Here is a 128,357-nt window from a genome sequence, read left to right as displayed (position 1 = left end):
AATGCCGCATTTTTTCACATGAACATCAATCATTCCTTGTTAGTCATGTTGCAAACACTAGAGTCCTGTCAATGCAATCTTTAGATCCTCCTAGCTCTGTATGAATTATTTTCATGAGTGTGGATAAAAGTATTTGTATTATATATAGTTATAAAAACTTTGTGTAACATGTTTTTATATTACATACTAAACAATGGTGTTTGTATCAATGTGATAATTGCAAAACATTGTGAAAACAAAATTGATCACCTTTTTCTGACAATTAATTCAGTTAATTGGGACTTTAACATACCAAACACCAATGTACCTTCAACAGTCTCACTGTAAATCAACCTGTCTCAAGATTTTCTCATTCCTATAAATATGAACCCCCGCCCCCTCCCAAATCCCTTCACCTCTCCAAGGACCAGTATAGGCAAAGTTTAGCTCTGAATCAATAGCAGTTTTTCTCTACGGCTACGTCTACACTGGCCCCTTTTCCGGAAGGGGCATGTAAATTTCAGCAGTCGTCGTAGGGAAATCCGCGGGGGATTTAAATATCCCCCGCGGCATTTAAATAAAAATGTCCGCCGCTTTTTTCCGGCTTTTAAAAAAGCCGGAAAAGAGCGTCTAGACTGGCCCCGATCCTCCGGAAAAAGTGCCCTTTTCCGGAGGCTCTTATTCCTACTTCAAAGTAGGCTCTTATTCCTACTTCCTCTTATTCAAAGTAGGAATAAGAGCCTCCGGAAAAGGGCACTTTTTCCGGAGGATCGGGGCCAGTCTAGACGCTCTTTTCCGGCTTTTTTAAAAGCCGGAAAAAAGCGGCGGACATTTTTATTTAAATGCCGCGGGGGATATTTAAATCCCCCGTGGATTTCCCTACGACGACTGCTGAAATTTACATGCCCCTTCCGGAAAAGGGGCCAGTGTAGACGTAGCCTACATGTAAAATGTCAGATTATGATAGACTATTATCTTTGCTACCAGTAACACAGCTATTCCAAACTCCAGCTTGATTAAAATGTTATACCACTATGAGGATAAGGTATTTTTCAGTAGCTATGGTGGAAGGCCTAAAGTCTAAGACCTTCATCTACAAGCCTGGCCTAACAGTTTGTGGGGCCCAAGACAGCATGCTGTGGTTGGCTGTGCCATGTGGCTGGGTGGTTCCCAGCCAGAGCAGTAAATGAGCACCTGGATCGGCGGATGCTGGGCAGTGCGGGGCTCTGAAGTCACGGGGCCCAAGGCAACTGCCTTGCTCGCCTTGCCTTAAGGCTGGGCCTCTTCAGCCAATAGCTGCAAAGCAGAGAATCACTGATTCATGTTCTATTTAAATTGCATTAATACAGTGTAATATCAGGCTGTTAAGGAGACCCTATCCTAATGGCACCCACTATCACCAGATAAAGAAACAGATCTCAAGACAGTTAAAGAAAACTTTCATAGCATTGCATCTGGCAAGAAACTCCTTACGCAGTTATGAAATCCTCGTTCTATTTATTATAGTCCCCTCATTCCTATTATTTATATGATCTCTATCTGGTTTTTTTTGTCTGCTGTATTACTTTTACTAGATATAAATCAATTAAGATGTTGGTGCATGATGGGCTAGGGAATTCTGTTACAGTGTTAGGATTGGTTAGACAAATAATTGGTTAAGGTCTAACTAAGCAGGACTCAAGTTTCACTATATAAACTGGGGCCCAAAAGGAAGTTCTTTAGGAACCTACTCCAAGACACAGTGCTAAGATCAGAGCTGCCAGACCTTAACCCTGTGCCAATGACACTGTGCAGAAACAGGAGTCCCTCGGGTGGATCTGATCCTGACTGGCAATCAAGACAAGTTAATTTGTTTTATTGGGAGTGGTGAGAATTGCATGCTTAGCATGTGCATTTGGTTTTTGATGATTGCTAATAAATAAGAAATTAAGTAGAATATTACTGTGTAAGGCTTTTTCACTAGTAAAAGACCTCACAAAACTGTGGAGGGTAAGGTTACACCTGAGCCCTAGAAACAGGTACGGGTGGGTGCCTATATTGCGACGGTTACGCCTGTGCCCTAGGTAAGGATGGGTTCTCTTAGAGAGTGAAAATGACAGAGAATTGTACAGGGGTAACATCATATATTAAAGGGATCGTCAGCCCCCAGCACACATGCCACAAGCATCACACAAGCCCATTTTCACTGGCACATGGGGCAGGAGCTAAGCCCCACTCTTCCCCCCACCCCTCACGCAGTGGGGAGCTTGTACTGTTGCTTCAGCTTTCTGCTGGGGTAGGGAGGTGGGAGAGGCGAACGCGCATCCCTGGGGCTGCCCCTGCCTGGCCTGGGCGTGCAGCTCCCGGGAGCAAAGGGGTTTACCCCCCACCCTGTGCCACAGTTCTGCTTCCTGCTTTGGGAGAGGGTGGGTTTAGGGCCAGCTTGAGCCATTCTTGTGCCCCAGGCAGCGGGCACATGATGCATGCATGGCTCCGCCCCCAGGCGCACGGCGCATGCGCGGTCCCACCCCTCGGCGCACTACACCCCTTACAGCTGCCATCAGGCGCTGCGCACCTGGGGCTGGGGGCCGCATGGTGTCCCTTAGAGCTGCCATCAGGTGCCACGCGGCCCCCAGGCACCTGATGGCAGCTCTAAAGGGCACTGCACGGCCGGGCACGTGGCACCCCTTACAGCTGCCATCAGGCACCCCCCATAGGTTGGCGCCCCGGGGAGCTACCCGGCTAGCCTCCACCCCCCACCTTAATCCGGCCCTGGTGGGGCTGGGCCTGTTCGGCTAGGCAGCCAGACACATGTGGCGCACTGGGGTCTGGGGTGTGCTGCTCTACTCCCTGCAGGCTGTGTGCAGGGGCCGGGAGCCTGTTCCCCAGTGCCCCGGCTGCACCCATCCACACTAGAGCCAGCCCTGGGCAGCCTGGGCTCTCCTTGTCCCAGCCCGAGCTGCAGCCTGCAGGCAAATGACTGGACCAGGCAGGTAAGACACTATGCTCTGCACCCCCCCGCCCCAGCGCTGCTGCCCTGTTGGTGAGTTCACTGGGGGTACAGGGATGTGGGGCAGGATGGGAGGGAGCAGGGATTGCACTGGGGCATGGAGCTGAGGGGAGTGAGGCTGGAGCAGGGGGAAGATGTAAGGGAGGTTACAATTTTACTTTGCAGAAGCTGCACTTTCCTTTACTCCCCACTTGTTTGCCTCCCTCCCCAACTAACTATTTGGCTGCATTCTCACCCACTCACCTTTTCTGGGTTACTTCCCAAGCTTCCTCTTGTTCTCCCACCCCCGACCCTCTCCTCCACCAAACTCCCTTCCAGACCCTGCCCTTCTCACCCCATCCTGCACCCCACCTTCCGCCCAAATCCTACAACCCTATCCCACTCGCTGGCAGCCCTGTCCTGCACACTGAACCCCTCATTTTTGTTCCCACTTCAGAGCCTAAGGAGGTCCACAAATCCACTATCTGTGAAACCCCAGAAAAGTAAATCTGGCCTATGGGAAACCTCAGTCCTCCTTGTCCCTTCCCTTCACTCCATAGGGCAGGAGCGCCACAGGAGTGGGTTGCCTCAGTTGGGGGCCACATCAGTGAGCATTGGGGGTTTTAGGAGGAGTTCTTTTGCTTCTCACTTGTGTGGTCCCCAAGTGATTTTTTTGTGGGTCAGTGGCCCCTCAACTCAAAAAAGGTTCCCCACCTTGCCATAAATAACAAAAACATTGAAACCTTTTGTGTTGGACATAATATTTTACTGATTTAAAATTAAATTAGATAAACTAACATGAAAAAGTTACAACAATTGGTTTAATAATTTAAATTAAAGCATTCTCCCCAGGTGCAGTACTAGCAAAATGGCACAGGTATAATTATGTAATTAACATGCGTTTCCATTAGCAAGTGGTAGTCTGTGGAAAAGTTTGACTAAGGTGGTCCAGAGGGTGTGCAGAGGAGAGAGCCTCTCCTCCCTGGGGGCAGGAGGGTTAAATCTTGGCACGCCACTTCAGAAAGGTTGCTGACCCCGATATATTCTGTATATGTCACACCTGTTACAGCAAGAGTCTCAAACTCCTGGACTGCAGACCATCTGCAGCATGAGTATTTACCCAATCTCACCTGCAAAATATTTTGAAAAGGTCATTTAATCAGATCTGCATGGCTGCCAGTCCTGGGGACGGGGATGAGGTGTGGACACTCATCTGCACACATGGCTCCCAGCATTGCTCAGGCCCCCAGTTCCCACTTAGTCCCAGCTGCACCGGGCACCCCTCAGTCCCAGAAGCCATGCTGGCTGCCTCTGCTGTGATACAAACCACATTGGCCAGGGAGTCGCCTGAGCTGATGCACTTCTGCAGCCAGTGGGGGGCTGGAGGTGTGAGTTTCACTTTCAGTTACCCTGTGAAAGGGGTCCCCATGCGAGGGAACGGATGTTAGTGGAGTGAAGCTTTGTAGGATCTTGTTCTCTGCCTGGCTCCTGGACACAGGAGGAAGACACTATCATGTACTGTATTGCCAACACCAAGGCTACGTCTACATTGGCATGATCTTGCACAAATACTCTTTAACGCAAGAGTTCTTGCATTAAAAGTATTTGCGCAAGAGAGCGTCTACACTGGCATGTGCCTTTGCACAATATATATGCTTTTGTGCAAGAGCATCCGTGCCAGAGTAGACGCTCTCTTGCGCAAGAAAGCTCCAATGGCCATTTTAACCAAGGGAAATAACTCTACAAATAGCTAACTGCACAGTAACTTGCTGCGCTCAGCAAGCGAGGTATTTTTCAAACCTGAGCAAGAAATTTGCAGCACAGTAAAGTGGTAGTGTAGACTGAACACTAGAATTCAGAATAAATAATCTTGGCCTTGTGGAAAACTAGTTCTTATATCTAACCAGAATTCTCTGCACCAGGCTGCACTCAAATTCTGAATGTGCTGTTCAAAGACTGTGCACTTAGCTTGCTGTATGCTTTACCTAGGCATTGAACCCAACCTATACGATATACTAAAAAATTTCACATTATCCCTGGCCAGATTCTAGCTCTTTTCAGTTCCTACGTACTGTATCCTGCAGGGAACACTGCAAAGGCAAGAGGGGGAGAACGGGAGAGATGTCTAGTCCAGCACTTGTTTCACCCAGAGTGAATACACCCCGCTCTCTAATAATCTCAGGATGCATGTCCAACCTATACTATACTGTTCCCAAACTGTCAAATTAAGCACCTACCTAAGTATCACCTTAAACTATGAATCTCTTCTGTTGCACCATATCTATAGTCTCAAGCTCTGTACTTAGGGTTGCCAGATGGTTTCAACAAAAATACTGGACACACTTGACATTACATAACAATCTACATTACATCTTATTTAGAAAATACAGTAATTCCTCATTTAACACTATAGATATGTTTCAGAAAATGATGTTAAGTGAAAACGTGTTATATGGGGTCAATTTTCCCACTGAAAATAATGGAAAAGGTGGGGTTTGCGTTTCAAGCAGTGGTGTCTGTTGGAACCGGGACATAAGGTTGGGGGAGAAAGGGGACTGGGCTACAGCAGGGAGGGGAGGTGTTTGGCTCTGGGGAAGAGAAGGGCAGGAGAAGGGAGGAGGGATTGGGTTGGGAGTATGCCCCTGTGACGGGTCTGCCAGGACCTGCACTGTGTCCAGCAAGAGGGGGTCGTTTGGGAATAGTACGGCAAGCAGCAAACCCTCCGCCGCTTTGCAAGGACGCGGGGGAAGCCCTAGCAGTCGCCGGCAATGGGCCAGCTGGGGAAATCGTGTTATTCCGGGGACTGTCGTGTAATTCAAAAAACATTCCCCCCAAAAAATTGTGCTATCGCAAAACCGTTAAGCGGGCACGTGTTAAATGAGGAATTACTGTACTGGACATTTATATTTTCTCATTTATATTTTGTCAATTTGTTTCCCCGAACAGAAAGCTCAAATACCGGACTGTCATCAAAACCGGACATCTGGCAACCCTATCTGTAGCCATCTGGCACAAGCTGCTCCCTAACTTGGCACTCAGCCCAGCACGCACTAGTCCTATGGTCTATGCCATTCCAACCCTACAACCAGCCAAGACCAGCCACTAAGGACCAAAATTTGGCACTCTTACTGCCACTAAGTAGCACTTTCCACGTAATCCATCAATTTAAAGATTGAAGGGAGAGCTACAGGGGGAAGGCTGGGCCTGGTGGCAGAATCCAGCTCTTGGGCTCCGCACTCACGCTAGCCCAGCCATGGACCTACCAAAAATCACCTGTTGACTTCACACCATGTTGCTCCCAGCCTGGTGCCTTTGGCTCTGCGTTTTCCTGCCTTTCCCCTCCCCATGTGCACACTCTGGAACTGCCCTAGCCCTGCCTTGTGCTCCCCTCTTCCCTCACATGCAGTGTGCCTTGGCCTTGCCTTGTGCCCCCCCCCTTCAGTGTGCCCTGGCCCTGCCATGGGTCCTCCTCTTCCCTCCCCCATGAAGTGTACCCTGACCCCGCCCATGCAGCGTACTCTGGCCCTGCCGTGGTCCCCCCGCCCCGCGCGCTCCCCCTTCTCTCTTGCCCGCTGCACCTTGGCCCCGCCCTGCGCCCTTTAGTCCTGCGGCCGCGCCGCGCCGTTCTCGCCGCCCGGCTGGGGAGAGACGTCAGCCGCAGCCTCTCTCTGGGCCCTTCCGTGCTGCATCATCCCGCCTCCTTCCCCGCCCCCTGGTCCCTGCGCGGGGAGCTTGTGCCAGCCGGGAGCCTCCTCGCCGCGCAGCCGCCGCCTGACGCCCCCGCCCCGCCTAGAGGCGCCGCCGCTGCCGCTCCCCTCCCGCCCGCCGGTTGCCCGCGGCTCGGGGGTTATTAAAGCGCCGGGCGCGTCCCCGCCGCCCCCCCTTCCCAGTGCCGCCGCCGCCGAGGAACATGGCGAAAGTGGAGCAGGTCTTGAGCCTGGAACCGCAGCACGAGCTCAAATTCAAAGGTGAGGGGCGGCCGCGGGGCTCGGCGGCCGCTGCCCAGGGCTGGGCTCCAGCGGCAGCCATTTTCCGGGGGCTGGCGCTCGGCTCCAGCGGCTCAAGGGCCCTTCGTAGGCCGTGCCGGCCCCCCACGCTCCTTCGGGGGCCGGGCGGTGCCCGCTGAGGCTCGCGTCCCTAGGCCTGCCCGCCCCCGGCGCTCTGCTGCGGCCTCGCCTGGAGCCCCTCCAGTACGAGAGACCCCGAGGGGGGGAGGGGAGTCAGGGTGTGAAATGCTGCTTGTCCTGGTGAGCCGTGTGCGCGCGTGTCACACACCAGCCGTGTGTTGTGGTGTAGGCAGAACCCTCCCGCTTCAGATTTCTCCTCATCCCCCGCCCACTGCGAGCGAAGGCAGCGCTACATGGATATAATCTGACCTTCCACGTCGCCTCGGTGTTATCATTAGTGCAGGATGAGAAACAGCCCTTCTGTCGTCTTCTGTATAGGGTTGCTTTCTGCCTTGAGTTTGTCTCATGATGGGTGTAATCCTGTGTGTGTGTGTGTGTGTGAGTGTGTGTGTGTGTATATATATATATATATATGGCGTCTCTTATGTGATCTGTACCCTGACATGCTCCTACTGGTAAAATAATCTGATTGTGGGTTTAATTACTAGCTCCAGCTGCTGTGATTTCTTTTTTTAGAGATGTAGTCAAAGAAAAAGAAAAATATTTTCAGCAGAGATGGTTGCTACCACCTGGCATGTGTGGATGGGCTTTGTGGCTCCTATTTCCTGGAGCCGTTTTAGAGCCATCTGAAAGCTGTCTGAATTGCATATCCTGGAACATGTGGAATAGGTTTCCGTTTGTGTTTTAAAGAACTGAGACTTCTGACCTTGTTTCTGACAATACTTTTGTTTGTTTTTCTTTTCATTATTTCTTAAACTTCTAAGACAAACGCTATTCTAATAATCTGTTTACAGGAGAGTTCTCCTTTAAAATAAGATCCTGAACAGGTTAATTTGCTCTTAATTTATTATGTTACAACTTGATGGACTAGACTGTTGTAACACAATCTGAGATTACATATCAACATCAATAAGTTTGCATATAATAATAATAAAAGTAAAAATATCTCCTCTTACAAAAATGTAACACTGATATTTAGCAAATGCTCTTCTAAACTTCAAAGTAGAGATCATTTGATGTTAAAATATTAATTTCATCTTTACTGATAGCTGCAGCTTAGCTATAAACATGTGGCTAAGATAACATCCCTATATATATTTTTGATCATCAATAAATTTCAGAAATAATATGGTAAATAGTTACTAAAAAGAACAAAAACATAGCAGTAAATATGGTGTGGAATGAATATGCAATTATTTTGTTGGAAATTAACTGCATATTGCTGGGGCAAAAGTAATGCATTAAAATTTAGATGCAAACTATTGGGATGGAGCAATGACAGAAACTCTACTGAGATGGAGAGATGATTAGTTGTTGATCATACTCCAAGATTCAGGGTTAAATTGTCAGCAAAATTTTCAGCTACTCAATAGATTTTTTTTTTAAGCCATATTATGACAGGGGAAAGTGTCATGCAAATCTCAAGTGACAGTCTTTAGTTAAGTGGGTTAGTTATTAAATGTGTGCTTAACATCTAAAATAAACCAAGATTTATCATAAGGTCTTTGGTATGCAAAGATTAAATTATTAGTAATTGATTTTAGCCCCCAAAAAAACAAAACCCAACAATGGTACTGTAGTGCCTTAGAGACTAACAAAAATATATAAATAGTATCATGCACTTTTGTGGGCCCAACTCACCTCTTCAGATGACAAATATTATGAAACGGGGCACAGATTTTGAAATATAAAACAGAAAAAGTGGGGAGAAGAGGAGGAGAAAGAAAGAAAAAACCTTTCAAAGTGTCTGTTCTAAATGAGGCTCATAGAGTAGGCCAGTTTCTCTAGAGAAAATGCAAATGAAAGATTTGTTCACAAAAATCATATTTGAAGTAATCAGGAAGTATAATGTGCTCTTTTCACTTTTTTCAGTTAGATACTTCAACTTTAGAAGGGATATCTTGCACGGTATTAGTATATAAGAATTGCTGAGAGATTTCAATAATCAAAGACACTCCACTCCCTTCCTTTTTCTTGTTGTGTGCTGTCAAGGTGTTTTTCACTGAAAGATCTCGGAGAACTTTGTAGACATGCTGATATTGGAGAAGCTGTATTGGGTTCTAAGTTTCATAACATGAATAAAGACCCCCACACTGAAATGCAGTCAATTTAGAGTTGAAAACATAGTCAAATCTCCAGCTCTAAAATTATTATACCATTCTGTTACTTACAAAGGCTATAAAGATGATTATCACTTTGAAGAATAAACCACCAGAGGTGGAGGAATGCTGAACTGTAATATGGTATTGAGAGAAAGTCTTCCTTGGCATAGACTAGAGAGGAGTTACTGCCAGCTTCTCATTTTTGGGTTGTCTAAAAGTATACATTATAAAGATTTCTTTGTTTTTGAAAAAGCTCTTGTACTTCTATTGTTTGCATTAGATCTCTGAAATTTAGCTGGGGCACTGGGCCTTTTTATTTATCCTAGGCATGCTATTCAGGTGTTGCTAAAATCTGATCTTTTCGGGGGGAGGGAGAGGACTCGCTATTCTTTTCCCCTCACTTTCTGTAATAGAATATGAACCTTCTAAAGCCAAGCACATGCCACTACTGGCCAGCATCAACAGAAGAACCAAGCTGGCATCTTCGCTAGAGAGGCAAGGAGGAGGAGAGAGCAAGGCCAGGTTCTCTGTTTCCAACCCATCAAATGGCTACAATAAAATCATTCCCACCACCTCCCCCAACATCACTTGGAGTAGGAGCCCTAACCCTGTTTGGGGAAAGAACAGGCTCCCATACTCCAACTTCTTGTTAATTTCCTCCTGCTGTTGCCAACCTGTGCAGTTAGTTCTGTAGCTCAAGTGGTAGAAGTTTTTGCTGAAGGTTCAGGATTCAGACCCTGATGATGTATGATGGAGAGATTTGTTACCATTGAATGTAGTGTATGTATGCATACATGTATATATGTTTCTGTTTAAAAACTAGGAAATGTTTGAAAGACCATTATTTAGGTGGCAAAATCAAGCACTTGAAAGTTAGAAAATGCTAAATTTATGGTTGCCCATGCAACTTTACACACAAGGGGGCAATATTATGCATTTTGATAGTTTTTAATTTCACGATAGTACTGTTTTCTTCACATGACTCCTGCCTTGTTGTGGGCTCAGTATGGGTCCCTAAGGGACAAAATTTAGATTGTGTAGACATCTTATTGAAAACTAGTCTGAGACGCGATTGATCGCCTTGATTGATCTTATCGCGTTGATTGAACTTAATGCCAGCAAGTACAATTTCATTAGTCCATTTGAGAACTTAGCTTATTTTAAAAACAGTTGTAATGCTGTTGCTTGTGCTGGTTGAGAGGGTGTAAGGAAGCATTTTTAAATCAAGTACAGTAGAGTTAGAGAAGTTACTAAAATAAAATGGCCTGGACTGGGCCAGTGACATGTCTTGCATCAGTTTTCTTAAAGCCTAGCCACAGGTAGACCCTGAGTTGTGACTCAGCCCTGTACTGTGGTGCTCCCAAATAGCAATACTGCCAAATATATAAAATTAACAACTTGGAAGGCATACGCACACATTACTTCAAATTGGAAAAGCCGTTTCCTGTACTCAATTTGCACAAGCAGCTGCTTCTGCATATATGATTCACAGCACCTTGTAACTTGATTCGCTGAAAAGAGCCAAAAAATAACCTTGAAACGAGGGGTGCCCTTTACTTTTCCTGTTTAATCAACAACATGACATTGACATTGGCTCAAGGCTTGGTAGTGTTGCTTGTACAGATTGGACCTCCCTGGTCCTGCACCATTGGGACTTTGATTAGTTCCAGATGAGGGATTTTGCCAGGCCTGGGGAGGTCATTTCTGGCCCCACACCCTGCCTTGCAGTCCCACAGCCCAGCTCTCCCTGCAGCCCAGCTTTCTTGCCCCTGCTTTTCTCCCAGCCCAGCTGGGCAGTGTGTCAGCCTTTCTGGCTTTCCCACCTAGGCATATAAGCAACTAGTCGACTATCCGATAAGGAAAAGCTTATTGGATAGTTGACTAGTCCCTTGACTAGTTGCTACCCCTCCCCCTGTTAGAGGCAGGAAGTGGGAGGAGCAGAAGCTGGTGGTGATGAGAGCCGGCTTAAAAGCTGGTTCCCCATAGTACTGTCTCCCAAGGGGACTGGGGGAACCCAATGTGAGCCAGCTCCCAAGCTGCGCTCCAGCCTTTTTACAGAGATTATCAGTGTAATTAACTCCATCACTATCAGTCTCCAACAGAGAGGCCAAGAACTGAATAGGTTATGGATATAAAGCTATCCCATCTCCTTTACATTTGGTTTCTACATTCCCAAGTTCTAAGCTTGTGATTTTGTTTTGTTTTTTGTTTTGTTTTGTTTGTTTAGGGTTCTTGGGTAAGAAAAATGCAAATTTCCCAAATGTTATACCTGTATGTCTAAATAGGGATTTCCTGTGTTGTTACTGGAATGAGCACTGATCTGTGTACACAAGTAATTTTAAAATCTTTTTAAAATTACCTTTCAGATATTAATAAAGAATAAAATTGAAAATGCATACAGTGCTTTCTTTAAACTCTTAGAAACCAGGAGTCTCTTTGGATTCATATATAATGGCAGTCTGTACTAGGATTTCTCTGCTCCATCTCTTTGAAGACTACTGTATGAATAGCTATCCGCTACTTCCTTGGAGAACTTATCAGTTAGCATTTCACTTTAATTATGTAACTGATTGTTAATTAAAGTAAGTGGTTTTGTACTCTATCTCAGCAAAACATTAATTTCTTCCTGCTCATTTGGGTTTTATCATTATAAAAATCTAATCCAGTGTCTAAAGAACAGTTAAACTTCCTAAACTTGGACAAATCTCAACACGCAATCCAAATATGAAACAAAATTAATCTTTCCTAAACACTTAAATATGTGCAGTTTTTTACAGTAGCTCTTTTTGCAATGCAAATAAAATCAATAGCTTATTCTAACTCTGCTAAATGTTCTTTAGAGTATAGCAGACATGGTTTGTACCTCCTTGATTATACTGATTTCAAGTGCCTCATTAATATTATCTTTATAATTGCCTGATCACTTTTCATCAGTTGTAACTTTATGGAAAATTAGCATCACTTAATACATCTTTGGTGATTTTTTTAAAGTTATTATTCACGGCAACCTTAACATCCCCCAACAGAATTCCTTCAACTTACACTTTTAAAAGAGGAGGGGTTTTTTGGTTACACATTCATTTGCACTCTTTTTACATCTATTCCATATGTTCTGATTATGAATGTGTTAGCAAGTCCATGGCTGAGGGCTGAGTGTATGTAGATTTATAGGCAAGTTGTCTCAAAACAACAAAACTGTGCTGTCTCTTACTAAATCTTTTTTTATATGGATTATGAGTTGCTTTTTTCAAAGCAGTCTGGGAGATGTTAGCCACATCTCCTATTAATTTTAATGGAAGATGTATCTAAATCCCCTAGGCTATTTTGAAATTTTTTATCAGGGTCTGTTTTCATCGTCCACTTGATAACTAAGCCTTTATGGCTTGTGTTAGAGACCGTAGAATCATGCTGTACTGTACAGTTCCTTATGAACTGCTGCTGAAATATTTCCCTTATGGGAAGTGATAAGTTAGTGATGTATGGCACCATTACACTAATATTACTGCATCTGCACTTGGGGTGATTGTACTGCTGTATTTAGGGTAGCAGTTGGGAAATCACTGTCCTAATCAAAGTAGGTACAGGTAGTCCCCGGGTTACATGGATCCGACTTACATCGGATCCCTACTTACAAACAGGGTGAGGCAACCCCGCACTAGCTGCTTCCCCCCAGCAGACCAGGGAGACGCAAAGCTAGCACCTCCCCCAGCAGACCAGGGAGACGCGGAGCGGCTTTTCTCAGCAAACACCTCAGCTTGAGAATAAAGGACTGAGGGAAGTGAGGTGTGGGAGAATAAAACTGAGCTCTAGAGAAATGTTTGGCTAGAGTTTCCCCTACAACATGTACCAGTTCCGACTTACATACAAATTCAACTTAAGAACAAACCTACAGTCCCTATCTTGTACGTAACCCGGGGACTGCCTGTATAGTGGTACAGAAACTCTGAATCAGATAAACTTGCTGTATCTATTTAGTGCATTACAGGTTGCACTTCTGAAAACCAGTACTCTCTGGTCCAATGGAGGGTCCTGGACCAAAGTGCCTCAGAGCCCCACAGCAGTGCTGGGGCCAGGGACTGGAGAATCTCAGCAGCGCAGAGCTGGGGGCTTAGGAACTCTAGGTGACTGTAGCATTACAGGACCAGCAGCAGCGAGGCAGGTTAGAGGGGGTCAGAGGCAGGGGGCCTGCTGCTTCAGGGCCCGTAGCAGGGGACACCTCCCCTGGTCTGGCAAATTCTCTCTTTCGGGACCAGTCAGGTTCCAACCATGTTGGACCAGGGAAGTCCAATCTGTATTACTTAACTGAAGTACTTGTTACATTACTAAAATGGATTAGTCTAACTTGGTTTGTTTGCTTTCTGGATTAAGTTGTGTGATCCTTTATAAGGTAGAAGTCCCACTGTATAAGGAATTTTGTTTGCATAGGGACTGCAAGATTTAGCCCTGTAGCATCAAAACACTTAATATGTCTTGCCTCATGATGACACCCCTCTGCTGTTGCCTCTGTATCAGAAGCAATAGCGCTGTGGGGGGCATGTGGTTTCCAGGGAGCCATCTTAAAAGCCGGATTTTACCTGTCCCCTTCCTATGCCACTGTCTTTCACATGGAGGCAGCAGCTGGGGGGTGGGGGGTCGGGGGGAGGGTTGTCAGAGGCTCCATGAAAGCTGGTATGCACAGGGAGCTGGCTTTTAAGACTGCTTCCCCCTCAGACCAGCTCCCACTTGCCTGCCTTCCCCTTCCCCCCTCCCCCCACTGAATCAGCATGTCCAGGGCTTGACGAATGGCAGCAAAAGGCGCTCGCCAGCCCCGCACTGCACATGCTCACACTGCAAATAAACGGGGCGTCAGACTGAAATCTACTCACTATGGGCGAGTAGATTCAATACACTTTGTCGATCCCTGAGCATATCATCTTGTGAATGTTAAAGGCACTCTTTTGTAGATGGCAATACAACTTTTGTATTTAGAACCCTGCAGGTTTTCTGATGTCCGCTTTATATCTGCTGCTCATTTTTGTGGATACAGATGTGGATACAAAATTTAGTATCCACATGGGGCTCTACTAATGAACATTTTAAGTGTCAATTTAATTTTGCAGAAAACTACGTAATATGCAGGTTCATCTCAATATTTGTGAGGGAGGGAGTTTTTGGTTTGTTTGTTTTGCGGGGGGGGTGGGAAGGTGTGGCTAGAATGGGAGACTGGAAGTATTTCCTTTAAAAACTAATAACTTTTCACCAAGCTGGAGATACTGCAGGAATCAAATGACCCTTGCTAATTCTGTCTACATTTTACTATATCATTCATTTTCTAATATCTCATTACCATATCAGTCTTACTAGCATGCTGCAGGGAGAAAACACAAGTATTGAAAGAACCTGAAGTATAATAGTCTTCTTTTGTCAATGCAGTTTGTTGTCTCGGAAAGCTTTATCGGATGTTTTGAACAGCCGTGTGTTCATAACTATTGGCCAGAACTAATTTAATTTGTTATTTATAGAGAAACAGGATGCTTGATGCCACTCGCCTAACCCCTACTATAAGCCAAATTCTATTGTCTCTAAGAACAATTCCCTTGCACATCAATAGGAATTAAACTAGATTAAGGACTTCTGTATTAGGCAGCCTTTTAGTCCAGCACTGTGGACAATTCTCATTGCTAGTACAACTTCTTTGAGACTTTTCCTTCCTTCATCTCTCCTCACTGGGTGCAGGTAACAGAAGAAAGCCCTTGTCATGGCTCCTTCCTCACTCTGGCATGATAAATGCAGAAGTGGGGGCCAGCAAGTGTACCCCAAAGCCTTATCTACCAGGCTTTGGTATAAAACTTCCCCCAAAATCTTAAAAACCTAGATTTTCGGAATAAAACTTCCACTGCCATCACCCAAATATTAATAACAAGATGAGGGGAAAGATCATTTGGGAAATATGACCCCTGTTATAAAAATCAGCACACCCAAGTGACCAATGCCAGGTTAATAAAACGAAAGAGAGAACTTTTATTATTACAACAATATTCCTGTTGCAAGCATAAGGATCAGATGGAAAGGTAACAAAATATACTCATGGAGGAATTACACCATGGGCTAGAACTTAGTTAAAAAGAAAAGCCAAACATCTCTTAAGCAGTGCCAGATATCAGATCCCATACCCAACCCTTAAAACAATAAAGCCTAATGAAACTACCTAAACTTTACCTTACTTACAGAAAATGAAGAATGGTGTCTTGGAGAGAGAGAGAGACATGCTTGTCCCTCTCTGTAGCTGCAGAGAACTCACCCAGAGAGACACACAGAGAAAGAAAAAAACCCAAATTCCTTTGTCCCTGTTTGAAAGTCCCACCTACATTCCTACTGGTCACTCCACCTGGCTAGGTGTACTTAACGCTTTAATCCCCAGGCTACTGGCTAACCCTCATAATCATGACAGCCCTGACTTGCCTATGTTTCAGCATATGTGCATCAATATTTAAGCACAATTATCCAATTGAAGGAAAAGGCCTAAGATAAGGCTCTGTAACAGGGCTGAGCAAAATATGGCCTCTTATTCACTGATGCACATGGCCCTGCATCCAGTGCAGGTGTGGGGCAGGCAGGGAGACTTTTTGAAAACCCTGCTGGACTGCTAACCAGCAGTCACCCATGTAAGTCTTCTGGCCATAACCTAACTCTGCCCCCCAGGCCCTGCTTCCTCCCAACCCTCTGCCCCCACTGCCACACACAAGCCAAGCCCTCTGTCCCCCTCCTGAATGCATAACCCCTTCCAGACCCTGAACCCCAATCTCCTACACAAGGTCACAACCCAAACCCCTGCACCTCAATCCCCTGTTCCAGGTCACAACCCCCTCTTTCATCCAGACTCCAACCCTTACCCCAAACTCAATTCTGTACCCATTCTCCCACCTAGACCCCATCCCCTCCATTAATACACACTCCATGGAAGAGTGTGGCTCTTGACCATTTTCCAGTATCTTACAGTGGTCCCTCATAAAAAATTATTGCCCACCTGTGCTCTACAACCTTGTTTTCCTCAACATTTGTTCAATATACAAATGTATTCCAGGCCACTACTTTTGACACAGAGCTGGAAATGTCTAATATGCAGAAAAGACACAGGGCTAATTGTTGAGTTTGAAAAATTGGCCTATTGGGGAGCCTTTTATAGAAAGGGGTTTGTGTAATAAATCTGCAACAACTGTCTTGTTTTTGCTGCCACTCAAAATGTTCTCCCTCTCTGACAAGGAATGACTGCTTCCATATTTAATTAAAAATGGGTTTGATGCATCTGGATAGGAAAAAAGTGACTGAGGGTGTGTCTACACTTGCACCTTCTTTGGAGAGAGGGATGCAAGTGCAGCTGAACGAAATAGCAAATGGAGCATGGATTTGAATTTCCCATGCTTCATTTGCATAATCACAGACCGCCCCTATTTTGAAATAATAAATGCTGTGTAGACATGGTTATTTTGAAAGAAACCCCTTCTTTCGAAATAACTGGTAAACCTCATTTTTTGAGGAGTAAGGGTTATTTCGAAAAGTGGTTTCTTTCAAAATAACCACGTCTACACAGAGTTTATTTCAAAATACGATATTTGGAAATAATGGCGGTCTGCGATTATGCAAATGAAGCGCAGGAAATTCAAATCCATGCTTCATTTGCAATTTCGCTCAACTGCATTTACATCCCTCTCTTGAAAGAGGGTGCAAGTGTAGACATACCCTGAGGTTTTATGCTGTTAAAAATTCATGTTGTATCATACAGAACCAAGTAAGCTTTTCTTATCAATTATGTCAAAACATTGCTTTCTCCAAACAACTTTTCTAATGTTTCAAAATTGGCCATACTACTTTCTGCAGTATTTTGACTCATACAGTAGTAACTATTCGATGAAAATAATCTCTTTACTAAATTCCATACCTCTTTGATTTGTAAACAAAGACCTCCTACAATGGTGCTATGGATTAAAGATACTGTGTTTCTAAACAATTTAATCTTGCTTTCTTGTTAATTTCAATGGAAGGGGGTAGGGAATTAGGGAAGGAGAGCTGGAGTATTCTTGTATCCCTGGTGATCCAACTGTTTATAATGTGAATTATAAGATTCTGTAAGTGGGACCTACAATGTAGGGAAATCTTGTCTCCTGCGGATAGTTTTTAAGACTTAGTACGAGTCATTGAGCTCACTGAAAACATGGTTGTCACAGAGTCATATACAACACTTAAATAAAAGCTTTATAAAATGCCTCTTTGCTTCTTATTTATACCATGTGATTTTCCTATACCATTTTTCCAAATGTTTGTTCCGCTAAAGTGGAGGATGTTTTATTTTCTCTGTTTTACATTGCATCGGTTCCCAGTTCTGGGTGTAAGAAACAATAATAAAGGGGTGTGTGTGTGTGTGTGTGTGTGTGTGTGTGTGTGTGTGTGTGTGAGAGATGATTGATTTTAATTATACTGGGAGACAACCTTTAATTGTATAGATGTAGTGAGGCTATAGGTACTAGTGATGTGAAAGGTTAAGCGGTAAGCATCACTCTCAGTGGGTGAAGCTTACCAATTCTTGTTAACCGGTGGGTGCTGGAGCAGCTCCCAGCCTGCCGTGGGAAAGGGGCTGCTCCAGCCCTGCGGGCCTGTCGCAAACTAAGAGTGTTTAAAAGCGGGTAACTGACTAATCATGTACTCTCTACAATTTGTATTGAGTACACAATTTGTCAATAAGCTGAGGCGCTGCAGTTTAAGTGTAGAAGGAGCCAGGTGTGCACACAGCCCAGCTCCTACATTTAAACTGCAGAGTTGCAGCAAGGGTAGGTTGGTACCTGGCATGAACCAGGACTCAGCAGAGCCACAGCAATGTGGGACCTGACGCAAGATGGGACTGTTGCTAAATGTAAATTCAGAGCTGGAGCGCGGATGGCTCCCGGAGCCAGCTGCTGCTCTGCCCACCCAACCCTCCCCGAGATGGTGCTGGGGCGGGGAACTGCCTTTTAAGCCAGCTCCCTCCAGCACCAGCTCCTGCTTCCCTGCCCCTTGCTACCTCTGACAGAGAGGTAGCTGCAGGTGGAGGTGGGGGAGTAGTTGAGTAGTGACTCAACTACCCAGTTAGGCTTATTGGGTATTCGACTGCTTACATCCCTACCACAGTCAGGGGCACTTCAGCCTGGCCGAAGCAGCCCCTGCCTGTGGTTGTGGGGGTCCCGCCCTCCCCCACTAATCTGTTAACCAATAAAATGGGATATTACATCCCTAATAGGTACCTGCACTTACAGTACCAGTTGCAGATTAAACTAGATTCTGATCACTGCAGACTAGGGATATTAAAAAGTGGGTAATTTGTGGAACTGCTGAAAAACTCAGAGCTTCTCATATGGTTCTGGAAAACTCAGTGATTACATGTACCTGCACCAGCTCCCACTTGCCACCCCACTCCCGGGGAGCCAGCTTTTAAGCTAGCCCCTGGCATACATTAGCTCCCATCCCACACTGCTGCCTCTGTATTAGATGCTGCAGCACAGGGTGGCAGCTGGCTCCCACCTGCAGCCCAGCTCCTCGGAAGCTAGTTGCTGACCCCACTCAGCTGCCTCGGATAAAGAAGCAGCGGTGCTGAGTTACTGGTGGCTCCCCAGGAGTGGGGTGTGTAACTGTGATTGTTAACTCATAAGCACAGACATATTGGCTAGCTGTTTACACATTCCTGCACTCTGGACTCATGCAAAAATTGTTTGCCTCTATTGGAATTGCTTTCATATTAGGACTGCAGAATGTTTTTCAAGTCAACTCTAATTTTGTGCTGTTGTTCTGGATTTTTTTTCTACATCTTAATCTGTTTCTCTGTTCACTCCTGAATGCTGTTTGGTTTTTTTTGTGTTCCCTCACATCTTACAAACATAAGTAACAAGCCAGCTCTCCAAAAATTCAATAGTGGAAGTTCAACAGTGGAACCATGGCTTTGACCAGTACTCCATTTTTAGGTCCTGAATAAATTAATAGCAGAAATTGTGCAGTCAGTCTGTGTATGCTGAAACGTTTACTTTCACACCCACTGTTGTGTTTATTCAGATATTTAAAATGATACATTAATTGCATCTTTGAATCGCTTGCAATTCAGTAACAACCTTGTAGATATAAATTGCATGTATAATGTATATGAACACATACTCTTGTATATAGAAAATGAATACATTAGAACCAGATGAGAAGAAAACTATTCTCCGTTTATTCTAAAGCCATCATGTTGATGATGATGTTGCTGTTTGTTACAGCAGCCACACATCTAATAGGGGCTTTGTGGTATAAATATATGGGTTATAGCAGAATGATAATGCACATTTCTTTGGACACTGGTAATACAGTAATTCTTTTACTGTTCATAGTAGCTTGCCACTCTTCCTCCCCCTTCCCCCCAATATTCAATACATTCAGGGTTATGAAATGGAGATCTAAGGAAATGGGGCTTGTGTGGCCAGAAAAAAATACTTCAGAGGAAGTTGAAGGAAAAAAATATGACCACCAAAACATAAAATTACTAAACTAATACCAGTAAGGCTTTTTAGTAGACAACTCCTGAAATATTATTTTTTGGTGCTTTTTAAGTCTTGTGTCTGTCTGTACACTGAAGTCAGCACCACATGAGTAGTGCCATTGCAGGCTCCTAGGGATGTAGAATCCTGTTTAATTGGTTAACCGATTAAAGAGGGTACAGGTGGGGCACCACTCCAGTGTGGCTGGAGTGGCTCTCGACTGCCTCAGGTAGGAGCTGTGTGGGTTGGGCTGAAGCAGCCCAGCTGGAGCAGCCCCTGTCCACGGCAGGCCCCCTCTTCAGGGCTGGAGCAACTTGCTACAAGCGGGGAGCTGCTCCTGCCCCACCAGTTAAACATTCACATCCCTACTCCATGCTTTGTGTTTCTCTGCTGTTGGAAGCACTACTTGCACACACAAGGATGTGTTCAATGCTCCTTATTCATTTAGTCTTTGATCACTGAAACTAACAAGGTTGTGTGGTATGTTTTGAAATGCAGGTATTTGGAGTAAGACTGAGAACACAAACTGATTTCAGAGCTACTAAACATGATTTAACTATTACTGCGTTGTCACTACTGAACTCAGTCTGAATTCATGCTAGCTTTACCAGAAGATAGACCCAGATCTGTTACTAATATCCAGGACTGTCTATTGACTTACAGAAAGCCCATTTAAAGTAGAAGTCACATGTTCATAGAAGTTTTGTTAGTGAGGTGGAAAATAACTACAAAGTGGAGCAAGTAACAAGCTGGCATAACTGTAAAAACAAAACCACATTAGATAGTAAATGAAAATGCAGAAAGAGTTGTCTAAATAGAATTTTGAAGACAAATAGCCAGAAAAACATCCTTGTCACTGCACATTCTCTTTTGGACTGACACATCTAGAAACCTTTTTTTAATTGCATATGCTATTCACTTATATTTTACATGGATATGTGTGCTTCATCCCAACATCACTGCTCCATCCAAACTAAACAATTAGGGCTTGATTTTTGTAAATGCTAAGCATCCAGACTGCTGGTGGAAGTTGCTGAGATCGGAGCACCTCTGGAGAAAATTGTGTCCTGTAACACCTCTTCATCTGTGCTCTGTGAATATTGTATATCTTTTTAGAGTGTGTCTGTGAATTCATCTGAGTCCATTTGTTCAAGAACTCCTCTTAAAGGCTGCAGGAGGGGGCAGCCCTCAGGCTGGCTCCTCCTCCAGAAAGCCTACGGGGGTTGGGAAGCCAGCTGGGGGCAGCTCTCAGAGCCTTGCCTGCACCTCAACAGGCTGCAGGGAGGTTATTGCAGGCCAGGGGCAGCCCCAGGAACCCCGTTCCCGCCCCCCCCCCACACACACACACGTCAGCCTGCAGGTTGCAGGGGGTGCTGCTGGAGGGGTCAGCCCCTGTAGCCTGGGACCCCCTGAAAGCCACATGGGTGGCACCGACTCCTCCCAGACTATAGGAATGTTAGGAGGCGTATAATTCAGTAATCGGGTAGCCGACACAATTTTTGTTTACTAGACAATTTAACCAATAAGTGGTTCTGCATTTGAAAGAGCTTTAGAGCCAGCATGCGAGCTAATAGTGTTAACCAATAAGCATTTACTTATCAATTTATCATTTAGCCGGCTACACTATTGCATCCCTACCCCAGACAGACTGCAGGTTGGGTGGTAAGGGGTGGCACTGGCAGGGGAGTGCTATCTGGCCCCCTGCCGGAGCAGCGCCACCCTCACTACCACAGGCCGCCCCAGCAAGGTTCCTCCCTCCCCCCTGTACTGAGCCCCCTGCCCTGAGTCCTGCATCTCCCACTTGACTTGACTTCTATACTCCTCCCTGAGCCACCTCCTGACTTGAGCACCTCCCACATCTCCCAGCCCTCTGCTCTAAGCCACCCACCCTTGCCTCTACTCACCCCCAACTCTCATTCCAGTCTTCATTTTCCTTCATTTTTGGAAAATACAGTAATTCCTATAAGGCATGTATATTTACTTTTCTGAGGGGTGAGGGAACCTTCAGTTAAAGAGCTGAGCAATTTATAGGTGCATATGCAAGTCCTGTGTAGATATCTTAGAAGATTGATCCTACTTCATTTTGTTGTACAGAAAACATTTTGGATGAAAAATATTAAGTTTTCTGTAACTACCATTTTCTTTTCAAGTTTAGCTAGAGTATTAGGAAGTTGTTTGGGATTTTTTTCTTTTCCAGAAGATTTTATTCTGATGAGGTTTTTTAATTGGGAAAAGTAGGAAAAAAAAATTCTGCTCCCATTATTCTGACACACAAGTTCCCTTTCTTCTTCTATAAGGCATAACTTAATATGGTAAAAGCTGTGTTATCTGGCACTGTACCAACCAGAAAACACTATAAACTGGCATTTTTTATATTCAATGAAAGTCTGGTTTATAGTCCGGTTGGCACAGGGCCAGCAGGCTCCCCACATAGCTCCCTGGAAACAGTAACATGTACTTACAGAGGAATGGACCTCCATGCACTACCTCCACCCCAAATGTTGGCTCCACAGCTTCCATTGATGGAGGAGGTAGTGTGCTGCCTAGGAGCAGCAGGGACATGTCACCGCTTGGAGGGAGCTGCTGAAGGTGAGCCCCACCTAAATTGGGCATCCCAAATTTCTGCTTGAACCCCCTCCTGCACCTAAATTTCCTTGCAGAGCCTGGGCCCCGCACTCCCTCCTGTACTCCTAACCCTTCCCACCCAAGGGCCTGCACCTCTAACTGTAGTGTTCACCTCTTTCTGCACCCAAACCCCTGCACCAGGCCAGATCCTCCTCCTGCACCCTGAACCTCTCATTTCTAGCTCCAGCTCAGAGCCTGACCCTCACTCCACCCCCCACCCATACCCCGTCCCTCTACCTCAGCTTGGAGCCTCCTCCCATATTGTGAACTCTTAGTTAACCAGAATATTTGAATGACTGACACTTCTAGTCCTCCAATATGCTAGATAATAAAGCTTTAAAGCTAAATGTTTATTCCATGCATCATCAATATGATGTGATTCATTTGGAACCCAGTTCTAAAATAATGCTTAAGACCTTTAAAAAACAGCTGTCTAGAAGTAACATCCAGCCAAATATGCTGTCAATCGTCTTGTTTACTTAATGCACAGACAATGTGTTCAGTTTAGGGTGCTAGAAAAAATATTTGCTCAAATTGTGTTTGATGGGTAAATAGTTTTAAAAGTCTTAATACAAAATATTTGTTTGGATGTAGTAAAACTCTGGAGAATTCATATTGGAACAACCAAGTGAAAATCGCATGAATACTTTAGTGTTATTTGAAGGGCCTGTTCTTCTGCCTCGGGCAAACTTGAGTGTTACCTCTCTTTACAGTTTTTACAGTTGTGAACTCAAACAGTTAATATCTCTTAGATATAGAACGCAACTAAGGAGAATGCCCATTCATACACCGAAAATACACTTTCAATATCTTAGTCATGTTTCTTTATCTCTTCCTCCCTCCCCACTGTATGTTAGGTATATTCTTGGCAAGAATCGATTGTGCCAAAATAGGCAAGAGAAGGACACTGATTAATTCATCCAAATTCCATAATTTATAAAATATGGACAATGTTCCAAGTTTGGCATCTGGATCTCGTGTTTGTGTTGGGTTTTTATACAGTTCTCTCCCCCGTTGAGTTTTTCATTTAAAAGTTTTGTAGCTTTTAAACATTTTCCTTATCTTATTCCCTCATCTGTATTTTTACATGAATAGTACCTGGAAGTGTAACATTTCACTTTTCCAATTACTCTTTTCTCTATAAAAAGTACTTCAGCTGGGGCTGGAGAAGGGGGCAATAATATTCTCTTCTACTTCCCTGGCACCATGCATCCTTGCAGTTGAGGATGTTCATGGTGGCATAAAGAAGACAGATTTTCACAAAGATTGAGTTTCCAAAGAGCTCCCATTTAAAAGCTGGGTACTTGTCCATGTACTCCACTGATGGTAGAAGGATCTAGGGCTGTTAAATATTGATTAATTAACTAATCAAATATTCGATGAAAATCCCATTTGATTAGTCAATAAGGACTAGCCTGCATTCTGCCTTTGAAATGTACAAGAGCTTCAGTGGAAGTGACCTCGTGGAGCTTGGGGTCACCAGGGGACTCCTCGCTGACTCTGGGATCCATGTGGCTTTTCAATCTTTGAAATGTACAAGAGCCTCCACTGGGGCTTTAGTTCATTTCAAAGAAGAAGCACCACCGCTGCATCCCTACCCCTTCCCACGGAGCTGGACTTGGGGGTGGGGAGGACGAGGGTGGCTCTATCTTTGTAATAGAGGCAGCAAGGGAGGGGGAAACAACTAGTCGACTATCCGATAAGCTTTTGAACTCGTCAATTAGTCACTTAAATCACTAGAAGTATCCCTTCTCTCCACCATTACATCCTAGCAATAACAAATACCTCCAAATAGGGATGCTGGGGTTTCATCTGGACCGCTTACAGACTCAAGCATCTTTGTCTTGTCAAGTAGCACAGTTGTATATAAGCACTCTGAAGTTTAGAGCAACTAGTCATGCCTGCTTAACTTTCCTTCCATTTCTGAGGATCATCTGTTCAGGCCATAACAGAAGATACCACAGCAATGTTTTACATAACCGCACAGGGAAGTACAAGTTCCACCTCACTTGCCTGGAAGCCATGTATCTGTGAAACTGGTGTATTGGTCACAACACAAAAGTAGTCTTCACTTAACATAGGTCTACAGAATGTTCTGGCTGATCACTTCAGGCAGTTTACAAGCAATTGGGAATGGGCAGTGAGGAATGGCATCAGGGATTATCCAAGAAATATTTGTCAAGGAGAGTCTTACACAGCTCTGTTGTTCATTGTTGCAAACAGGAAAAATTTCTGCTGCAGAGAAGCTCGAGGCCAAGGGTCTATGTCAGATACATTCCAGATTTACTGGTCTCCAAGTCTATGTGCTTAGCTTCCAGGGTTTCATTACAATCTCAAGAATAATTGGAAAACTCACCCAGGATTGTCATTTTGCCCAAATCTTGAACAAGCCACACTAAAGTAGTTTTAGTTCTTAGATCTAATGAAGCTGCTAGTTTGTCCCTCAGTTGAGCTTCTTCAATGGAATGTGTTATAAACTGAGAACCAGGTTCACCTTCCCTACTGCTTAAGGGTTACTGATGGTTGTTGGTGCTAGAGAGAAGCTGCTCACCAGAAACCTAGAATATCCTTGTAAGAGTAGAAAGAACTCTACCCGAACTACTTGCTTTACTAAATGGAAAAGGTTTATCAGTTGGGCCTGTCAACCATTTCGACGTTTTTAGATATTCAGATTCCGAGGCATATTGCTTATCAAAGAGATCAGGGCTGGTCATGAGTTCCTTAAGAGTATTAACAACTCATTGCAAGCTACTCTCTCTTCAGTTCAAAGGTGCTCAATTTTCTCTCTTCCCTTAGTGGCTAGATTCCTGAAGGGTTTTGCCTTCTGGTTTATTCCCTAATAAGACAAAGACAATAGATTGCACCATGGTATCCAAACATATTAATGGAGTTGGTTGGATTGCCCTTTGAGCTCCTTGCATCATGCTGCTCTCTTTTTCACCAGTCCCTCAAAAGAGTGTTTGCTAGGAAAAATATTTACCTAGCGGGTAGGAAAAACTCATGTCCTTATGCCTAGTCTGCCTCTTACTCTGTCTGTATAAAATATGGTAATACACATCAAAAGTTATGAGTAGGTCTCAGAATAGATCAGAAATAGGTGATGTAGGCCTGCTTTAATTAATAAATCTTCAAATTCAGGATAGGACGACTGCTTTCAGCAACACGCTTAAATATGTATGTTTATATAATGCAGATATTCTCAGCTTCTCGCTCCTCAATTACTTTGATTTAAAAAGTTGCTGATGCTTGCTTAATTACAAGTGCCTAGAGGGACACATGATAATGATTAAAACATGGAATATAGTGCTTTTAAAATACTCACAAGTTTGTGTGCTTTAGTAAGTATTGTACTAACGTTACAGGGAGAAATTTTAAGAGCCCAAATCCCCTGCTGTTTAAATTGGAGTCAATTCCCATGTATTTTAATGACAAGACAAAGCCCTTTTTTAAGTGAGCGATCTAAGGATAGACAGCAAGACGGGTAGAGCTTTGATTGTAGCTGAGGACTTCCTGATCTCCAGCCATGTACTTGTTCTATCAGACCTGAGCTGGCCTGGAATGGGTGGCGTATAATCCGGAAGGGGCAGGGCAATGATGCTTCTGGGCTTCCCCAAACCATAACTGGTTGGGGGGAGGGACCCTTTGCCCCCCCTTCCCACTATGCACCCATGCCCCTGGCAGGGCGGGAAGAGGCTTCACACACTTCCCCAAGCCCTGATTGGCTTGGGGGCGGGGAAAGCGCAAGAAGCCTCCTTCTGTCCTGTGAGCAGCGTGTGGCTCTTTGAAGTGCCACGCCCTCCTCGCAGAGCTGAGACAGGGCAAAGGAAGCTTCACCCAGTTCCCCTGCCCGCAGGCCCTGATTGGCCTGGGGTTGGGGAGAGTGTGCGAAGCCTCTTCCTACCCTACCGCCGCCCTGCAAGGTGCATGTGACACTTCAGAGTGCCATGCGCTGCTCGCAGGGTGGGAGGAGGTCACATGCTCTCCTGCCCCCAAGTCCTGATTGGCTTGGGGGCGGGGAGGCTGTGCAAAGCTTCCCTTGCACTTTGAAGTGCCATGTGCTCCTTGCAGGGCGAGGAGAGGGTGGAGGAAACTTTGCACACTCCTCCTGCCCCCAGGCCAATCAGGGCTCGGGGGCGGGGGAGTGCGTGACGTCTCCTCCCATCCTGCGAGCAGTGTGCAGCACTTCAAAGTGCTACATGCTGCTCACAGGGCAGGAAGAAGCTTTGTGTGCTCCCCAGACGCTAATTGGCTTGGGGGCAGGGGAGCAGCAGGGCCTCCAGGGGCCAGATCCAGCATGCAGAAGCCCTTTTGTCCACCCCTGCATCAGACCATGCTGTCTCCCTTGACATTTCAGCTTACTTCATTTTAAAGTTTTACCTTAAAGGACATCAGACACTTGAAATGTAATCAAATATTTGGGAAAAAAATTAAGGAGTGTTATGCCTGCCACTGAGCCCTTGTATCAACCTTTATGGTTTTGCAGTCAACCATTCTTCCTTCTTAAAAAATATTTCTCCATAATTTCCAGGAGAAGATATGCACAAACGAAGAGGGAAAAGTGTGCAACAGAAAGAGAATAACTGATTCCAGGATCTGTGAAATGCATAGTAAACAAAGAAAATAGGCTTTATCTAATCTTCCAGTTAAATTAATCATAGGTGTTACTATTTGTAACGGGTTCTAAAATATTCAGACAAGTGTAGTAATTTTTTGTTTTGTTTTTCCCCTTTAAGTTGAGGCTGTCCCTGTAAAACTCTAATGGAAGGATAACCCAACCTGCCATCCATGCTGGTATGGTCACGCTTTTGTTTTTAGCTCATGTAAAAGTTAGCTCCTGTATGTCTACCTGAGTTGGAACTTATACTTCTCAATTACAGTGTAGACATACCCTAACTGAGAAGTTTCACTGACTGCAAATACATGAGTAATCCCATTTTTAAAGATAGGCATGCACTTAAATATCTTGCTGAATTAGAACTAGGGAACAAAAGTGATTAATATGGAATATGTACAGTTTAAGCTGTTTGAGTAGATGGCTTTACCCAGTTAATGCAAGGGTAATGCTCTAAAATAGTGGTTCTTAACCTACTTCAGCCTGCACCCCTTTGGTTCTCAAAATATGTTCTCGCATCCCATATTAAAAATCGTTGAAGTAGTTCAGTTCTTTAAACCTAAGATATATCATAAAAATCTGGCATGTCTTGTACCCTCAAAAGGGTGTCTCGCATCCCCCTGAGGTCTGTGCACCCCAGGTTAAGAAACACTGCTCTAAAAATAATGCAGTTGTAACAATCTGAGCACTTGAAGGAACTAACTGTCCTGAGACAATAGATACATCCTTGGGGGAGGTAGCCCTTCTCACCATTTGTGCTGCCACAGCTATGCTATTTTTAACGCAGTAATTTGGCTATCCCATCATCCCTAGTTCAAAGTGTAGACAAACTCAATATCATAGAATGCTACTAAGACTGAAAGGGACCTCGAGAGGTCATCGAGTCCAGTCCCCTGCCCTCATGGCAGTACCCAGCACTGTCTAGACCATCTCTGATAGACATTAATCTAACCTACTCTTAAATATCTCCAGAGATGGAGACTCCACAACCTCCCTAGGTAATTTATTCTAGTGTTTATTCACCCTAACAGTTAGGAACTTTTTCCTAATGTCCAACCTAAACCTCCCTTGCTGCAGTTTAAGTCCATTGCTTCTTGCTCTATCCTCAGAGGCCAGAAAGAACAAGTTTTCTCCCTTCTCCTTGTGACACCTTTTTAGATACCTGATAACCTATCATGTCCCCTCTCAGTAGTCTCTTTTCCAAACTAAACAAGCCCAGTTCTTTCAGTCTTCCTTCTTAGGTCATGTTCTCTAGACCTTTAATCATTCTTGTTACTCTTCTCTGGACCCTCTCCAATTTCTCCATATATTTCTTGAAATGCGGTGCCCAGAACTGGACACACTACTCCAACTGAGGCCTAATCAGAGCAGAGTAGAATGGAAGAATGACTTCTCATGTCTTGCTCACAATACACCTGTTAATGCATCCTAGAATCATGTTGGCTTTTTTTGCAACAGTGTCACACTGTTGTCTCATTTAGCTTGTGGTCCCCTATAATCCCTAGATCCCTTTCTGCTGTACTCCTTCCTAGACAGTCGCTTCCCATTCTATATGTGTGAAACTCATTGTTCCTTCCTAAGTGGAGCACTTTGTATTTGTCCTTATTAAACTTTATCCTGTTTACCTCAGACCATTTCTCCAATTTGTCCAGATCATTTTGAATTATGACCCTGTCCTCCAAAGTAGTTGCAACTCTTCCAACTTGATATCATCTGCAAACTTAATAAGCATATGCTGATATCTAAATCATTGATGAAGATATTGAACAGAACCAGTCTCAAAACAGAACCCTGTGGAACCCCATTTGTTACTCCCTTCCAGCAGGTTTGTGAACCGTTAATAAGTACTCTCTGGAAATGGTTATCGAGCCAGCTAATGTACCCACCTTATAGTAGTCCCACCTAAGTTGAATTTGCCTAATTTATTGATAAGACTATCATGTGAGACCATATCAAATGCCTTACTAAAGTCTAGGTAAACCACATCCACCGCTTCTCCCTTATCCACAAGACTCGTTATCCTATCAAAGCGATCAGATTGGTTTGACATGATTTGTTCTTTACACATTCATGCTGACTGTTCCCTATCACCTTATTATCTTCCAAGTGTTTGCAGATGATTTCCCTAATTATTTGTTCCATTATCTTTCCTAGCACAGAAGTTAAATTGAGTGAGTGGTCTGGAGTTTCCTGAGTTGTTTTTATTTCCCTTTTTATAGATGGGCACTATATTTCCCCTTTTCCAATCTTCTGGAATCTCTCCTGTTTTCCATGATTTTCCAAAGATGATAGCTAAAGGCTCAGATAGCTCCTCTATCAGCTCCTTAAGTATTTTAGGATGCATGTCATCAGGTTCTAATCTCTTGCAGACATCTAACTTTTCTAAGTGATTTTTAACTTGTTCTTTTTTTATTTTATCCTCTAAACCTACCGCTTTCCCTCTAGCATTTGCTGTGTTAGGCATTCCTTCAGACTTCTCGGTGAAGATCGGAACAAAGAAGTCATAAGCATCTCCGCCATTTCCAAGTTTCCTGTTATTGTTTCCCCCTCCTCACTGAGCAATAGACCTAGCCTGTCCTTGGTCTTACTCTTGCGTCTAATATATTTATAGAATGTCGTCTTGTTTTCCTTTATGCCTGTAGCATAAAGCTGTAGTTTGAGCTCATTTTGTGCCTTTGCCTTTCAAATCTTGGTCCTGTATTCCTGTATTGTTTGCTTATATTCATCCTTTGTCATTTGCCCTAGTTTCCATTTTTTATATGACTCCTTTTTTATTTTTAGATCATGCAAGATCTCCTGGTTGATCCAAGGTGGTCTTTTGGCATATTTTCTATCTTTCCTACACAGCAGAATAGCTTGCTTTGAGCCGTTATCAATGTCCCTTTGAAAAACTGCAAACACTTTTATTTTCAGACTGTTTCTGTTGCTTTCCACCCACGAGCTATGCATGCAATCCTTCACATTTGAAGATCATATGTGAGGATTGTTTGCTTCTCTCCTCTTCCCCCCCCCCCCCCCCAATGTAAGGGGCCTTGACTGAGATACAAATTTCATAAAGGGCATACAGATAGAAGCCCTCTGATGTGGTAATGTATTTGCCATGATAATCAGTGTTGGAATAGCACATGTATTGTATTACTAGGCAAATGGCTATTAGCCCATAGCTTGCTATCATTAATTTCTGTGCTGCATTTATAAGGCAGTGGGCCTTTATTAAATGTTAGTTGACATAGTACTCCTTTGACTTAATGCTAACCCACTTTTTTGTACTGAAATGATCGTTACAAATTATAAAATGCTACAATTTAGAATGACACTTTTGATAAGATTGATATAACACTGGTGTTTGAATAGAAAATGGAGCATGGCAAATTGTGAGATAATGCAGTGATCTTCAAATGTGAAGGGTTGCATTCATAGCTTGTGGGTGGAAAGCAACAAACAGTTTCAAAATAACTGGTAGAAAAATGTGTTCAAGTACATGTGAAAGTCAGATACCTCCTGTCCTTGTAATATACACTTGTGATCTCTGATGTACGAATTAGGTGGCACTGTTGTTTTTTTTAAACATTGCTAGACACTACGTGCACATGCTCCATTGCTAGGGTTGCCAACTGTCTAATCACATAAACCCAAACACTCTGGTCCTACTAGGGTTACCAGATAGTTTCAGCAATAATACCGGACACACTTGACATTACATCGCAATCTACATTACATCTTATTTAGAAAATACCGGACGTTTATATTTTCTCATTTATATTTTCTGTTTGTTTCTTGAACAGAGAACTCAAATACTGGACTGTCCAGTTCAAAACCGGACACCCGGCAGCCCTATGTCCTACCCCGTCTCCAAGGATTCCCCTGCTCACTCCTTCGCCCTTCATTTTCATGGGGGAGGGAGGAGCATGAGTTTGGGGTATGGGCTTTGGGCTGAGCCTGAGGGATTTGCAGTGTGGGAGGGGGCTCTGGGTTGATCCTAGGGTAGGAGGGGTGTTAAGGTATGGGCTGTGGAAGAGAGTTTGGGCGCAGGAGGGGGTTCAGAGCTGAGGCAGGGGGTTGGAGGTACAAGGTGCTGGCTTCAAGAGGGAGCTGAGGGCTTGGGCAAAGTTTTTTTTGGGGGGGGGCATCTGGGAGAGGGCTCAGGGCTGGGACAAGTCAAATTTGAGTGTCAGTTGCCCAGGCTAACTGCAGTAAAGTCATAAACAGAATGACCAGTTTTTCAGATGTACTCAGCATGCAGAAATTTCTGTTGCAAGCAGTAAATAGTAGGCCTTAATGGTAAGGAAAGATATCTTAAAAATCTGCCTATTCACTGAGGTACCTAAATGTGTGCTGAGATCCCTTTAAAATCTGTCCCCAAAATCTGTTTTAGAATTGTTCTATGGCTCTGAAATATAGCCACTTGTTCCTGAATGCTCTCAGTGAGATTGGCATCACGGACTCTATTCCAGTGTGGAAGGCTGAGGAAGATTAGTTGTTACTCCATTGATTGAGCCACCATGGTGTCATGAGAGTGAGAAAAAACCGAACTTAGCGCCAATAGGGACTGCTTCATGTCATGAAACCTGTGTGCGCTCAGCCCCGAATTCCACCGGTTTCCCCTTTTGCTGCCATCTTGCATACGATATATGTCTAACTACTGTTTACAGTGCTGGCAGAACAGATGCTATATTGATGTTAGAGGTGGTGGGTGGGTGTATATTTGGGGTTTTTCCTCTCCGTTTTAAACTATATGCATCAGGGTTTTGAGCCCATAGAATTTGTACAACTTCATCATATGTCACTAGATTTCTGGAAGGAAGGAAAGTGGGCCTATCATTCAATCTGTGAATTATTTCAGTTGAAAGTGCTGTAGCCTGGAACACATCCCATCTTCCTAAATCAGCAACAGTTATTTGAAGTAATAAAACAAAAAATAGATCTTAAAAAAGATCACTTTTGTATCCAGCTGAAAATCTATTTAACCATCTTTTCTGGGAGTTTCTTCGAAGTTTGCCACTCACAATGTGTGGAAGATTTGCTTACTACTGGTGACAAATGTTCATGTCCACTTGGCTTTTATTCACTAGGTTTTCAGTAATTCCCTCCAATGATTCTGCACCAAGTTGTTTCTTTCTCAGAAGCAAGTTAATCTAAATTTTGTTGTAACTTCTGTAATTGTCTTGCTTAGTTTATATTATACAGAAATGCAGGGGTAAGATTAGAAAGGCAAAGGCACAAAATGAGCTCAGACTAGCTACAGGCATACAAGGCAACAAGGAGACATTCTATAAATATATTAGAAGCAAGAGGAAGACCAAGGATAGGGTAGGCCCTCTGCTCAGTAGGCCCTCTGCTCAGTGAGGAGGGAGAAGCAGTAACAGGAAACTTGGAAATGGCAGAGGTGCTTAATGACTTTTGTTTCGATCTTCACCAAGAAGTCTGAAGGAATGCCTAACATAGTGAATGCTAGAGGGAAGGTGGTAGGTTTAGAGCAGGGGTTCCCAATCTTTTTGACACGGGGACCAGTAAATCCATTAAGGAGCTTTTGGAGGACTGGTAACATATATTTGCATATTCATTAAGCGAGTGATGAATATGCAAATAAGTTTCTGGTCCTCCCAAAGCCATCAGTGCCAGCTTTAGCAAAACTTTTGATACGGTCATCCACAGTATTCTTGCCAGAAAGTTAAGGAAATATGGATTAGATAAGTGGACTGTAAAATGGAGAGAGAGCTGTCTAGACCAAACTTTTTACTTTAGTTGGAACCCATTTTTTAGTACTGTTTTTTGCAGTCCAAAAATATAAATGCATATTTAAAAAAAGAATGAAAAATGAATACATTTTCACTGTATTATTTATTCACAATAATAACAATACATAACATAAATCTTAATTACAATTTAACTAGTAGAATTTTAACAGTTGTAAAGTTTGTTTGTTTATAATTGAATGAGTTGAATATAAGTCATTTGTGTGCACTTTATAGCTTTTGAATACAGGCAGTCCCCGGGTTACGTACAAGATAGGGACTGTAGGTTTGTTCTTAAGTTGAATCTGTATGTAAGTCGGAACTGGCGTCCAGATTCAGCCGCTGCTGAAACTGACTGCCAGTTCTGACTTACATACAGATTCAACTTAAGAACCCCAAGTCAGCTGCTGCTGAAACTGATCAGCAGCTGATTCCAGGAAGCCTGGGGCAGAGCAACTGTGCCTCGGGCTTCCTGTAGTCAGCGCTGGTCAGTTTCAGCAACGGCTGACTTCGGGACTCCTGGGGCAGAGCAGCTGGGGTGCTGCTGGGTTGCTCCAGTAGCACCGCTCCTCGGTACTACTGGACCAACCCAGCAGCACCCCAGCCGCTCTGCCCCAGGAGTCCTGATTCAGCCGCTGCTGAAACTGACCAGCAGCGGCTGAATCAGGACGCCTGGGGCAGAGCAGCTGGGGTGCTGCCGGATTGGTCCAGTAGTGCCCAGAGCGGCGCTACGGGACCAACAGGCAGCGCCCCAGCTGCTCTGCCCCAGGGTCCACAACAAAAGCCTGGTCTGCTGGGGGGGGGGGGCACACTAGCTGCGCCCCCACCAGCAGACCAGGGACACCGGGAGCAAAGCGGCAGCGGGGGGTGCCTCGCCTCTGAGGCTTTTCTCTGGCGCGGGAGTGCTTTGCTCCCGGTGCCCCTGGTTTGCTGGAGACGGTCCCCAGCAGACCAGGGGCACCGCGAGCAAACCCGCAGCAGCGGCGGGTTCCCGCGCTTCTGAGGCTTTCATAATCATATCTAACAAAACACATCAAATTGGCAGCATCAGCTATATCAGTGCTTTCATCCACTTGTAATGCAAAAAACTGACTATTCTGTATTCGATGAATGAGCATTTCTTCAATATTTTTTGCCATTTCTTCAGTTCTACGTTTCACTGTATTGTTGGATAAAGACAGAGAACCCAACTGATTTCCCCCTTTTTTCCTCCATAAATATGGGATGTAATAATATGCAATGCAGGAAGTATTAACCTTTCACCAACAGTACTTGGGTAACCTGTCTCGGCTATTAGTTTTGAAACTTCATATGAAGCCAACACAAAGTTTTCATTTGAAGAGCCCATAGAAAGTGCACTTCTCATGTGTGTTTTTTTGTTTTTGTTTTTAAGCAAAAGCTCATTCATTTCTCTTGGTTATGAAAAAATCTATGGGCTTACTTGCGTATTCTGGATGTTTGCACTGGTTTCATGCACTCGTTATAGTTCTGAGACACAGATTAGGCATAATGGCAAGTGATTATCACTTCCAACACTTATAAAACCAAATTTCAAATACTCATCAGAATAATTGCGGGTCCAAGGAGTTAAGCAGTTAACCTAAGAGGACGTGCACGTTGTCCCACTATGCAGAAACAAACTGAGGCTGCTGTATCACGTGACAGGAAAACCAATGATACAGGCTTGGCTGTGTGAAAATACACATGCTTCCGGGGAGACGAAGCCCTTTCTCGCTGCCTTGCCAGGTGGCCTGCGCTCCCCGGCACTGCCAAGGCACTGTGCTGCCCCTACAGAGAGCCCACCCCCTGGAGGAGCCATTGAATTCCCATTAAAAAGTAGTCCACCACTCACCCATAGAGACCACTGCATTCTCCATCCAGCCCGGCCCAGGGATTGGGAACGTGGTGCCGCATGGGCAGTTGGGAAAACCCAGAACTCCTAGCTGCATCCTTCATCTGGCCAGGGCTTGGGGACACAGCATGCACGGGCATGCTTGGAGCGCGGAACACCCCGGCAACCCCACTGAGGCCTGGTATATTTTTGCTGCAGCCCGGTAACAGGCCGCAGCCCATAGTTTGAGGAATGCTGGTTTAGAGGGTAAAATAAAAAAAGAACAAGATAAAAATCACTTAGAAAAGTTAGATGTCTGCAAGTGACCAGGGCCTGATGAAATACATCCTAGAATACTCAAGGAGCTGATAGAGGAGCTATCTGAGCCGGTGGCTATCATCTTTGGAAAATCATGAAAGACAGGAGAGAGAGTCCAGAAGACCAGAAAAGGGCAAATATAGTGCCCATCTATAAAAAGGGAAATAAGAACAACCCAGGAAACTCCGGACCACTCACTGAGTTTAACTTCTGTGCTAGGAAAGATAATGGAACAAGTAATTAAAGAAATCATCTGCAAACACCTAGAAGGTAATAAGGTGATAGGGAACAGCCAGCATGGATGTGTAAAGAACAAATCATGTCAAACCAAGTATGATAGCTTTCTTTGATAGGATAACAAGCCTTGTGGATAAGGGAGAAGCGGTAGACATGGTTTACCAGGACTTTAGTAAGGCATTTGATACGGTTAACTTATCAGTAAACTAGGCAAATACAAGTTAGATGGGGTTACTATAAGGTGGGTGCATAACTGGATGGATAACTGTTCTCAGAGATTAGTTATTAACAGTTCATAATCATGCTGGAAAGGTACAACAGGTGGGATTCTGCAGGGGTCTTTTTTGGGATGGGTTTTGTTCAACATCTTCAACTATTTAGATATTGGCAAAGATAATAGGCTTATTAAGTTTGCAGATGATATCAAGCTAGGAGAGGTTGAAACTGCTTTTGAAGATACGGTCATAATTCAAAATGATCTGGACCTATTGGAGAAATGGTCTGAGGCAGACAGGATAAAGTTTAATAGGGACAAATGCAAAGTACTCCACTTAGGAAGGTATAGTCAGTTTCTCACACATAGAATGGAAAGCAACTGTCTAGGAGGAATATGGCAGAAAGGGATCTAGAGGTTATAGTGGACCACAAGCTAAATATGAGTCAACAGTGTGACGCTGTTTCCAAAAAAGCCAACATGATTCCAGGATGTAACAAGTGTATTGTGAGCAAGACACAAGAAGTCATTCTTCCACTCTACGCTGATTAGGCCTCAGTTGGAGTATTGTGTCCAGTTTTGGGCACCGCATTTCAAGAAAGATGTGGAGAAATTGGAGAGGGTCCAGAGAAGAGCAACAAGAATGGTTAAAGGTCTAGAGAACATGGGCTATGAGGGAAGACTGAAATAATTTGGCTCGCTTAGTTTAGAAAAGAGAAGACTGAGAGGGGACATGATAGCAGTTTTCAGGTATCTAAAAGGGTGTCACAGAGAGGAGGGAGAAAAATTGTTCTCCTTGGCCTCTGAGGATAGAACAAGAAGCAATGGGCTCAAACTGCAGCAAGGAAGATTTAGGTTGGACATTAGGAAAAAGTTCCTAACTGTCAGGGTAGTTGAACACTAGAATAAATTGCCTAAGGAGGTTGTGGAGTCTCCATCTCTGGAGATATTTAAGAGCAGGTTAGATAAATGTCTACCAGGTATGGTCTTCTGGATAGTGCTGGGTCCTGCTGTGAGGGCAGGAGACTGAACTCTTGAGGTCCCTTCTGGTCCTAGTGTTCTATGATTCTGTGATATTAAGCAGAGAAAAATTAATACAGTAGCACAATAGAAAATATTTGAACTGCCAGAAACCTATAGCTCTGATCCAATTAGAAATCCCAGATGTGTGCTTTGACTAACATACTTTCAGTGGGGCTAGGGATGTAAAATCCTGGTCAATCATTAAACTAGTTAAACCTAAGGCTTGAGAGGGAGAGGCTCCAACTGCTCTCTCCTTCCCTCCTGCACCCCACTCACCACACACTGGGCTACAGGCACTGGCAGCCCCTCATGCAGGGTGGCCAGGTCCTGCTCTCTCTTTTCCAGCATTGTTCAATCTTGTACTGATCTCTCTCACAACACTGCTTTCCCTTTTAATATGAATAATATTCACTTTTTTGCCATTTTGACAGATTTAAGATTTCTTAAGATTAAGACTTTCCTTCTGAAACAGCTCTCTCCTCCATACAGGCTAGAATTAAGTGGGTCAAACTGTTTCCTCTCAATTGTAGTCTAGATGTTCACAGATATCTTACTTTAGTGTTTATTTAACAATTACATCAGTGTAAGAGCAGAATTCAGCTGCTGTGTTTGCATGATGTACCAGTTATCCTTCCTTTTAGCTTATCAGTCATAAAAGACCGAAGCACAACTATAGATATGCATTCAAGAATAACATGTCAGATTTTCAGAGGCCTCACTCCATCCTCAATTTGCATGCACCTGTAGAGATCACTAATGTAAGCTAGACTATCTAATCACTTCATAAGATTTGTAGACACAAATTTAGTGTCTGTCTAAACTCAAAGTTGTTTAGAAAATATTTTGCATATAATTTAAAATCCCTTTTGCTGTTTTCTGCAGGTCCTTTCACAGATGTTGTCACCACAAACCTGAAACTTGGTAATCCTACAGACAAAAATGTGTGCTTCAAAGTAAAGACTACAGCACCACGCAGATACTGTGTAAGGCCTAACAGTGGAATTATTGATGCAGGAACATCAATTAATGTTTCTGGTAAGTCATTCAAGACTGTGTGATTTGTAGTTGAAGCTGGTCTCATCAGTGTTCTCTGAGACTCAACTTAATACACACTGGGAAAATGGAGAGGCAAGCAAGAGAGCATGATTTCATATTTATTTTGTTTCCATGAAAAAACAGCTGTTTCATAACCTCTATTTCTGGTTGCTTAATTTAAAATCTCTTATTTTGATAAAAGTGAAAGCAAATGCAATGTTTTGTACTTCTTGAAAATGCACTGTGCATTTTGACACTGAAAAAACTTCAAAAAAATAAGCCGTTACAGTGTAAGGGGAAAAGAGTAATGGATTTGTTTGTTGGTAAGTGACAGCTGAAGTTTTATCTTGCATAAATCTGCAGAAGTTGGGCAACAGCAATAGTAAGACAATGGACTTGTGCTATAAGTTTGCTGAGGTGAATATATTTCCCACCAAAAAGGAAGAGTTTCTTAATTAGGCAAGTCACTTGGCTGGTTACATTGCTCTACAGCCCAAATGCTTCTGAAATAAATGTAGTCAAACTTAACTAATTCTTGGTCACTGAGAACGAAAATGATGCATAAAATTGTTGATTGGCTTTAGTTTTCAAGATATGCTATTGGGTCAGTATATACGACCCTTGACTTGCGAATGGCGGAGGATAAGTGAGTTATAAAGGGAAGGGATCTCAATTTAAACCAGAAATGACTAAAATACATCTTTGACTGGATCTATGAATAAATCTGACTGAGTTTGGACAGTACTTGCTTTTTAGGCAAAACAGTGAATGATGCAATCTGAAGCTGGTATTGCATCATACATGATATGAATTGCATCATGTTATTCCTAGAAGTCATGGATGTTTTGCTGCATAATGGCAATGTTTTGCCATCAGTTCCAGTTGGTCATGCAGTCCATATGAAGGAAACCTATGACAACATGAAACAACTATTGAGGTGCATAAACTATGACCAACATCAGTGGCAGCTTTGTGGCGATTTGAAGGTTGTTGCTCTCTTGCTTGGTCTGCAGACTGGATACACAAAGTACTGCTGTTTTCTCTGCGAATGGGATAGTCGTGCAAGAGATTCCCACTACATCAAGATATATTGGCCACTCTGACAGTCATTGGAGCCTGGGAGGAAAAGTGTTCAGCATCCACCACTTGTTGAATCAAGGAAGATTTTGTTACCACCCTTACACATCAAGCTGCGTCTGATGAAGAACTTTGTCAAGGTCATGAACAAAAACACAAGCAGCTTTCAAGTACCTCTGTGGAAAATTTCCAAGGTTAAGTGAAGCTAAGATAAAGAAAGGTGTCTTTGGTCCTCAGATTCGTGAACTTCTTCAAGATGATGCATTTGATCATGCACTGCGTGGCAAGGAAAAGACGGCACTATTCCAGTTAGTGGCAATAAATTTTCTTGGAAACAACAAGGCAGACAACTACAGGTTGTTGGTGGAAAACCTCCTCAAGGCATACAAAAGCCTTGGTTGCAACATGTCACTAAAGATACATTTTTTGCGCTTTCATCTAGATTTTTTTCCACCGAACTGCGGAGCAGTGAGCGACGAGCATGGCGAGCGATTTCACCAGGACGTTGCAACAATGGAGAAACACTATCAGGGCAAATGGAGCCCATCAATGCTTGCAGACTATTGCTGGACAGTGACAAGAAATGCTCCATTTAATGAATACAAGAGACAAGCCAAGAAGCACCGAGTAGACACTGAAGAGGACTAAACTATTTACATAAGTTTTTTGCCTTTTTGTTTCATAATAAATTTTATTTATGTAACCCTTTTGCTGATTTTTAAAATGTTACATAAACAGGACAGGTGAAATATCATGTAAAGCAACCACAAACACATGACAAGACCTAGGTTTGCAGTTTGATTAAAACTCTATCTATACAATATACATAGACGTAAAATATAAAAACTTAAATATCTTGGAAACAGTAGCCAATCACTTGTTTTAATTGTCATATTTGAATTCAGCACATCAAAATACATAATAAATATCACATTTTATCTCTGAAGCAGACGACTTCTAAAAAATTGTAGACCAGTGTTATTTAAATTACACCACTGCAGTCCAGAGAAAAATTTGGCCCTTTGAAATAAATGTGTTTAACTTTAAATTACACATTTCTCAGACTATTTTGGTACTGTTTGCAGATATTTTGTAACACTTAAGTACTATTCCATAAATCCACTGTCACAATAGTAGTTGAGAATTTGACTTAAATCGTTTTGTGAGTTAGTAATTGACTTTTCAAAAAACTCTGAAGCCACGTTCATGGGTGTTTCATGTAGTTTTTATAGCTGAGATTTGTATACTTGAACTCAGAACAGCACATCCTAATTATAATGGCTACCAATTGTGTAGCCAAATTCCAAGTTATTTTTCAAGTGATTTACATATGTCCGTTCCGCATCAAATTTGTGTGCGCCCAGTATATAGTAGTCAGAGACTTGTTCAGTGGAACCTGTCAGGGCAGCACATGCACCACCTGCTTCATAATGGTCAATGTGAAAGTGTAAAGGGCAGAATTGCTATGATTCCCCTCAGTTTTTTCTTCTCGTACTTGATGGTTATTGGCAGGGCTCGCCAAGCAGATCGCTCTTCGCTGGCTTTTCTGGGTTGTAATCTACTCACCACAGGCGAGTAGGTTACATTATTTGTTGAGCCCTGGTTATGGAATGTTTCTTGTTGGAAGTTTTATTTCTCATTTGTGTTTATTGATAGCCGTTTAGTTGTTATAATAATAATAAGTTTTCCTTTTAAAATGTTTTTTAATACTTTGGTTCCTGTTGCTGGGTACCTTGTAACTGGGTTTCAAGCCTTGTTGTTGTTGTAAGAAACTTTGACAGTGTGTGACCTGCTGGTTGCCTGAGGTGACTCAGTGTCTCATATCAGGAAACTGTCAAATGCTCAGAATCTGAGAGATTGAAACCTCTGGCACCAAAGTCTAGGAAGTTTGTGGTCAAGAACACAAGAGTTCACTCAAGGCCAAGGTACTCTGAGGCAGTCACCTGATCGAAAGGGACCATCAGCGCCAGTGTTGTCATGGTGGACCAACCCCTGAAGTGGCTCCGTATAGTTCAGTGGTATGGGAGACTTTCCTGGTATGTCTACACCTGAGGCTTATGCGATGAGATGGGATAGGAACATAAGAATGGCCATACTGAGTGATACCAGAGGTCCATCTAGCCCAGTATCCTGTCTTCTGACAGTGGCCCAATGCCAGGTGCTTCAGAGGTAATGAACAGAATAGACAATCCAAGTGATCTATCCACTGTCATCCGGTCCCAGGTTCTGGCAAACAGAAGCGAGGGACACTGAAAGTATGATATTGAATGAATCCGGTAAGTCTCTTAGCATTGGCTTCACAGGCTAGCCAAGGGACTTCTCACTCAGTACTGATGCTGCTTTGTATCACTCCAATGTATAATATTGTGATTTCCACTAGTTTGTTGAATGTGTCTTTATGTCATGCCATCCATGATCTCACTGGGACTGCCATCTCCAGGCTCTGGTTATCAATCTCTGGCATCAAAGAGAACAGTTCTCCCCCTTGGTCAAAAGTTGACTCTGAACTCTGACAGCTGTGCCATGAACATCATTGGTTCCTATCCACTACCTACCATCCTCGGAGTCCCCCGGGGATGCTATCTTGACCATCAAGCAGATCTAAGGCAAAGAAGAAATTTGGTTCTAAAGCCCTGTCTGCCCATTGCAGATTTCCACTTACCTCCGTATATCCTCCACATCCTCCTCTCTCTGCTTTATCAAGTAGATACTGACAGATGCAGCAGGAGAACACTCCCAGTACTGGTCTCAGTACTGACTGGGAAGTATTTGCTCAGGTGAATGTACCTCTAGAGTAGTGGTTGTCAAACTGGAGTCTGGGAACCACCAATGGTCTGTGGATGCCTTGAAGGTGCAGTGTGCTTGAGCTCAGCCCCTCCCCTTCTTACCCTCACGGGAAAAGTGGATCCAGCAGTGCTTCCAAGCGCCTCTGCTTCCCCTCCCTCAGCTGGGGAAATAGAAGTGCATTGATGCAATGCTTAGAGGCTTTCCCCACTGCTCCCATTGGCTGGAAACAGACCAGTGGGAGCAGTAGGAGGCTGTGCCTGAGACACAATGTCTGGGAGCAGCGCAGGGCATGAAAGCAAGAAAGTTCCCCACCTCCCCTTCATGCCCAGGTCCTACACTGCCCTCTCCCCCCAAACATACCCCCGCTGAGTCCCTGCACCCCCCCATCCTGCTCCTGCAACCTCAAATGGGTATTCAGAACTATCTGGCAGACCTGTTAAACCTATCATTCACTAAGTCACCATGAGAGTTGTCTGCCCAAACACAGCTAGATACATTTCCCACCTTTGGTAACTTCCCATGTAGACCTGTTTACAACAAAAGTTAATTGGAAGTCTCATCCAGATTCTTTCCTGTTGCCTTAAACAGACAAGCGCCTGACCACACTTGCTTCAGTTCCACTCCTCCCCAGAGTGCTGTTGAATGCCATCTGGACTGATTTTCAGGTCATACTCATAGTTCTTGCATGGCCTCAGCAGCATTAGATATTTTGGCCTTCTGCTGAAATATATCCCAAATCTTCAGATGAGTAGTGTGTAGGAATGAAATAAAATGCTTTAGAGAGCAGTTGAATGGAGAGCTTGTTTTGATCTTTAAACATCCAGAATAAAGCTTTGTTCTTTCTGCTAGCCTGAGGCATGCACATGAAAATCATCCAAATTTTTGAATTGATGGTGAAAATTATCTTGATTGTTCAGGTCCAAATAATCTTACAGGAGTAAGATGTGGACCCTTTTCATCTGTCATATTAATATTTACAGTTACATTCCGTGAGGAAGAGAGGTCCTTTATCATACTGTTATCAATACCATCTTGCTCTTAATTTCAGGCATTGTATTTAATAAAAGTTCACTTGTGCTGTCAATAACTGTTAATGCTACCTTAAACAGAGTCTAGCTTTCGAGTAAACTACCTTTTGCCATCTTGACTTACACTAACTATTGCAGTCCTGGACCTCCAGATCAGAGACCGCATGGACACATCTACAGTATGCAGATTTGGGTGATCTTGCCAAATACTTGTAGCCTAGTCCAGGACTTAGATTGACATTTCCAGCCATAAGACTAATGTGCTAACTCATTATGACTCTTAGCATTTGCTTTCTTGATAAGAATCCTTGTACTGATAATTGTTTTTGTTATCTGGGTCACTTAAGTGTTTCTAAGATGGACTTGCTTTCACACTGAAATTGAAATGATTATCAGAATAAACTAAATCCTAAAATGCTTACTCCAAATTAACATTGTATTTTTAAACTGTGCATGATAAATACTTAGAGCTCTTCATATTTCTTCCCTGTAATAAGCACCATTTGAAGTTAAGGAAACAGGATTCTAGGAATACAAATGTTCGTTCTTCATTTTTTTAGAAAAACAACATTGACCTTTCAGCTGGAAGCTATTTTTTAAAATTTAATTATGGCCCACTTGCACTCCATCCTCTTTCAAAAAGAGCTGTGTCCCCCTTTTGTTCATGGGTAGTTGCATTAAAGTACAAAATCTGAAGTGGGATAGGGCACAAAAAATAAGACACCCTGGCTCTGCTGTGCTTAGGGAAATACGAGAAGACCGTGTAAGAAGCTCTGTATATTGAAGGGGGTGTGCAAGAGAAGACTGAGGGAAAGGGAATGTAGAGCTAGTGAGTTTTCAACAGTTTGGGTAAGTGCACCAGGTACTGCTATATGTAGGACTGCAGTAGCAGCCGTGGAGGTAGTATGTCAGTGGTGGGCAACTTATTGCCCAGGGGCTACACGTGATTCATCAGGGTAAGCCACTGGTGGGCTGCCAGACATGTTGTTTATCTTTGCGTCTGCAGGTACTGTTACCCGAGGTTCTTTTAACCCAAACCTCTCGGTAACTTTTACTTTCTGGAGGGTGGTGTCAGGAAATAATTCAGGGGAGACACGGTCGTCGGACCAATAGGTGGATGGTACAAACAGGACAACGCGAGTGCTTTCACTTAAAGCTAAGCTTTACTTAGTCTCAAGCACTTACACACATCTGCAACAGGTTAGTAAAACACCCGCACCCTAGATAGTTACCAAAGTTGAGTGTGGCTCTCGAGTGACACTGGGCAGGCTTCTGATGGCCAGGCTTCCATCTGCTGGTGGGGACGAAGATGCGTCCGGATGTGAAGAGTCCTCTAGGTGACCCTTCAAGTGTTCCCAAAATTGTCCCCCAACTCAAACTTTCCTTCCCTATTTATCCATTAGTATTACAATAACATATCACTCAAACTTGTTAGGCAAGCACTTTTTAAAGATTAGGCAAGAGGTTTTCTTCTGATCATCACTTTCACCTGATGTGTGGTGTGTGAGGTTCTCCCCCCCCCCCCCCTCTCCCCCCAGAGACTCCATGCCCGGGGGCCCTGATAAATACATGTCTTAGGGCATTTAGACAAACTTCCTGTTTTTCTTAATGTATAGTTCAGCGATTTCACTAGAGATTTGGGCCTCAGGAAGGACATGCGGTCAAGCTGCCCTCTCAGTGGCACTCAAACTCCCCTTCTTTTTTCTGACTTGGTCTAGGTCTAATTTGGACCTGTTAGCTTGGTTGCTAAAGTTTAAGCAGTAAGCAACAGTGGATCAGGCACATTACTGGATTTGCCAAAATCTCCCCGTACAGTACCAGCTGCCAGCAGTTTCCATTGGCTGCAGTTTGCTGTTCTTGGCCAATGGAACTTCTTGGCTGCTGTTTCCTGCAACTCCCATTGGCTGGGAATGGCGAGCCATGGCCAATGGGAGCTGCGGGTGGCCCGTACCTGCAGATGCAAAGTAATCTCTTTGGCGGCCTACTAGTGGCTTACCCTGACGAATTGCATGCAACCCATGGGCCACAGGTTGCCCAGCACTTTGGTATGTTGTGCTCTGGTACCACATTGTGTTGGCTTCAAAGAGAGGATTCAAAACCTCCCAAAACCTTGATAAACACCAGATTTCCCCAGGTTGCATAGCAAGTACTATCTGTGTTTTAGCCTGTTAGAAGTCTGTGTAGAATTTACTGTTGCTAATTGTCATCTTCCCAAATTGGTTTAGTTGCAATATGGGAAGTAAGCGCCAAAGATGATAAACCTATTTCCATCCTGCCTTAATACTTTAAATAGAGCCTAAACAGTGTGAACTGCATAAACTGTACTAAGTAAGGTCAGCATGCTGTTAGGTGATTAATTACTGGAACAGTTCATGAAGGGTTGCAGTAGATTTACCATCCCTCGCAGTCTATAAATCAAGAGTGGATGTTTTTCTGAAAGATATGGTGCAGTTCAACAAGTATTTTTTTTGGAGGTAGTAGGGGGGATTAGTCAGACTGACCTTCTGCATAATACAGGCTAGTTGATTAGTAGTCTAGGTGATTCTGGTCTTAGAATCAGACCTTCATGTCTGCAACCTCCCATCTACACAGATCCAGCTCCCAGGATTAGCATCTGAAATACAGTTATGGAAAAGAAAAGACCAATCCAGTGCTGTGCTGTTTGAGTCTTGCATTCTGGTTTTCTTGATCTTGCCTACATTAACTTCCTCCACCCCAACTTTCAGAATACTCTATTAGAATAGTTTTATTCTCAGATCACTTCATGGGCATGCTGTCCAATTGTTAAATGCACAGCAGTTTAAAATGCGGTATTTGAATTGATATTCAAAGCCATGTTTGTTCATGGATCAAGTGAAGTAACAAAATTATAGCCTATTCAAAAATATTTCAGCTTCTTGCAGTATGTTATTAAGGTTAGCACTTCTAATCTTCACCAAATTCTCATTTAATGAACACAAAAGTATTAATTGCAACATTTATACTGAAGTCATGAATGTACAGCTTACTACAACACAAAATAAATTAGAGTATTTCCTATAGATTTTACTTGGGTATAATTTTGCTTCTCGTTATTGAAACTTGTCAGTAGCCATGTCAAATAGCATATATTCAATTTGTTAAATGCAAAAAAAAGCACTTTTTAAAATATTAGTATCCTGAACTTCAGTGTAAATGGTTTTTTTCTTTATGAAGGCAGGTATTTTCAGTCTTGTAGTAAGGCATAAAAATGCACTTAGATTCTTCAAAACCTAATATAATAATATTGGGCTACGTCTACATTGGCATGATCTTGCGCAAGAACTCTTTTGCGGAAGAGTTCTTGTGCAAAAACTCTTCCAAAAACTGGCATGTGCTTTTGCACAAGAGCATCCTTGCCAGTGTAGACGTTCTCTTGCGCAAGAAAGCTCTGATGGCCATCTTAACCATAGGGCTTTCTTGCACAAGAAATTCATGTTGCCTGTCTACACTGGCCTCTTGCGCAAGAACAGTTGCCAAGAGGGCTTCTTCCTGAGTGGGAGCATCATAGTTCTTGCACAAGAAGTACTGATTTCATACATTAAAACGTCAATGTACTTGCGCAAGAACTTGTGGCCAGTGTAGACAGGCAGCAAGTTTTTGCGCAAAAGCAGCTGCTTTTGCTAAGATTGCACCAATATAGATAACCTTGGAGTATAATGATTTGGATGATAACTTCCAGCCAATAAATCTAATAGGGATGTCTTCACAGTCTCTACTCCATTTTCTTGTGTTTCTTCTGTTGATTCGGTTTAATGTAGCTATTTGGTTGCACTAGAGTAGCACTGCATTTAATTTCTAAGAAGACTACTGCCAAAGTCTAACTGCATAAAGATCTTAAAGTGCAACAGTTTGTTCATCAGAATTTTACTCTCTGAACTCAAAATTGGGGCTGTTGTTTCTTTCCAGTGTTACCACTTGTCTTGAATTAAAACCGTATAATACTGTTTGAAGTTTCTCATAGGAATGAAAGCTTATAAGCAGATAAATCTCTTCTGGGAAGAATCCATCATTTTATCAGTGTATTCTGCTTTATTTGAAGTATCATGAAAGTCCACTGAAAACACACATAATCAAGCTTTCCATTTCTCAACCGTGAGGCAAAATCCAACCTCTAGATATGTGTATTTCAGAAAACTTCTTGAATGCCATTTTTTTAAAAGTACTCTCATCTCTATCAGCCCACCCTTAACTACAATTCCAGACTTGTAGCCTAGATTTTTTTTGGGGGGGGAGGGGAGAGCACATAAATGTACATACAGTTACATGTCTGATTATGACAATTTAGTGCAAATAACCATCAATGGCTCTCTCTGTGCATAATCTAATTTGCGTTTGATCTTAACTTTGAAAATATGGGCATCTGAGTGTGTTTGAATGGTTTCTTTAACAAAGACCTTCTATCTAGTTCTGTAACAGCCTGTAGTGTGCCACCTGTAAAAGATGCACATGAAAATGGTGGGGTTTACTTGGTTACAGTCAAAACCATGACAATTTCACCAGGTGCTGATATGCAACAAGGCGTGGGGGTTGGAGACACATGCCATCCATGGCCAACACCCTGGTGAAAAGCCCATCACCTCAGTTCATATTCTGGGAGAGAAGTGTTAGTATTTCCTCAGGGATGCTGTCTGTGAACATCTTTAGTGGTTTCTATTTTTCTTATAGCATCTGGATCAGGGGTCTGTAGCCTAAGGCTCTAGAGCCATGGCTCAGTATGGAACCAAATATGGCTCTTTTTGTCATTCCCAAAATACACACAACTTTTTAAATTAAAATGAAAAATTAATTCAACATTTTTAAAACATGTAATTATTTATATCAAGATGATTTCCCCCCTCCCCCCCCGTTTCACTTTTAACTGTTCATTTTAACAACCATACATCCTCTCCACTCCTTGGGCATCGTGCATATTCTCTTTTTAGTTGGTGGTTGGATCAAAAAAATTTTCCATCATATATGATGTTGAACTCTAACCCTCAACAGTAAAAATGGCAAAGAGAAAGAAAGATGAGGCATACAGAAATTTTCAAAAGGAGTGGACAGGCTTGTAAGCATTTATGGATAGGTCTGGATCTCCACAGTCTTATTTGTAGTGAGAGAGTGTTCTCCTCACCCCCCTCCCCCCAAAAAAAGAGAATTGCATGACAAAACATATAGCATTTGCTACAAAGTAGCCCAAGCATGACAAGAAAAAGCTTGCAAGGAGCGGCAGTGAAAAATGAACATTGGACAAAATAGCTTGCTAGCATGGTCAAAAAAAGGTGGAGGCTTAAACTCTGCAAGTTTTGTGGGCTCATACAGTGTTATTAGAGAGGGGAAGCCGTTCACTGACAGGGATTATGTGAAGAAATGCATGCTAAAAATTGGTCCGGAACTATTTGACGAGTTTCACAACAAGGGCAAAAATATTATAGAAAATTCAGGACATGCCATTATCTGCAAAAACAGTTCATGACAGAGCTGTGAAAATGACCCATCAAATCAACAAGGAACAAATGCACAATTTGAGTATAGCTACTTATGTTGCATTTGCTTTGGTCAAGACAACTGACGTATGTGACGTTAATCAGTTGTGTATTCTGGGACAATAGATTTGTGGAAATGCTGTTCATGAAGAAATGATTGAGATTACTAATGAAAAAAATCAAACAAGGGGTCAAGGCATCCTTAAAACTATGGTGAACTTTGTAAACAAAGAAATACAGTTGGATAATCTTGTGTTTATGTGTACGGACGGTGCACCTACCATGGTCAGCAAATACAGGGGATTTCTTACTGTTGTCAGAACAGCTGAACTGCACACTTTTGAACTTTCTTTCATTGTGCATCAAAAAGCACTTAGTGCACTATTTTGTGGAACTAAATTCTGAAATGTAATGTGACTGGTCATTCACATTGTCAATTGGATTCTTGCCCGAGATCTTAACATAAATTTCAGTTACTGCTTGAGGAAGTAGATCCCAAATACCTTGATCTTCTAATGCACAGTGTTCGCTGGTTATCTCATGGCAAAGTTTTCTCTCGTTTTGCTGCCTGTATTAATGAAATTAAGTCATTTTTGGATATGAAGGATGTCAAACACACCAAGTTTTCAGACTGTGACTGGTTGCTCAAGTTTTACTATCTTGTCAACATTACCAGTCATTTGAATGAATTGAACCTTAAGCTACAACGGCAAGGAAATACAGTCCTGACTCTGCAGCAGGCAGTGTTTGGATTTGAGTCTAAATAGATTGTCTTCATCAAAGATATCAAGATGAGCAGACTGGCACATTTTGAAAGATTATGAATGTTTTGTGTTTCGTATCAGAGAATCCAAATAACAGACTTGATTTGCAGCAGTTTGCCAGGTTTGTTTCTGAGCTACTGATAATATTCAAGTCTAGTTTTGTTGACTTTTGCAAACACGGTGCTCTGTTTTAAGTTTGATTCGTCCACATAAAGTATCCATTGAAGAACTGGATTTCATAGTTATTCCAGGCATTTTAGCAATTTGGACCTGGAAATAGCAGATTTCAAAGAGTCTGATATGAGTGGAAAAATTCATTAAGACTAATTCTGATTTAGAGTGCCTTGCTCAACAACATGGAGAATTGGCAAAACTGCACAAATTGGCTGACCTGAAGAAATTGGAGCATGCTGATGATCTGATTCTACAAACTTGGAAAGAACATCCTGTCACATACAACACCATGCAGAATGTCAGCTTGGCTGTACTTTCAATGTTAGACTCCACCTATATGTGTGAGTGGGCTTTTTCTCATTTGAATCACGTCAAAGGTAATTTGTGCTCAAAACTAACAGAAGACCGCTTGAAAGCATTCATGAAACTGAATTTGACCAGTTATGATGTATACGTCAAAGAAATGTGTGAAAGATGCAGCAATAGAAATCCCATTAAAGTAAGTTCTTGAGTACAGTGTTTCATTTATGCTATTAATCATCATGACAGTTATTAGTAATATTAAGTTGCATATTTTCAATCATGAAAATGGGCTATCTTATACTAGATCTCTGATCACTTGTTCTGAGTTTTGATGTAGTTTGGCTCTTCAGTTTGAAAAGGTTGCCAACCCCTGCTCTGGATAATCGATGCTTGATAAAGTTAGCCCTCCACAAAGTCATCTGGTAGATGGTGAAGAGAGAACATTCATTTCCTCCATCCCAGGGGCTCCTGACTACTGCTCTACTCTTCCATCAGCCTTTCAGTTACTGCACAGAAAAGCCATATCTGGTTTTCTATCCTCCTCAAATTGGACAGATCAGCAACCTGTTACCTTTTGATCCAAAGTCTCAGCTTAATTGTTTTTTAAACTGAAAGACTCTAATGGTTGTTGAAGAACCCACAAGAATGTGAAACACATGTAGCTGATGGCAGTCATGCCTGCTTGCATCAGCAGGGAATCTGAAATGATAGTTCTGTAAGTATGAACAGCTTCATCTCCATGAGATTAACAGAGATTCCTACTGATTAAAATTTGAACTCCTCTGATATCATCTCATGATTTTGGAACCTACAGCCATAGACCTGTACTTATGCCTTAATCTGGTCCTGTTCAAGGGTGTATCCAAATTCTCCTGAAGTGCCCAGAAGAGTATATGTGATATTTTAGTATATGTACAATTTGCTGTTGAGTAGTGTCTCATTTTCCCACCTCAAGTGGGCAAAAGTTAGAATATCTCCTAATGGAGCCATATTAGCCTGTTACTATTATCGTCATGTCCATAGCAGCTTCTAGTTGTGCCTTTTTTGTAGTCCCTTTTGACCCTGAACTTTATAGATTTTTCTTCCTTTTGGACCTTGTGTCTCAGTTCTCTGAATTTGCTGAAATCTGCTTAAAAAAAAGTCTTTTGTACTTATTCTGCTATAATTCCTTTCTTGGAGTTATGAAATAGATCATTTCATGATCATTCACACAAATTGCCTTTCCCCTTCAGATTCTCAGCTAATTTCTCCCTTTTGGCAAGAATAAGTATAAAATGGCTGTCCCCTGGTTGTTTCTTCCACTTTGAAACAAAAAGGTGTCACCAACACATTCCAAGAACTTAGTGGAGATTTTAGGTTTTGCCATATTAAATGATTCATTACTACCAGGTCTTGTGTTCTGGGTATTTGTTATTGGTCCTGAAAAGACCTTATTCATCTAGTTTTCCTAATTCGTACAGATAATTTAAGACAGAGAATTGCTTGTCAGCCCTTCCCTTCATAGCATTTCACTGTGTTCCTAATATATTTGCTCCTGTTAGCTTTCTCTGATGCTGTGCAGAGAGAGGTGGAATCTTGAAAGGTGGGTGCTAATGTAGACGACGATGTATGCCTTGCCTAGTCTACAAGCGAGGAGCCCCTGCTGTTACCAAGTATTTCATAAACGGCCATTAAGTCTTAATCTCTGTCTCAAAGTTCCATATCTCTGCCTTCTGGCTCTCTGGAGGAAAGGTTTTCCCTAGTGGCTTTCATAGTGAGATTGGCAGGAGGGGGGGGGGGAAGAGAAGTGTTCTGTGAAGCAAATAACCAACGAAAACTAATATTGATGGTGTCTACCTTAACTTCTGCTAGTAATACATGCAAGGAAAAGAATTGAGGTGGGAGTTGCTATTTTCCCCACCACCGCAACTGGGGATGTTAAAATTAGATTAATCAACTAATCGAATAGTCGATGGAATTTCCATTGATTATTCAATTAGTAAGGGCACTTCCACTTTGAAATGTAGCAAAAACCCCAGCAGGCCCCAGGCTCAATGTGGCACTTGTATTTTGAAATGTACAAGAGCCCCAACTGGGACTCTTGTACATTTCAAAGGTGGAACCCACAGCTATGCCCCTGCCTCTTCCCATGGAGCTGGAGCTGGGAGGAACTGGCTTTTAAGCCAGCTTTCCCCAGCACTCCTCCTCCCCCACCCCTACCTCTTTCTGATAGAGGCAGCAAGGCGGGGGAAGCATCTAGTCTATTAGTCACTTACATCCCTAACCATAACTCTTTCTGTACCACAAGAGAGGTAAATACAGCATTAGAGGAAAAATACAGGGTGTCCGTGTTGTGAAAGCAATATTTCCTTCTGTGGTAACACTACACACAGGACCCACCTGATCTAAATCACACCAATTGTATTAGCTTGAAGAAATGAATGCATTCGTTGCTTCTCAGTTTACTGGTCTCCATGCAGCTATACAGGTCTCACAAGTAGCAGAATATTGAGACTATTTTTGCAAACGGTTGATATTGAATAGTGACTGCTCAATTTTATAGATGGAGAGGTCCATGCTCCAGTCTCCTCCTATTATAGGTTTGTCATTGTTAGTGTTTGATCTTATATTCATCTAGAGTTACAAAGGGCAGCCTAGGCTAGTGAGCCATCTCTGTGAGTGGCCCTTCTTCATCTCAATGGTCTGCAAGATTATTGTAACCAAGATGATCTCTTAGGATAAAGTTGCATACCTAGAATTTGCAGGATGTGCCAGCCGAACTATAGCAGTGCTTTGAATGCAGAGAGGACATGTTCTTGCAGTCAGTGTTGTGTGCAATCAGCGCACACCTTGCTTCATGTGCCCTTGCTTTAAGTCCATGTCACTTTAGTAATACAGCCTCTCCCCAAATTACGAACGAGTTACGGACCAAACAGTTGGCCGTAACTTGATTTGTTCGTAACTCGGACTCCATTGAGTTACCTAGCGACCACGCTGTTCGTGGATCGCGTTCGTAACTTGAGGACCGCTTTAATGAGCGTTCCATGGGAACTTTGGTCGTAAATGCGAACGGTTGTAACTCAACCGTTTGCAACTCGGGGACTGGCTGTACTAATAGAATGGAAAAAAAACCTAGACGGACGGAAATCAGCAGGATTACTTTTAATTTAGCTTATAGCTGCATTCAACAACGAAAGCTGATATGAACCACAGGCCTGCAGAATTTTGTCCATAAATGGTTAGGTATTCATCTACCCCTTTGCTGTAGAGATTTGAGCAGCAGAGAAGACAGCTGAGCAACAATGTAGGAAGCACTGATCTTAATTATTATGCTGCTTGTCTGTTACATGCTGTCACAGTTCAGATTTTCATTTTGATCAACTTTTAAAGTGTTGCAACTTCACTACATCTCTTAATGTTGATTTTAAATTTTATATTGAGTCCTTCATATAAGAAAAGTCAGTGTCTAGCAACTGTGTCTCTTATAAAAGTGTGAGGAGCTAAAGGCCAACAGTGTGTGTTGTATTTGTGGAAGAATGATGGCATAGCCTTAGTTTTATTCTATTCACTTAAGTATAGCCAAACTAATTTCTTTTCTTACTCTAAAGCAGTGATTCTCGAAGTGTGGTCCACAACCGTCTTGCAGGTGGGCTGTGTGCTGGTGTTCCACCTTGCACCCCCTCCATGAGGCTGGAATGCCAGTGCCCCTGTGGGGGCAAGAAGTAGGTCAGCGGCGTTGCTGCTCTCGCTCTTCTCTCTGCCCCCCCCACTTCCCCCAACCCGGCCAGGGGAATGGCGTCACAGGAAAGTGCTTGCAGGAGGTTTTTCCCACTGCTCCCATTGGCTGGTATCCTGGCCAATAGGAGCAGCAGAAGGTTGGTGACTAGGACCAGCGGGGGCTGTGGAGGCAGATAAGCAACCCCCATCCTCCTCAAGCCAAGACCCCCTACCTCCATCCCCCTCATACTGCTACCTCCATTCCCCTTACACACACCTCCCACCCCTCTCCTGCACCCTCCCCTCCCCCGACCTCACCCACACTCATTCTGCTCCTGCCCAGAACTCCCACCATTTCTGGCACCCAAATCTCGCACCCTACGCCCTCCTGCACCAATTTTGTTATCGTCAGTGGTTCGCTGTTGGTCTGCGGAAAGGTTTGTATTGAGCAGGGTGGGCTTCAGGCCAAAAAGTTTGAGAATCTCTGCTCTGAAGTAAGTGACATCCTTAAACGTAGTTTTCTTAGAACATTTAGATAGCCACATAAAGCTGTGTACAGGATATATCTGTATGAGAGGCAGCAATGGGATGAGCCGGTGCTGGGGGGAACCGGCTTTTATGATGGCTCCCCCCCATCACCATCCCTGCAGTGTCGCCTGCTCCCTCTGTGTGCTACTGTCTATCAGAGGCAGCGGGGCAGGGTTGGGGAGGGGAGGCCCAGGTTTGTCACAGGCTGCTGGACCTGGTGCAAGCCTTCCTTTATTGGCTAGTCGCGTATTCAATAAAAATTTTGACTACATGCAATTAGTGAATTATCGACTTCTTAACATACCTACTGCAATGTAATCTGACATGCACAGTGCAATTTGCTGCAGGTCCCAGGTAACTGCTGTGATTAAAATGTGTCAGTAATTGAAGCCCGGGGATTCCCCTCTGTTAATCACTGTAATAGAAGGAAATTTTTTCTTAAACAAAGATTACTCCTGTGTTCCTTCACTCCCTCATCCTCACCACCATCCAACTTACGGAAAAGTGAATTGACAGTAGTGTCTTGTCTCCTCTTTGATGGATTCACGAGAGTTTGTCACATTCTTTCCATGGGCCTCTTCCCATAATGTGCTGAATGCCTATAATACTTACTCCTGATCTACATGAAAAGGTGCGGTTAACACAAGGCACCTTACGTTGATCTAGTGGTGCATGGGTCTACATTTCACACCATTATAAGTATCCAGTTATGCTGACATTAATACCATCTCCCCAAGTGGTGTACAGCGAGCCAGTCTTGGGTCAGTGCAGTGTATATGTAGATACTGTGTAGCTCAGTGTTGTGTCGCAAGCCATTTGGAGGTGTGCTGCGGAGAACAAAAGAGTTGAAAATGGCCACCCTTAAAGGGGCAGGCAACTTTTTTCTCTAACTTCCCTTACCCTTTTTTTCCCCTCACAACTCTTCCCCTTCCACCTTTCCCTCCCCCCCCCCTCAAAAAAAAATCATTGGTGTTCCTCATAAAAGAATTGTTTGGTGTTCCTCAGTCTTAAAAAGTTTAAGAAACACTGGGGTAGCTTATGTGAACCTTGTTTTCCAGAAGCTGTCCCACAATGCCACACACTGACCATTCTGGTCACCACTGTCCCGGATCATGGAGATCGGAAGTGCCTCTCCCCTTTAAAGCCCTGCAGATTTTTGCAATTTGTTCTCCTGATTGCCCAGCTTGGTGAGTGCACCGAGCAGCTTTCCATTATTGAGTGCAACTGCCTGGCTGACCATGCTGGCTACAAGCTCAAGACATGCTCCTGCCTGGAGTAGACAGGAGATATTTAATCTCTTGAGCCCAGGGTTAAAGTGGCTATGCAGGCACAGTTCCTAACCAGTTGTAGGAGAGTAAACCTCTTTGAGCTGATTGCTGAGAAGATGAAGTTTAACAGGGACTATCAGCAGTGCAATGTGAATACCTGCCATAGTCCTTTGGCTTACCAAGAAGCCAGTAGTCGAATCGGTGCCAAGCTGCAAATCTTCCACTCTGACCAAGAGCTGTATGCTCTGTTGGGCAGACACACCATCCTTCTACTCATCACAGTGCCATGGATACCTCTGAGAAACCTAAGTCACAGGCCTCTGTCATGAACAGTGAGGAGGAGGTGCTGATGGAAGAGGAAGAATATGGGGGACAGATGACTGAGGAATCCAGCTGTCCAACAAGCCAGGAGCTATTTTTGACTCCTCCACGGTCCAACCAGTACTGCCAGTTGAACACAGACAAGCCTGGTGCAGGTCAAGGAACCTCCGGTAAGTGTGTAGATAAATTTTCAACTCCAGTGATGACATCCACAAAGTAGCAAGACACATCTTTTGACTTAATGTACTTGCTCTAGGAGAGGTAGTGATATAGCCAAGGTTAACCTTCTCCTCTAGTGTTCAGGAAAGTGTGTGTGGGGTGGGGGGGAGGGAGGGAAAGCATGCACAGCAGTTTCACAGTGGTACCTGCAGTCTTCTGCAGAAAGTTTCTAAGGAGATCTGCCTTGTTTCTGCCACCACAGTAGAAAGCTTTTTCTTTCCTCTTAGTGATAACTTTAGCAGAAACCATTGCAGTTCACAGGCTAACAGCATATGGACCTAGGTGGCTTTGGGATGCCAGTAGCAGCTGTGCTCTCCCAGTGTTTGTTAGCCTGAGGATTGAGCTGTCAGATAAATTCATCACTACCTGTGGAAAATAGTGCCATTATTCAGTGTCATTACGCCATACTCAGTTTCATGTAATTTAGCAAGTCCTTCCTTGTTTAGTCAGTCTCCACCAGGCCATACTCTGCTCCCTCTCCCAAGACTGGTGCTGTGATTGGCACCATACACAAGCAAAGTCAGAGGTGAGAATGTAGTGCTTAACCTTTAGGGGAACAAATTCAGCATTTTAAGTTTCTTTCCATAGTACACTGACAATGGTACTTCTGTGTTTTATCTGCGGCTGCTGCCATGTCACTGTGGCCTTCGTGATTTCCCCCTCCACACTCTCAGAACACTCAAGCCAGATGAGGAGAAAGAAGAGGACTCTGGATGACACATTAAGTAAGATTCTGCAAGCTACTCCTGTATCTGACTGAAGAGCACAAGGCCTGGAGAATGAACATGATGGCCAGCTTAGAGAAGGAAAACATGGAGAGGAGAGAGGCCCAGGAATCTCAGAAGGAAAAGGGGAGGAAGATGTATCAGGATGCAGTGGGGCTTTTCAGGAAACAGTCACTGCAGACTTTTGTGGACTTCCTGGTTTAGCATCTTGTGCTCACCTTCCTCTGCAGCCCTTTGAGAACTCAGTATCAGAACCTCCTTATATGGCTCCCCAAACATTTCACATGACAGATGGGGTCACGCCCTGCTCCTGCCACTGAACTGTGAGGAACATTAGACATTCATAGCTTCACATGGACTGACTGGTTAAAACCACCAGCCGTGTACAACTAACTGAAATGGGTATGAATGTTTATTACATTTTTAATATATTTGCTTTTAAATTGCAAGTTTTGCAATGATTTTGTTACGGAATAAAACTGTATTTGAAAAATCATCTTTATCAGGTCACAATGGATGCTGCTGAGTGCTCAACAGTTCTGAAAGCTGTCAATTACCTGTTATACAGTGGCACAACTCACAGGATCATTCACAAATAACATTAATAAATGCATTGACGATGTTATATTCCTAGAAGGCCACAGACGAGCAGAGCCAGATAGAGCACACAACATTACCTCATGTTACTCTGGCTCACTGTTGTGGTTTTCCAAAGACTCTTTGAGCTTCTGTAGTTCTATCTTAAGGTCTTCTAATAGCCCTTGTGTCTGAACATTCAAATTCAGTAGGCAACTGCTTTGCCTGTTCTCTCTACTCTGGCAGAAACCTTTCCCTTTTTGTTTCTCAGGTATAATGCAGGACACAGTAGACAGCCTAACTATTGGCATACTTTCCTCACTGAGGTTCAGTCTTGTGAATAGACAACACCAGCAATTTCTCAGACAGCCAAAAGCACATTCGACTATCATTTGGCACCTACTGAGCCAGTAGTCAAATCATTCCTTGGTGCTGTTAAGGAGGCCAGTGTGCATCTTCATGAGTCAGAGGAACAAGGCATAGGCTGGATCCTCCATTATCACTATTACCATGAAATTTGGCCATGTTTAAATGCCATGTCACTATGGCCATGTTTACATGCTAATCTTCCTGTCAGGAAAGTCCCCCCTCAAAGCTTTCTGAACAGTCTTATGTTCTTGAAGATGTAGTGTCGTGCACTTTCTCAGACCAGCCCACGTTGACTTCCGTGAAAGAATCTCTGGTGATTACCAGTGCTTGCATGACCATAAAAAGTAGTCCTTTCTCTTAATGTACTCAGTAGCAAGGTGGCCTTGCGCCAAAATAAGGATATAAGTGCCATCTGTTGCTCCTCCAGTAGTTTGAGAACCCCTTGCTGCAAAGCTATCCCCAGTTGCAAAGAGTCACAGACCTGCTTAGCAAAAGGCTAGAAATGGGATCCTTCATTTGCCCCCATGGTGGATTTCCTGGTTCCAAATTGATTTCTGACCTGTAAGCAATCTGGCACTGCAAGTTTCCTCTGTCTCGTTGCCACATGATTCTCCGTTACCCGTTCAGCTCTCATTTTGGCGTCCTTGTGCTAGAGGACTGAAGCACAAATCCAGGAATGTGGTATTGTGCATCTGAAAGTTCTGCAGCCACTGCTCATCATCCCATATCTGCTTTACAATGTGAATCGTACCAGTCAGTGCTTGTTTCTGGGGCTAGTAGTGGTGCTCCTCCATCTGTAGTTACAGGAATACTACTAACAACCTTGAATAGGTTCTTGCCATGTCCCACGGCAATCTATCTATCCTCCAAGGAATCATTCTGTTCCCCACTCATTCACGTGTTTTTGCAGCTCTGCAAATGTTGTGACATTATGCACCTTGTTCTAACAATGCACATGATAGCTGTACGGGCTCCATGCTTCTGTCATAGATGGCAGACAGTGAGAAGGGGCATACAAGTTTGTGGGATTTTGAAAAGACATGAAAAAGATGGGATACTGATATTGGATGGGGACAGTTGCACACTGGGAAGTTGACCCCATGCCCAATGATCCATTTACCAAACTGTCCCAAATCAGTGCACTAGACAGTGGAAAGTTGCACAGTGCCCTGTCTGTGGTGCACCACATTCTACAAAAGATGGGCTACCGATACTGTTATTGGATGGGAACAGTTGCAAACTGGAAAGTTGACCCCATGCATCTCAGTGTGCATGCTCACAAGCAACATAGTCGTTGTGGCTGTTTGTTACTGTAATATGAGTTCATCTACATTTATAATATAAACATAGCTTTATTCTTGTCATTGGCCCCTCAGCTCTTTGAAAGGCGTTCACCTAACACTGGTGGGTGCCACTGCAAGAGCCTGCAGATATGACTTACCATAAGTTAGAGGGGTGGAGTGCTTAGTGTGGTGTATTCTGTTTTCACATTTCTCCTGCGTTGATGGAACTGTGATGTCTGAAAAACAGTCTAATTGTGTACCTTTTACTTTACTTCCTGGGTGCTACTTATACAAAATTAAAAACAAAAGGCTTTTTTATGTGTGTGCACAAAGAATGGTATCTTAAGCCATAGCTGCAGCTAGGAAAACCTCTATCTATCCATAGATCTTAATTGGCAAGGCATAATGCGAGCACTGGTTTACCCTAGCAGATGAAAAATTTAATGCAAGGAGGAGAGTGGGACATTTGGGAGCAGAAATGGTCCTCATTCTCCACAGTCAATTCTTCTATATGTAATGTGTAGTCGACTACACAATTAACTGGTAAACCTTGGTTTATTGGTTAATCTTGTCAACTACATGCACTTCTTCTCCCCTTGCTGCCTTTGTGCCCCCATCCACATGCTGCTGCCTCAGTGGCAGCAGTGCAGAGGGTGAGAGGGGCAGGCTAGAGCTGATATACGCAGGAAGCCAGCTCCCCACGCATTATCAACTCCCATAGACCTGCCCTCCCCCCCTTTGCTGTCTCCTACAGAGGCAGCGGTTGGAGGCAAGTAAGAGCCAGTGCTGGGGAGGAGGAGGGAGGCTGGGCAGGGTATGCTGCAGCAAAGTAGCCTCTGTCCACAGTGGCTGGGGCTCCCTGAGGACAGCAGCCCCTGTCCACGGGGGGGGGGAGGGGCGGAGGGGAGGTCTCCTCCTGCAGACAGGCTGCTGCCGCAGACCAGCCTCTGTCCACGGGGAGCTGGGACCACCACGGATTGGGGGGCTACTGCCACCCTGCGCTGCTGCCTGTTTCAGAGCAGGGTGGCAGGGGGCTCATTGGGAGTGCAGTGGCTGTTGAATAGTGGTGTAACTGCTAAGATTTCATGCGTTTATACGACTATTCAGTTACACAATATATAGCATCCCTACTATATATTAATTTCAGCATTGTAATGTAATTCTAATAGCATGTTACAAAGTTTATTAAGCTTTTCTTTAGTTTTGAGAGAGCTTGTGCTATAAATTGCAACGAACTAAATGTATGTAACATTTCTGCTGCAAAAAAAAATCTCTGGTGTTAAATAGCATCCTGAGTCTTCTAAACGTTCTAATGAAAACTTGTGTCTTTAAACTTTAATCTTAATCTCTAAAACATCCGTATGTCTTTGGCTCTGCAGTTTTCTTTCAGACCCCTCAGCAATATTGTGTATGAGTAATGAGAATGCATGGGCATTACTTTGTTCTTTGTCTCTTTTCCACATCTCTGTCCCCTTCCATATGTAAAATGTGTGTTCTCCTGCTGTGTACAAGTTGAGATCATTATTCTTTTGGGGGGTTTGTGAAGAAAGTTGCTGTGATCAGCATTTTTAAAGACTCAAAACAAAAATTCAGATGTAAGGAGACTGAACTTCCACCAACTATTGATTTCATTTGGAATCTCAGCTAGATCTGTGCAACATATTTCAGCCTATGGACATGCTGCTTAGAATCCACTCTGACCTTGCATATTTCTTATCAAGAAATCATATAGTCATGGGGAATTATTAGTGATTCTAATACAATCTTTTTTTTCTTGCAGTGATGCTACAACCTTTTGATTACGACCCTAACGAGAAAAGTAAACACAAGTTTATGGTACAGTCAATGTTTGCTCCAGCTGATACTTCAGATATGGAAGCAGTAGTAAGTACTGAAATTAATTTAGAGACCGTTCCCTTTATTTGTGTAATTTTATAAAAAGAGAACATCTTAAAGAAACAAATCAGATTTTTCTGTCATTGCTTGTAGATTGACTTAAAGAAATTTATTGTTTTTCCCAATAATTAACATCTGCATAATAAGGGAATGCATGTTCCTTTTTCCCCTCACCCCCATGTTTCTTGTGTCACAAGTCTTAGATTGCAGGATTAGATATGTGTGCTATAGGAAGAATTGCCGTCCTCAAACAGATGGCTGCTGTTCTGTCAGTAGTAGGATGCCAGGTTGAGTCCTAATTTTAAATGTGTGCACAAAAAAAAAGCAAGGCTAATGGCCTTGTTTGGGTATCTTCTGTACTTTACAAATGATTTCCCTAAGTCTGGAATCCCTCAACCCTCCTGAATGTAGAGTAGGACTTCCCTGGACCAGCTTCTGTCTTTCCAGTGGGAATCAGAATCTTTCCTGTTGTTGTGGAGTTTGCTTTGTCCTTTCCCTTATATAGGCAAATAAACATGGCAAAGATCTTACAATACACCATTCAAATGGGTTATAAATGGAAAAAAAAAAGGGTAGGCAGAGGCTGGGGTGAGACAGGACAAAGGATACAGCCATAAGAGTATGAACTACTTTAAGATTGGAAAGAAGCAAAGCGAGCTGAATTGACTGACTGTTAAACACTAACAAGTATTCTTTTCTCTCCACTGATGGCAGTAATCACCAGAGTCTTGCTGTTGAACCTGTCTCTACCCTGACTTTTATTACTTTGCTAAACATTTAACCTTGGTGAAAACCCTTAAAGTAGCCTGTGTACTTTTTTCTGAAAACGTATTTTAAAGTACACTATAAAAATAAAGGGCACGTACATATCCCATCTTGTACATTTGATTTCATGACATAATAAACTGTTAACCTTTTAAATAAGATATTTATTGATCCTCTTTTCATGCAGCAGTGGTTTTGGAATGCTAACTGAGAGGATGCTGATTGTACTAGGGTTTTTGTAGTGGTCCCACTGAAGAGAATTACTCCTTTTTCTGTATTATTTACGAAATTGGTATCTCTTTCCCATGCTCTGTTTCTGAGGGTATGGGGGCTTAGCAGTGCAGACATAATAGTCCATTTGCAAAGCAGAAATCACATAGTAGACTAGAACAAATTTGGGCATAGCTCTATGAAGATAAGTAGGTTAGTCTTAGATTGTTCTTATAAGACTGGCCAGAAAACTGTACAGCTGACTTTGTCAAGTAATCTTACCGTGTCAAGAATGTTAAACTCTTGGATGGTTTTACGAGCTCTTTAAGCACTCCAGAACTCACCTTTTCAAAGGAAGTGATTGAAGCCCCTTGCTTTAGCTTCCTTTTAAAAGAAGACTAGTTGAAACAATAGCCCCTACCTATTGGCAGAGAGACTTATCGGTTACTCTTTTTCAATCTCTAACTTTGAATTTTATGCACTACTTTACATCACCAGAAATGCATATCTATGGAACCTATAGGAATGTTTCAATTTTCCAGATCTCTGCAGGCCAACAACTTTTATCCTGCAATACTCAGTCCTTCGATATGTTACCATAACAGAGATATTGTCCTAGAAGTGACAGATCTCTAGAGTCCTCCAAAGCTTTCAACACTTCACAGCCCATCAACAAACTCAAAAGAGAATCCTGATTTCAGCATCAGAAAAGTGGCAGAACTATTCAGCTATTTACCTTGGTCAAATTTCATCTCAAACTGACCGGGTGAGCCATAATCTGCAGACAGCAGTATTGTGAGTCAGCTATTTCAGTTCTGGGTCATAGAATCATAGTCTCCTAGGGCTGGACGAGACCTCAGGAGGTCATTGAGTCCAGCCCCAAGCCCAAAGCAGGACCAGCCCCAACAAAACCATCCCAGCCAGGGCTTTGTCAAGCTGGCACCTAAAAACCTAGGGATGGAGATTCTACTGCCTCCGTAGGTAACCCATCCCAGTGCTTCCCTACTCTCCTAGTGAAATAGTTTTTCCTAATATCCAACCTAGATCTACCCCACTGCAACTTGAGACCATTGCTCCTTGTTCTGCCATCCATCACTACTGAGAACAGCCTTTCTCCATGCTCTTTGGAACCTCCCTTCAGGAAATTGAAGGCTGCTATCAAATTCCCCTTCACTCTTCTCTTCTGCAGACTAAATAAGCCTAAATCCCTTAGCCTCTCCTCCTAAATTATTATTTATATAAGGCAAGAATTTCTCATTTTTATCCCTGGGCATAAATTTTGGGGGGCGGGGCATGTTAGTTTGGTTAGATGATATAGCTCCTCCTATTTTAATACTGATAAAAGTAAAGTAATGCACATTGGGGAAAAATAATCCCAACTATACATACAATATGATAGGGACTAATTTAGCTACAACTACTCGAGAGTGATCTTGGCATCATTGTGGATAGTTCTCTGAAAACATCCACTCAGTGTGCAGCAGCAATCAAAAAAACAAATAGAATGTTAGAAATAATTTAAAAAGGGATAGAGAATAAAATAGAAATTATCTTATTGCCTCTTTATAAAACCATGGTACGCCCACATCTTGAATACTACATACAGATGTGGTCGCCTTATCTCAAAAAAGATATATTGGCATTGAAAAAGGTTCAGAAAAGGGCAACAAAAATAATTAGGGATATCCCATATGAAGAGAAATAAAAAGACTTGAACTTTTCAGCTTAGAAAGGAGGAGACCAAGGGGGGATATGATAGAGGTATATAAAATCATTACTGGCAAGAAAAAAGTGAATAAAGAAAAGTTATGTATTTGTTCCCACAGTATAAGAACTAGATAGGGGTCACCAAATAAAATTAATAGGCAGTAGGTTTAAAACAAACAAAAGGAAATTTTCCTTCACTCAGTGCAGAGTCAACCAGTGGAGCTCCTTGCCAGAGGATGTGAAGGCTAGGACTTTAACAGCGTTCAAAAAAGAGCTAGATAGATTCATGGAGGTTAGGTCCATCAATGGCTATTAGCCAGGATGGGTAGGAATGGTGTCCCTAGCTCCTGTTTGTCTGGAAATGGGTGACGGGAGGGATCACATGAGGATTACTTGTGTTCCCTCTCTGGGGCATCTGGTATTGGCCACTGTCGGCAGGCAGGATACTGGGCTGGATGGACCGTTGGTCTGACCCAGTATGGCTGTCCTTCTGTTCCTCCTTTGAGGGTAAGGGTTGTCTCACCTATGCAGCGCTCAGTACAGCCATGAATATTCAGCTGGTAACTAACAAATACATGTGAACATGTGTGACTGAACTCACTTACCAGCTTGGCAGCATTTCCTGCTAGCCATTTTGAGAATTAGCTCTCAAGCTGTTCATCTTATTGATGGTACCTTCTCCACGTGCATACCTGTCTCAGCCCAGGAACCAGAGCATCCTTTTCATGACTTGACACTCCAGCCATGTCATCATCTGTTTTCCCCCTTCCTGGAGGAAGTATTTCCCAATTCTGTAGTGCAGCCACTTCCCCAGTGATGAGTGGGGGGGACTTGAGTCCACAAACTACTTGAAGTCCTAGCCCACAGACTTTGTGGCTACCTGCCTACCACCACCTCTCCTCCTCTGCCAGAGCTGCTTCAATTCCCTGGGCCACTTCACTGGTGCCCCCACACCTTTTACACCTTCTTCTCAGGGTCTCCAGCCAGGAGCTCCCTCTTCTTTGCCAGTCCCTGCCAACAACTGCTTTGTCCAATATGCTGCTTTCTTGTAGCCAGCAATGAACACCACACCATCCTCTCTCCTTGGGCTCCTTACAGCAGCCTGCTCTGCAACTCCTTTTATGTAATTCTGCTGGACCTTGACTGACTGTTCCATGAAGTCTCTCAAGGTTGTTTTTAACTTTTTTTTTAAGTGTGTAAAGTGGATGTGCCACCACAACATGAAATGGAATTTACCAATGAAAAATGGGAAAGTGATTCTTATTTTTGAGGGAACAGTAATTAATCCCTAATGGACACCGCTTTAGAAGATTTGAACACCCCATTTTAAATAAACATTTGAATAAATAATAATTCGTTCAATACAGCCTGTGTGTTTATAAGAATGCTATTATTCTTTAATTATTCGTTTTGGATATGGTAACTTTGTCTTTCTTTTGAGCTGTTTCCTTGCATCTTTTTATTTGATTTAGTCTGTAGATATCCCTGAGAAATGTTTGCTAGTGTAACCCCTTCAAGCAAATTAGTTTTACATGAAGTTTTCATTTTTGTACAACTTCTCAATAGTCTGTTGTCATGATTTTTTACAGCATATCTAGAGAAACCGATTTTGTATTTTTCTGTCCCTTTCAAGATAGTTTTAACAAATAATTAAGGGAATACATGCTTGGCAAGGTGAAGGTAATGCATTTTATTATTGTTTGTTGAAAACTTTGATCTGATAAATACCCAGTACTTTTAAACAAAATGTATGTTTATGAACTAGACAGTGCAGCAAGGAATCAAATTGCATTACCTTTTCCGTAATCCTTATTGTAATCTGCTCATTATTTGTAAAATTTTAGTGGAAAGAAGCTAAACCAGAAGAACTCATGGATTCTAAACTTAGATGTGTGTTTGAGCTACCAGCAGAAAATGATAAACCTGTGAGTATTTTCAACTCCGTGGTGAGTGATTTAACTTAATTCCACAGTTAGAACATAAAAAATCCATGTTTGTACAGCCCAACTCTGTAAGCAACAAACAGAACCCTTTGTTTTGGTATTAGAATCACACACACACACCCCTTAAGTAAAAAAATTCAAGTCTTCATGCTGCTTAATCCAACTAAAGGTTAATTTACACAACTGAAGTTCAGCAAAACTACTGCAATTATTTCTCAGAGAATTTTGGATTATTTTTGTTCCTTAATGAAGGATGGCATAAAAAATTAAGCCTTGTGAAAGATGCTGCTCGATATCCTAGAAGTCCTCTACTGATCCACAGAGCAGATATAAAACACAGCGATCAGCCGTATAAGCTTCCACTTGTTTCCCTGATCTGATGGGATTTCCTGAGAGTGAAATGATGTTTTAGAAGTAGAAAGTTAGCAAGGGGTCCAGGGCAATGTTGGCATTTGTGGCCTGGGATTCCTGCTATTAGTAGCTGATGTGTTTTTTCTTGTTGGAGCAGGGAAGATGCTGATTAATTCATGATGGAAATAAGTATCCCGAAATGCAGAATTGATTAATTAAGATCTACCTATTTATGTGTATGTAGTGCATTCATTTCATGTACACAGGAAGCACAAGAGTAGAGTGTTCACCCTTGCAGTCAAGGTAGTGCAATTATAATTATATATTTGTAACAAGCCTTACAATTGCCCTCCTGTGATCCTTTATACCTCTGTCTGTGGACCAGACTTGTACATTCTGCATGTGCAAACCCCACATTGCTCACATTCACTCTGGGATTTATGTGCACGTCAGGCCAATGCACTTGGAGAAGAGAGAGAGATAATCCTGTATCTATGAGAAATTTGCAGCCTGAGATGTCTGAATTCCACTCATGAAGTTGCAGTTTTGATTTTTCTTTAATCCCTAAAATTTGTTAGGACAAAATAGATCATAAGTAGCAACAAGATCCTATTCTTATAACTTGTGTTTCTTGTGACGAGACTTTTACGATACTTATGCTTTTCACAGGGTTTGGCTTTATGCATGCCAAACTACAGAATATGCCAGGCTGTGGGGGAAATCCCTGGTATCCTTCTGTACAGGATCATATTGGGAATGTTTAATGGGGAATTGTTTTTCCATATACATCCTTATTACAGTTGTTCAAAATATCAACTCCTATTCTCTAAACTGATTTGAAGGGTGGTTCTCCCTTTTACACTGTGGAATTGTAGGAGAGTAGAGGAGTAGTAGGAAGTGAGAGTATGCAGAGGGGTAAAGAGGTGGTTCCTGACAGAGGGCCAGGTGTAGCTAGAGCACAGATGCTGCCTTAGTTCCTCCACATGTGTGGGAAGCAACATTTGCCATACTGTGTTTTCCATGTTTCCTTTCAACTCTCACTCACGATGACACTAATGCCTCCTAAAAAGGTTCTCTTAGGTTATGTCTACACTACGAGCTTTTTTCGGCAGAAAATATACTGAGGGACTCATTTTTTGCCATTTCTTTTTGCTCAAGGGGTTTTTGCGCGAAAAGCAGTGTGCACAGGGTTTTTGGGCACAAAAACCCCATTTTGCACAGATCCTTATGCCTGTCCCTTCGATGCATAAGGATCTTGCACAAAACGGGGTTTTTGGGCAAAGAAGGGTCTACACTGCTTCTTTTTGCGCAAAAACCCCTTGTGCAAAAAAAAGGCAAAAAATATGCTAATGAAGTTCTGACTTATGCTAATGAGTCTCTCATTAGCATATTTTCTGCTGGAAAAAACTCAGTGTAGATGTAGCCTTAGTTGATTGGGGTTATGTTTGAGAGAGAGAGAGAGAGAGAGAGAGAGAGCAAACAGAATGTGTCACAGCCCTTTGACTTCATTAAGAGAGGCAGAGTCCTAGTCTAGGGATCTGTTTCTCTGGTTTGGTAATGCCCAGACTTTTGCCAAAAACCAAGAAGTAGAAATAAAGGCCACAAAAAAAAATACAAATGTAAGGTCAGCATAGTTCAGCTTTTTAATAGTCCCTTCACTATAAGATGTGGCTTTTTCTTTAATAATCATCCTAAGATCACTGTCCTTTTTTTGACAGCATGATGTAGAAATAAATAAAATTATATCCACAACTGCAAAGACAGAATCTTCTGTAATGTCTAAATCAATAAGTTCTTCCTTGGATGACACTGAAGTTAAGAAAATAATGGAAGACAATAAGAGGCTTCAAGTAGAAGTTCAGAGGTTACGGGAGGAGAATAAACAGTATAAGGTAAAGATTTTTCTTTTGAATTCTGCCCATTTGAGTTTGAAGCTTCTTTGTGGGTGGGAGTGGTTAGTGTGTACCAGGGTACTTAAATTTTAGTTACACATGTAAGGAAAACACAAATTCTTATCTTCAAATTTACATTTTCCAATCAAAATTAAGCACATAAATCCATGCACTCTGTGGGTATAATGTGAAGTTTGAAGCATACAGCCTGACAAAGTGAAATGATAGTGACCCAAAATGATTTATTATCACCTCTCCTCCTTTTTTTGTACAAAGAATTGAGTAAAACTTTCAAAAGCAGTCAGATAGGCACAAACTTTGCCCAATTCTGTGTCATCTGGGAGTTTTACTACTGAGATTAGCAGGAGCAGAATTGGGCCAAAACCAAGCAGTTTGGAAATACTTCCCAAATGCATAATCTAAGAAACTGTTAGCCAAAGTACAAGAGGACCTCTGGGTCCAGCTTTGACCACCCAGCAATATGAAAGCTCAGTATGTAAGAACTACCTGTCACTCTTCCGAGGTACTCTTTTTAAATCTGTTTTTAAGCTACCCCTTGAAGTAGCTATAAAGCTGAAAACAGTAATATGGTTTAAGTGCGAGGTAAATATTTACCACTGAAAATCTGTTTTGTTTCCTCCATTTTTGTCTCTTAAAATATGCTACATGCTCGGTTAGCCTCATTATGCCATCACTTTCCCAAAAATGATTTCCAAAAATAAATTTGCCTTAACCATCAGTACCTTGAGAAATGTATTAAAAGTGTGTTTCTTACTATGGACATTTCATATTGCAACTAATATTTGGTGCTCAAACCTTTCTAAATTCCATGATCAATGTTAGAAACATTCAGCTAAATCCAACACCAGCTTTCTGACACCTTAATAGTATGGTCTGAAAGGGCTTTATCCACCTCTAAATAGTCTGGCGTTTAGGTCAGGAAGTAATGAATACTGTATCCAGGTAAAATTACAGCTCCTATGTCAGCTCTTTCGTCCTACCATGACGCTTCTTAGATTAAGAGCACTGATAGGATTGTAGACAACACATGCCAGTAATTCCTGGTAGTATCAGTGAGATGTCATGTAATGTTAGCATGTATATGGAAAATTAAAAATGGAATCACTTCGCTGAAGTATTTGAGAAATTTCTGCTTCATAATTCAAGGTTATTCCATTGGCAATTGGTATCTTCATAACTGCAAGTTTGTGTTCACATTTGTACAACTGACTTGTGTGCACAGCCCTGAAAATCAGGGGATATCCATATATGCTTGTTGGTTACTTTTTGAATGAATTGCTTTTATCCCCATTCAAACTAGCTGGTAGGAATAGAATGAAGAGGTGTTGTCAATGCTTCTGCATCAAAATTGTGTGCCTTTCCAAAGAAATACATCTAATAGACTTAGCACTACGATATTTTTTTCAATGCTGCATTTTTTTTTCAAAACGAATAATTAGGGTTCCTTCCTGTAGGATGAAGATGGACTGCGGATGAGGAAGGCTCCCCAGACGAACAACCCAATATCTGCATCTGCATCTGCTGCCAAGGAGGAAGGGCTCAGCACTAGACTACTTGCTCTGGTGGTTTTGTTCTTTATTGTTGGTGTAATTATAGGAAAAATTGTCTTGTAGAGAGAGCATGCTGAGGATTGTAAATTGGCTTGATGGTTCTGCCATATCATTGGATTAAATTTATTCATAACAATGTTTTAAAAAAATTAATGTATGACATCTCACAGGTCTTGCCTTTAAATTACCCCTGCACAAATATAACATAATGTAATCCTCTAGAAAGTTTAAAATGTACAATAAGTGAATGAATGATAAAGAATGTTCTTTATTAAGCGATGAGAGAAAAATCATGATTTAACACTACAGTGGCATATTGTAAATGTCATTTTAAACATTCTTAGACCTTGGTACATGTTGCTGGATTATTACCTCTTTTTTTAAAGAAAAACAAAGAATTATTCTTCCACTGCTGGAGCTGGCCCATCTGGATGTTTGGAGCTGGGTTAAGCAGGAGGGCTTGATAACTTCTGTAAAATATGTTGATCTACCATTCTACTCATCAGTTTAACAGATTGTCAGTGTCTTCAACTCTGTGCAAATTACCAATTTATTGGCACTTAAATTAATAGTGAGAAGCTGAAAAGAATTGTATGTGGCCACGCTGAATGTGCTAAGCATCATTAAGAGGCATATATTGACTGATATGAAACTCATTTGGAATAAAGGTCAATGCCTTGTTCTCTTCAAGGGACCAAGCTACATGGCTGTTGGTTCATTTAGATAAATTGAAATGTTATTCAGAGATGTTTAATGCATATTTAACTTATTTAAACGTATTTCATCTCATGTTTCCTTATTGTCACAAATTGACTAATACTATGATATAAAAAGGCACCTGTTCTAAAACCAGTGGATAGAACTAACAACTGCTGTAGTGATGCAAAATTCTTCTGCCTCCTGATGTTTTGGGCACTATGTAATTGTTAAAGTTTTGATCACTTAAACATTGGGAAACAGCAGTCAGGAAACTGTTTTTGTATGTAAATAAATGAGTCTATCTAGCAAAAAAATTAGTAGTAAACTAGTTCTATGCGGTAAAAAGACAAATCTTGTTTGACTATGTAGCATCTTAAAAAAATTAAATAAAGCCCAGAGATTAAAGTTCCTTTTGTTACTTTTGTCAGGTTTTATTAAAAGGTTCTGTAGATAGTCACTTGGATGAATCTTACATAAGTATCAAGAAATTGCTAGCCTTATTTCAACACTGCTTCCTCCAGCCCCATTTTAATCTCCAAAACCAATCTGCAGAGAAGTGCATTTGATGGAATACTGATGTTTAGAATAACCATATTATCAGGCTGTTTACTTACTAATAATGAGTACTCCTGTGGCATCTTAGGCTACATCTACACTGCAGCACTATTTCAGGATCGCAGAGTATCCCGAAATAACTATCCTGCATCTTCACAGCAAGCCCGTTATTTTGGGCTCGCTATTTCAACGTCCCTGTAAACCTCATTCTACAAGGAGTAAGGGACTCCTTTCAGAATAGAGCTTAATTTGGCATTGTGTAGACTGCCAAATGACAAAATAAGCTATTTCAAAATAGCATTGAAATAAGACGAAATTTGTGTAGCTCAAATTGCGTATCTTATTTTACGTTATGGTGCAGTGTACACATACCCTTAGAGACATACATATATATATATATATAATATATATATATATATATATATAGTATGAGCTTTTAGGGGCAAAACCCACTTATTTATTTACTAGGTATCCTCTGCTATATTTCAGTCTCTAGTGATTAGAGTCAGTAGCCAGTAGGCCTGATAATCTATACAAAATGAGATTGTAAGGAAGTAATATTAGTAATAATATTATATTAATAACTAGGAAAGTCATTATTAATACTAACTATAAAGCATGTATATTCACCATATTGATGAATGACATATAGATGACACTTTCAGTTGAATCTAAGTTGGATTCCAGTTTCAGAAACTATCAGATGTAGATGTCCAATAGAGTGAGGGGACTAAAATGTGCAATAGATTGAAGTTTATCATCACACCTTTGAATCCAGAAGCACTTAAAAATGTCTTCTTTTTCTAAACCTTTATAACCAAGTCATACTGTAGGGGGCAAAAGTATCTGAATTGATAAGTTTTTAGTGTTGTTTTTGTTTGTTTTTGGAGTGTTTTTTGTTTTTGTATTTTGCTGCAATCTACTTTTCCACCCTTGCCATAATAATAAAAATGCTAATGGATAGTTACTTGTCAACAATGGTTGCCTGCCCTACATTGTGCAAATTAGCAGAATTTTTGTGGTACTAAGTTTGCAAGTCATGTGAAATCCCAACCTGTTCTGTGTATGTGAGCATTTCTGTAGAGACTTCTTGTAGAACTGACAACCAGGAAGAGGTCCGTCTTCAGACAGGGTATGAAGATAGACCAAAGCCAAATCTATTCTGTGCGGTATTGGCAAAGCAGTTATTCCGCACTTCTTGTATGAGTGCATTGGAAATAATGCAGAGGAAGAATGTAGGTCAGGGCTATTCAACTTTGGAAGCCCCGTGGACCACAATGATACTCACAGCAAATGTCGAGGGCTGCAACTTAAGTGTGGTTGCGTATACATGCAAATATATATGCAAATAGATTTTCACACAGTGCCCTGGTGCTCCCTGTATCTCCTCCATGGGGGCTAGAAACATGGACACCCTATGCCCATCTGTTCCAGCTAGCCCATCCACTTGCGTCTTTCAATGCTCAGCCAGCCTGCCTGGGAGACATCTTGCCATTATGTAATGTGTTCCCCGTGGAGGGCATGTTCAAAGGATCCCACCCACAGGCCACGTGTTGAGTAGCCCTGATGAAGGTAGTGAGATCAAGAGAGCAGAATAGGTAGGGCTGAACAAGAACTTTAAAAGTTACAGCTTTGCTCTTTAGGGGCCCAGTAAGTAAAGGAAACCTTCTGGCACTCTTTAGCTTCTGTTAACCAAAATGGCTGATCAATGCAGGAAGTATTCTGAAAGAGAGTTGTCTTTTTGAAAGACATGGGATAAATATGATGCCTGAAGAATTCACTTTGGCTTTGTAGCATATATCTGGAAGAACCTTGTTTAAAGACTTCAGAGGGGTAGCCGAGTTAGTCTGTAACTGTAAAAACTTTAAAAACAAGTCTAGTAGCACCTTAAAGACTAACAAAACATGTAGATGGTATCATGAGTAGAAGAAGTGGGTTGTGTCCATGAAAGCTCATGATACTATCTATATCACCGTTTCACAAACTATGGGCCACAGCCCAGTACCAGGCCACAGGAAAAAAGTACCGGGCCTCAGCGTGGTTTCTGGGGTGTTCCGGGCTCCCGGAGTGCCTGTGTGGCACCAGGTCTCCCAAGCCCTTGGCCGGCCTGGGTGGGTCTGCAGCTGGATCTTCCAGCTCCTGACAGATGCATAGCTCGGGGAGGGAGGGGAGAGCTGGCCATCAGAAGCAGCACTGGACGGGGGAATCGGAGTGGGCCAGGGAGATTGGGGGAAGGGCAGCCAGCGGAAGCAGAGCTGGGCAGGGGGCTGGCCAGGGGAGATTTGGAGGAGAAGTTGCGGAGAAGCGGCCACTGGAAGCAGGACTTGCCTGGGGCATCAGCACTGTCTGTGAGAGATTGGGGGGCTGGTGGAAGCGGGGCTACCTGGGGGGCGCGAAATTGGGGGTAGAGAGCTGTCCAGGGAAGATGGAGAAGGGGAGGAAGGAGCGAAGCAGTCGCCGGAAGCAGGGCTGGATGTGGGCAGTGGGACTGGCAAGGGAGATTGGGAGGAGAAACGGGGGAGAACTGGCTGTCCGGGAGGGGATTGGGGAAGTGGGGCTGGCCGGAGGTGCAGTGGGGAGAGCGAATCGGCCAGCGGGGAGTGGGACTGACCCGGCCATATGCGGATCTTGGGGCACTTCCATTCCCCCCCACACCGTGCAAAGCACAAGTGAGTCCGGCCCAGTGATTCTGTTGTGCCCCCCACATCCCCTTGAGTAGTTGCGAACTGGCTGGCTGGTAGACACACTCATGCAGTCTGAGCACATTTACCAGCCAGGCAGTTCGAAACTACAAACTGATACATTTAGTAATAATAAAACTTACCTAATGAGAAAATACCAGACATGTTATATGTCTGGTATTTTCTCAGTTTGTTTTTTATGTGTTTATATTTTTGGGCTGCAAAAAACAGTACAGGAAAAAAAAGGGTTCCAACTAAAGTAAAAAGTTTGGGAAACCCTGGTCTAACCAGCTTTCTGTCTCTTACACTCCATTTATCCAAACCATATTCCTTAACTTGCTGGCAAGAATATTGTGGGTGACCATATCAAAAGCTTTGCTAAAGCTGGCACTGGGGGCTTTGGGAGGGCCAGAAACAACTTATTTGAATATTTGTCATTTGATTAATGAATATTCAAATATGCAAATGAATGTTACCAGCCCTCCAAAAGTTTGTGAATGGATTTACTGGTCCCTGTGTCAAAAAGTTTGGGAACCCCTGATCTATGTTTTGTTAGTCTTTAAGGTGCTACTACACTATTTGTTGTTTGTTTTTCTTGATTAGAGATACTGAATGCAAATGTTTTGTGTGGCCATGGTCTTCAGAGCACTCTGACAGTTATCAAAGTAGAAGAGCCTCTCATGTGCAACTTTGAACATGAGCCAGTATTGCAGGGTAATGATGGAGGATACGCTTTAGTGTTGGTCTGTAGGAGGGGGGTGGAAGTGTTTTTGTGGGTTGAATTTTGTTGTTGCTGGTGCCCTGAGCAACTGACATGCATGTTATCCATCAAAATTTATTTTGTTGGCACAGATCTTCTTCGAGTGATGTCCCTGAGGGTACTCCACTGTTGGTGTTGGGCTCATCCCAGCGCCGCAGATCGGAGATTTTTATAAACAGTATCTGAGAGGGTCGCGTGCTGATCATGTGTGCGAGACCCGACTCCCTTCACTTCTTTCGTTGCTTCCTGCAGCTGCAGACAGAGCTCTCACTTCTCATCTTCTCTTCATTCTCTGTAGATAGAAATTGAGTTGTAGTTAGTTAAATACTAATGTTTTCATTCTAATAGTTCTTCGAGTGGTCCCCATGGGTGCTCCACTCAAGGTGTCGGGTCCCGACCTGGTGCCACTAGTCGGAGATTTCCAGAGCCGTAGCCGGGCCGGACCGCGCATGCCCGAGAACAGCGCGCGGCGTTCGCGCCTTTGCAACGGTCCGCCCCCCCCCCCCCCCTCGTCAGTTCCTCTTAACCGCCTGTGGTTGCTGGCAGAGCGTCGTTTATGTCCTCAGAGAAAAGCCGTTCTTAAAAAAAAAAAAAAGAGAGAGAGAGAAAAACTTATTATATACAGTGATATTCTAGTATAGTTAGTAGTTCAATTGTTAGTTTAAAAAAAAAGTAGAAAATTATTAGTTTACTTGTATATAGTTAAGTGGTTAACATCATGCCTGGCTCACTGGGGTTTAAACGCTGTGCGCAATGTAAGGAAGCGATGCCGGCATCTGACAGGCATGCGACCTGTGTCAGATGCCTAGGAGAGTCGCACATACCACAGAAATACGCCCATTGCGCGAAATTGACACCTAGAGCACGCAGGGAGAGAGACATGAGATTGAAACTCCTGCTGTGCGATAAGGCTTTATAGCCCTCTAATGACCAGGTGTCAGAAACCCCCTCAGGGCAGAAAAGGAGATCGCAGTCGCCCGGGGTGATGGGGTCAAAGAGAAAGAGAGTGTCTCAGTCACGCTCTCTTCCAGGCACTTCATTGTCCCGGACCAGTCAGGGACACAAGCCGGGTACGTCTGGAGGCATAGGACACCAAGAAGTGCCACACTGGGCACTGTCAGTGATGCCCGCACCTCCGAGCCAATCGTCATCGGCACCGGCTCTGAACGCCTCTAAGCGTTCGGCTCACCGAGAGCAATCGGCACCGCCAGAGGTGCTTGAACAGGGACTGACTGCGCAGCCGCAATCTACAGCGGCACCGCAAGCGGCGCCGATAGATCATGACAAGCCAGCTCTGCAGTCGGCGCCGGAGGCGGCAATGAGTGACGGGCCCAAAGAGGTGCATGAGCGGGCCCAACAGCAGGGCGTCCCGCAGCGCACAGAGTCGGCACCGGGAAATCGCTCGCATTTAACAGCCTTGGCAGACAGGGAGCTGCCTGCGGCCCCGCGTGCAAGCCTGGCCCAACAGCATGATAGCACAGGGCACAGGACGGGGGGGTCAATCCCCTCCCCTCTCCCCACAAGAGAGGGAGGATGCTCGGGTATCTAAGGTCCCTACGAAGGCTGCTAGAAAGTCAATGCCAAGACACTCCATTTCACCATCGCCAGAATTTTCACCTGAACCTTTGCCTTCACCGTGTCATTCAGCGAGGGTCAGGGATTACCCAACGTCCCACGATCACGCAATGCGTTCTCCACGATGGAGATCAAGATCTCGTCACTCTGGCCATTGCGACAGATATCCCTATTATCATCGGGGATCATAATATCGGTCTCGCTCACCTAGCTACTCTCCTCCAAGATCGTATCATAGGAGGTATGCTAGCAGATACTCCTCGCGACGATCATCCCCGGAGCACATTAATTACAGGAGCCACCATTCATCCTATGATCACGATAGATCGCAGTCCCGTTCCCATCTGTGCTGTTGTCAAGCTCCTTGTGTATCACAACCATCTCCTCCAGTCCAGGAATGTCAGACTGCGAGACCTCTGACAGAGACCCCCTCGGCCCTAGCTCACCTGTCGGAGCCTGAGGAAGGACAAATTTCCGATGCGGATGATCACCTGCAGACTGTATCTCCAGAAGATATTTCGTCATCCTCCCCAGACGATGCTGTGTTTGCGGGAGATTCTTCTCCTCCTGATGACACAAAGGAATTTCAAGATCTTTTCAGGAGAGTGGCCCAGTCTCAGGGCGTCCAGCTATCAGATGTCCAGACGAAACAATTCAAACTCTGGAGAAATTTACATCCTAAACAACAATCTAAGGTTGCTCTCCCTATGGATGAGGCAATACTCCAGTCAGCAGCGGAAATTTGGCATACCCCGGCTTCGACAGCTCCAACTTCGAAACTGGCAGAGAAACGTTATTTTGTGTTATCTAAAGACTCAGAATTCCTTTTTATCCACCCTCAGCCAAACTCCTTGGTCGTTGATGCAGCTCTCCAAAGGGCTAAGAACCCACAGCTGAAAAATGTGGGGGCAGATAAGGAGGCAAAAAAATTGGATATATTTGGCCGTAAAGTATATACATCGGCCACATTGCTCCTTCGCATAGCGAATTACACAGCCCTATTGGCGAACCATAGTTTCGATAGTATCGCGAAGCTTACAGAGCTGGCCCAAAGATCATCGGACGCTGATAAGGAGCTGTTACGGTCGATCCTCAAGGAAGGCTATGCGTGTTCAAAGGCTAATCTCCAGATAGCTATGGATATGGCAGACACAGTGGCTCGAGGAGTGGCAACAGCAGTGTCTATGAGACGCTCATCCTGGCTCGCCACAGCGGCGGTGCCCGAGGAGCTACACTCCAAGGTTGAAGACCTTCCGTTTGACAGGGTAAAATTATTTGCAGAAAAGATAGATGAGGTACTTCATACTGGCAAAGATTCAAGAACAACACTCCGTACGCTGGGGATGTATGTACCACCATTCCGCCGTCGTCGTTATTTCCTGTATCAAAGACGGTATGATTACCAGCCTCGGAGACAACAAAATTGCCCATTCGACCAGTCCCAACCTAGACAGCTTAGAGTCTGTCTGTCTTATGAAAACAGGCTCCTGCCCTTAAAGGGGAGATCCTCTAAAGTATACTGGACCTCAAGAAGTCGTAAGGCCTGAAGTCATGCAGATTGGCACATAGCCACTCCAGTTGAGTGTGTCTTTACTGCAGAGTCTGCTGAGTGCAGAGCCGCTTGCAGATCTCCTGACTATATGGTGGCCCTCCTTTGACAGGGTGCCGAACTCTTGTTGGGCGTCATGGGACAACAGATCTTTCTATTTGGAGAGCGCTTCCCACAATTTAGATATGCATGTTAACTGAGGATTGCCTGCTAGCTAGTGATTTTCATCTGTAGGGCCCCCTGCTGAATAGACCTTTCTGCCAAATGGGTTGGTCTTTTTATCCTCTTTGGCCTTGGGGATGGGGGCCTGTTGTCTCTCCTTTTTGTTGAATGGCCCTGAGCGATCATAAACCTCAACCTGGATCGGGAGATCAATCTCGGTGCCAAGCACCAGTCATCCGGCACTGCCTTAGGAATCAGGGCTGGTCCTTCTGTTGGTGCTGGTGGAGGTGCACACTGCACCGGCAGGGGTAACCCAGCTGAGGATGACCTGTCCCAGTGCTGTTCTGCGGACAATGGTCTATTCAGCATCACCAGCTTCCCCTTTGAATGGTGCGGCCTCAGCAGTGCTGGTGGCTTATTATGCACCCTGGATGCTTCAGTCGCCGAGATCTCAATGAGGTCTCGGGCCACCTCATTGGTGTCAGGTGTTGAGGGGGAGTTCTGGGCCTGCACCACACTTATGTCCTTCAGTGACAGACCATGTGCCGGTTCTGGGGCCGGAGTCGATGGCACGTTTTGGACGTCTCATGCTGGAGACTTCCGATGCATTTGGCCCTTTCTCAGCCAAGACTTGTGAGGGGATTTACCCTCCTGCCATGTGCTGGTGAGGTGGATGTGTGTTGGCGCCGCAGTCTGTGGCGCTAGGAGTCTTTGGGCATGCTCTGTCTTGGCATGTTATCGTGCACTGAGGCCAGAGCACCCTACACTGATCTGGCTCCAGGTGCTGACTTCTCAGCCTGAGGGGTTTTTAGTGCTGTTTCCATAAGCAGCTGCTGCAGTCTGTATTCCCAGTCCTTTCTGGTGTGGGGGCTTAACTTCAACAAGTGTTGCACTGTTCAGTGCGGTGTTCTCCCCCCAAATGAGGAAGGCGCGTGTTTTGTGGGTCACTGTTGGACATAGGGCGCTTACAAACAGCACACAATTTAAAGTCTGAGGTGCTAGGCATCCCCCGGCACCCTAGAAGGGCTACAGTTCTTGGGCGCTTGCCTGTTGCTTCTGCTGATGTTGAAGACTCTGCTACACGTAACAAAGATGACAGCGAAGAGCTATAGCTAGGGACTAGACACTTGCCAAGGCAAGAGCTAGGATGTTCTGACACCATCACAGATGGTAAAAAGGAACTGAGGGAGGGCAGGCTCAGCTGTGGTATATATGCGCTGATATAGTGGCGCCACTCTAGGGCAGCTCTAGGGAAAGGTTTCGGACCCCAGCTGACCCCACGGGGAAAGGTTTCGGACACTCCTGCACCCAGCACACATACATATGATTGGAATTGACATTCTGAACATCCCGTTTGTTGTGGCTTCGTTAACAGCAATCCCATTTCACAGCAGCAGTATAGAATCATTGGGTTGGGGAGCTATTTTTCCATTCTAATTTAACAAGGGTTTGCATCTATTATGGAAAATTTCTAGGGACCAGTATGATAGTGAAGCGGTAAATAGTGTTAATTTCCAGTTAAAGTGAGTGAGGACTGCATCTCAGAAAACACGAAGAGGAGACTTTGGCATGTTCAACTGATACAAATGCATAATTATGCAATAAAATAAGTGCACAGTGAGAAATGCATCTCAATTTGCCATCATGCTGTGTTGAGAACTGGGTGATAGCAAATCCTTGATATTTTTTTAATTTTAAATTGGCCCTTTTTAAGATAGGAGCTTTTATTTTGTTGCAGAAGTATCATTATTAAGTGCCTCTATTATAATTTTGTGTAGGAGTCCAGCACTGAATTTGGAAGCTGTTGTAGCTGACTGTGCAATAACATAATTATATGTGCTTCTCTAAAAATGTAATTTATTCATTAGAAAATGTTCATAGAAACCCATCAGTCACTTCATAAAACAAGCGACTTTCACAACATGCTATGATTGATTGTTCATAGAGCTTGAAACATAGCCATGCTAAAGATTGACTTGATTAAAAGGTGACAGTGGAATACAACACTAGCATAAATAATCTCCTGCTGCTAAAAAGGTGGCTTTAGTGTTAAAGCAGGAGACCTAGATCCTTTGACAGTGTGCAATTTAAGATTGCTTTGTATTATACCCAGATTGATGTATATTTAATGACTTGTTTTAAGGGATGTTGGTATGGAAGTGACACTGCTCAAAATACAGTTACTGACTTGTGTTTTGATTAGCTGTAAAGAAAAAAATAATTGTGGGCTTCAGACACTGAGTAGCTGAATCATGAAACTTCCATTTTATGAAAAGGCTTATATTACTGGGTGAAGCTGGGGACTCTAGTAAAGTAACAGCCACCCAAGACACTGTCGATTACAAACCATTTCACTATTATTGAAGTCATTCGTTTGCCAACTAACAGCAATTATTGTGCATACAGGGCCAGATTAAGGGGGGGAGTGGGAGGCTAGCCGGGCAGCTGTAAGGGGCGCCACACGGCATCCCATAGAGCTGCCATCAGATGCCGTGCACCCGATTGCAGCTGTAAGGTGCACAGTGCACCAGGGGCGGGGCCACACACATGCTGAGCGCCATGGGGCAGAGCCACGCATGTGTCACGTGCCCACTACCCGGGGCGCAGGAATGGCTCGAGCCGGCCCTGTGTGCATACATTAATAATGTGCATACATTATTAACTCCAACATTTACTGTGACTTATTTCCTATTTAAACTATCTGCAAATGTTCATTTGACAAAGTAAGTTTTGATGTTAGATCTGTTGTGCCCCCCTCGGCCTCCATCCTGACCAAAACTTACTTTTGATCTGAGGAAGTGGGTCTGGCCCATGAAAGCTCATCACCTAATAAATCATCTTGTTAGTCTTTAAAGTGCTACATAGTCCTGGTTTTTGTTTCAGCTACACCAGACTAACACGGCTACATTTCTATCACTATTCTGAGTCCACTGTTTTGCGATAAACTTATCAAATGTAATCCTAGAAATGCAGACCGGCTGTTCTTTCCTTCAAACAAATCATACTTTTTCATCTTGTATCATCCATTGCCGTAAAACTCTCCCTAGCCCTCAGACAGGAAAATGAAGGAAGTTAAAAGGAAATAATTTTTTAAACAAATTACAGCTACATACCAGGAGCAGATATTGTGCATCTGGTGTCTCTGTTTACACTGTAAGTCACACAATATTCCGTTCTTCTTTGTGGAATTGAATTTTTTGGCTTTGTGGTCCTCTGACTTTGATCCTTGACTTTGAAAATTCAAGGAATGAACTACTTATTGTGTAGACTTCACTTTCAAATTGAAGGCTATCCAGAAAACTACACTAAAAGAGCATTGGAGTGACCGACTTTGCAAATTTAAATGTAGAAAATGCCAGAATTTTGATTCCCAGGCAAAATGAGAGCCACTCTGTGTAAAAACATTTTAATGAGAGAGAGTGTCGCTGGCCCAAAAAGCATGTAGCCTAAACAATCAACAGAGTGACAAGTGATGAGAAGAGTAACAGACAAGTGGTTGTACAGCATGAGGGAGTCAATAGTAAAAGCTGAAGTCAGAGTTGCAGAATCAATGTTTTTTTCAACCCAGTTATTTGTTTTTTTGTTTTCTGAATATGCATTTTGGGGGTGCAGAGCTATTTGTCAATACAGTTCAGATTGAACTACAGGTTGAACCTTTCTAGTCCAGCACTCTCTGGTCCAGCAACATCCATGGTCCAGCATGATTTTAGTTAGCCAAATGTCCACTTATCGTGGGTGTGGCCAAACTTCATGGGACCATTTGAAACTTGCTTACAGCCACCAGTCCTGCTCTGTGTTCTGTGCTGTTATTTAGTGCTAATTTGCCCCTAAATGTCTTCTAAAAACCCAGTAAGCAATGGAAGTGTTGGTAATGCTTTTAGACAATATTGACCTCCTATGGTCCGGCAAATTCTCTGGTTCAGCACTGGTCAAGTCCACGGGGTGCCAGACTAGAGAGGCTCAACCCATTATATGTTTCGTTTGGGGGTGGGGGAAGGGATGAAGGATGTTTAATTTTCACCAATTTGAGGTTTTATTTTTATTTTAAATCTGGCCATTTTTAAACACACGTACAAAGGTGAAAAGCACCCAAAATGTTCAAATGAAAAATGATTGTGGATCACCTGAAACATTTTGGTCCACTCAAAAAAAATTCAAATGTGGGTCAACCCTGGTGTTTTGCCCAATTTGAAGTGAATTTTTGTTTTTCAGTTTGATGGAAAAAATTGTTTTGATTTCAAATTCAACTGGAATTTTTTATGAGCTCCTGAACTAATCTCCTCTAACCAGGCTGGTGTGTATTTTCCTTTCTGAAAACTAACTATTGAAAGCTGACGATGCTAAGACAGGATGAGCTGCTTTTACACATTGTGGTTGAAATGCTGCCTCTGCTCATGTCAATGAGCTTCCCCATTGTCTTCACTGGAGTGAGAATGTCATTCTAGATTATCTAACAAATTGAGTAATTATCATATGACTACCTGAGTCGTCATGAAGGTGAATATTAGTAAAATGTTTCAAAGATGCAAGACACAGAACCAATTTCCATTTGTAAAAAGAAACATGGGCATTTACGAATCTTTCTTATTGAAAGTCAATTGGATTGAGACCATTAAGAACCTGAGGCTCTCTTGAAAATGGGAATGAAGGTCATAGGTTACATAAGCACTTTTGAAAAATGTTCTTTGTAATCATCTCCACCTTGAGACATAATATACCCATTTTACAGTTTTATTCCAACAACTTGTTCTGTAATGTTCTAGGGAAAGCTGCACAAACTTTTGTGTATCTCACTATTTATAGCATGTCTATAGTCAATGTAAATTGTGTTTTAAAATAGAAGTGCCATGTGAATGGTAGTGAGATTTGTTCACTGTGATCCAAGCTTATCCTAGAATGCCCAGGTTTGTGTAATCTTTTATCTGGGGGAGAGGGCTGATTTTTATTTGGGAATTGTGGGGGAGTGCCAAAACTGTTTTTTTGTTTTTTTTTAAGTGCATCCCAAAGCAACTTACAAATGGAAGGCATAAAGGTAGCTAGTTGACAGGAAATTATTTGTTTTCAGTTGGACTGGTGACGAAGAAACATGAATCCCAGTTTAAGAATTTGTCATCTGACTTTTTCCACCCAGGTTGAGTGTTTTCACATATGACTAGAGAAACAGGAATTTAGAAAAGCAACTTTAATAAATATCTGATTGTTACAATAAAAAAAACATGATCATTTTTATAATAACAGATGTTAATACAAAAAGCAGTAATGCAGGAGGAATAAAAATGCATTTATACTTTTAAAAAAAGCTGAGATGTACAAAATTTAAACATATGAAAAGATTTTAAAAGGAGCTGATTTTTCAATAACACAGGTGTCCACTGCTGTGGATTTTCATTCTGTGCCTAAATGCCTTTTGAATATCCTGACTCTCCCAAACAATTGCTTTTTTCTTCAATAACTGTTTTTTTTAAACAAAAGAAAACAATTAAAAGCAGCTTTTTAAGAGGCAAGGAATCCAGTAGTCAGATGCCATTGTTCTTTTCCATGCAAGACTGCTTTTTCTAAAATTCACTGAAATTATTGTACTCAGTGTGGGGGAGTTCTGTTTTGGATTTCATTATGACAGCTAGAGGTACTGATTAGCAAGAGCTGAAAAAATTGTGTTCAAGAGTCCTAAATGTTGGTTTAAGGAGATAACTGGTTTGTTGGTTTTCAATACATTTTGGAATAGAAGGAATATTCCAAAAGTCTGGAAGGAGGGATATGGTTGGGCCAATATTCAAGAAAGGCAGGCAGGAGGACATAAGTAATTCTAGGTGTGTTAGTCTGACGTCTGACTTGGGCAAAATAATGGGAAAGCTGATACAGGATTCTGTTAATAAGGAATTAAACGATAGGAATATAAATTAATGCCAGCCGACAATGGTTTACGGAAAATAAGTCTTATCAAACAGCAGATTTAGCTCTTTGATGAGGTTACAAACTTAGTAGATAAATGTAGATGTGATACAAATAGATTTGTGTAAGGTGTTTGACTTAATACTGCACGATGTTCCGATTTTTAAAAAATAAGCATAAAGTATCAATAAAGCATCTGTTAAATAGCTAATTCAAAATGCTCACGGTAGTAGTTGGCAATGGAGAATTCTCATGGGTGGGAGTTGTGAGTGGTGTTCAACAGGGATAAGTACTAGATCCAAAGCTAGTCAACATCTTCATCTTGACACAAAGTTTGGCAGACTGGTAAATGAGGATGAGGACAGGGAAGACATACTGGATTGCTTGGTAATCTGGGCCCATTCCAATAAAACATAATACCGCCATACCTACCACATGGGCAAATGTTTTCTGGAAGGCAGAAGCTCTGAAAAAGAGGTGGGGTTGTAGTGATCAAGATGCTGCATATAAGCTTCCAGTATAACGCAGTAGCACAAAGGTTTAACGCCATCCTTGGATGTAGAAACAAGGAAGTAGTGCATAGGAGTATGGAAATTATTTTACCTCGGTATAGAGCATTGGTGAGGTGGATGCTGAATTTTCGGGTACAGTTCTGTCCACATTTTAAAAGGGGATTTTGAAAAATGAGAGTGGGTGTAGAAGAGTCACAAATCTGAGGACTGGAGAAAATGCCTTCAAGTTAACAATTTAAAAAGCTCTCTCCATTTAGTTCATCTAAAAGAAGAGTGCATACAGTCAGGAGGAACTACTGGGGTGAGGGGAGGGTAGAGGTCTCTGTATGACAATTAAAAGCATAAGAATCAATGGCTGAAAGCTGAAGCCAGACACATTCCAACTAGAATGTAAGTATGTCGTTTTACCAGTGTGGGTGATTAAGCCTTGCAACAAACTGCCAAAGGAAGTGGTGGGTTATCTCTTTGTCTTCAAATCAAGACCAGGTGTCTTTCTGAAGGGTTATACTCTAGTGACATACAACTCACTAGGCTCAGTGCAGTGTTGAAATTTAATTGGCCTGTGAATCTACAGGAGGTCACATGAGATAATCCATTACACTACTGTTACATTCAAACTCGTGGTTGGATGCCGCAAGGCTCTCCTCAACAGTGGCTGTTGATTCCCAGACTCAGGATTGCAGAATAGTCTGAGACTGGCTTTCCAAAAACTCTCTTGTCCACAAGTGTTTTCCCTTGATGCAGAAATCGCTGTGGCTGTACTTCTCCTCCCTTCGTTGCAAGGTTCTTCAGGAAAAAAGAAAAATCTTGGTTTTTATAGGGAAATGCTTAAACAGCCAAAAAACCTCATCACTCCAGCAAGTATTGGCAGGTGGATCTGGATGTACTCTCCACAGGAATGCTGCTGAACTTTGGCAATGATTCTCTGGAGGGAGAGGTGGATAAGCCTGCGGGAACAGAGTTGCAAATCCTCCTAGCATAAATATCTCACTGATTTCTTTGTGTGCCAGACTCTTTGCATGCAATGGCAACATGTTTATTGTATAGCTTTGTCATATAATTGCAGTCTTCCCACCATGCCTGAGACTGGGTGTCCAGTTTTTTATACCACACTCATTACTTTAGGCTCTGAACACATGGTCAAATCTAATCAAAAGTGTACACAGCAGTATACAGAGCTGGAATTCACATGCAAACTTGACACTATTAGGCCATGTCTATACTCACGCACTTGAGATCAACCTTCTTGCATTTGATTTAGCAGGCCTAGTTAATAAGACCTGCTAAATTGAATTCTGAGGGTGACTCCAGTTGATGCTGGCAGTCACGAGGAGTAAGGGAAGCCAACAGGAGTGCTTGTTCCTATTGGCCTACTACTGTGAAGATGGCACCATGCTTGGCTTAAGGCAACTTCAGCTACATTATTTGTGTAGCTGGAGTTGCATACCTTAAGCTGACCTTCTGGGTCTGGTGTAGACCTGGCCTTAGAATGGGTCTTAATAGACTGGGAGTGGAGAGCTCACTATAAAATAATTTTCCCTCTTTTTTGGTATTCACACCTTCATGTCACTGCTGGGAATGAGCCACATCCACCTTGACTGAACTGACCTCATTAGTACTGGTCATCGGCATAGTAATGTAACACACCCATCTATGCATGTGTATACATATCTCCCAATCTGAACTTTCCACTTCATGCATCTGGAAGTGGGTTCCAGCCCACAGAAGCTTCTGTCCAGATAAACTTGTTAGTCTTTAAGGTGGTAGAGGACTCCTAGTTCATAGCAATAGAATTAGTACAAGGTGCATTATGTAAATACTAGGGGACTGTGCCCCCTGCTTGTTAGGCTCACCAATCCCCCTTCATCCCTGGAGGGCTGGGACTGAGGAGGGGGGAGCTGGAGCCACTTCCTATGGGGGCCCGGAGCACAGCCCCCTGACCCACCTGCAGAGCAGCCAAGGGGGTCTCCTTCTGATTCTGCCAAGGCTGGTGGGGAGGGCAGGGTGACACAGAGTGATGTGATGATGTCACTCTGTCATCCCCCAAGAAATTTTTTATATCTATAGAGATATGTGCCTGCAACTGGAGATAATTGCATTGATGACTCTGATGACTTGGGGCCTGAAATTAGAACTATTCTGAATAGCTCAGGTTATGACTCCATCAGATCTCACCAGCAAAGAAATCTCTGGTTGCTGCAGAAGGGTGGCAGTTGTGAGGAAAGTAGCAGCCCTCTTTCCTTTAAGCCGGTGGTGGGCAACCTGCGACCCATCGGGGGTCTGTCTGTGGCCCGTGAGACATTTTGTTTACTGTTGCCCATGTGCAGGGTGCCAGATGACACTGGTTTCCATCCACCTAGTTTTTTACTACAGGTATTACTAAAGTGACATGCAGTTAAAGCAAGGGCACTTGAAGCAGAGTGTGTGCTGATTGCACACAACATTGCCTGAGAGAGCCCGTGCACTCCCTGTATCCAGTCAGTGTTGCTTTGGTTTAGTTGACACCCTCCGCAAATTCTAGGTACACAAACGCAGTTAGCAAAACTACCCTATCCCAGGAGCCCATTGGGGTTACAACAATCTTGCAGCTCACCAAGATGGAGGGCCACTCTTGTGGCCCAAGCACTAGTCTAGTTTGCCTATCGCTGCTCTAAGCCATCAATGCATGGGCATTATGCTAGCTGATGCTGTTCTGTTCAAGGTGCCAGCAAACAACTTGGCTACGTCTAGACTGGCATGATTTTCCGCAAATGCTTTTAACAGAAAAGTTTTCCATTAAAAACATTTGCAGAAAAGATAGTCTAGATGGGCACAGACACTTTTCTGCAAAAGCACTTTTTGCGGAAAAGTGTCCGTGCCAATCTAGACGCGGTTTTGCACAAGAAAGTCCCGATCGCCATTTTCACGTTCAGGGCTTTTTTGTGCAAAACAATACCGCATTGCCTACTCTGGCCCTCTTGCGCAAAAGCATTTTTGCAAGAGGGCTTTTGCCCAAACGGGAGCAGCATAGCATTTCCGCAAGAAGCACTGATTTCAGACAGTAGGAAGTCAGTGTTCTTATAAGAACATAAGAACGGCCGTACTGGGTCAGACCAAAGGTCCATCTAGCCCAGTATCTTGTCTACCAACAGTGGCCAGTACCAAGTGCCCCAGAGAGGGTGGACTGAAGACAATGATCAAGCGATTTGTCTCCTGCCATCCCTCTCCAGCCTCTGACAAACAGAGGCCAAGAACACCATTTTATCCTCTGGCTAATAGCCTTTTATGGACCTAACCTCCATGAATTTATCCAGCTTCTCTTTAAACTCTATTATAGTCCTAGCCTTCACAGCCTCCTCTGGCAAGGAGTTCCACAGGTTGACAACACGCTGTGTGAAGAAGAACTTCCTTTTATTAGTTTTAAACCTGCTACCCATTAATTTCATTTGTTGTCCTCTAGTTCGTCTATTATGGGAACTAATAAATAACTTTTCTTTATCAGCCCTCTCCACACCACTCATGATTTTATAGACCTCTATCATATCACCCCCTCAGTCTCCTCTTTTCTAAACTGAAAAGTCCCAGTCGCTTTAGCCTCTCCTCATATGGGACCCGTTCCAAACCCCTAATCATTTTAGTTGCCCTTTTCTGAACCCTTTCAAAGGCCAAAATATCTTTTTTGAGGTGAGGAGACCACATCTGTACACAGTATTCAAGATGTGGGTGTACCATAGTTTTATACAGGGGCAGTAAGATATTCTGGGTCTTATTTTCTATCCCTTTCCTAATAATTCCTAGCATCCTATTTGCCTTTTTGACCGCCACTGCACTGTGAGTGGAAGTTTTCAGAGAACTGTCCACGATAACTCCAAGATCTCTTTCCTGATTTGTCGTAGCCAAATTAGCCCCCATCATACTATACGTATAGTTGGGGTTATTTTTCCCAATGTGCATTACTTTACACTTATCCACATTAAATTTCATTTGCCATTTTGTTGCCCAATCACTCAGTTTGGTGAGATCTTCTTGGAGTCCCTCACAGTCTGCTTCTGTCTTGACTATCCTAAACAGTTTGGTATCATCTGCAAACTTTACTACCTCACTGCTTACCCCTTTCTCCAGATCATTTATGAATAAGTTGAAAAGGATTGGTCCCAGGATTGACCCTTGGGGTACACCACTAGTTACCCCTCTCCAATCTGAAAATTTACCATTTATTCCTACCCTTTGTTTTCTGTCTTTTAACCAGTTCTCAATCCAAGAAAGGACCTTCCCTCTTATCCCATGGCCATGTAATTTACACAAGAGCCTTTGGTGAGGGACCTTGTCAAAGGCTCTCTGAAAATCCAAGTATACTATATCTACTGGATCCCCCTTGTCCGCATGTTTGTTAACCCCTTCAAAGAACTCTAATAGATTAGTAAGTCAGGATTTCCCTTTACAGAAACCATGTTGACTTTTGTCCAACAAATTATGTTCTTCTACATGCTTCACAATTTTATTCTTTACTATTGTTTCGACTAATTTGCCTGGTACTGAAGTTAGACTTAACGGTCTGTAATTGCCAGGATCGCCTCTAGAGCCCTTTTTAAATATTGGTGTCACGTTGGCTACCTTCCAGTCATTAGGTACGGAAGCCGATTTAAAGGATAGGTTACAAACCACAGATAATAGCTCAGCAATTTCCTATCTAAATTCTTTTAGAACCCTTGGATGAATGCCATCCGGTCCCGGAGATTTGTTAACATTAAGTTTTTCTATTTGTTCCAAAACCTCCTCTAATGACACTTCAATCCGGGACAGTTCCTCAGATTCATCACCCACAAAGGACGGTGCAGATTCGGGAATCTCCCCAACGTCCTCAGCCGTGAAGACTGAAGCAAAGAAATCATTTAGTTTCTCCGCAATGGCTTTATCGTCCTTGATTGCTCCTTTTATAGCTCGATCATCTAGGGGACCCACAGGCTTTTTAGCAGGCTTCCTGCTTCTAATGTACTTAAAAAAACATCTTGTTATTTCTTTTTGAGTTTTTGGCTAGCTGTTCCTCAAAATCTTTTTTTGCTTTTCTTATTACATGTTTACACTTGATTTGACAGTGTTTATGTTCCTTTCTATTTATCTCACTAGGATTGGACTTCCACTTCTTAAAAGATACCTTTTTGTCCCTCACTGCTTCTTTTACATGGTGGTTAAGCCACAGTGACTCTTTTTTAGGTCTCTTGCTATGTTTTTTAATTTGGGGTATACATTTAAGTTGGGCCTCTATTATGGTGTCTTTAAAAAGTTTCCATGCAGCTTTCAGGGATTTGGCTCTAGTCACTATGCCTTTTAATTTCTGTTTAGCTAACCTCCTCATTTTTGCGTAATTCCCCTTTTTGAAATTAAATACCAGGGTACTGGACTGCTGAGGTGTTCTTCCCACCACAGGAATGTTGAATGTTATTATATTATGGTCACTATTCCCAAGCGGTCCTGTAACGGTTATATCCTGGACCTGATCCTGCACTCCACTCAGGACTAAATCCAGAATTGCCTCTCCCCTTGTGGGTTCCTGCACTAGCTGCTCCAAGAAGCAGTCATTTAAGCCATTGAGAAATTTTATCTCCACTTCTCTTCCTGAGGTGACATGTATCCAGTCAATATGGGGGTAATTAAAATCCCCCATTATTATAGAGTTCTCTATTTTGGTAGCTTCTCTAATCTCCCTCAGCATTTCTATGTAAGTATCGCTGTCCTGGTCAGGTGGTCGGTAATATATCCCTACTGCTAATTTCTTATTATTGGAGCATGGAATTACTATCCATCGCGTTTCTATGGAACATGTTGATTCACTTAATATTTTTATTTCATTTGATTCTACATTATCTTTCACATACAGTGCCACTCCGCCACCCACCCGGCCTGCTCTATCCTTTCTATATATTTTATATCCCAGTATGATTGTGTCCCACAGATTTTCCTCATTCCACCAGGTTTCAGTGATGCCTATTATGTCTATCTCCTCATTTAATACGAGGTACTCTAGTTCACCCATCTTATTAGTCAGACTCCTAGCATTTGTGTACAAGCACTTTAAAAATTTGCCACTGCTTATTTGTCTGCCCTTTCCTGATGCATTGGATTCCTTTGTATGTGGTTGTTTGTCAGCTCTGGCCAATGGTTTGCCCTCTTCCCTCCTCTCTTTCCGACTACAGCTTAGAGAATCTCTATCAATGGATTCTCCTCTAAGAGAAGTCTCTCTCCGATTTACGTGCATCTCCGCACCAATCGGCTTTTCCCCATCTCTTAGTTTAAAAACTGCTCTACGGCCTTATTAATGTTTAGTGTCAGCAGTCTGGTTCCACCCTGGTTTAGGTGGAGCCCATCCTTCCTGTATAGGTTCCCCCTCTCCCAAAAGTGTCCCAAGTTCCTAATAAATCTAAACCCCTCTTCCCTACACCATCGTCTCATCCACGCATTGAGACTCTGAAGCTCTGCCTGCCTACCTGGCCCTGCGCGTGGAACTGGAAACATTTCCGAGAATGCCACCATAGAGGTCCTGGATTTCAGTCTCTTTCCTAGCAGCCTAAATTTGGCCTCCAGGACATCTCTCCTACTCTTCCCTACGTCATTGGTACCTACATGTACCACAACCACCGGCTCCTCCCCAGCACTACACATAAGTCTATCTAGATGCCTCGAGAGATCCACAACCTTTGCACCAGGCAGGCAAGTGACCATACGGTTCTCCCGGTCATCACAAACCCAACTATCTGTTTCTAACGATTGAATCACCCACTACTAACACCCGCCTTTTCCTAGCTGGCATTCCCTCCCCATCAGAGGTATCCTCAGTGCAAGAGGATACCGCAACATCCTCTGGGAGGAGGGTCCCAACTACGGGATGGTTTCCCTCTGCTCCTGTTAAATGCTCTGTTCCCTTGAGACTTTCATCCTCCTTAAGAACACTGGGGCTCTCAGACTGGAGGTGGGACAGTACTACAGTGTCCCGGAAAGTCTCATCAACATAGCTCTCTAACTCCCTTAGCTCTTCCAGATCAGCCACCCTGTCCTCCAAAGCCCGAACTTGGTCTCTGAGGGTCAGGAGCTCCTTGCAACGGGTGCACACATACGCCACCCGCCCACAGGGCAAGTAATCATACATGTTACACTCGACGCAATAAACAGGATAGCCCCCACTCTGCTGCTGGGCTTCTGTCTCCATGTTTGTAATGAATAAGTTTAAGTACAAACTGGGATTCTTTTTAAACTTCGGGAGTATAGATTATTCTAAGTTAGGTTTTAAAGAAGGACACAAGTCACTAGTGCCCTCTAAACTCCCTCTCCAAACTCTCCTGTTACCTGTTCCTGGTCGCGCTCTCCCTGGTCGCTGAGTCACAGGCTTATATAGCTCTGGCAGCCCCTCCCCCTGACTGAGGCTCAGCCAATTAACAGAGGCTTCTAGATTTCAAACCTTTTAGAAGCTCCTTCAAACAAACCAACCAACCAGACAAACACAAGCTCAGCACACTGCAAATAACTCCCCCACACACAAACACACACTCCAGACAGCCACTTACCACAAGGGTCCCGTTTGTACTCCTCTTTTACCTGGAGAACTCCCTCTCCAAACTCTCCTGTTTTTTGTGGAAAAACTTGCCAGTCTAGACGCAGCCCTTATGTATCTAAGTGTTAGCTACATAGTCCTGGGCCTCCTGGATCAGTTTCTTGAGTTGAAAATTTAATAATGTTGCTGAAAAAAGGGATTCATGTACTGAGACAAACCTAAAAAGTCTAATCCTTTAAACCACAAGAAAAAAAAGCGCACTCATTTTGGGGGGATATCAAAATGATCCTTTCTCTTTTGATATGCCAACATGGTTGAGCAAACCGCAAAGTTCCTGTTGCACCTATAAGAAAAGTACCGGAAATTTGATTTACAGTAATTGCACTATCACTCACCTGGGTCCTTTTTAAACACATGCATTTGACCTTGGATACTTGTACATAGCAAGCATCAAAACACAACCATCCTTAAACAGAGAAAGCATTTTGGAAGATGTACAGCTATTTATGTAAAAGATTTTATGGGGTGGGCATGTAGTAATATGCTGAAAATCATTTGTACCACTATCAAATGAGATGATTTAGATACATTTAAAAAGTAACTGTTAATATACACAGCCCCCAAAATGTTGTTGTAGACTTACAAACCCATAAATTGTCTCAGGGCTTGTCCACTACAAGCCAAACAGAAAATATTTGAAGATGTTTAATTTTAAATGGATTAGTTCAGTGGTATTAAATTCTTGTATGGATGCTGTAGTTCAGAATTAAAGTGGCTTTACAATGTGGTATATCTTAATCCATTTTGAAACTGATTTAAATTAAATACTAAAGCCACTTTAATTCTGAATACGGATGTTCACAATCAGGTTTAACTAATCCACTTCATATACACCTTTAGTTAATTAAGATTAATCTTCCTATATGGTCTTTGTAAACAAGCCTTACATACAGTGGCAGTTTCGCATATGCAATATTAGAAATGTAGTATTGCATAATTGGTTAAAATCCTTTTTGGATAAAATATATAGGTAAGGTGGAAAGGATTTAGCTATCAAATGTCTTCAAGCTAGGTGTCCTCTTAGCTGCAGTAGGCTAGGAAACATAATTCCATACCTTGCTTTCCTTGTAGACAGAAATTAGCCAGGAGTTGACTCTGGTGTCTGATTATAGTCTCTCTTCTGCACCCCTCACATTAATTTACCTGAGCCATGTTTGTCAGCTGTTATCTTTGCACTTGTGTGGCATTTTTATGTTGGAGATCTAATCCAGGGTTGGATTTATGATTCTTCTTAAGGGGATGTGCCAGCAAACGCACAAGGGGTTGTACTAAAGTGGGAACAGAAGTAACACAGGATCTGTATAGTATGTGGATGCCTCACTAACACCCTGTGAGTGGTACGGTCATAAATCAGCTGGTCACATCTCAGAATATTTGGGCTATGTAAGCACACAGAGAGGTGGTACAGAGTGAACCTAACCCCTATGCGGTCTGTATAATGGGGCAGGGACAAGGTAGTAACAAAAAGGTGGGCCGAGGCAGGGTTCTTGTCTCTCACCGGTTCTTAGCTGTGGGACCATTGCAGCCCAGAGCCTAAGAGAGCTACCATACATCCACCAATCACAGCTTGGGAATTATAGGTTGCAAGGATGGCATCAGTCTGCCACCGAGAGCCCTTCCTGAACTATTGACAGCTTGTATCTCTGAGCACAGGTAGGTAGTGTGTGTATGCACATGCTAGCTGACGTAGTTTAGATCACTGCAAACTGACAAGACATGCGTGTCTGTGGCTGATCCAGAACGCCTGCCAAAGCCAACTCCATAAGCTTATAGGAGCAGTAAGGCGGGGGAAAGCCAATTGCAGAGAGAATGAGTAGTCAGAACTTTAGAAATCTGACTTGTGTGTGAACCGAGACCTCAATTATACCCTAGCAATGCTGACAGCTGGACTCAGCAGTTACAATTCAACTTTCTAGTATTGCTAAATTACCTGACAATTTGCAACACACCCAAGAAGCTACATTAGGCTTATGCTCACAGATAGCTTAATCAGACATGTTATATGGGGAAAACCTCTTGCTTTGTCCATTTTGTGTTTTTAATGTGCACAGCAACGAAGCAAAGCTGATTCCAGATGTGCTTATCTAAAGAGGATTGTCTTAGCACCCAGAGTGTCTGAATTCTGTGCTGCACCTGAGCAAGCAGCCGGCGGCATCTAGTCCCATTTTAAAAACTGCATGGCCACAAGTGACAATAAAAAGGCCACAGACAAAGATTTTAGTGTTTCGTTCCTATTATTAACCACTTTCCCCAGGTATCTTGGACTGCTGTGTTTAGAAAAGATCCCCGTAGCTCCGGCACACTGAATAAGAGGTGCCTGGTAGGAGGTGGGTCGCTTCTCAGGCCTGTCAGGGCTAGATCCATCCGTGGGCCTTTCGCCGATGAACAGCAAACTACGATCTTTTGTGTCTTGCTCCATTCTGAAGAGTTCGTACTCTGTGTGGGGCAACTTGAGGCCCAAAGCCAGACACCCACCGGTCAGCGTTATATCCTGCTCCATTCCGGCACTCCAGGAGCCACTCTCCCCGCAGGTCCCTGGCTCTGAGGAGTTTAGCATTGTCACGGTTACTTGATCCATTGCTGTAACCCGAGCATAGGTCACTTTAAAGGCCAGCTCTGTGCCCCCTCTCACTTTGGAGGATGGGACGCCCTTGGTGTAGTGCCCAGACGCGTAGATGGTGAAAGTAGGCTGTTTGCAGAGTGGGTCCGAGTAGTGATAATAGTACCCTTCCCAGGTGCGATTGGTGCCATGAAATATGAAATACCTGGTAAGGAAAAGCACAGCTGGTCGGACTTCACAATGGGCGCTCACCCACCGGCCACTCAACTGCATAGGTAGCTCGGCCTTAGCTGGTAATATAGGTGGATGGTGTTCATCAGATCTGAATACAATCCCACAAGCAGGGCAAGGATGCACGTGATGCTGTTGGAGGCAAACAAATAAAAAGTAAAGGAAAACTATTGCATGCAAGCCCCCATTTGAAGCATTTAAACAACAGGCCAATCTCCATCCCTGGCGCAACTTCACTGAAGTCCAGGAGGCTGCATCAGGGATAAATTTGGCCCAATGTGTCCAACCAGTTAAGTAAGGCCCAGGTCATCTGCTATTCCAGGGAAAACCAGAAAGGTCCAAATTCTGTCTTTGGAGATGAGCACTGTGCTCATCTTGAAAAGAGCCGTGTGTGTGCACCGTAGGATTGACACACAGATACCTTCCCACCAACAGCACAAGAAGAACTCCACATGGACTCCTTCTGAGGGCCGAAATGACAGTCTGGACCTCTACATAGAATGCTTCCGCCGACGTGCACAGGCAGAAATAGTGGAAAAACAGCTTCGCTTGCCTGGTAAGCTCAGACATGCAGAACGCAATGCCATCCACAGCCTCCCGAACAACTCTGACATTATAATCAAAGAGGCTGACAAAGGAGGTGCTGTTGTCATCATGAACAGGCCTGACTACCTAAAGGAGGTTGCCAGACAACTCTCTAATACCAAATTCTACAGGCCTCTTTCCTCAGATCCCACTAAGGGATACACTAAGAAACTGCACCATCTGCTCAGGACACTCCCTACACAAGCACAGGAACAAATCGACACATCCTTAGAGCCCCGACCAGGGTTGTTCTATCTATTACCCAAGATCCACAAACCTGGAAATCCCGGACGCCCCATCATCTCGGGCATTGGCACTCTTACTGAAGGACTGTCTGGCTATGTGGACTCTCTACTCAGACCCTACGCCACCAGCACTCCCAGTTACCTCCGTGACACTACGGATTTCCTGAGAAAACTACAATGCATTGGTGATCTTCCAGAAAACACCATCCTAGCCACCATGGATGTAGAGGCTCTCTACACAAACATCCCACATGCAGATGGAGTACAAGCTGTCAGGAACAGTATCCCTGATGATGCCACAGCACAACTGGTGACTGAACTCTGAATTTATCCTCACACACAACTATTTCAGATTTGGTGACAACATATACCTCCAGACCAGTGGCACTGCTATGGGCACCCGCATGGCCCCACAATATACCAACATTTTTATGGCTGCCCTGGAACAATGCTTCCTCAGCTCTCGTCCACTTACGCCCCTTCTCTACCTATGCTACATTGATGACATCTTCATCATCTGGACCCATGGGAAGGAGACTCTGGAAGAATTTCACCACGATTTCAACAGCTTCCACCCCACCATCAACCTCAGCACGGACCAGTCTACACGGGAAGTCCATTTCCTGGACACCACGGTGCAAATAAGTGACGGTCACATCAACACCACCCTATACCGAAAACCTACCGACCGCTATGCTTACCTGCATGCCTCCAGCTTCCATCCCGGACATACCACACGATCCATTGTTTACAGCCAAGCACTGAGTTACAACCGCATATGCTCCAATCCCTCAGACAGAGACCTACACCTACAAGATCTTCAACAAGCATTCTGTAAACTACGATACCCACATGAGGAAGTGAGGAGACAGATTGACAGAGCCAGACGTGTACCCAAAAGCCTCCTGCTACGGGACAAGCCCAAGAAAGAAACCAACAGAACACCACTGGCCATCACCTACAGTCCTCAGCTAAAACCTCTCCAACGCATCATTAGTGATCTACAACCCATCCTGGACAATGATCCCTCGCTTTCACAGGCCTTGAGAGGCAGGCTAGTCCTTGCCCACAGACAACCCACCAACCTGAAGCATATTCTCACCAGCAACTACACACCGCACCATAATAACTCTAACTCAGGAACCAATCCATGCAACAAACCTCAGTGCCAACTCTGCCCACATATATACACCAGCAACACCATCACAGGACCTAACCAGATCAGCCATACTGTCACTGGTTCATTCTCCTGCACATCTACTAATGTAATATATGCCATCATGTGCCAACAATGCCCCACTGCTATATACATCGGCCAAACAGGACAGTCCCTACGTAAAAGAATCAATGGACACAAATCAGATACTAGGAATAGCAACATACAAAAACCTGTAGGGGAACACTTCAATCTCCCTGGACAATTGCAGATCTAAAGGTAACCATCCTGCAGCAAAAATACTTCAGGACCAGACTTCAAAGAGAAACTGCTGAGCTACAGTTCATCTTCAAGTTTGACACAATCAACTCAGGATTAAACAAGGATTGTGAATGGCTCGCTAACTACAAAAGCAGCTTCTCCTCTCTTGGAATTCACACCTCCAGATCAGCTACTAGAAGTGGGCCTCATCCTCCTTGACTGGATCCACCTGGTCATCTCCAGCCTGATCCTGGCCTGCATATTTATACCTGCCTCTGGAAATTTCCACTACATACATCTGACGAAGTGGGTCTTTGCCCACGAAAGCTTATGCTCCAACACTTCAGTTAGTCTATAAGGTGCCACCTCGCCACCGTAGGACAGTAGTTGGTCCAAGAGGACTGCTGCTAGCAGGACAAGAGCTGTACTTTTGGTAGCCTCTGTGAAAAGAAAGCAGAGCATATGTCTACGCTGCAGGCTTCTTGCGCAAGAGATCGTCTGTAAAAATTTCTTGAGCAAGAGAGCGTCCAGACTGCATGGACATGCTCTTGAAAGTAAGCTCTGATTGCCATGCAAAGAATGGCCACCAGGGCACCGGTTTCCTCTTTCCGTGCAAAAAACCCCCTCCTCCTCTTTTGCAAAAAGGCGTTCTTCCTCGTAGAATGAGGAATACCTACACCGGAAAAACCCCTCTGTTCTTTCGATATTTTTTTTTTTTTTTGGCACAAAAACGCACTTGAGGTGAGGACACTCCATGCCGTTTTTCTGAAAAAGCTCTGTGGTGTAGACATAGCCAGAGTTTTCACTGCAAGATTTCTGTGACTATTCGAGAGGCTAGGATTTGGGCACAAAGGTTGAGGCTTTGCTATCATAACTTTCCCCCTCCTTCCCATTACCATGTATCTGGCACAAAAGGCCTGAAGAAAATGCTGTCAATTAGGGTTATTCAGGCAGCCTCTGGTAATGCTGGGAACTGTCAAATAAACTGGCAGATTTTTATATCCAGTCACATATAGCCATAAAAACCAACCCACTGCTGAGCCTCTCAGGCAAAGGACTAAGAAACAGTGCTGCCCGCTCCTAGAAAAGTCCATGAAACCTAGTATAAAAACACCTTTTAGCACAAAATGCTATGAAAAACATGGACCCAGCCAGCAGGCATTTAATTTTTAAGGGGCCCCATGTTGTCTGAGCATTGCCCAAAGCTCTCTGTCAAGCCAATCCTATATCCAATCTAAGTCTGTAAGAGCTTTAGGCAAACTTGAAACCTTTCCCTATATTTCATTTGGGAAAGTGTCACCACATGGTGACTTTTCCAAGAGTTAAGTATTCTGACCTTTGATCATTTTCTAAAATTCTAGCTAATCTTTCCTGAACTGTTTGCATGGAACAACACTGAATAACTCAGTAGTTAACAGTAGGGTGGGTAATTTACATGCATGCTGATTGGAGTCTACTGCAATTTAGTCATTTTCAGCTTGCTTTACTGCTACTGTCACGCTAATGAGTGCTGACAGTACACAGTACGTTATTGCTAAATAATCCCAGAAGTTGGCAAATTATATATATATTCTCTGTAGACAGGAAATTCTTTGATAATGGGAGGTAATTTGGGAAGAGGGGGGGGTTCTTTAAAACAGTTATAGATTTAAGGAAGTAAAAGTAGTATTTCTTCCAGCAGGTTAAAAAATGGCTCCTAGCTGTCAGGACCAGGAGGTAGGTAGCCATATCTACTCGTTAGTGTAAGCCAGGGTTCAGAACTAGGAGTTCAGATGATAAACCAAGAATCGGAGACCAGAAACCAGGAGTGCAGGTCAAGCCAAAGGTTTGGAATCTCGGCTTGACAAAGCCCTGGCCGGGTTGATTTTGTTGGGATTGGTCCTGCCTAGAGCAGGGGGCTGGACTTGACGACTTTCTGAGGTCTCTTCCAGTTCTGTGATTCTATGATTCTATGATTAATCCCAAGTCAGGAAACCAGGTGGTCAGGAACTGAAGCTAGGAGTAAAGTACCGAGTGAGCACTTCAAATCAAGCTCTACCCCACTTGTACAGATTTCCTGCTCCTTCCTCTGTCTTAAATAGCAGGGAGCAAGCCAATCAGTCACCAATCGGGGCTTAAGGAAGTGACTTCCAGCTGAATAAAGCTTTGAGGAGTCCTGATTCTAGTGGGTAGTAGTAAAGTGTCAGGTATAGGATTGGCACATGATGAGCACCCACCTAAGGCATCTCCTGGACCTGGGTTTGACAGCTGTAGGTCGACATCAGTGAAGGTGAGTAAATTATTAGTGATGGCTAATGTTGCACATTAGTTCATTAGAAGAGAAGGCTGTGTCCAACAAAATTAATATTGCGAAACCAACACTTACTTGTTTCAGCCACATAAAGTTATTTCTAATGTATGGCAGCTTCTAATTATCCTCAAGTGATGATACCATCTGCTGGGGAGCTTTACAGAGCTGTTTGTTGATTAATTACAGCACTATATTTATAGAGTGAAAGTCAGTATCTTCGGGTTGGGTTTAAGTTAATGTTTAAAGATATTTGTTTACCAGCTGGTTTAGCTCATGTGCATGGTTTTGGCCCAAAATAATACCCAGCTTTAGACCAATGCAAGCATGTTACTTGGAGGTTTGCCATTTTGTGTTTTACTTTTTCTCTCTTACTACATCTACACTGTAGCATTCTTCCACAAAAGCTTATGCAAATGAAGTGTGGAGTGGAATATCACCATGCTTCATTTGCATAATTAATTATCAGCCGCTTTTGCGCAAGAGGCTTTTGCACAAAAAGGAGCTGTGTAGATGGCTCCTTTTTGCGCAAAAACCCCCTCTTGCGCAAGAGCCGTTCTTCCTCAAGGAGCCTTCTACACAGCTCCTTTTTGCATAAAAGCCTCTTGCGCAAAAGCAGGTACTAATTAATTATGCAAATGAAGCATGGTGATATTCCACTCCACACTTCATTTGCATAAGCTTTTGCGGAAGAAGGCTACAGTGTAGACGTAGCCTTAAATTCCAGTTGTTGTAAGGGTAGAAAACTTCCAGTAAATGAAGCATTTCATGAGTTAATCCTGTTCTAGCTTGTAATGTTCATAAGAGACTTTTCTGGCCTGCCTTGCTGCTCAATCACATTTTGGACTTGATTAGCTATGATTTAGATAAATAATACATTTTTTTTCTGGGAATAAACCAGCCTACTGGCAAAAAATAAAAATAAATCACATCTGCTGTATAATATTATTTATGTTGAAGTAAAGTGATTTCTGTAGGATAACACAATTGTATTCAGGGCAATTTCCCCTTCTAATGGCATTATATTGTGAATAATGATTTAATGGCACATGGTTGTTTCCTCATTCCTCTTTCAACCTGAAGGACAGGGCAGAGAAATAAGATGAGGGACTCAAGACAAATACCAGTGCAGCGTTTATAATGATGTGGGACTTAACCTCAGTACAGGATCTGAGTCTGCATTTCTAGTGAAAACACAGCAGCTAAAGAAAATCTATTAGCTCTGTGTCCCCTGCCAGTGAAGGACCATTCCCTATATTATGTTTCTTTTACTGCTTAGTCCAGGATAGCTTCAAGGCCACATGCTCAGTAAGGGGAAGAGCCAGATGCACGGAGCACCTAGATTTGTAGCTGGTTCTCCAACCAGCACCTTGCACAAGACGCAATTTTGCCCACCAACTCTATTGTTACAATACTGAGGTGATTACAGTAGGTGGGATAAATAATTTAAGACCCTCTCTTTAGACAGGCTGCAGACAGAGGGGCATTGAAAAACAGGGGGCACAAGGGAGCTGGGTTTCCATTTTTAATGTGGCCCAGGGGTAAGTGATGTTCTTACCAGAGCATTCTGCAACGGGCGTTGATACCCTGTTGGTCGATAATGGAGCCTCTCCGACCACTTGGTGTGAATGTCTCCTAGATACAGCTCCTCCACTGCCCTACGGCCACTCGACTGAGTTTCCAGGAGGGGCTCATAATACGTCTCCACCCGCACCAGGCTGAGTTCATGCATGGCAAAGCCCAGGGCTGCAGTGCAATCTCGCCCCTCCTTGGCACTCAGCACCTCATAGAGGACTCCAGGAGCCCAGGACCGTCCAGGTGGAAAGAATCCACTGCAGCTCCCTCCTGATGACTGATTGATCCGGGCAGAGATCTCCTGCATGGCCCTCTGGCTGTGGAAAACAATGCCCACTTTGTGCAGGTGGTAGTCTGCCTCTGTGGCCCCTCGGGTGATCCAGGAGGCCTGGCGCAGTCTGAGCTTGCCTTTGATCACCAGGGAGTGGGAGGGATCGCGGCAGGAGGGGTCCCAGTAGTAGAACTGATAGGCCTTGAACAGGCGGTTGGAGTAAAACAGATAGGATCTGGTGAGGAACTCCGGTCCTGGGCGTACCTCACATCTAAGAGCCAAGAGGAGACAAGAAGAAGAGTCCTTAGTCACGTACTGAGTGGAAGAGCTGGGGTTTGAATTCTAGCCTGAGTCTGTACAGAGAAATTAACGGGGCATTTGCCTCTTTTGTCCCCATGATGAGAGAGGCTTCACTGTTGCTCTGCTCCCTTCCCCATTGACAGCGAGGGCCTTCCCCCGTCTCACCTCACCAGGCCTGTCGACAGGGGGAGGCAAAAGTGACAGTTGCCCTGTGTCCCAGGGCTCTCAGCTAATCTGGCAACAGCCCCAGGCCCTTTGAATCACCACTGAAGTGCCACGCTATGCGCTCCAGAGCCCCACATGGTGTGCTCCAGGCCGCTCACAGAGGGTGCCCCAGATCTGCCCCTTCTGCCTGAGGCCTCACCCCCAGCATTGCCCATGGGCCTAGCAATCCTGTCGGCCCCCTGGCATTCCAAGGACACAATTATTCCTGCAGTGGTGATTTCATTTCACTGCATCCGCAGCAAAGAGGCACCGTGTTAAAACAATACACCCACAAACCAACAGAGCAGAGTTTCTTTGCGCAGAAGAACCCCATAATCCCCTGGGCACAGCTGCCAAAAGACGAAAGGGTGGGGAGAATCTTAATTACCCTCACTCAAGTAGCATTAAACAAATGGCTTGTCAAACGATCAAGTTGCGTTTCCTCTGCTAGGCGGCACAGAGAAATGGGGCAATGGAGTATCATGGTGAATGGCAGAGACTTGCCAATGAGTGAACACAGTGGGTCTCCCTAACACCCATCACCATAAGGTCCTGTGAGGGAGTAGTCCACCACAGCAACAGTGGAGGTTCAGGGGGGAGATTTGTGAATAGGGTTGTCTATTCACATAGGCTGCCTGTATGAAAGTTCCTTTCTGAGTCCCATCTAAAGATAGGAATGTCCACTGTGGTCAGCCTTTCATGATGTTACCAGGACATCTGGGGTTATTCTTCCAGCCCCTGGCTCTCATCATCATGTGATTGCATAAGACCCGCCCCCCCCCCATCCCCTTCAAGTGTCCAGCTGAGAGGCACCATTTCAGATTTTGGTTGAGGGGGCCAACCTGTGCATATCATGATGGAGGGGGAAAGTGAGACCATGGAGGGGGGAGGGCAGACAGCAGCTTCAGCAGTGTTACTGGGCAGACTCAGTACAAGTCAAGTAGCAAATAGGGGGGAGAGATCCCATTCCACCTCCCTCACACACACATACTACCTCTTTCTAGGGCTACTAAATAGGGTTGCCAGATGGTTTCAACAAAAATACTGGACACACTTGACATTACATCACAATCTACATTACATCTTATTTAGAAAATACTGGACATGTCTATTTTCTCATATTTTTGCAATTTGTTTCCAAAGAGAAAGCTCAAATACTGGACTGTCCGGTTCAAACTGGACACTTGGCAACCCTACTACTAAGGCACTGGAAAACACTAGTCTTTTGGCAGATAACTTAGCAGTTAGCTGACAAGAGCACTGTATCTAATTCCCATATGAAAGAAAATGAAATAAATATTAGAGCTGCTCAGCTCTAATATTAACACGTTCTGTCATCTTGTGGCAAGTCACTGAAGGGACACTAACCTTAAGGCTATGTCTATATTACGCATTCTTGTGCAAGAAGATATGCAAATGAGGTATGGCGATGAATATTGCTGTGCCTCATTTGCATACTTAAGCCACCATTTTGCGCAAGGGGCTTTTGCACAAGAAGGAGCAGTCTATACCCTCTTGTGCAAGAGCCGTTCTGCTGCTTATTTTCAGGCAGAATAGTTCTTGTGCAAAACGGTGGCTCATTAGGTATGCAAATGAGGCACGGCAATATTCATCGCCACATCTTATTTGCATATCTTCTTGCACAAGAATGCGCAATGTAGACGTAGCCTAACATTTTAATGTCTATTCTTACTTTGTTACTAACTTTGCAAGGGGAGAGATTGACACTATTAGGACTCTTGGGCTCTATCTCAGCTCTGGAAGTGGAGTGAGGTCTAGTGGGTTACAGCAGGGGCAGGTACATTTGGGCTCTATATAAGATCAGAATGGCCAGACTGGATCAGACCAGTGGTCTATCTAGCCCAGTATCCTGTCTTCCAACAGTGGCCAATGCCAGGTGCTTCAGAAGGCATGAAGCAAAGAGGCAATCATCAAATGATCCATCTCCTGTTGCCCATTCCCAGTTTCTGGCAAACTGAGGCTAGGGACACCATCCCTTCCCATTCTGGCTAGTAGCCATTGATATTGGACCTATCTTCCTTGAACTTTTTTTTGATCATATTGGAACCCTGATATGATTAGGGCCTTTCCACCATCTCCTGGCAACGAGTTCCACAGGTAGACTGTGAAGAAATTATTTTTGTTTTAAATCTATTGCCCATAAATGTATTTGTGTGAACTTCTTGTGTTATGTTAGTGAAGGCCTAAATAACATTTCCTTATTCTATTTTTCTACACCAATTATTTTCCAAGCTAAAAAGTCCCAGTCTTGTTAACCTCTCCTCATGTGGAAGCTGTTCCTTACCCCTAATTATTCTGTTGCCCTTTCTGTACCTTTTCCAAATCCAATATATCTTTTTTTAGATGGGGCGACCAGACCTGCATGCAGTATTCAAAATGTGGGCATATAATGACTTTATATAAAGGCAATATGGTATCTTCTGTCTTATCTATTCCTTTCCTAATGATTCCCAATATTTTGTTAGCTTTTTAATTTTTAGACTGCTACTGCACATTGAACAGATGTTTTCAGGCAACTATCCACAAGGATTCCAAAACCTCTTTCTTGAGTGGTATCAGAGATTTTAGCCCCCATCATTTTTGTATGTATAGTTGGGATTACATTTTTCCATGTGCATTACTTTGCATTTATCAGTACCGAATCCCATCTGCCCTTGTGTTGCCCAATCACCCAGTTTTGTGAGATTCCTTTGTAACTCTCTGCAATCAGCTTTGGTTTTGGCTAATCATCAGCCCACTCCACCTGTCCCCTAGTCTGAGTAATTTTGTAGTATCTTCAAATTTTGCCACCTCACTGTTTACCCCTTTCCAAGAACATTTATGAGACGTTTAACAGCAGTGGTCCAAATACAGATCTTTTATTCCTATCTTTTCAGTGGAGTGCCTGGCAATGTTTTCATGATGCTCTAAGAATTCTTGAATACTTGAATTCTTCGATTACTTGCATAACAAAGCCTTTTGTTCTTCTTAATCACCCGCCTTCCTCTTTTTATAACAATCTCTCTGCCCCAAAGGTAAACCTGCAAGCACCTCAAACTCTGTTACATTTAAAACCTGCCTCTGGAGCCAGGGCAGGCAGCTTTAAGCAGACCGCAAGTATGAAATCTAGAGGTTCAAACTTTAGTGGGGGCTGCTGGCCCTAGCTCCCCCTAAATGGCACCCTTGGTCTATGGCTGCTGAGAAAAGGTTGAAAACACGACACTTAAAGGCTTAAATATCAAAAGGCATATAAAAGAAAGCCTTTGGTATGATTGAGACTCTTATGCTTGGTTGGAACGTGACTCCTGCTTTTTGAACACTTGGGCTACGTCTAGACTGGCATGATTTTCCGCAAATGCTTTTAACGGAAAAGTTTTCCGTTAAAAGCATTTGCGGAAAAGAGTGTCTAGATTGGCACAGACGCTTTTCCACAAAAGCACCTTTTGCAGAAAAGCGTCCGTGCCAATCTAGACGCGCTTTTCCGCAAAAAAGCCCCAATCGCCATTTTTGCGATCGGGGCTTTTTTGCGCAAAACAAATCTGAGCTGTCTACACTGGCCCTTTTGCGCAAAAGCTTTGCACAAAAGGACTTTTTCCCGAACGGGAGCAGCATAGTATTTCCACAAGAAGCACAGACAGTAGGAAGTCAGTGTTCTTGCGGAAATTCAAGCGGCCAGTGTAGACAGCTGGCAAGTTTTTCCTTGTGGAATAACTTGCCAGTCTAGACGCAGCCTTGGGGTTGGCGATACTGAGAACACTACAGCCAGCTGGAGGGACAGATGCTTCTCCTTTTCATTGCCCTTGTTAGAAAAACAGAGACATTTTGGCCTTTTGACTTTGGGGTAGTATGCAGGAAGAGGATGAGGATTACTGCTGCCTGTCAGACTCCGTTTAGGGACATATGGAGGGGACTGATTAGCCAAAACCAATCAGTGTGGGGCTAAAAGACTCTAGAGTTGGTGTCTCAGGCTATGACTCTTACTCCAATTTAGGAGCTCACTCCATTTACAAGCCTGTTCTAGGTGTAAGAAGTTTGGGTTGGGGTTATCATCTAGTTCAGTTACTTACTTTAGCCTGGATGTGGAAATTTGCTGCAGCTCACCTGCTTGTTCTGGCCTGGGAGATTAATTTAATTCATGAGTTTATGCTAATCCCCAGAACTCAGCCCTCAGACACTTAATTTAGAAATTTGGCATAGGCTAGGATTTAGGAGTGGTAATATCAGTTAGAAGTCCCTTTGCCCTGAAAGTGGGTGTTTATTTTTCATGAAGTGGTTGCTAGTGGAATTTTTGTGAGGTAAAACTAACATGCTTCCTGAGAGAACTTAAATTGAAAATCCCTTATTTTCCTTCCTTTTTACTGCCCCTGTGAGTTTATCAGTCATGAATTTCTCTGTTCATCTCCTGCTCGTCATGAGAGGTATACTGGTGTCTGTTTCCTTGTGTACAATAGAAGGTGTCAACGAGCAATAGCTCCTCACAAGTAATCAGAGCCGTGACTTTGCCCAAGTCTGTTCACATAAAGAAATTGTAAAACGATGTGTAAGCAACAGGATGCTTTAAAGCAGTGCTTCAGTGTTTTCAAACCTAGTTCTGTGTAGTGGTGTGTTCCCTCAGCCCTTAGGGCATTGAAAGGGGGCAACATCTGCAGCTGGGGTATGGCAGACATGGCAAACTATGAGAGGGAAGGAGGAAGTTCTAGAGAGAGTATTTGGATCTGGCTTTTAGAGCACACTCCAAACTGATCATAGTTTTGCTATCACGGATTTTGATTCAGCCCTTTGCCAAATTAAAGAGCCAGCTGCAAATGGTACATATTGAATCACCCCAAAATTAAAGGATTATTGCCTCTTTAATTTGGGGCGTTTTTCCAGCCACGAACAATACATGACCTTTTGCCCATAGGAAAACCACCCACAGCACCCGCACTCTACAGCTTAACACAGTGTGTGCCCATCCGTGCACCATCATGATGCTATTTAGTAAGGTGACCTTGCCCCATCAGCAGAGTCTAGCGAGGAGGCAAAACAAATCTGCAAACTCCTCTGAGTTTCAGGGATCCTTACCCTGTAGAAGTCCAATGACCTTCCAGGCTGGGAGGCAGAAGAGCTGAAATTTGAGCGCTGTCCTGTAGGTGGCGCAGTTGGTACTGGCACTCTGATTCCCAGTGCAGTTTTCCAGGGCTGTGCTCTTGAGCTTCGGATCCAGGTACCTCCCATAGCTGTTTTCCAGACGCATAGGCTTAAAATAAGACAGATGCTTTCAGAACATGGATGCAGTCGCTCCTGCACTTTTCAGTTAAATGTATTCATTTGACTGAAGGGTTTTTTTAAGGCCAAATGGGACTTGCCTGTTTTAGGAATTTCTTGTCAATAAGCTTTTCTGGTTCACTATTTTAGTCCTTTTGCTAAGTTTCAGATCAGGGGACTTCAGTCCTGTCACTCTGCCAGAAAGGGATTGTTTCTCCTGTCCAAGAACTGCAGATAGAGCCACTTGTTTCAAGTGTAGTGATTCTCCTTACAGAGACTACTTGAGAAGCCCTGGGAGTATCCAGCTTTTCACGGCTATTTCATGATCCCCAACATTACCCGCGCATGCATTTATTATTCCCTTGTGAGTTCAGATGAAACAGTGAGAAAGCTGCTGTAGTAAAAAAAAAAGCCCATTTCTTTATGGCTCTTGATCAGATAAATTCGGAGAACAAAGCAATCTCTGTACTCTGAAGTCTCAAAAGCCCAACAAGCAACAGTATTATTTTGAGATGGGAGCAACACAAGTTCTTTAAAAATGCCCACAAGTTGGCTCAGACTCTGCCCGTTGCATGACTGACTTTAGAGTTCATTAAAATGTACTTACCCACGCCGCTAATAATGACACAATATTCTCTCTCTAAGATACATAGCGCATTGCCAAAGAACTTTGCACAGCTGTGTTTAAACTGTGAAGTGTTATAAGGGACATTTTACTGCATGTTTTTGTTGTACTTTTGTATTTTTTTCTCAGTTTAGGACTAATTTTAACCTGCTCGTCCCAGGAAGCTAAATCCTTACATCTTTCTTGTGAATTTAATTCTTTCAGGCTGGCACATTTTAGTTAAAGTAACAATATGGAGGAAATTACAAATACAGATGAATAACAGGAATGACAAATTTTAAGGCAATGTCTTTCACTTCAAAGGATCCTAATGTGCCACTTAGGGAATGTCTAGACTGCAGAGTTTTTCCAGGATAGAGGTATCCCGAAAAAACTCTGCCGCATCCAGGGATCAGTCTGCTTTTCTGGAACAGTTTCTGAAAAAATGGGCAGGTTCTTTCGGAATCTCTGTATTCCTCATTTCATGAGGAATAAGGGATCTTACAAAAAAGGAGGTTTTTCCCACATTTGGCCCCGTGTAGATGGGCCAAATGTCAGAAAAGCCTCTTCCAAAAAAACAAGAGAAAAAAGGTACGCAAATTGCGGTTTGCAATTTGCCTATCTTTTTCTGGAAAAAAACCCCCCAGTGTAGACATAGCCTCCTACAGCAATTACTTTCATCACAACTGAAATGTAGCCAGTTGCAGGCCATTGCTTCCATTACGCAACAGATTTAGTCATTTTGCCTGACAGATGTTGGTGCACAACTTAAGTGTTCCCTGTACCCATCACTCATTCACTGCATCCTGATTAGGTTAGACAGCAGCAGGCTTGCTGAATGCATCAACAGCACAGGGAAGAGACGATTTACAAATCATGATCATCTTAAAAGCATCTTAAATTGCATTGCTGCATCTTAGCGTGCCTCTGTGCACAACACTGTGGGTTGCTCTGGCGCTCAGTCCGGAAGCTGGCTTTAGGAGAGTGTGAAACCCGGTTGTTCCCACCCGTCTGGACGGAGCCTCTGTTCTGATCCAGGATGATCACTGCAGGCCCAATAAACTGGCATACCTCTCAGCTCAACTGCTGCATGTGCAGATCAGCTGGAGATCCCTCTCAACCCAATCAGCTCCCAGATGAAATCTTCCACTCTGTCTGAGAGCTCTTTGTCCTCCCTGGTTTTAATCTATTGTTGAGGCAGCCGCTGGAGCAGGGAATTACAACATGGGAAAGTGAGCCTCTCCTGTCGCCTGCCATAAGGACAGTAACTCTGTCACTTACCTCATTTCCCATAACCACGGATGTTACTGGCTTAGGGAATGTGTGAACACTCAGCTAAATCCTAAAGACTTTCTCTGGATGTTTATTCACTCTTTACTCAGGCAAAACTCTGGCTGGAGCCCCTGGCAGTTTGCCTGAGTAAGACCTATGAATCGCCAGGGTTTGGCCCACTATGAATAAACGATATGCCTTCTAATGAAAACACCTGAAACCCTAGCTTACATTGATCCATCTAACTGGCTAGGTGCTGGGCTGCATTCATTTTATAGGCCTCCTGCGGGGCTGGCTGACTCTTGCTCTGTTCTATAATTCACCTAGCAGCCTGCTGGAAGATTTCATTCAACGACTGGGGCAGACGACAGAGGTTGCTCTTTAGTCTGGCTATGGAAGAAGCTGAGGAGACAGTTTACTATATAGTTCTATCTGCTGCATCTACAGAACAAGAATTGCCAGAGTTTGGCCAGCACCAAACCCTTTTTGAAGGGCTTTACTGCAATTTAAGCATCAGACTTTTCCTTCCTAAAAGCTGTGAGGATTCTCTTCTGTAGATTACCTCATCACCACCTCACAGGAGCAGGATTTGCTCCACTCCCATCTCCCATGGAAAAAAAGCAACCTCCCCCCCAAAGATCATAGAAGCCAGGGTCATCCTGGTAAGGAGTCTGTGCCCCTGCTCTGGAAGTGACCTTTGGTGGCTTACCCCATCTGTCCCTTGCGGGGACTTAAGACATCTGGGATAGGACTCTGAAAGGAGAAAATGTGAAACTGGAATCTTCCTGCTGTGTGGAGGAGGGACGTTATGCAGGGATAACACTCCAACCCAGAAGCAGAGCTACAGGGCAAAAAAACTGACCCACCGCATGTCTGTCTCACACAAAAAACAGTTGTTCCACTTTTTGGGCAACAAGATGTCACTGATTTGTATATATATAAAAATTATATTATAAATGTAGTGGCGCTTTGCTACCAAAAAGTGGAACAATCGTGTATTGTGTCCATATGTGTATAGGGTTGCCAGGTGTCTGGTTTTCACCCGGACTGTCCATTATTTGGGTCCCCCATCCAGTAAAAAAAACAGAAAATGCCAGACATGTGAACTGTCCGGTATTTCCTGTTTCCCTTGGATGGAAGCATGGCGGGGACATTTCCCCTGCCGTGTTTGGCGGGGGTGAGGGAGTGAGGGGCCATTTAAAGGCACAGTGCCTTTTTTTTTTTGCTCAACAACTCTGGTCTCCCCCCTTAGTTTTTCTCCACAGATTTTTTGTGGGGGGTGGAGGGAGTGGAATGTTCAGTATTTTTTGTTAAACCATCTGGCAACCCTATACGTATGTATCAGTGGAGCCGACAGCTTCTCCAAGCCCCTGGGTAAGGTGGAGGTGGAGGAAGCGCTACACTCTGGGAAGGGGCAGGGCCTTGGTTGGAAGGGGCAGGGTTGGGCATTGCCTTGCCCAGCCGTAAGTGCTGCCTAGAGCGTGCCATGAGGTGCTCCAGCAGTGATTTCAAGGGTCGAGGCTCTGGGCCATTTTGAATTGTTGGGCCTCCAGGGCATAACCCCTTCTTCCCCGCCTGTCAGCGAGACTGGTATATATATTATAACTTTTTCTTTGTCAGCAAAGTGCTACAGATTTGTATATATAAAAATTTCTAGAACATGCAGAACTCCCCACTGACATCACTGGTGAGCTCTGCATAATTTTTTTGGGGGTGTGTGTGATACAACAGGGCCCTTAATTTGGGAAGAGAAACCAAATCCTCCACCCGTATATCACTGACAGACCCACTCAAATGACTAGGGATCTGAGCCTAGCCTGTGGAATGGAATTCGGCTTTAAATCTTCTAATTTGCAAGGTGTTTTTGAACAAAGCCAGTACATGGGATGTTCTGCAAGATTATAAGAGACTGAGCTGTCAGGAAAATTCCACAGCACAGTCACTCGGTGTCAAAAACAAATGTGAACACCATGGGCCAGAGCCTTAGCTCCATTGATTTCAATAGAGCAATGCCAATTTACTCCAGCTGAGGATCTGGCTGTTGGCAGGGCATTAAGAGACACCCCCTGCCCCCCCAAAAATGTTAGTCTAATCTAAGGTCTAAATCACTAATAAAACAGCTTTAGTGCTCATTCTTCAGCCCCAAGATTTGTCATTGCCCAATATACGAGCCCTAGATCAGGGCAGGTGGCAATGGGAGCAATTAAACTTGAGTTGAGCATTGCAAAGTCTTCTGAATCACCCCCACCTTCAGAAAGCAGAGAGAGGCTTTCCCTCCTGGGGTCTTTTATTCTGTCTACAAGTGCCAAGTTGTCTTGCTGTAAAACTGTCATTGGCTCTGGCTACGTCTACACTACTGGCTTCTTGCACAAGAAGCTTTTTGTGGAAGAGATCTTCCACAGAAACTTCTTGCACAAAAGAGCGTCCACACTGCAAAGGCGCATCAAAAAAGCAATGTGCTTTTGTGCAAGAGAGCGTCCACACTGCATGGATGCTCTCTCGAAAGAAAGCGCTGATAGTTATCCCCAGAATGGCCATCAGGGCACCTGTGCTTTTTCCTTTTTCCTGTTTTTATGCAAAAAACCCCTGTTGCCCATCCACACACACCTTTTTGAGCAAGAACTCTCGAGCAAAAAGGAGTTATTTCTCATAGAAAGATGAATACCTACACTGGAAAAACCCCTCTGTTCTTTCATTTTACTTGTGGAAAAACGTGCTTGAGGTGTGGACGTTCTGTGAGTTTTGGCGCACAGCCATTTTTGCGCAAAAACTCTGTAATGTAGGCCTAGCCTCTAGGAAAAGCCCCTCTGATCTTAAACGCCACTGTGATGGAGCCCTTGGAAATGTGCTTGGATGGCTTAGAGAGTGTGGGTGCTGAAAACACCACGAGTGGCCCAACAGGAATAGATTGCAGCTAAACAAGAAAGTCATCAGATTCAGACACCAGCTTGCCGAAAGGCAAGTGGAACAAGGCTGCGGGTTTTCTGTAATTGCTCTGAGTAGCCTCATACTGAGAATAGCTGGAAAGCCATTTAAGAGCACTTTCTTGCAGCAAACTCATATGCTGTTTTCCTAATTTTAAGCCCTTTTTGTTCAGCAAGGGGGTTGATACATCCCCACTCTGTGGCTTGCACTAGTAGCATTTCCTGTAGGGTTGCCAATTTTGGTTGGATTTATTCCTGCATCTTTCATCACATGACATAATCTTTAATTAGAGATTAATCTTTAATTCCTGGAAACTCCAGGACAATCCTCAAGGGTTGGCAACCCTAATTTCCTGTCTCTGATCTGGTACATGTACAATTTCTTTAACAAAACAGGGACAGGTTTGAACAGCAAAACTGGGCTGCGACAGTGTAACATGGGGCAGGCCAACAGCAGGGGCAGGGTCACAGCAGCCCAGGAGGGGAGCCGGAGCCAGCAGCAGGCAGCCTGGCTGGAACTGTCAGCAGGGTGACCAGCCGAGGCCAGCAGCAGTCTGGGGAGTAGCTGGCAGGGGACCTCCCGTGGTCCAGCAAATCCCTCATTTGTGACTGGTCAGGTCCCAAGGGTGCTGGACCAGGGAGGTCTAACCTATATCAACGAATGAAGGGGCATATCCTGAGTCTTTAGGCAAGCTAACTTCCAGTTAAAATTAAGAGGAAGTTTTCCTGGTAGGAATTCAGATTTGGACCTTCAAACTAGAACTCATCCCATAAGAGGTTATTCTGCACATATCCTTCCAGAATGACTGATCCGCTACATAGGTTCAGATCCACTTCTCAGCTTTTAAATGAATACTAATAATGAAAAAACAGTAGAGAAATATCCTTTTTGGAGGTAAGTTTTGTTTGTGTTCTACCAAGCAAATTGATTTTGGAAGAAAACTTGAGTTCAGATACATATCTTTGTTTCTTTATCAATAAAGAGAGAAGAAATTGCCCACATTACAGACTGCAACAAAATTAGGCACTGTAGGTCAACTCTTCTCCAGGGCTAGATTACTACACGCTGTTGCTTCCTATGGCCAAAGTTGTTATTTCCATTTATAAGTGTAATGTTTCAGTAAGTCACACTTTGCATGAATAAGATCAGAGCCTGCAGTCACGGGGAATTACATAGCTCTTTAAGAATGACCCTAAACCTTTGATATTTTACAAGGAGTGTTCAGACTGGAACATAACTATGGATAAGAAACATACAAATGTATTTTGCATAAGTGAATTACACTTATCCACCCAGGCGTTATTAACAAAGCATTCCTCAGCCATTCTTCTGCCCTGAGAAAGCATGCAAAATGGATTTGGAGTTAGCAGCTAAAAGAATGACCATTCTTCTAAATGTGAGGAAAATAGTCATAGTTTACTAACTCCATTTCTCTTGCATTTGTGCTGAGATTAAATTAGTGGTCTTTTTAATATGCTCAAAATAATCTCTCAAGAACACAGTTTTGTGGGGGGAGACCTATATTATAAATTCTATTAACTTAGAACAATTAACTATAAGGCACTATTTTTCATTTTTCACATCTGCAGAGGTTACAGCCTCACCAAAGGCTTTAAGCAAAATAGGCAGAAAGTTAAGCGGGAAGGTCCAATCATGGATCAGTAATTGGTTAAATTATAGGAAACAAAGCGTAGGAAAAGATGGTCAATTTTCACAGTGGAGAGAGGTAAATAGTGAGGTTCCAAAGGATCCAGTGCTGTTCAACATATTCAGAAATGATCTAGAAAAAGGAGTAAACAGTGAAGTAGCAAACTTTGCAGCTGATACAAAATTACTGAAGCTAGAAACGTAGGGATCTGTGAAGATTACAAAGAGATCTCACAGAACTGGGTGACTGGGCAAGAACATGGCAGATGGTGTTCAATGCTGATAAGTGCAAAATAATGGGTGCTGGAAAACATAACCTGAACTATAGATACCAAATAATGGGATCTAAACTAGCTGGTTCCACTCAAGAAAGAGATTTTCATCATCATGGATAGTTCTCTGAAAACAGCTGCTCGGTGTGTAGCAGTAATCAAAACAATTGAACAATATTGGGAAGAATTAGGAAAAGGATAGAAAATATCATAATGCTACTTTATAGATCCTTGATTACTGTGTGCAGTCCTAGTTGCCCATCTTAAAAAATTAGAACTGGAAACAAGTACAGAGAAGGGTAACAAGAATGTTTAGGGATATGGAACAGCTTCCCCGTGAAGAGAGATTATAAAGACGGGGACAGCTACATTTAGAAAAGAGACTACAGTTGGACCTACCTGGTCCGGCACCCTTGGGACCTGACTGGTCCCAGATGAGGGACTTTTCTTGAGCTGGGGAGGTCATTTCTGGCCCCCCAGCTGCCGCCCCCGCTGTCCCCACCATTGGCCTTCCTGGCTCCCCCCTCAGCCCAGCTGAGCTGTGTGCCAGCTCCTGGCCCTCCCATTCTGCAGCCCAGCTGAGTTGCACACTGCCTCCCCACACCCCTGCATAGTGCCAGGCTTCCAGTCTCCTTCTCCTACAGTGCACTAGTCTCTCTGATCCTGGAACATCTGTGGTCCTTCCAGACCACAGATGTTGCCGGACCAGAGTTCCAATTTATAGAGGTGTAACCTATACAAAGAGTGGATATGATACAGTTCTATGGAATCATAAAAGGTGTGAAGAAAGTAAATAAGGAAGTGTTATTTACGCCATCACATACCACAAGAAACAGGGGTGACCCAATGATATAAATGGCCAGACAACTTAAACCCAAGGAAGTATTTCTTCACATAACACACAATCAACCTGTGGAACTCCCTTTCTAGGAGATGAAAAGGCCAAAAGTATAATTGGGTTTCAAAAAATAATTAGATAACTCAATCAATGGCTTTTAGCCAAGATGGTGAGGGAAGAAAGCTCATTCTCTGGGTGCCCCAAAATCTCTGAATGCCTAAAGCTGGAACTGGATGACAGGGGGTGGATCACTTGTTTTGCTCACTTTACGCTATGCAAATTGAGTATCTTATTTCGATTCTAATTTGGCGCATCTACACACTGCCAAATTGCAAAATAACGCAATATTTCAAGACATCCCTTAAATCTCGTGGAACGAGGGTTACAGAAATGCTTAAATAATGTGCCCATTATTCCAAAAAATATTTAGAAATAATGGGCGGCTTGTTAAGACACAGGGTAGCTATTTTGGCATACCTCCGGGCAGTGTAGATGTACCCTAAGTGATCAAACAGATGAAATATCCCTAAAGAGGAGATAAGGCCTGTTGTATTTGTAATATTTCAGTCAACAGTTTCTTCTATTTAAATACCAATCTTACATTAATTTATTTTGTCAAAATGCAGAATTATAAAAAAAAAGTTTGAATACAACAATGGGCCCAATTCTACCCTCCTTCTCTCCCTAGACACCATGTTGACTTCAATATGGGTACAAGTGAAGACAGAGTTTGGTCCCAATTCTCTGGTAACTTTGTTTCCTTTAGATTAATACACTGATGAGCTGGCTCATTTCTGACTCCAGAGATGCTGGAGTTACCGCACGACATTTCCTTCTAAAATATGCCAGCCCTTCCTGAGTCAAGATAAACCACCTAGAAGTCAGCCCATTCATAGACAGACCGTCTCATTTTCTATTCCGGTGTACCTCATTGCTCAGGTCAGACATGACAGGTGATATATGAACGAGAGAGGATGGAAGTGAAGGAGACACTCTCACCTGCTCCAAGCTCCTGTCTCAGCACCCCAGCCAGGCTCCTCCTCCAGCCTTCATCCTGCTTCCTGGGCAAAAGGTGTCACCTGGTTGCACCCCTTCCCGGGCTCAGATTACAAAGGGCATTGGCCATTGTGTACATGTGGGAGGTTGTTATACCAAAATTGCCATCTAGGTATTAATATAGTGCCCAGAGAAACTGAGGGACACATATGGTTACTGCAGGACAGTAGAAATCATATGCAACATAACAAGCTGGCTAAAATCCTCATTTCATCACAACTTGGCAAGTAACTTATTTTCCTAATTGGCCCATGTAGAATTGCTCTACTAATAGTTTTCTTAAACTATTACATGGAGCCAGAAACTGAAGACAATCTTCCGTAGCCAGCTGGTCATAGGCAAAAAATCAACTCAAGGGAACCTGTGATCAATACTATCTGGGAACCAGGTTTAGAAACTGTGGTTAGGTCAATGGTAACATGTATTTAGCTAACAGTGTTAGGCCCTAGCTGAGTTCACACTGGCTGGCATAGCTCAGGTGTGTCCAATAAGAGACAAGTGTGCTTGAAAGGGTTTGTCCTTCTGTGGGCTGAGAACATGTATTCAGAACTCCCCTGGTGTTAATGCCTGATAATTACATGCACCTGCAAAACAGAATAGGGAGGGAGGGGGGTTAATTATGAGAGGTAAAAATACATGAGAGAACTGGTTTGCTCTCTGTGTTTAGTTTCAGCAAGCTCTGAAAAGCTATGTCCAACTCTGGCCTAGCTTGCTGTAAAAGTTTGGCACTGATAAATGAGAAACACCAAACACAAGGAAATGACTAGGAAACTCAGAGATTTTTTTCCATAGAACTGCAGTGATGGTGCAAGTTTGCTTTTAGTTATGTAGGTTGCGTTAATAAAACTCCTCTAGTCTCCTGCATACATAGAGGGTGGAATTTGGGTACCAACATACTACTTCACACTCACACACAGCCTAAGACAGGTGCTGCAATTGTGACTAGATAAAACAGACACTCTCATTGGAATCCGTATTTTTTTTAACCAAGGGAAAAATCACATCTCTCTTCCTTCACTCAGATGGAAACTCAAAAGAAAACAAAATACACATTTTTTAAATTAAAGGCACTCCATCACTTCAAGCTTATAGAATGCCTCTGCTGCTTTGGCAGATCCATATAACCTCTCTACGAGACACTTTATTAGTGGCCATCCTGGCCCTATTTAATAGTGATGCCTAAGCATATTTATTTGCCAGAAAGCTTTGAAGAGAGGAACTGGTAATCAGACGACAGCTTAGCCAACCTCATTTCAAATGTCTAAATCACTTATGTGGATCTTGAGCACAAAGGAGACCACCTACCTTAGAATATTAACATAAATATAGAATTTGCTCAGTGCAAAAGGGCACTGGCAGGAGCTGCGAGCAGAGCAACAAAAACAATTAGGCGATGGGAGGGATTGAGTTACGAGGAGAGTGAAGAGAACTCTGACCATGTAGCCTGGCTCAGTGACAGCTGTGAGAGATGGACATGATGACAGTCTATAAATATTCAGAGGCTGTAACCACCCAGGAAAGGATGAGTGAATAAAGAAGTTCTGCTGGGAGGACATTAAGAAAGGAAAAATGTAGCCTAAACATTGGGATAAACTTCCTGACATTGAAACCTATAAAGCTGTCACAGCCCATTCCCTTGGCATGTTTTAGCAAACTGCACAAAGCATTGCTGAGTTTACAGTAGAGAGTAACTCTCCCTTGACAGGGAGAAGACTTGAGTCTAACAGACCTTTGCATCTTGGACTGCTATGGGCCTTGCTCCCAGGGGTTAACAATCTGAGTAACCCTGTTGTCTTCCAGGGAACTGCCTGTGTAAATAATGGCTCATCAGCAAGATCAAGCGACTCACAGCCTGGCTCTATGAAACCAGAATCATAGGAATTGGGGATCAGATTCTGAAAAGAATGTTGATGCCTAAAGATGTAGATGGGCACCTAATAGGGATCCAATGCTTAAACTGTTTAGGTGCTCTTGAAAATCCCATTTGCCACCTAAATACCTTGGAAAATCAGACAACAGGCACTTAGATTATGATTTCGGGGGGGAGGGGACAGGGACCATTTTTGGGTTCTATGTGTGTACCGCACCTATCTCAATGGGGCCCTAGCCCGTGACTGGAACTCCCAGGCATTACAATAATAGAGAGCGTAATAATAGGAACAAATAGAATTACAGTATACAGAAAGACCATCGGACTCTCCTTCTTGGCTCCATGAATGAGGCCTGCAGGGTGGAGAACAACGAAAAGCTGGAGACTGTTGCTGAAGAAAAATGTGAGCCACCCAGTTTCAGAACTTTAGCTGACATGATGATGGAAGCTGTCTCAAAAAAAAAATCCCACAGAAAGGGTATGTCTACACTACCCTCCTAGTTCGAACTAGGAGGGTAATGTATGCATACCGCACTTGCTAATGAAGCCCGGGATTTGAATTTCCCGGGCTTCATTAGCATAAGCGGGGAGCCGCCATTTTTAAATCCCCGCTGCTTCGAACCCCGTGCAGCGCGGCTACACGGGGCTCGAACTAGGTAGTTCGGACTAGGTGCCTATTCCGAACTACCAGTACACCTCGTTTCACGAGGAGTAATGGTAGTTCGGAATAGGCACCTAGTCCGAACTACCTAGTTCGAGCCCCGTGTAGCCGCGCTGCACGGGGTTCGAAGCAGCGGGGATTTAAAAATGGTGGCTCCCCGCTTATGCTAATGAAGCCCGGGAAATTCAAATCCCGGGCTTCATTAGCAAGTGCGGTATGCATACATTACCCTCCTAGTTTGAACTAGGAGGGTAGTGTAGACATACCCAAAGGTATTAAACTGATACATGCCTTCAGACCAGCAATGCATTCTGAAACAAAGTCATGAGGGAACATATTTGACTCAGTCACATGTAGCCTCAGAAAATGGTTGCCTGTTCAGTTAAAGCATAGAATTAGAGTTGTTTAAACATGTGTTTTTCAGGGGTCTGGGTGTGGTTTCTAGATAGCTTGAAATTTCAGTCTACTGTTGGGCCTGTCAACATCAGCCAACTTTTGATGCATTCCAGTTCTCTTAAATGCTGCCAGCAGATGCTGAAATTAAGGCTGACGTTCAACCTACATCACGTAAAATCTAATAATAGGACTTGCACTACTTGAAATTAAAATTAAATAAAAAAGTTTAGGACTCTCTTGCCATAAATTTCTGCTGTCACCTGTATTTTCATTGGCCTTTCCAGGTGGCCTAATTGAAAAATTATTTGACTAACACGAAAAACAAAGTATCGTGTTTTGTTTCAAAAGGGGAAAGAAAAACTCTTTTAAAGTCATAACCAGCCAGTAATCTGCACTTCAAATCTCATGGACTTCAGTGTGAGATCTGAGGTGAATTCCACTGACACCAGTGGGAGTTCTGGGTGTGAACTGACCCCAAGATACAGGATGAAATCCTGTACATTTTGCCTTTCACTTCAGTGAGGCCAAGAGTTCAGTGCTTAAAGCTATTTTTGTGGGAGTTGTGAGTGAATCTTCAGTGGCTGTTTGGGGAATTGACTGATGATAGAGTATGACTTCTATTGGCAGTGTGTAAAGTGACTTCACTGGATGTTTTGCATGTTTCCATGGCAGGATATGGCTTTATTACCAATACTAAAAGTGAGCAAAAATACACTAGAGCTAAGTCTCTGCAAATGTTTTCTAACAGAATCTGTATGACCTAGCATATCTGATAGTGTAAAACATTTTCATGCTGATAAAATCAAAAGGTTGGTCAAGCGCGTTAAAAATACATATGAAAGAAGTTAAAAGGAAAAGTTAATCAGGGAACCAACTGGACCTGTTCTGCAAAGCTTACTGTTCCAGAGCTCTGCAGTGTCCCTCAATTTACTGGTGTCACTTGAGTCAAAAAATCACCTACTCACTTTTACTCTTGAACAGTGTTTACAGCAGAAATAAAGGATCATAAAGCTAGGCCTATGAAAAAAAGTTATTTTCATCAAAAGAATGAATTCAGCAGCATTTTAAGTTTTGTGCAAGAACACTTTTAGTGTCCCTCATTTAGAATCGTTGTGACATGTTGCATCCCACATTCAGGGCTTGTCAGGTTGAGATATGCCTTCTTCCTTAGTATACCCTTACTTCCCCCACTTCAGGCATTTTATTATGAATGCTGCTTGATTAAATCCTTGTACAATTTCTCATAGTTTACTCTAAATGAGGCTCCAATCTTGTTCCCATTGATATCAGTGACAAAACTTCTACTGACTTCTAAAAGAGCAGAAATAAACCCTTAAAATACACAGGCAGACAATTCAAGCCAGATCCTTAAACCAATTAAAGTCAGTGGAAGGTCTCCCATTGACTTCAATGGGGCCCAGAGCTGGCTCTCTCGTCTAATGGTGGAGGGAATGAGGGGACCCAGGAAATACTAAATGCTGTACTAACAGCAGTCATTCTCCTTTCTTTGCGTTAAGTAACTCACTCCAATTTTGGATCCTCCTTCACCAAAGAGCCGTTCATTTCTGGAAACACAAGACCACAAGAGGCTTGCTCAATTTCTATCTAAACTTTCGTTGAAGGTTTTACATTCCAATACACCACACCAATATTTTCCATGGGCAGCTTCTCTTAGTTTAGAACCTAGTCAGCTTTTAAAATAAAAGGACTTCTTGACTTTCAGTGTTTATTTTTAAGTTTGGAAATTATGGGGTCAAGCCTAAGATAAGATCAACAGTTGAATTCAATTATATGATTAGAAAGCAAATCCCATATAAAGATAATACCAAGTTTATACATATTTTACTGACCAAGTAACAATACAGTATTCTGTTTATGTTTAATAGAGACCAAGCTTGCTTACTAATTTGTTGTCTGCTTGCTGGATTGTTTTGTTTTGTTTTTTATTCTATATTTCAAAGCTACCCAAAATATCAATGAATAATGGGCGATGATCCTATGATTTGACTCTCTTTGCTCTTTCCATAATGATAGCTTAGCCATATTGCGAAGTATATGGATACAGATAAAGACAAGGCTGAGATATAAAAAGAAAAAAAATCACAAGTGAAAAAATAGATTGTGGTTTCTATATTTTCCCCACAAGCACAAATTGTTGAGTAAGGACATTTTCAAAAGCCAGAAATTGCTATGGAGAAAACCAAAGTTGAAATCCAGTCCTAGAAGAGACTGCATCTGGCAGAACCAAATTTGGAAAGAGATTTTACTTTAAATGGGTTCCTATATTTGCCCACTACATAACACACGTTACTTATACAAACAAAGTTTTAATGGATGATACACAACCCTTGTGAAAATCAACCTCAATATTAGAAAGCACCTAAGCAAGACTGTTCAAAAGTCTTTTGGTTTCCTTACCTCTCTGCCCAAAATAAAATATTAATTGTAAAAAAGCTCTAGCTTCCTAAGTCTAAGATGATATATTGCAAAAGTAATAACACTAAGAAATCAACAGCTAAACACTGCAGTATAACCTATTTTATCCAAGCAAACAGGGCAGTCAGACATTGCAAATATGATGAAGCATACAGCAGGTCCCTGCATACCAGTTTATATTCAGTGAGATATAGTTATGTACAATGGATCCTTTTTGGAGCATCATCTTTTAAAGATGCACCATTAACTGATGTTAGTTCCTATGCACTAGCGGCAAAATGCTGCCATCAATTTTAAACACTTGAAATACAGATTATAAACTGATAAGGAAGGAGCTCTGCGACCCTGAAGTTCAGCTGAGATGACACAGCTGGGTGGACAATTGATCAATCCAGGGTTAGCTTTAATCTTGTTTACATATTCAGATCTGATGATGCGTTCCTTTAAACATCACCACCAGAAGCTGAGACAGATGGGACACAAAACCAGATCGACTCACCGCTAAGTGTTTAAAAGCCTTAGCTGAGTCCTTGCTCACTGCATTTAGTGCTTTAAATGCTTTGAACTTACATGCTGCCTTTTACCCACGGGTCTCAAACCGCTTTACGGGCGTTAATGAACAGAGCCACCAAACGCCCTTAAGAGGCAGGTCATATTTTTTCAGAGGAAAAAACTAAAGAGGAAGTCTGTGACAGGTCTCTAGACCTCCAGCCTAGCACCTTAGCCTCAAGATCACCCCTTCTCCTTTCAATGCTCTATTTTACTTTTTTTTCTGTTCAGTTCACACAGGACATGGACACTTTCAGCTCAGAGTCTCCTGGTGTTTTCTAGAGAAACATGCTGTCAAAGGAGAGGTTCCCTCCCACTGGCTCCCTCCTTTTTAACAGGGAATCAATTATGCCGCTGCTTTTCTTTCCCAGCACGGTTACCTAGCTTCTCTAGCACTGAGCATTCACAGAGATCTCTTGCTGCAGCTCCTTGACAGCTGTGGTCAGATGTCAACCTTGCCAGCTGTAAAGGTGGGGCGCAAGGATTCTGGGTGTCTGGAGCAATCCCTGGGGCTCAGTGGGGAACTCGACGTGTCTCCTCTTGGAGAGGTGAGATCCCTCTGATGTATTTCACCGCCGAGGAAGGTGCTACTTCCTGGGAAATGGTCCCAAGAAGAGCCTCCCAGCCCTTCCTAGAGTTACCCCGGGGCTCAATTCCTTATCTTGTGTCATTGACTGGCACAGAAAAGAAAGAGAATTAGAGGAAAGTTTGCAAAAGCTTCCAGGGAGGAGGTCGGCGGGGTACTGATCAGCAGCAGGCAGGGAGCTTTGGGTGGGAGCCAGAGGCTGCCTCTCTTCTCTCTATGAGCCTAACATGTGAGCTTTGATGAAAAACTCCTCTCAAAGTCAGCTCCCCCTGAGCAGATCACTACCAGATCCCGGGCCGCCTAGGCACTTCCAGCCCCAACTGCCGAATTCACGCTGGAAACAGCTCTAGGGAGTATCGGAAGTCACTTCGAATCAAAGGGCAGAAACCCTCCAGTCCTGGGTCATTCCGTGAGACAAGCCTGACTATCAAGGGAGGGCCCGGGGAGCTCTGAGATCAGGGTGGGGGAGCCCCCCCCCAAAGCCACGAATCTTCTCTCCCATCACCGGCCACTTCAGGGAGTGGGACGGTGCTTGGCTCTTCCTCGTTATTAACGCGGCTCTTTTGCGGACTGTCCCGTGGGCGGGAGCTGGCTTCTGGCCGGGGCAAGCCGCTGCCCGCCTGGGGACACGGGTCCGAGGCGCTGCGGGCGCCACTTTCCTTGTGCAGCCAAAGTCTCCGCGCTCTGCCTGGCGGATCCGGAGTCCGGGGAGCGCGCCCCGCGGGAGGCAAAACTCCCCTGCAATGCGCGGAAGCAAGGCAGAGGGATGCGCCGCGTCAGGGTGGCCCCTGCGGCCGGGGGTGCCAGGGTTGGGGGCCAACTCGCAGCTCAGGCGGCAGGAAAGAGAAACTCGCCTTCCCCGAGGTGCAGCCGGCCGCAGGGAGAGAGCCGGGGGGGGGGGGGGTGTTTTCAACCCCCCCCGGGCTGCTGGAAGACCCGGTCTGGAGCATCCCGAGCCATCTCTAAGAGGGAGGCAGGACACCCCAGCGCCACTCTGCATCCCCCACCCGCCAGTGCAAAGCGCTCCCGTGTCACCTACCTAGGAGCAGCCCAAAGAGGCACCAGCACCGGCCCATGGTATCCACGCGGCTTCCTTGCCACCTGCCCGCCGAGAAGGGACGGAGCCGCCGGGCCGTGCGGGGCAGAGTCTCAGAGCCGCTGCGGCGGCGCCATGTGGGGCGAGGAGGGGCCTCGAGACGCGCCTCGGCCCGGCCCTGGGTGTGTGTGGGGAGGGCGGGGGGGTGTCAGGCGGCTCCGGCGCTGCGCTGGGATTGCGCCTCGGGGCGGAGGGCGGGGCGAGTGTGGGGGCTCCCGAACCCCCTTGTGTCTCGCGGCGGGACTGGGCTCCGGCTCGGCCAGCGCTTTGCTGGGACCGCCTGCGCCCCCCCCCCCGCGCTGCGGGGAGCGTGAATGGGGCTTGGCAGCTACAGATTCCAGTTGCCAGAAGAGGTGGAGACTCCCTCGCCTTCCCCCCCACCCCCGCTCATTGCAATGTCCCCCCCCACCCCCGCTCATTGCAATGTCCCCCCCCCCCCCACCTCCGGCCACGCACCGAGCTCCGGCCAGCGGGCAGCAGCGGGGGCGGTCCCGTGCGTGGGCGCCGCTGGAAACAGGCCCCCAGCCAGCCCCCCCTTGCGCTCCGCCCCCCCCCCCCCACACACACACTTTCTGCAGCGCGCGGGGAGGCGCCGGGCAGAGACAGGTTTCTGTTTCCACCCGGAGGGGCAGCGGGTTTGCTCTGCTGCCTGGGCCCGGCCCGCGCCGTCTTTCTGCCCCGGGGCTGCAGCGGAGGCTCGCGCGGGAAGCGGGCGCCGCCGGAGGGGGTCACCATCACCAGAGGGGGCTCGAGAGGGAAGGAGAGCGGAGGAGCAGCAGCCGCCCGCGGTGGAAGGCGATGGGCTGTCAGTCCCCTGCCCCGCCCGCCCCCCTCCGGCTGGGAGCGGGGCACCCTGAGCTGGCCAGGCACAGCCAGGCTAACCAACTTCCCCCCTTCAGACTCTCGGGGTCGGTGCCGCTCTCAGTAGGGGAAGCGTCTTGGACTAGCGATCCGGCCCCTCCCTAGCCGGGCAGCTGGGCTGTGACCCGCTCTGCCTGGACATTAAACTGGGTTGCAGCGCGTCCTGGAGATACTCCCACTCCCAAAGGGCCAGGGACACCAAAGATTGAGGGACGGTGCAGGAAAGCTGCTTGGAGGCATTTTCTACCACGCTTCAGCGACCGTGCAACAAGTGGGCAGCGTGTCCCACGACTCTGCTCGTGTAATAATCGTTTCAACGCCCCGCACCAAAGGCTGAGGTTTAGCCGTGCGCCTTTCCAGACGGAGACATAAGCAGACATAGGTGTTGGGAAACAGACACCCAAGCATGGTCCTTCAGGCTTAAAACAAACTACTCATCTGTCTGAGCAGGATCGTTTCAGCTGCAAACTCTGCTCTCCTTAAAGAAGTGGCTACCTCCTCCCCTCTGCTGGAAAAAGTTTAGGGCTAGATCCTGAGCTTCCCAGACTCACAATAGTTATCCCAGACTATTTGCCTGAGTAAGGAGAGCAAAACCTAGAGCCTAGTCCAGCCATCCCTTCCTTGCTCACCTGTGCCTGCTTCATTGACTTCAGGACTGTAGTGAGCTTTCATATTGCTAAAGGTTTCAGTACCTTGACAAAAAGTATCACACAGTTCCTTTACTATGAAGTACTATTCTGAAGTACAACCTTAAGTCATTAAAACTACATTACACTTGTCAAAATAAATTAACAAAGTCCATTCAGCAGTGCAGGCACTTTTTGTTTATTTTATTATATTTGTTTCACAAATGCACAAAATCCAGTAACTAATGCTTCTGCCAGTCATTAGTCCAAATCACCACACTCACAACAATGCTGTAATCTTTTATCTAACACATTGGCAGGAGGGAAAAACCCAAATCCAAAACAGTTAACCATGATGTTAAAGAAAATGGAACAATTTTGCAAGGAGCAGCTTTGAAATGAGGTACATGTCAACTAAAACCAAACATATCACTTTGAAAAATTATGGTACAAATAGCTTTATAACAGCTGTCTCACTTTTAAATTGTGCATCTGATCTCATATTTATAATATTTTCAATGTGTTCTCTAAGATAAGCTGATTCTAATATGGACTTACTACAGTCAGAGATCTTTTGGGATATTTTGGCAGTAATTCTTTTCAAAAACAAATCTATTAAAAAAAACACTTCTTTCACCAGTGTTTGAAAATTATCACCATCACGTGTAATAGCTATAAAACAGAGTTATAATAATAAAAGGTTCCATTTATGTGGCTCTTTTTATCCCCAAAGCCCCTGAAGGACTTTGCAAACATAGCAAAATAATATAAACATGTAATCTAAAAGGATCACTTCTGCAACCATTGATAAGCAGCCGTGACTGTCTAGAGCAGGGGTTGTCCACAGACGTTGGTAAGTAACCACAGGCTGCACATTTCTACTATATCAATAGAGGAGGTGCGGGGTCTGTGAGGGAGTCTGGGTGCAAAAGGGAGTTCTGACCTGGTGCAGAGAATTGGGATGTAGGAGGGGGTGTAAAGTGTAGGCTCTGGCCAGGAGTCGGGACACACTTACCACAGGCGGCTCCTGGCCTGCAGTGCAGCAGGGCACTCAGGCAGGCTGCCTGCTTGCTATGGCTGTCTGCCATGGCCCCACGCCACTCCCAGAAGCAGCCAGCTGCTGCTGGCATGTTTCTGCATGCCCTTTGGCAGGAGGGAGGCTGTTGCCCATGCTCATAAGCACCACCCCACAATGGAAGCTATGAGGACGGTGTGGGGTGGGGGGGGACAGGGGCAGCACACAGAGACACACTGCCCCACCCCAGCCAGGGGCGCACAGAGACATGGCAGCAGCAGCCGGAAGCTTCTGGGAGCAGCATGGAGCCACGGCTGTTTCCTCTGCACCCCACTGCACTTCCAGCTGGACAAAAATGTTAGATGGGCTGGATCCGGCCTGCAAGCCATATTTTGCCCACCCCAGGGCTAGAGTATGGTGACTATTCCACAGCACACAATAACATTAGGATGAGAAGGACACTATATCCAAATAAAACTGCCAGGACATCAAGCTGAAGAATATTTATTTACTGCAGATGGCCAGGAATTCCGTTTCATTTCTTATCTGACAGACATAAATGTGGCTATTTTTTGATGCTCATATAAGTCTGGACCATGTGTGCTGTTGTGCTAGATTTATAAAGCCAGAAGAGACCACTGCGATCATCTAGTCTGACCTGATGTATCATAGTCCATAAGCTTTTCCTCAGCTAATTCCTGTTTGAACTAGCAACACATGCCAAGAGAAGCAAATTATTGCAATGACCCCATAGTCCCAATGGGACCCTGGAGTCAGATTCTGCATTGTCCCTTACTCCAGTGTAACATTGGTGCAAGCCATCACCATTCTGATTTAGTAGCATTTTACACACTCGCTGTACCAATGTCAATGTCAATACAAGGTGCAGGGCATTGGAGAATCAAGCCTTCAGTCTTAGTTTGGTCTGGCCTACACTTAAAATAGCTCTGTCGCTCAAGGGTGTTAACAGTCCACTCCTCTGAATGATATAGCTAAGCTATGCTGACCTAACCCCTAGTGTAGATGCAGCTAGGTCAATGGAGGAATGCTTCTGGAGGACAGGGGCTTGGGGGCAGTGGTGTTCTTACACTACTGCCTCCCACCCTGTGCCATCATGAACATCAGTGCAAAGTGTCTGCATAGAACTGCCATTTTGATTTAGTAACATTTTACACTGTGGTGTAAATGGCAGCCCCAGGTGAATGTCCATAGAGCATCTGGTGTGAGAAGTCCAAGTGTTCTCACCTCTCCCTCCAGACCAGAAAGGTTGTAGTGTGGGTGAGGGCCCTGAGCTAAGGAGGCCTCACAGAAAGATCTTCACTTTTGGCAGCCCAGAGATTTTGTTGCAGGGTTCCCTTAGCCCAGAGTCATGGACTTCAGCCCCTAATGCCCCTTTTTTAATCCAGCCATGGATGGATACAAGGGCTAGCATAGAAAAGTAGAAGGAATCCAGGCATCTGGAGATATCCAGGCCTTCAGCTTGAAAAATTCTGCTCAGCTGAATGGAAGAACTCCTTCACCACGCACTTTTCATGCCCAGACAGCCCTGACAATGAGCAGCAGCAACTCTGTCCTTGACATTTGGGCCCCAAAGAAATAACAATTCACTATAGCAAAACAATATTGAACGTGCACAGTTAAAATAATCTTCCTTGCCTCTTCCTTCATGCCAGTAAAGTTGACTTCTGTGGATGGGTCACTTGTGAAATGTCCTCCTTGTGGCTGGAGAAGGAGCTTAAAGACAACACTGTGATCTTTCCCAATGACTGTAAAATGGCCAGCCCCAGTCTGAGACTTCCTCTATCTAGGTTCAATCAATAATACATGTTTGTAACTGACATAAACTCCATATAAGTAGGTATCTGTGGTAACAACATTAGGAAACCCTTATGACTGCAATTGCAGTGAATCTCATTGAGAAACTTTGGAAGCTGTGTACATTCAGCACTCCTTGGCTGGTGATTTGCCATGATGCAGGGTGGGGAGTTGGGGACAAAAAAGGAGATGAAAAATAAACAGAAAACGGGGGTAAGAGGAATTCTTGGGTACCAGAGATTCACTGTGCAGAAAACAAATAGAAGATGCAGATTCTATTTCTTTCAATCTGTGATAAAAATGCTTAGCATGTACAGAGCCCTTTTTATCTTCAAAACAAAGCAGAGCACATTTGCTGGTGAGTTCTCATAACTTCTTTAAGGCAGTTCGTGTTTTCTCCATTCGGCCGTTAGAGTAGAGATGACTCAGCATCACTCCCAAGTGGAACACAAGGTTATAAGTGCCTCAGTTTTATTAAGTTTCACCACAAGATAACACCCATTCCTCCTGCCCCTTCTCCTGTATGGTGCTGTAAAAGTACATGACACTATGCAGTGGACTAGTGGTGACATAAGATTCTCTTTGATGATCCCACATCCAGCAGGTGAATTTCTCATGGCTTCCTCCTGAGTGGAGAGAGAATATTTTGATCTCTGGAGGGAGAATAACTGTCTAGGCAGGTCATGGTGAAGTGCAGAACTGCCTAAAAGAAGTGGCACAATACTTCATTCTGTTAGTCTGAGCTTTTCAATGAGAAGTAGCTTTTAAAAAATAATACCCACTACAGTCCCACTGTACATAGTTCATACACTTTATAAGATAACAATAGAGAAATGTGAATAGGCCTTTTAGGGCAGCTCAGTGTATGTGTTTATATGATAGAAAGCACCAGAGTATTATTTATATGCTTAGCTGGGGTTTATCCTTTTTAGACAAGTCTGGACTGCTACCTGTTATACTTGGCTCATGATGGTTTAAATAAAAATTTATAGACCCTAAGCCATCTGCAATATGTCCCAGTTCTTCAAGGCCAATGTAAATGCAATGAGGAGGGGGAAAAACCACACAATGAAAAGGTTAATACATTTCCCCCTCCCCTTGGCACATTTTATAATTGACTTTCTAGTGTCTGAAAGTAAAGGATTTTAAGCAGATCAAGCTCACTTGCTCTCTTACCCCCTCAGACAATCACAGCAGTTTGCATAGCACATACACCAGGAGTGACTTTTTCAGTCTAATTTCATTTTAACTTGTTGAGAATCAGTATGCTTCAGGACACTGCAGAGCACTGGCTTTGTATGTCAATGTGAAAGTAGGTTGGTGTGATTTATATCACTGCCTTTATCAGGCACGCACATTAATTCAAGGTTCCATTTCTGAGAAAGAAAGAAAGAAAGAAAGAAAGAAAGAAAGAAAGAAAGAAAGAAAGAAAGAAAGAAAGAAAGAAAGAAAGAAAGAAAGAAAGAAAGCTTCCCATTTTGTGCAAGGTGCTTCTGTTTTCCAAAGGGCAAGAGAATTTATAAGCATGCCATTTGTTTTAACAGACACTTTGGAAGCAAGGAGAGGAGCTATCCCCCTACTGTGAGAGTCATAGACTTAGCCTTCTCCTGCCCCTCAGATCCTAGCCATATTAAAGAAAGAAATTTGAAATTAAAATATATCTAGAAACTCTAGCCTACGTTTTTGCATGAATGACAGATCCTTCCTGCCCTCAGCTCACCACATTTCTCCAAGCTTGAAAACTGAAGCTTCTGTCTTAACAGCAAAGAAGTGGGAAAGACATTTGCGGTCTGGTGGTTACAGTGAAGGGATGGGAGGAGGGCTGTTGGTTCAAATCTGGGCCAGATTTTTCATTTGTTGTGGGCTCTATCCAGCTAGGGACCGAGTCCCCAAGAATCCTGTTCACTTTGCAACCCCATACCTTTATGTAATAAGAGGGGAGCCCAGCTTCTTGTTCCTCAGCAAACCTGGGTAAAGGAAAGATGCTGAATCTCAGTTGGAGATACCTGGCAACATCACAGAGGTTACATTATGCCAGTCAAATCTCCTTCCTCCATGTTCTCTGGAATCCCATGTTTATTTTCATTGCCACAATAACCTCTGCTTGATGGTGGAGGAGCTGAGATGCTCAGTCATACTCTGTAGCACTTGACACTGCCAAAATGCCCCTGATTCCTCATTAGAATTTAGAAAGCACTTCTCATTTTACTCCAATCTGGGTCTTGGATTTTTGAGGTCAGTGGCAACTCCAGGGAGGGGAGTAACAATCTGGAAAGAAAAGCTTCAGAGGGGTAGCCAAGTTAGTCTGTAACTGGAAAAACTTAAAAAACAATGAATAGTCTTGCAGCACCTTAAAGACTAACAAAACATAGAGATGAGGCTGTTTTAATCCCAGGCAAGATCCAAAGCACCACTAGCAATGAGTGGGGAGAGGAGAGATTATCTCTAGCTTCCAAGTAACATTTCTCAGAAGTGGTATAAAAGTAGCCTGTACAACCCACGATAACATCATGCCAACATGTGGCTTGCTGCTGAGTGACAAATGTCCATACAATGTACCCAGTCTATTCCCTGGGCTAATAATGTTCTCATTATTAATGAGCATCCTCTTCTGAACGTAGAAACCTAGGTAATGGGTACCTTATAAATAAACTGGATAGCTAGATTACAAAGGTGCA

At 43.6% G+C, this 128,357-nt stretch overlaps 2 protein-coding genes across 3 annotated transcripts; one reads left to right on the top strand and one right to left on the bottom strand.

Annotated features, from left to right (window-relative positions):
* The first annotated feature begins 6,664 nt into the window (after window positions 1-6,664).
* Window positions 6,665-69,371, top strand: VAPB (VAMP associated protein B and C). Of its 2 annotated transcripts, none has more exons than XM_014574721.3 (6): window positions 6,665-6,915; window positions 37,171-37,323; window positions 59,708-59,811; window positions 64,350-64,430; window positions 66,518-66,691; window positions 68,167-69,371. In XM_014574721.3, the coding sequence occupies exons 1-6, from the start codon at window positions 6,858-6,860 to the stop codon at window positions 68,323-68,325; spliced, it is 729 nt and encodes a 242-aa protein (XP_014430207.1). In that variant the 5' UTR covers window positions 6,665-6,857; the 3' UTR covers window positions 68,326-69,371. The 2 variants fall into 2 exon arrangements, with proteins under 2 accessions (XP_014430207.1, XP_014430206.1); XM_014574720.3 differs by having other exon boundaries at window positions 64,350-64,451.
* Window positions 69,372-90,667: 21,296 nt separating this feature from the next.
* On the bottom strand, window positions 90,668-121,614 carry APCDD1L (APC down-regulated 1 like). Its single transcript, XM_075901135.1, has 4 exons — window positions 121,306-121,614; window positions 104,972-105,146; window positions 99,116-99,674; window positions 90,668-93,155 (listed from the first exon to the last, which is right to left on the bottom strand). The coding sequence occupies exons 1-4, from the start codon at window positions 121,340-121,342 to the stop codon at window positions 92,388-92,390; spliced, it is 1,539 nt and encodes a 512-aa protein (XP_075757250.1). The 5' UTR covers window positions 121,343-121,614; the 3' UTR covers window positions 90,668-92,387.
* Window positions 121,615-128,357: the final 6,743 nt, after the last annotated feature.

The sequence above is a fragment of the Pelodiscus sinensis genome, chromosome 18 (genome assembly GCF_049634645.1).
Source record: "Pelodiscus sinensis isolate JC-2024 chromosome 18, ASM4963464v1, whole genome shotgun sequence".
NCBI lineage: Eukaryota > Metazoa > Chordata > Testudines > Trionychidae > Pelodiscus > Pelodiscus sinensis.
Note: the sequence above shows the minus strand (reverse complement) of the source record. Positions and strands in the feature narration are given on the sequence as shown.

Excerpts from the sequence above, each read along its gene's own strand:
- VAPB (XM_014574720.3), top strand. The coding sequence starts at position 6,858 with ATGGCGAAAGTGGAGCAGGTCTTGAGCCTGGAACCGCAGCACGAGCTC. Across the intron at positions 59,812-64,349 it reads CTTCAGATATGGAAGCAGTA|TGGAAAGAAGCTAAACCAGA; the intron begins GTAAGTACTGAA and ends GTAAAATTTTAG. Across the intron at positions 64,452-66,517 it reads TGAGTATTTTCAACTCCGTG|CATGATGTAGAAATAAATAA; the intron begins GTGAGTGATTTA and ends TTTTTTTGACAG.
- APCDD1L (XM_075901135.1), bottom strand. The coding sequence starts at position 121,342 with ATGGGCCGGTGCTGGTGCCTCTTTGGGCTGCTCCTAG. Across the intron at positions 105,147-121,305 it reads CCTCTTTGGGCTGCTCCTAG|CCTATGCGTCTGGAAAACAG; the intron begins GTAGGTGACACG and ends TCTTATTTTAAG. Across the intron at positions 93,156-99,115 it reads GCCCGTTGCAGAATGCTCTG|CATCACGTGCATCCTTGCCC; the intron begins GTAAGAACATCA and ends TGCCTCCAACAG.